The 144,179-nt window shown below is 33.8% G+C and overlaps 1 protein-coding gene and 1 long non-coding RNA gene across 2 annotated transcripts; one reads left to right on the top strand and one right to left on the bottom strand.

The window, feature by feature from the left end:
• Positions 1-16,004: 16,004 nt before the first annotated feature.
• Positions 16,005-25,053, bottom strand: LOC145297502 (uncharacterized). The gene is made up of 2 exons (XR_013870254.1): positions 24,692-25,053; positions 16,005-17,385 (listed from the first exon to the last, which is right to left on the bottom strand). It is a non-coding gene; the product is annotated as an uncharacterized LOC145297502 (long non-coding RNA).
• A 70-nt stretch (positions 25,054-25,123) lies between these two features.
• On the top strand, positions 25,124-112,393 carry LOC145297503 (uncharacterized). The gene is made up of 10 exons (XM_080143399.1): positions 25,124-25,299; positions 28,872-29,369; positions 32,768-33,006; positions 59,388-59,523; positions 62,294-62,389; positions 64,308-64,816; positions 67,606-67,744; positions 72,086-72,226; positions 79,643-79,806; positions 112,191-112,393. The coding sequence occupies exons 2-10, from the start codon at positions 28,923-28,925 to the stop codon at positions 112,324-112,326; spliced, it is 2,007 nt and encodes a 668-aa protein (XP_079999525.1). The 5' UTR covers positions 25,124-25,299; positions 28,872-28,922; the 3' UTR covers positions 112,327-112,393.
• The last annotated feature ends 31,786 nt before the right edge of the window (positions 112,394-144,179 follow it).

A 144,179-nucleotide genomic window follows, 5' to 3' on the forward strand; every position in this document is an offset into this window, starting at 1 on the left:
AACCTTTTAATAATCAAGCGAACTCTCTCGGATGGCGGCATACAGACATTTAGCAAATAGATGCGAATCTCTCAATAAATGGCCAATAAATAAAATAAATTAAACTATGTGAATCAATGTTAAATCTGTAAATGAGATTTATAATCCATTCTGTGGCCCTTCTCAAATGAACAACTTCTAATAATTAAAAAATAATTTGTGCTTGTTTCATTTTTTATTGTCAATAAAAACTTGAAAGAATCGGTTTGAAATTGGAAATAAGGCTATAATTTTTTTCAATTCCAATACGGATTCCGATACCCCAAAAAGTTCCAATTTTTTCAATTCCTGATTCTGATTCCGATTAATCGTCTGTACACTAATATATATATATATATATATATATATATATATATATATATATATATATATATATATATATACCTAAGGAACTCTTCAACATTTTACAAAACTCTTTCAAATACCCACACAGATATAGTTCTATTTTCAATATAAACTCAATAAGGATTTCTTATTCAACAATGCCTAATTTAGCACAAAGAATCTTAACATCTAATAACAAAAAAATTAAATCAGCCCAAAAAATCGCTTCCATAACAGACACTCATATTTTATCTTCAAGTTATCCTTCTTCCCATCCCTCATCTGATATAGTTACTAATCCAATATACCACTCGAGCAGCCCCTCCATCTGCAATCATACAACTAGCAATAATAATAATAATGATAATAATAATAATAATATTAACGAGAATAATAATATTTCTCCTAACAGCCATCCTAACACTAACAACACTCATTATCCCCTCCAAAATAGTCCTAATACAGACATTGTCCCACCATTTGTTGAACACTGAACAAAATTCAAACTATTTCCCTAATACAAATCAGCAAATTAATATTAATTTCAGATCTCGAGCTTTTAATAAAGTACATACATATATCGATGCTACTTCAACATTAATTAAAAAAAGAATATCAAACAATATTTCTTCTTTTAACAACCAAAATTCTAAAAATAACCAAGGAACTTCTCTAACCACTTTAATTAAAAAACTTAATTCTAATAATGCCCCCTTCTCAATCAAATGGACTATAATAAAAAAAAAAAGAGTTAAGTCTTATACTCCAGGCTCTAAGTCATGTCGCCTCTGCACATCCAAAGCTATAACTATAATTACTTCCCCTCAAAGTTACAATATAATAAATTTTAAAAACGAACTGATCTCTTTCTGTAAACATAAGTCCAAATTTAATTATGGTAATTTTGATATTACATAGCTATTACTTTAACCTTTCAGATATATAATTTTCTTTAACATTATCGTTTTTCTACATACTTTCTTAATACTTCATAACTTAATAATCCTTTATTTTAATTCTTTTGTTTGGCCGTTTTTTATCTGCAATTTCCGTTTTAGTGTTTAAATATTCCTATCTTTCAAATATATCAATCTACCTAGACATTCATATCCTGTATGTATATTTTACTTATATTTTACTATATGCATTTACTTACATACTTACTTGCTTTATCCGGAATTTGCAGATACCGGCCATCCTCTCCCCTAAATTGTTTTTTTTTCATTTATTGTCTTTTAATAACTCCTGCTGATATTTTCTTAAGTAATAACCTGTACATTTCAGTTGACCTCTTTTTTTGTCCTATATTTTTGGTGACTTTTAACGTTATCTTGTCTGGGTCATTTTGACATTTGCTTTTCTATTTTATATTTAATTCAATTACCATTCAACCTTCCCCCCCCTCTTCTTCTTCACTCACTTTTCTTAATTACACTTTGTCTCAGCAGCCGAGTTTAACGCATATCTTATTTTTCTTTTAATAATATTATTGGAATTTTTTCCCATTTTTCCTTGTACCTATTTGTGAATTATTCCACAGATTTCGGCCTTTTGGATTATTTTGGACCATCTTCCAATTACGCGATTTCCTTGGATTTTACTTGTGCGAATGGAAATTTAACTAACTTTCTTTAACTTTAACTAACTTTCTTGGATTTACATTTTTAGATTTTACCGTCATTGGATACTTTACCTTTCACCAGACTATCCATTCACGTGAAATCACCTTTTTCTTCACCATATTCCTTCTGTTTTATTTTTTGCTATCAAGTAAGATCTTTGACTTACTTGCAGTTTCATCAAATACTTTTGCATGCAAAATCCGATCCCGCATTTTGCTAATTCCTACCTTCTGATGAGAAGGAAAGTATTTCTTCGAAACTCTGCGGATTAAGGACTATCCACTTATTTAGTGTTTCCTTTTCAGATTAAATATGTTTTTAACTCTTTTTCAAAGTGTTTTTAATATGTTTTATTAACTATTTGCTCTTATATATATATATATATGTGTGTGTGTGATCTAACGATAAAAACAATGCCTCCGTTCGGTTATGAAAGACAAAGGATATGCCCTGTAGGGACAGCTGTGCATGTAATCGTGTAGCAAGCGTTGCATAATCCCCAACACACCTCTCCTAAATCAGCACTGCCTGAGTCCAGTGAAAAGATGAAGTCAAGGAAGACTGGAAACAACGCCGAGATAAGTGGAGAGCACATACAGCACCTAGGATAGTCCCAAATGGTCACCCATCTGGTACTAGCCAGGCTCATGATTGCTTATCTTCAGTAATCTGATGGGAACCGGTGTGTCAAACGTGATTATGCCGTATATAATATATATATATATATATATATATATATATATATATATATATAGATAGATAGATAGATAGATAGATAGCATGATGAATTTATCTCTCTATCTATCTATCTATCTATCTATTTCTTTTATTCTATCCATAGCCTTTGTTTCTCTGATCAACATGGAAATAACCCACGAATGTCTTAAGCAAATGATGTTATTCCCTATTGTTCCCAACATATAGTCACGGTTTCGTGCATCTTAATATAGTCTGCAGCATTAACTCTAAAACTATAGAATTAAATTCAATCGTATGACATGCACTTCATGATATCATAGTCAAATGGATACTAATTCACATCCTCATAATACAAAAGAAAACGTGATGACATTCGACCGGAAGTGAATATGGCTTATTTGATTCGGACAGTGGTTGTTGTTAAAGCTGATTACGAAAAATGTACACGCAGTATTATGAAAATATATTAATTGTTAGCTATATATCATACATATATAGCTGATCTTTTAGATGAAGAAAATATGTTCTCAAATAACTCACTCACCATGGATGCAAAAAACAAATACACACATAAATATATATAAAAATATGTGGCATAACTTTTTATGAATTAGAAAAGAGGGTTAATTTTTAATCATTGACATCAGTAAAACAAGTATAAATCAAATTAACTCGTAAGATTATGCTGTTAAAAAAACCTTGTGCTTAGTTCTATTTGATGAACAGGTTTAGCTCGAAGTATTATTGTAAATATATGTAACATATATTTATAGCTGTGTTATTTAATTTTATTTTATTTAAGATATTATTGGATTTCAAACGTGTATCAAAACCCTGTAATAAACCATAGTGGTTGGCTTATTCGTGAGAATTTAAAACTAATTTAAATATAATAATTCTTTTAAAAAGTGATGTCAACTTAAGCAAGTGGTTTATCATGTTCCGAATATTTTACTATAGGTTCAACTCAGTTTCAAATAAATCTAAATGTTGCACTTTGGGTGAGGTAGTCTGTTGCCATGTTTTTGACTCGTATGGTCCCTTAGAGTAAGGAGATTCTATTTATAAACGCTGCTGCTAGGAATTGACGAATCAAATTTATTCACGTTCTGCTATCAACCAATCAGAAACCAGAATTTCTCCATAAAAATTAAACCTTTTTAGCAACCTTGCACATAGATCAGGTTTATGCAAATTGTTAGAAGGTAGAATTTTATAAGCAAGACGTTATCAGATGGAATCAATTATAGAGAACTAGGTACGGGCAAAAATGTCAATAAAAAGATAGGAGGCATAGTTTTGAAAGCGGATTTATCATAATTCTTTTGTAGGTTTCTGACTACTTTCTCATTGTATTTGAAAGATTAAAGACTAAAGTTAATTTCCAAAAGGAAAATAATACTCTACACATAGAAAAAAAAAGTTATAATGAAAAATGTTTTGAAGTTAAATAAATTCATTGTAAAAATCCTTTCAAAAGATAAATATTAGTTTTCTGTGTCTATTTAAAAGATAATTAGTAAAGTAAAGTCCTAAGATATTGAATTAAATATAAAAAACACCTTGTTTGTACAAAAAATAGCTTTATCAGCCTCCAAAAGCAAGAATCATGAATCACGGCAAACGGAAGTTTTGTAAACATGTAATATATATGGAAGCCTAAATGTCAGACAGTCGAAAGGCTGACTGAAAATGACGTCAGCTAGTTAAAAGGAGGTATGGGTGCTGGTTTTCTTCTTTTTTTTTACTCCCCAGGGTGTAGCTGTACATTCCTGTAGTGAAAGTTTGTATAATTTTTACTATTTTTTCAATTTAATTATTTTTTTTATGTCCCTACTTTTAAATTTAAAATGACAAATATTTATTTTGGAAGGTTATATGAAAATTATGTTCCGTCAAAATTTTCACATTCATTCAAGCAAAGATTAGAATCTTGCATATAAAAATTATACGGAACATGTAATTTAAAAAAAGAAATGTAGAAATATTTTTGTAATTACAATCTTGTTGTGTGAAAATATTAAATAAACAGTGCTTAATTGAATGGTAGTTCGAGAAATTAATTTATTATTATTATTAATTCAATTTGGCAGTTCGAGAAATTAATTTTTCTTCGAGCTATATCGAATTTATTAATACGGATTTTATAGACTTTTTTATGTAATGTTCCTGTAGTTTTATTTTTTAATTGTTACAATTTACGATGCTTTATTTTCATAAAAAAAAGCAAAAATAAATTCATGCATTTTTTATTTTATTACTAATATTTTTTTAAAGATATTTAAGGTATTTTTTGTTTAAACAAAATAATACATTCTCACTAAGATTCAAGCAGAAATAATGGATTCATTATATTCCGTGATCATTATTTGATGAATACTGAAAATTTCATTAAAATTGGTTAATTTCCAGACTTTTGATGAAGGGAGAGGTTAAAATGTTTATGCATTTTAAGCCTTGGCATTCATTTTTCACGTACTCATAGAGAGCAAAGGTTGTTATCGTTACGAATAAAGATTAAAAAAAAACAGAATTTTTCATTTTCAAGATGAAATTTTAAATCAACAAAATCTTTTGCACCTGCCTGACATTTTGTTATTCTTTTAATGAACAACACCATTACATTTCATCTGTCACATAACAATTCGATAGAAAAGAACTGAGAAAACGAATAACAAACTTATCAGAATTCAAGGGACATAATTTTGAAACGATAATTATCTCCCTTTAATAAATTTCTAATTTTTCACCATATGAATTTATTGACGTTCTTGGTCAAGATCAAAGTGTAGTATCTGTTCTTCAGATCTACACTTCATTTCTTGTTCTCTTTCGGTGGAGGAGAAATCCTTCACGACTGAGACAATTTTTATTTTCGTTCCTTTTCTCCACATTAAAAAACGACCCTGGTGTCTAACTCTGTCCCGTGGGGAGGTATTGTAAATAGGAACTACATCAATATAAAGACGGTTTGTGAATAGAATTAATGTGATGCTCTTTGAGACCTCGTCATTTAGGATGCTAAAACTAACGCAACTTTGAGGGAGTGTAAGAAAAGATTCGATGATTTTTTTAAAAACAATGAATGAAACATTACAAAAGAAAAGGAATTTTAATAAAGAAAAGCGAAACGCTATCATTATTTTATTTTTATTTCTCGAATGCTTTTTTATTAAAAAAAAATGTTAAGGGTTTTTAAAAAATGCAATTTTTTAACATAACAAAAACGAAGGAAAATTCGACAGAATTATAATTTGCTAAATTTTTACTTTAACATTTTCCTTTAAAATGACGGCATAACAGGTTTGGGGGTATGTTGAAAACGAATATCGCATTTAAATTTTCCGTAAATAAGTAGTTTTCCAGATATCAAGCAATGGTGACTATTGTTGTACACGCAAGTGCTAGGTGTGTCAGAAACCGACCTTACGAATACATGAAAAAATATTGAATAAATTGATCTACCTTTCCAAGCTTATAACTACTTGAAAACTGTAATTCAAAGCCTAATTTTTTTTCAATTAAAGGAGCAAAGACCAAAATTTCACATTGAACCTGAAAATATCGTAAAAACTTAACCAATAGAAAAATTTGATAGATTTTTAAAGTTTAAAAATTGAAAAGAATTAACTCGAAAAAATGAATTGATTTCATCATATAAAAAAATGGCTGCATGAAGGCGCGCCGGCACTTTGTAAACACTGTTTTTTAAAAAATAAAAAATAATATTTCTATTATTTTTTAAACAACTTTGATAGTTTATTTTGGAAGTATATTCCATAAAGAAAATAACCCGCTTTTAAAAGAGAAATTACGACTTTTTTATATTTTATTCGCAGTTTCGTGTTAGGGGTGTCAAAAATTCCCCCAAAATTCTGATATACCTACCAAAGTGCGCACCAAATATATGCATGTCCTTGTGCATGTAACAATGGACACCACCACCATAAGGAATTTCATTGCTTAATATCCGGAACACTACTTATTTGGAAAATTTAAATACGATATTCGTTTTCAGCATACCTCAAAATGTTAAGGTGGAAACCAAGTAAAAATTTACCTCCAACTTTTATTAAGCAAAACATTTTATGTAAAAAAACAAAGATTGAAACATTTTTTTAAAAAGAAAACAGCAACAACGCTTTATAATGTAACAAAAGTTTATGACATCAGGGTGTCCAAAAAGTCACTAAAGAGTTTTGAACTTAACTAGATTCCTTTTTTTTATGATATCTTTCTGTAATTTTTAAAACAATATAACTTAGACATTAGGAGTTTTTTTTAAGTGCACAATTGAAACAATCTTAATTCATGAAAAATAATGTTTTTTAAATGTTGCTCATTTTCAGCTTCGCATATAATCTTTTCTTTTTTTTAATATTATTATTAAGTTGTAAAAGTAAGAGTACTCAGAAAAAAACAATTATAAAAATAATATTCTCTTGATGGTTGGAGGTTCAATTCTTAGTGTGGGCAATTGAAAAATACAATTTTTTTTTAAGAAGGGAATCACCACTTATCAAGGACAATATCATAGCAATCGTTACTGGTGTAAATTTGGTAAATTGGATTACTTAAGGCGAACGGCTCATCAAGAACTTGTTCACATTGGACTTGAAGATGATCATATTGTAGTCAGTCGTAAAGCAGGAAAACGGAAGAGAATTCCACAGGTGCGCAGTTCTAAGAAAGAAACTTTGTTCATGGAATCTACGTTTAGGTTTAGGCACAGAAAAAGAGTGGGGGAAATTATCGATAGTGTTTACAGCCCAATGAGTGTTTCTCATGAATGTTTGGTCAGGAGGGACCATAGGTTGGAGCTCAGACGAGTACTTACCATGAAAATAATGATAAAACAGAGACAGGCTCGCAGTACCTCTTCTGTGAGAAAGAGGTTGCAGGGAAGAGAAAAGGGTATTCCCCACTAGGCTACAAAGTATATTCTGAACTCTGTCAAGGCAAGATAAGGTTTTCCTAGCAGGTCCTGCCCAGATGTGACAGCAATACTCCATCCTTGGACGTACCTGGCTCTTATATAGGTAGAGAATTGCATCAGCAGGTAGATATCTACTGGATCGATAGAAGGATCCCATTATTTTTCCAACAACCTTGGCAACAGATTTGATTACGTATTCCACTTTAGATCAGGAGTAAAGGTCAAACCCAGAAGCTTGGCAAAACATGGAGCTTCTCCAAGAGGAGAGCCATCCATTTCAATTGATGCCAGTAATTGCAAATTACTTAGACCCTCTTTCTATTTATGGCTAATGAAACAAGAGTATGCTATGCCCATAAAGTAAATAAAGCGTCCCATTCGAAATTCCGTTCAAATTCCCGAGTTCAACAGAAACATTCCTGAGTTTGACAAGATACACCTGAAGAAGGTCGGAGTTTACATCGTCTGAAACATTGTGAAAATGACATTCAAGATTAGCATAGTAATCTAAAGAATCCAGATAATTCAAAATCATTGGAGTTTTTTTTTTTTTTTTTTTTTTTTTAAATATTTTCATCTTTTTTATTTAAATAAAATGCTTTGCTAATAAAAGTTGCAATTCCTCTGCAGTTATCGTCGCATTTCCCTTCTTTTTTGGGTTGTTAAAGATTACATTTTAATTTAATTAAAAAAAAAAAGGCATCTGTAAAAAGTAGTAATAATTTTCTTTTCTAATTTTTTCATTCTTTGTTATTAATGTTATCAAGAATTCGCAGCAACCTTTTCTTTTAAACTATAACATTTCATAGGCAATCTCCCGAAAAATATGAATAATGCTTAATATTCTCAAATCAAATTTTTTTTTTTTTTAATTAATCATGGCGGCAAATTTTAGTAATAACAATAAACATAAAATAAATTACAAGCCGGTAACAACTTTTGCTTTTGGCTTTTGATTATCAAGGGAAATAACTCTACTACAGAAAAATGTAAGGGAGGTAATCTGTTATTACAAGGGCAAAAAAATTAGCAATCACGCAAAGAACCAGTGGTTCTTAGAACCACTGCATGTGTGATACTGAAAAATAATTAGAGATGACCAAGATTAAACAGAGAGAGGAAGTGGCGTTAATATTATTTTTATAATTGTTTTTTTCTGAGTACTCTTACTTTTACAACTTAATAATAATATTAAAAAAAAGAAAAGATTATATGCGAAGCTGAAATCGATGTTCCTACTTACTTACCTCCCCACGAGGGCACAGTAAGACACAAGGTCAGTTTTTAATGTGGAAAAATCAAGCTCCTCAAAAATAGATAGGAATAAAAATAAAAATTGTCTCAGTCATGAAGGACTTCTCCTCCACTGACCGAGAACAGAAAAGATGAAGTGCAGCACTCAGCAGCAGCACTGCAGCATCAGAGCAGATATTACACTATGATCTTGTCAATTTTAACCTATTTTTCTAAGGAAGGTAGCTCTATTTTACTAAGAATCGTAAGAAAACAAAACCTTCTTTTAATGTAACAAAGTTACATAATAACAAAATGTAAAATGTGACGATATAGTATTTTTTTCTTAAAACATTCGAGTAATTATAAGAAAAGGTGATTTTTTTTCAACTACCTTAGTTACCTCCCTTAGAAAAATAGGTTAAAATTCTGCATAACCTCACTCATCGACAATATTTGGTCAAGATCAAAGTGTAGTATCTGTTCTTCAGATGCTGCAAGCTATGACTGGCTATGACTAGCTATGACTAGCAAAGACCAGATGTGGGGGCAACCCCACATGCCTGACCATTAACCAGCTCCCATTTCCCACCTCTCGGGAGCTGGTCCCCTTTTCCCTCCCCCCTCCCTTCACTCCTCACATTAAAAATTGGCCTTGTGCCTAATTTGCTCGGTGGGGGAGCAAATAAATACCATCTGTTCTTCAGATGCTGCACTTCCATTTCTTGTTCTGTTTCGGTGAAGGAGCTGTCCTTTACGACTGAGACAATTTTTTATTTTTGAACTTTTTCTCCACGTTAAAAAACGACCCTGGTGTCTAACTCTGTCCCGTGGGGAGGCATTGTAAATAGGTACAATATAAATCTCACTTGTCTGTTTAAATGTATGTATGTATATATGTATATATGTGTCAGGTCATGTCATATGCTACTGGTACCATGTAACCCAGTACTACCTGCCTCATGGTCGGGTCATCGGCGACTAAACTGGTTCCCCCACCAAACTTGCTTGGTGAGGAGGGTGGCTAGTCTCCCTGGAGGATTAAAAACAAGACCTTCCAAAGGGCAAATGAACTCTTTTTCAGGGTCAACGGCCAACTAGCACCGTGTGTGTTTGTGTGTATATATGTGTGTGTTGGGGTGGAGAGGGCTCCTGTAAGCCGTGGTGAAGGCAACCTTTCTAGGAGAAGCAAATCTCTGATTTAAAAAACCATAAAGCAGGAAACCAGTATCTGCATTAAGCTGGTCTGCAGTTTAACTTGTTGCTGGCTATCTTGCTCTTGCTTATTGCTGGATCTCAACATTTTGAACCGAGAGAGAGACTTAGCTATCGTACAAAGCTAAGACTCTGTAATATCACCTGTGTGATAGTCCCTCGGGCATTTGTCTATTAAAATGGTCCTGTGTTGATGGAAGTCATTTGGGGGCTCATGGACTTTAAAATGGTCCTGTGGCGATGGAAGTCATTTTTGAGCTCATGGACTTTAAGTGTCTGAGGGAGTGGCACTCGTCTGACAAGACGTTGCAATCATCATGTATGTATGTATGTAGTTGCTGAATATCTTGCTCTTGCTTGTTGCTGGATCTCAACATTTGGAGCCGAGAGAGAGACTTAGCTATCGTACAAAGCTAAGACTCTGTAACATCATCTTTGTATAGATACTCCCTCAGGCATTTGTCCATAAAAAATAGTCCTGTGGTGATTGAAAAGTTGTGACGCATGTAGGCATAAAATGCTGGAAGCATGTAATAATTGATCTGCCATCATTATATGTATGTATATGTGTATGTATGTATATATGTGTATGTTTATATATGTACATGTGTATGTATATGTATGTATATCTATGTATATATGTATGCATATATGTATGTGTAAATATATATGTTTATGTGTGTTTGTATGCATATATGTATGTATATGTTTGTGTGTGTGTATGTATATGTATGTGTATAAACGCATATATATGTATGTGTATGCATATGTAGGTAAATGTATGTGCATGTATGTATATGTGCATATATGTGTACATATTTTATATGTATGTATGTGTGTGTTTGTATTTGTATATGTGTGTGTATATATGTGCATATATATGTGTATGTATGCATGTGTGTATGTATGTGTATTATGTTTGTGTATATATGTATGTATATATGTATATGTGTGTATGTTTATAGATATATATGTGTATATGTATGTATGTGTATGAATGTGTATATATGTATGTATGCGTGTATGTCTATATATGTATGTATACCAATGACCGTCTTCAGTGTCATGTCTGCTTGAGTGTGTGAATTCGCCGGCAGGACTGAAAAAAAGTCATTTTCGGGCTCATGGACTTTCAGTGTCTGAGGGAGTGGCACTCGTCTGACAAGACGTTGCAATCATCATGTATGTATGTATGCCTAAAACTTTCGACAGAATGGACGGATTTTCACGAGATCAGCATTGTTTTGAAGCTCAACCTTTCGGACAAAAAATATTGAAAAATTGGCTAAAAACAATTATTCCTTCGCCCTCAATTGGGCACTTTTCTACACGTCGCTTTTTTTCGACGATATTTTCGAAAGTCATCCCCTCTTTTTGATTGACTAGCCTTAATTTAAACCTTCGCCACTTCTGGTTTGATGATGGATGCAACGACAAAGACGTTAGTTTTTTTTTTTTTCACATTCTTTTCCTCCTTCGCATAATGGTTTCTAGCCTGCCTGCCTACGACGATATTTCTTTTTTTTTTCTTTGCTCAACACACACCTTCAAACACCCGAGCCATGCCCGGCACCCAAGCTAGTTAGTAAATAAATAGGAAATAATTACTACTAATTCCGCAGCCTCATATTTCATCTGTAATATATTGCTGCTGGGCATTCTATGGACATTCAGTGTGAAGAGACCTCGTGGTATTATTGTACCTATTTACTATGCCTCCCCACGGGACAGAGTTAGACACCAGGGTCGTTTTTTAACGTGGATTGTAGCCCTTTTGTTAAAACTGTAAAAGTATTTATCTAAGTAATCTGGTTAATGTAGTGTCAGAATATATCTGGTTATTACTGTTTATCTCCAATATCCTTATAGGAGTCTGTGACATATTTCTATTGTATGGACGCCTGATGCAAACATTATTATACCATGCAGAAATTATACTACCCTTAGATTCTTGCCAGAAAACCAAGAAGATATATTTTAGTTTCACTTACAGCCCAAAAGCGACATCATTTTTCTTTATTTTAATTTTTTTAAGACGGTAGAAAGTGATAACGTACTATGAACATTAAATTAGCGTATCTATGTTCTAATTTAATGTTTGTAGTATGTCATCACCTCCTATCCTCCCGAGCGAATAATTTACTATCTGGAAACCATGACATACGTACATCTAAAGGTACTACAGTAATAATATATAGATTAGCGACAGAAATTATTTTTAAGAGAATACCAATTTACTTTCTCATTTATGAATTATCTGCATTTAAAAACGAATATTTAAAAGAAGTTTTGGTGTTTATTTTGATTGGCAGTTATGGCGGCATTTAAAATTAACAAAAATACAGAAATATCTATATGATGTATGTATCAGTCATGGGATGAAGATGAAAAATTTATTCTGTTTCTTTGAGGGTGAAAAAAGTGTCCAACGAATTGGTAACCAAGCAAAAACAGAACAATAAAATTACAAATGTACGGCACCAATCATTTATTTATTATGAACCGTTTAAAAGTACTTATGCAAATTAGTCAGATATATGAGTGTCTATTTTTACGATGTATACCATATGTCGAAATATCATGCTGTATTATTGGTTTAAATAGTCGTAAACCATGTTCAGAGTAATATAGACAACAACACCCATCATTAGTCATCAGAAAAGACCCAATTCTCCTCCATGACAGTGCCCGATCGCATGCTGCTAAACAGACCCTATAGAAGTTGAACTAATTGGGCTACAAAGTGATATTTTTTAAATGTAAGAAAAAGAGAAATATGGACAAGTCAGTTGCACCTGTTGCATTGAATCTTTAAAATTTTTAGTGTTAAAGCTGAATTCTTTGCTGCATTTGATGCGTACTGGATCTATATCAGGTTAACAAGAAAGTTCTTGCAATTTTTAACTTTTAAATTCAGATGAACATATCTCGGCTCAAACAAAAATTTACTGATCAAAATAAGCACCATCAGAATCAACGCAAAACAAATGTATTTATGTGGATGAAGTTGCTGAAAGCGTTTTTGATATAGCTTAGGGTTTTGAAGCATTTCTCATGCAGAAAGTTGTCGAGATGCTTGAAAAAGTGATAATCGGTAAGTGAGAGGTCTGCAAAAGATGGCGCATGAGGCAGAGTTTTGTAGCCCAATTCATTCAACTTCTGTAAAGTCAGTTTAGCAGCATGCGGTCGGACATTGTCGTGGAGGAGAATTGGATCTTTTCTGATGACTAATGCTGGGTACTGTTGTCGAAGTTTCTGATTCATTTCATCCATTTGTTGACAGTACTTCACTGTCATAATAGTTTCGTCTGCATTCAAAAAATTGTAATGGATGAGACCAGTCACAGACCACAAAACGGTCAGTATGACCTTCTTTTGGTGCAACTCTTTTGTCTTTGGGAAGTGCTGTGGAGTTCTGTCAGCATTTAACCACTGAGCTGAGCATTACTAGTTGCTGTAAAGAACCCACTTTTTATTGCAAGTCACAACCAATTCGAGAAACAGGTCGTTCTTGTTGCATAAAAGAAGGGAAGATAACACTTCATAAAAGCATTTCTTTTGGCTGTCATTCAATTTGTGATCAAGTATCAAGTGTTTTGTCTTTCCAATCTCTCTCAAATGTATATGTTACATCTAATTCAGAAGCATGTTCTCGAACAGTTGTGCATGGATTAGCTTCAACCTCTGATATCTGATCACTATGCTTTTCATCTTCAAGACTCTTGTCGCCACCACAAAATTTCTTGATCCATCATTGTGTTGTGTGTTCAGCAGTGCTTCCTGGGCCAAACGCTTTGTTGATATTGTGAGCTATTTCAATAGCTTTTTGGCTAGCTTGAATTGAAATAAGGAAATTGTGTGGATTTTCTTTTTTGTCCATCTTGTATTCAACGTTCTGAAAAGAAAACATAATAGTTTTAAAACGATTGTAATTTAAACAATTAGATAGAGCAAAAAAAAAAACTTTTTAACATGGTATATAAGGTAAAGGTATTATAATGAAAACTTATTTGAAAATACATCATTTGAAATCAAAATGAAAAATTTCACAAAATTCTTGTCAACTTAATATAATTTTTATGGTGTGTATATAACTATGACATAGCCATTGATTGTATGATTTGTGTGTGCACACATGTATATACATTCATGTGTGTGTCACATATATACAGTCTATGAGGAGAGCTTAAGACACATACCTTCTCTCCTTTCATCAGTTGGTGGCCCTCGCGATGGTTACACATCAATCTGGAAATCAAATTATGCATGCTTCTAAAACACGACTTGTTTATAATTCTTTGTAGACATCCTTTATTCAGGATCTTCCTCATTTCTGGTAGTGCCTCTGCATTGCTGAATCGATTCAGATCTCTTTCCTATGTTCTGTTTACTCATCTTGACTTCAAGACTCTCTCCTCTAAATCTCAGATCCTGTCTCCCGCTCTCTTACTCTGACTCTAGTTCTGACTAGTTCTCCTGTTCTCATTGTGTATCCCTTCCGTATATGTTAAGGTTACGGAGTGTGGAGTGGCCCTCAACCTAATTGACATTCCCACTCACATAAGGCTGAACTCTGAACTCGCAGCTGCATTTACCTGTCAGATTGCAACCATGTCATTGAGTTTGTCAGCCATAACCTTTGACACTCATGTACAAACTTGACGCCATCAAGTTGTCTGAGCTAGGTTTGTGTTATCCACATACTGGGCATATAACACAATTTGTTGTCGTAAACTACAAAGTGCCTTTAATAAGTTTCCAGACTTTTTTTTATATAGGCAGTTTTATTGATAATACACACATGAAACTCTAGTCTCCTTTAAAGTAATCTCCTCCGGCTGCAATGTATTTGTACCGTTCCAACAATTTCTGGATGCCCCATGGAAGTCCTCTTGTGTGAGCATGTCAATCACCCTCGTCACATCCTCTTTCATCTCCTCAATTGTCTCATAACAACAGCCTCTAAGATTTTCCTTGAGTTTAGGGAATAACCAAAAGAGCAAGGTTTGAACAAGGTTTGAGCAAGGAGGGTGAGGAACTGTCTTGATGCTCATCTTGGTCAAACAGTCTATGACAAGGATGAAGTTGTGGACTGGTGCATTTGTGCAAATCTTCAATTCCTAACGAATAATTGTGTGCACAGTTCCCACACTGACATCAAACTGTGCACTTATTGTCTCTATAGACACACGACACTACTTATCCATGAAATTCTTTATTTGGCCAATCAACTCTGCTGTTCTGACTTCCTTACTCTTCCCACAACTCTCATCATCTCTCACAGACTCCCTGCCGTCCTTGAATCTCTTATGTCACTACAAAATTGATGCTCGATTCATGCAATGTTGTCCAAAAGCAGTCTAAAGCATTCCATACGTTTTTGTGGCATTTTTTCCAAGTTTAAAACAGAATTTTATTGCATATCGTTCTTCTAAAGTGTCCTCATATCCGGATTGCATTTTTGAAATTCATCAGCTGTGACACTCAGGCTTTAGTAGCGTGTATTCCAACTCCTGCTGTAGCTGTTTATTTGAACCTGAAATCATAAAAATTAGTCAGTCATCTCATAAGCTGTAACACAATAACATACTGAATTTTCAAGAGTCCATGACAATTTTAAATGTTTACACAAAAAAACGTCTGGAAACTTATTTTAGGCACTTTGTACATTTTGTGAACATTTTCATCATGAAAAGAGTGATGTAAAATAAATTCCTTCCCTGCTTTTGTGTTGAAAAAAAATTTAAATCAAACATTTTTTAGATAAGTATTTATATTTATACTCGCAGACCGCCCAGCATTGCCCGGTCATAAAATATGCATAAATAATTATATTTTATTTATTGTAGATTTCTTAGTTATTATAAACATAAATACTTTAGGCATTGAATTCCTTTAAAAAAAATGTGAAGTAAATAAAAACAGAAAAAAGTTGAGACATGTGCATGTGAGTATTATGTTCACTTCTTTTAAGTACAAAAAGAAATACTTGAGCTGAGATCGAAACTAAAACCTAAACACAGTGAGTACGATAACCATTAGACCAGATTGACACGATCTTTAAATACATTTAAAAAACCATACGTATTCTTTACATAACGAAGCTATCATGTTTCTTGGCCTGTATGTACTTTTGTAGTTTTGAAATAGTTGAAAATATTTTTAAAAAATACGATAATGTCACTGCCCATGTACCAATTTTTAAAATTTGACCACTTAGCAGCCCAATTTTCTAGATGAACACCAATTAAAATGTTTTCCACTTGTTTGAATATCCTATATACCAAATTTCAAGTCTGTAGATAAAAAATTCGTTGAGTATATAGGTTGAGAAGTGTCCTCTCACACAAACACACATTTTCACTTTTATAGATATATAGATATTTTATGTTGTCCAGATTTCGTATATATTATCATAAAGCTGTGATTTCAACTGTAATTGGGTAGAATCAACTAGAATAAAAAAAAAAACGAAACTAAAACTGTAGCATTCAAAGCTGATGACATTACCACTGCACGAACGTGACGCATATGAACTGAGTAAAAATAAACTAAGATGAATGTACATAATGTGTAACGACTTTTTCAATTTCGACTCCTTAAAAACTATTTTAATTGGCTAAAAATCCATAAAAGAATGGTCCATGAAAATTACACTGGTTTACAAAAATAAATGTTTGGTCTGAGGCAAGAATGGGGATAGTTGTTTTTTGTTAATTTGGGCTGAATTCAAATTTATAAATAGTTTTGCTCTATCATATCTAGTTTTCTGGATTTTAAATAGTCTGATTTTGTATAACCAGAGAATATATGTGAATATTTCAACAGTTGTAGCTGCTTATAACGGATAAATCAGGATAGATAAAGAACACTGATTGAATCAATATATTTAGATGACACAATTACACAATCCATAGTACCACAGACTGTCAAAAGTGTGTTTTCTTAGAAGATCTGGTGTATTTTGCCTCTAGGATGTCACGCAAGGGCATCCAGCAGAAACCTCTCATCATGCCAGGGTTCCATTTGCCTTGATATTTGCTCTCCAACTTGTTGCTGGAATTTTTCCTGTCTTGGTGGAATCTTTTTCCATGCTCATCACTCACTACACCAAGTAGCAGGGTTTACAGCGGATGTGTAGAGCCCAAGACTTGTCCTGATCACCAATTTTACAGTCAAAATACTGAAAGCAGGCAGTTCTAAGGAACAAAGTGATGATTCTTTGCTGTGCAACTGTTGTGAACTCCCCACACACGTAGCAGAAAGAATTGTTGAGGCATCCTCGATGTTTTGACATGCTTGAAGCCATTGGAGAATCTGAAAATATAAAGAAAACTAAATCATATGAAAGGCAATAAAATGTGCATTTGAGCAACCCAAAAGATGTGTAACATGATAGTTGAGGGACACCAGCCTCCTGTGAGACAACCTCTTGCAGTGACTGCCGGAGCACTACTGAAACTGCCATAACCCGTCTTGATATATTACAATATATATATATATATATATATATATATATATATATATATATATATATATATATATATATATATATATATGCATATATATATATACATATATATATATATATATTCTGTAATGCTACCGCTTACATTTAGTGCATAATAACTAAAAAATAAACCAGAGGTATCACAATATTAGTATTAACTCTGAATTCATATAAGCCTTTATATACTGTATGCACAAAATGCACAAATGCACAATATGCACAAAATGCATACTATGCACAGCATACACAAGATGTACAAAATGCACACTACGCACAAAATGCACAGAATGCACACTGTGCACAAATGCACATGGTGCACAAATGCACACGGTGCACAAATGCACAAAAATACACACTATGCATAAAAAGCACACTGTGCACAAATGCACAAAATGCACACAATACACACTATGCACAGCATGCACAAAATACACATTATGCACACGGTGCACAAATGCACACTATGCAAAAATGCACACTATGCACAAATGCACACTATAAATAAAATGCACACTATACATAAAATGCACACTATGCATAAAATGCACACTATACATAAAATGCACACTATGCATAAAATGCACACTATACATAAAATGCACACTATGCATAAAATGCACACTATACATAAAATGCACACTATACATAAAATGCACACTATACATAAAATGCACACTATACATAAAATGCACACTATGCATAAAATGCACACTATGCATGAAATGCACACTATACATAAAATGCACACTATACATAAAAAGCACACTATACATAAAATGCACACTATACATAAAATGCACACTATACATAAAATGCAAACTATACATAAAATGCACACTATGCATAAAATGCACACTATACATAAAATGCACACTATGCATAAAATGCACACTATACATAAAATGCACACTATGCATAAAATGCACACTATACATAAAATACACACTATGCATAAAATGCACACTATACATAAAATGCACACTATGCATAAAATGCACACTATACATAAAATGCACACTATGCATAAAATGCACACTATACATAAAATGCACACTATACATAAAATGCACACTATACATAAAATGCACACTATGCATAAAATGCACACTATGCATGAAATGCACACTATACATAAAATGCACACTATACATAAAAAGCACACTATACATAAAATGCACACTATACATAAAATGCACACTATGCATAAAATGCACACTATACATAAAATGCACACTATACATAAAATGCACACTATAAATAAAATGCACACTATACATAAAATGCACACTATGCATAAAATGCACACTATGCATAAAATGCACACTATACATAAAATGCACACTATACATAAAATGCACACTATGCATGAAATGCACACTATGCATAAAATGCACACTATACATAAAATGCACACTATACATAAAATGCACACTATACATAAAATGCACACTATACATAAAATGCACACTATAAATAAAATGCACACTATACATAAAATGCACACTATACATAAAAAGCACACTATACATAAAATGCACACTATAAATAAAATGCACACTATAAATAAAATGCACACTATACATAAAATGCACACTATACATAAAAAGCACACTATACATAAAATGCACACTATACATAAAATGCACACTATACATAAAATGCACACTATAAATAAAATGCACACTATACATAAAAAGCACACTATAAATAAAATGCACACTATACATAAAATGCACACTATACATAAAATGCACACTATACATAAAAAGCACACTATAAATAAAATGCACACTATACATAAAATGCACACTATACATAAAAAGCACACTATACATAAAATGCACACTATACATAAAATGCACACTATACATAAAATGCACACTATAAATAAAATGCACACTATACATAAAATGCACACTATACATAAAATGCACACTATACATAAAAAGCACACTATAAATAAAATGCACACTATACATAAAAAGCACACTATACATAAAATGCACACTATACATAAAAAGCACACTATACATAAAATGCACACTATAAATAAAATGCACACTATACATAAAATGCACACTATACATAAAATGCACACTATAAATAAAATGCACACTATACATAAAAAGCCCAATATGCATAAAATGCACACTATAAATAAAATGCACACTATACATAAAATGCACACTATACATAAAATGCACACTATACATAAAATGCACACTATGCATAAAATGCACACTATACATAAAAAGCACACTATACATATCTAAAAAACTAGAGGTGATGAGTAAAAACAGATTTCAAATTGTAATTAGGTAAAAACGGATATTTTTATGCTTGCCTCAATTTCTTTGTAAACCAGTGTTATTTTTTTAATTTTTTTTTTTACAAGGAGGTCACCATTTATCAAGACCCGGAAGCCACTCAGGGATAAGGGTTATTGCATGTACAGTATGTTGTACGTTAGTGTTGAGATTTCATGAAGTGTCTACTTAAGGGGGTGGTTCATCAGGAATTTGTTTACGTTGGATTTGAAGACATCCAAGTTGTAGTCAGGTGGGAAACAGGCAGACGGAACAGAGTTCCACTGGCGTGCTGTTCTAAGAAAGAAGCTGTGTTCATGGAATCTACGTTTTGATTTAGGCACAGATAGAGAGTGGGGAAAATTTTTGACAGTGGCTTCAGCTAGACGGGTGTTTTTCGTAAAAGATTGGCGAGGGGGAACCAAAGATTGGAGCTCAGACGAGCACTTGCCATTGAAATAACGCTAAAACAAAGACAGGCTCGCAACGTCTCTTCTGTGGGAGAGAGGTTGCAGGGAAGAGAAAAGGGCATCCCCCACTAAGCCACGAAGTCTATTTTGTACTCTGTCAAGGCAGGATAGGCTGTTTTTAGCAGCTCCTGCCCAGATATGGTAGCAGTATTCCATCCTTGGACGTACTTGGCTTTTATATAGATAGAGAATTGCATCAGTAGTGAGATATCTTCTGGAGCGGTAGAAGGAACCCATCATCTTTCCAGCGACCTTGTTATTTAAAGTCCCTAGCGCTGCTCTGTGACTTTTAGTTTCAGGTGAAATAGAGTTTGAAAATATGGTGACAGACAGACATATTGAGTTTTATGAATTAGATTACATGCATTTATTTCACGTATATAGCAAGTTATTGAAATAGTTTCAATAACTTTATAAGTAACCTTTTTTATCAGTTTGCTCTGGCCTTTATTTACTATAGGATTTAACTCAAACAGAAAATGCGCTTCCTTCATCATTTCCTAAAATTGTAACATTGCCGTCACAAACAAACAAAGGAAATGAAATAAATAAAAATCCAGGTCTGCATTTTTTTTTTAACAACCTTTTTTTTACAGTTACTCTACCGTCTCTTGCCGTCGTTCATTTCGCCCGGTGTACATTTTTCTTCTTCTTCTGACCACATGCTGGCCCATTCTCATCCTTGACTTTACATGTCCATTTTCTTCAACGCTAACTTTCTTTCTCCTCAAGCATGTGGTGAATTTTTCTCCTTTTTTTTCTTCTTGCACACACTTCCTAATTTGCATATGTCTTTTCTCAGCTACTGCTGCTAATCTATTTGCAACCAGCTATCCTTCACTGCTGCTGATGAGTTCCCACGCGCTCATACGCACTATGCGTAGGGGAAAATATGAATAAGTATTTTTCCTTCTTTTTTTAAATTTGTGCATTGCAGTAATTAATTTCATTACATAGAGAAAGAAACAAATAAGACTGTGGAGCTGTGATTATTTTTTGATTGTGAAGATTTTAAAGCATCAAATTTGTTTTTCAATTTGGTACTGTGCTACTGCCTGAGCAGACATGTCACAAAAAAAGAGGATTCTTGTCAGCGTTCGTACTACTTTCTACAGTCCGATTTACTCAATTTGATTCCAAGAACTCGATTCCCCTACCCTTTCGATTTTAGTCTTTTTTATATCGTCTTTCTGGAGGGGCAAATCAATGCATATGTAGCAACTGTTACAAACGGCCAGAACAAATCTTTGGCAAAGACATTCTCATAACAATCATTGGTTTCAATACGCACGCGTATGAAGAACACACAAAAACACAATGTCATAATTTGCCCATCTGCACATATGTGATAAAGGAACTATGTTGCATTTCATGTGCAGTGATACAACAGACAGACTGGAATGTTCTAGAACTCGCCTATATAAGATTTTGTCCACAAAAGTCAAACCAGTCCAGGATGCAGTTTTATGAGTAAACATAATCACTCCACGTCCACGGCACACAAAGCTAGACTCCGTCCTTATGGGACATTAAATCACCTATCATGACTTTGAGCACACCATGCACCTTAAATTCTCACCGTGGAAAGTTACCATACCGAACAAGAATTATTTCTTCTTTTCCACAAATTACTGTTTTCTTAACACACACACACACACACACACACACACACACACACACACACACACATCACGCTTACATAGCTTAATGATTTTCTCCCCTCAGAAAATAACTATGTGTGTCCCTCTGTTCATGAAAATCAGTAATCATAAATTTATGCCTTTTCCACAAGATACTTATTAGCAAAGACTATCTAATGAACACTCATTGCAAAAACCTTAACGTTGGAATGATTGGAATTACTGTTTCTTAAACATAGGTACGTGCAAAATGAATGCCGATGCTCAAAATGTATAGACATGTATAGACATTTTGACCCCTCCCTTTACTTAAAAATTCACCAAAAATCAGGAAATTAACCAATTTTAATGAAATGTTCAGTCTTTATCAAATAATGATTGTGGAATATAATGAATACATTATTTTTATTTACATCTCAGTGGAAATGTATTATTTTGCTTAAACAAAAAATACTTTTACTGAAATTATGGTTTTCAGTAGTAAAAACAAATGCATGGACTTATTTTTGCTTTTTGTATAAAAATAAAGCATCGTAAATTGTAACAATTAAAAAAAATTATTTAATTTTTACAGGAACATTACGAGAAAAGCCCTTAAAGTCCGTATTAATGAATTCAATATAATTTGAAGAAAAATTAATTTCTCGAACTACCAATATTATCATTGAATTAAACATTGTTTATTTAATATTTTCACACAAAAAAAATTATAATTGCAAAAATATTTCTACTTTTTTTTTTAAATTACAGGTTTTGTATAACATTTATATATGTAAGATTCTTAGATTTTCCTTGCTTGCATGAATGTGAAACTTTCGGCATAGCATAATTTTTACCTAATCTTGAACAATAAAAATATAAAATTTTGATTTAAAAACAGGAACATAGAAATATAATTAAATTAAAAAATGGTAAAAATGTCAAGGGGGTTGGTCGATATTCACCGATGCCTGGTATCACAGCTGTGGCGTGAGCATAAATAAATATCTCCCAACCCCTAACAAAAAAAATAAAAATAAAATGCATCAGTAATTAGCATTATTATGAAGACCAGTTTCAACATTTAATATAGAAATTTATTGAATAAAACATCACTTTTTTAGTGTGCTGTGTCGACACATGAGGGAAAATAAGTCATTAAATGATTTACGAGACGTTCATAGTTCTTGAGAATAAATAAGTGTTAGATTTTTATAATCACGTATAGTCATGAGGACTTAATTTCTTACATAGAGTCAGATAGAACTTGAGTAAAAACTGTACCAAAAAAGGAAAGGGGAAAATCTCCTCCAACTGAGACAATCCTGTTTTTTTAGATAAAATATTTCTTTTTTTTTAACAAAAGGAATTAAAAATTTGTTATATTAGTTAGTTCCAGTAGTGTGATAATTTTGCTCCATAAATGTGACTGAGTCAATTGTCCAAGTAGCTATTCTGCTCGGCTCGAAAAACGAGTAATGTTGAGCGGCAAAAAACATATTATTACTTTAGATGAGTCGTGTTTTTTTTTTCTGCACCATATTGCTGGAATGACAGGCTAAGAGAGAAAGAGGCAAAGAGGAAAATATGCATGAAGTCTTGTTAGTGACTTTACGTTGACGGGACAAAGTCGGACGGCGAGTTGCTTACTCGTGGTACTGTATTCTGAACTGGACTAAACGGAACTCTGAATCGACTGATTTGGATTTCGCGTGCAGTGCTTTTTATACGCTTCTGGGTGGCTCCCAGTTAAACTGTTAGAAAAAGATTTAAGAAATGTGTTTTTCAAGCGTTTATTGGACGGAAAGTGGATACCCTGTCATGTGGTATTGCTCTGTCTTACGTCCGCATGAAAGATAAAGTTTACTTTTTATTTCCACAGAAGTTGCGTGAGTGGATATGACAAATGTACGTGTAACTGGAATGTTATTTATTTATTTATTTTAATGTCTGTCACGTAACACTACAAATGATACAACCGTTCAGAATAGGAATGTACGGATGCATGTCTGAGGAAAAAAAGAAAACCAGCACCCCCTATCTCCTTTTAATTACATGGCGTCATTGTCAGACAGCTTTCGTTCGACTGTCTTAGATTTGGGGCTTCCTTATAATCGATGTTTACAAAATTTCCGTTTGTTGCGATTCTGCGAAGGGCTGAACCGGCTGAACCCCTCGATTTTGGGGTTAATTAAGCTAGTTTTTGTACAAACAAGGTGTTTTTGTTTTTTTTAGGTTTTCTTTTTAAATTTAATTCAATATCTTAGGACTTTACTTTACTAATTATTTTTGAAATAGACCCAAAAAACTAAAATTTATCTTTCAAAGGATTTTTACAATGAATTTATTTAATTTTCAAAATTTCGCTGAATTGGTTAGCTTACAGTAAAATATTTTTCGTAACTTTTTTTTTCACCTGTACAAATATTTTTTTCCATTAGGAAATTAACTTTAATCTCTAATCTTTCAACTACAATCAAAAGTAGTCGGAAACCTACAAAAAAATATGATAAACCGGCTTTTAAATTATGTCCACCTATCTTTATTCGGCCATTTTTGTCCGTACCTGTGTAAAATAAATGTTGTTATTTCATCCTAATACAGTGATCTCGAGTTCTTTGTTATTTTTCCAAAGTTATTTACATCTTTTTATTTTATATGGGTGTGGCTGTGATTCGGTGGAAGCCTTCTGTAATTCGGAGATCTGGTTAAATTTACCTTTAATGGTCCCGGTGATATTCTACTACTTTCGACTTCTAGAGATTCTTTCACCTGCAACCTTGGTCTTAAAAATCGATAGATCCCGATTATGAATTAGTGAACACCGACTCCACACCCCATATCCCATAACTGATGACTCCGTCGTAAATAACCTACACATATTGCGCTAAAAGATATCACATCGATTTCTGTTGTACAATTGGATAGCATAATCGTTATTAACTTGAAGTGGTTGAAAGATGCACTTAACTGAATACGCTCATTTTCAAAACATTGGGAGTCCTAAAAGGAGTAATAATATTATTACACGGATTAAATTTGAACAAAAATCTAGAAAAGAAAGAAACAATAATAAATACGAAAATAAAGCTAAATGCTAATAAACTATATGGAATACAACTTCTTTATTGTGGGGACTTTTACTTTATTACACCGGTCAAGTGGCGGTGTTGAGTGAAAGCATGTGGACTAAAGAAATGTCATTTACCTTATTTTTTTAAATAATTTTCTATTTATATTAGTATGTGTGAATTTTATAGCCATTATTTTGGTATCCGACATTTCCTCCAGCAACTTTCTTCAGCTGAAAAAAGAAGGGAAATCTAGTAAGTATTATGTTCCTGTATTTTTATTTTTTTTAGATGAAATTGTATTATTTGAATTGCTATTCTCATCTTGGTTGTGTTAGTCACAAAGTTTCAGCCGATGTAACTCCCAAACCTTTTTCCAACTTTATGTGGAATTCAGGAACGTTTCAAATTAAGCCCTTTATTTAATTTACAAGGTTAGATTTTTCGCTACTTATGCAGTTTACAGACCATGCTATTTTTATTTATTTATTTAGGTACTTGTGCAGTTTAATCAAGACCTTAAAAAATGAAAATTATCGAAAAAAAAGTTTAAATTGTATGTATCCGTTAGGGAATGTAGTTCTCCGAAAAAAAAAAATCATGGTTTGTATTACTGTACACATAGATTCGAAAAAGTTGTCAAAAAGCAAATATATAACAAATAAATGTTATCAAAGGCAAGATAAGGTACTTTTCTACCAAACTGGATATATTTTTCGTGTTTTTATTCATTGTAACATGTTTATTCAGCTCGAAAAACGTACATTGTTTACCGATGTATTGGAAAATTCAAAATGGCGCCCGACTCTCTCTTTAACACGGTAAGTTCGGGAAAAGGTGTTATAAATAATAAACTAGACTAAATACTATTAAAAAAACTACTGAATATATGTCAACCTATGTCACGGTAATATATATTGAGCGAGTTTCTAACAGTATTTTGTCTAGTTTTATATTTATAGCACCTTTCCCAAACTTACCGTGTTAAAAAGAGAGTCGGGCGCCATTTTATAATTTTCCAATACATCGGTAAACAGTGTTTTTCGAGCTGAATAAACATGTTACATTAAATAAAAACACTGAAAACATATCCAGTTAGGTAGAAAAGTAACTTATCTTGCCTTTGAGAACTGGTCGCGGTAAGAGTTCCCTGCCGAACACCCTAAAAAAACAATGACTTCTCCCCACGCATGCGCAAAGGACATATTTTAGTTGCCATAGTAACAAAACGATCCTGAATTTTTATCGACTTTGTTTTACTGTTTATGAATATTGAAATAAAAGACATTAATCACTTTTATCGACTTTTTAAAACTTTTTTTTTTTTACTTTTTAATAGCATTTTCTTTTTAAATGACAACGTTAATGTTTATGAATATTGAAATAAAATACATTACTACACATTTATTAATTAAGTAGTATTTTTCAATTCAAGTTTCACGATATCTTTTTTCTTAAATTGTTAGGTGGGCACACAGAATAGTGACAAAACACCTTCCTTCCCCTTGTGGTTTCAAATAATAACGTTATTATTTCAGCACGGTAACATAAGTGCATAAGTATCCCCTAAAAGCTTTGGTAGTTGTGCATCTGTTACCGCGCTGAAATAATATTTAGAAAGCCATTCTTAACAATTCTGTACTTTTGCCTAACAATTTAATAAACAAAAATATTGTAAAAATCGAATTTAACTTGAAAGTACTATTTAAAAAGTAGCACGGTAAGATAGATGCATAAGTAGGTGTGTCAGAATTTTGGAAATGTTGCCATTTTTTTTTTTTTTTTTTTTTTTTTACATAATGAATTGAATTTTACGAGTTAACTTTTTTCAATTTTTTCCCCTTAAAAAATCTATCAAAATTTTCCTATTGGTTCAATTTTTACGATATTTTCAGGTTCAATGTGAAGTTTTATGCTCTTTCCAATAATCCGAAGATAATATTCTAGACAAGCGTTTTTTTGTTTTTTTTTTAATCCCCCCCCCCATTTTGAAATGTCTATTAAAATGAAAATAATTAATTTTCTCATCTCAAATTTATATATCACAAATCGAAGATAAAAGATCAATAAATAAAATAAGCTAATTTAAAACGACAAAAGAACAGTTATTTGCAAATTTACCTTAAAACCTTTTCTTTTTTTTTTTTTTAAACCACGTTGAATTTTTAAAAAAAATTTTATTTATTTTTTTTTTGATATTAAAAAAAAAAATTCACTCCATAAAGAAGAAATAAAATATATTAAATCAAAAACTCATGTATTTCTTTGAGAGAAGAAGAAAAAAATAAAAAAATTGAAAATTTGCGTTGAATGTGTTTTTTTTTTTAATTTTTTTTTTTTTTAAGACAAAAACTGATAAGTAAAATGTGATCATTTTTCAAGTACGATGACCCATATTTTTCACGCACAAGGCTTGACGGCTCACGCATATGTATTGCTTTTACATTTTATAGTCCTTTTCACACAGATCAGGCTGTCTGAAGATATTGGTTTCCTGAGATGAAATGCACCTAACATTTATGCTTTTTGTTTTTCTACTTTTTTTTGCAAAATTTAATTTTGTTATGCAAAACCCAAAACAAAAACAACCCAGCTTTTCCCCCTTCCTCTCTCCCTTTCTCTTTCTCCCCTTTCTGACTGCTCCTTTTCCCTTTCACATTGTAAAACTCATTCATGTTCAGCAGGGAACAAAAACAATAAAATCCACTATAAAATAACCAAACCAAACAATTGGAGATACAAAAACCTTGAAGACAAAAAACCTTCTACAAAATAACTTGATGCAACATGAATACTATTTCCAAAATAACTGGATTCAGCATTAAATAATCCGAAAAAGGTTGATATACCCTAAAACAAACCAAGGTCAAATATGACTCTGACAAGTGTTTCTTGGGAACGAACTGGATTTGAATGGTTATGCCTTCATTCCATGCCTTTATATTGCAACTAGGGTTCTACAAGTCTAATTATATTTTTTATTTTTATCTGTAACAAAGTCATGCAAATGTATGCAAATGACCAAACCATGGCGCAAGTGTGATATCATAGCAAGACCGAAGGAAGAGAAAGGAAAGAAAAGCTGAGAGGAGAAAAAGGGTGTCGACATGGCAGAATGTTTTGAGAGCAGGATGAGAACTTTTAGAGAAGATGCAGGATTCATTTATCTTCCAAACTTTTAACAAGATTTTGGGATAACTGTGTTGTCAATGGCTTAGAAAATACATGTCAGGCAACTTGGTGTGGAAATTTTTTTTTTTTTTTTTTATTGAAATAAAAAGTTTAAATTATCTTTGTTTCTAAATTCTTTAGATGAGGATTAGTAATGTGCATTATTTAGACTGTTCTACAACATTTCAACCGATTTTAGCATCTGCCCTTCAAATGTATCTTGTTGACCTTGGGGAATCTTTTTGTCAAACTCTGGAATCTGCATGCAAGGCCTGTGACATAACAAAGTACAATGTAAAATTAAGTTCTAAGTAACATTCTTTTGGGGATTAAATATTCAATCCTCTGTATGGGTAATATGAGAAATATAACTGCGAATTAAGATTTCTACCTATTCATGGTTGATGGAACAAGAACATGCTACTTCTGTGTATAAAATAAAAGGGCTGGATTTGTAGTTCCCTGCAGATTCCAGAGTTCAACAAAATATGCCTGAAAAAGGTTGGATGTTACATCGGTCAAAACATTATGCAAATGACACTCAGGATGAGAACAGTAGTCTAAATAATCGAAACAATACAAGTTCTATTTTTCTGCTTGTATTATTTACTGAGAAATAATTTCAATAATCTTTTCTTTCTTTCATCTTTTATTAGGTAAAGATCTAAACCAAAAGTGACTCCCCCCCCCCACCACCATCACCAAAAATGGAAATTATAGCAAAATTGAAAACAAAGGCGTCAAACATAACCGCCCACCATATTACCGTTGTTCTTCTTCTCTTTCTGATTGTTTACCTCTTCCGTGCGGATGACATCTATCATCTTCATCCGGTCTGGAGAAAGAGGGTTGATTCGCACCTGTATGCTGATGGCAAGAACCCAATGGCCAGTGAGGCACTTCCATCCCCCATCATCACAGATTTGGACAGCGATGGAACCAATGAGATTATTCTGATCACAAACGATCTGAAATTGAGTATTTTAACTTTACCCGAAGTCGACAATCGCGATGAGGAGGACAAAATTCTTCCCCACGTCATTGTGAAACATAAAGCCTTGTTGTCGTCAACTGTTAAGGAGACAGGGTGGCCAGTTGCCATGGCAACAGGGTACACGATTCCATACAAATCTATGGTACAGATAAGAAAACAGGTATTTATATATAAAAAAAGGCATGATTTATTTCACATATATGTCTATATATGTATGTCCGTATCTTGACGCCAGAAAAAATAATTCTTTTTATGATAAAAATAGAAATTAATAATACTAGACAATTTTTTTTTTATTTTACTAATGTTTTGCAGTTGAATTTGAAATTAATACTGGACAATTATTTACAAATTTTTACAAAAAATTAGTAATTGATAATACTAGGCAATTATTTAGTAATTTTTACAAAAATCTTATATTAATAATATATTGCCTAATAATAATATTAATAATATATTGCCTAATAATAATAATATATTAATATTAATAATATATTGGCTAATAATAATATTAATAATATATTGGCTAATAATATTAATAATATATTAATATTAATAATATATTGGCTAATAATAATATTAATATATTTGCTAATAATAATAATATTAATAATATATTAATATGTTAATAATATATTTGCTAATAATAATAATATTAATAATATATTAATATGTTAATAATATATTTGCTAATAATAATAATATTAATAATATATTAATATGTTAATAATATATTTGCTAATAATAATAATATTAATAATATATTAATATGTTAATGATATATTTGCTAATAATAATATTAATAATATATTAATATGTTAATAATATATTGGCTAATTATAATATTCATAATATGTTAATAATAATAATATATTGGCTAATAATAATATTCATAATATGTTAATAATAATAATATATTGGCTAATAATGATATTCATAATATGTTAATAATATTAATATATTGGCTAATAATAATATTCATAATATGTTAATAATATTAATAATATATTGGCTAATAATAATATTAATAATATGTCAATAATATTAATAATATATTGGCTAATAATAATATTCATATGTTAATAATATTAATAATATATTGGCTAATAATAACATTCATAATATGTTAATAATAATAATATATTGGCTAATAATAATATTAATAATATGTCAATAATATTATTAATATATTGGCTCATAATAATAATATTAATAATATGTCAATAATATTATTAACATATTGGCTAGTAATAATATTAATAATATATTGGCTAATAATAATATTAATAATATATTGGCTAGTAAAAATTTGCTAAAACCAAATCAAATTTGTTTCACAGGTCCAAATCCTCTTAACTATCAAGTTTCAAGTCTGTAGATCAAAGATTGGTAGAATTGTTTGGTAGAAACCATTCAGCACACAGACAAACAAACGAGGTCACTTGTTTATATATAAATAGATAAATGAGGTTGGCTAAGATATTTCTGTGAATAAAGAATCAAAGTAATATATATATATATGGCAAAATGACTGCACACGTTTTTTTATGTCCAAGAAAGTTTTTTTTTGGGGGGGGGGTAGGGGGGTAGGGGGGTCGAGAGTTAAAAAAAAATTTTTTTTTTTTTTTTTTACATAGGTATAACCACTTATCAAGGCCCAGAGGCCACTCGAGGATAAGGGTTAAGAGTGTACAGTAGTCAATTGGACAATATAGTAATTGTTAGTAATGGAAATTCAGTAAATTTGTTAACTTAAGTGGAACGGCTCATCAAGAACTTGTTTACGTTGGACTTGAAGACAACCATATTGTACCTATTTACTATGCCTCCCCACGGGACAGAGTTAGACACCAGGGTCGTTTTTTAACATGGAGAAAAGGTACAAAAATAAAAAATTGTCTCAGGTGTGAAGGATTGATCCTCCACCGAAAGAGAACAAGAAATGGAAGTGCAGCATCTGAAGAACAGATACTACACTTTGATCTTGACCAATCAGCTGGAAAGCAGGAAGACAGAAGACAATTCCACAGATGTGCAGTTCTAAGAAAGAAGCTTTGTTCATGGAATCTACGTTTAGGTTTAGGCACAGATAAAGAATGGGGATAATTATTGATAGTGTTTTCAGCTAGACGAGTGTTTCTTGTGAAAGTTTGGCGAGGGGGGGGGCCATAGATTGAAGCTGAGTCGAGCACTTGCCATGACAATAATGATAATGCAGAGACAAACTCGCAACATCTCTTCTGTGAGATAGAGGTTGCAGGGAAGAGAAAAGGACATCTATGAGGTTACGAAGTCTATTTTGAACTCTGTCAAGGCAGGACAAATTCTTTCTAGCAGCTCCTGCCCAGATGTGGCAACAGTACTCCATCCTTGGACGGCTCTTATATAGATTAGGCTGCTAAGGGGTCAAAATTGAAAAATTTGTACATGAGGGTCATCAGATTTTTATCTGTTTGTCAACTGTTTCAGGAATGCGCATAAATGAATCATTTACATGATAAATTCCTTGTTAAGAATAAGTAGGTTTGAAAAGGCTCTTTAAAGATTGTGTTAAGTTGGCCTAATAAATTCAATCTCAGCTCGAGAATTTTTTTTTTTTTTTTTTTTTACTTACAAGAAGTGAACTGTTTAGAAAAAACATAATACTCGCATACACATGCCTTAGTTTCTGTATGAGTTAAAATATAATATCTATGCATATTTTATGACCGGACAATGCCAGGTGGCCTGATAATAAATAATATATATAAGTGATTAAAACATATAAGTAATAACTACTGTATATTTTGGTGTATAAGACGACTCTTAAAGTTAGTCATCTTTAAAAATCATAAGATACTGGGTATTGCAATGTCTAGCCTAGGCTAAACAAATATGGTTTCATGATTTAGCAGTCATCTTATGCAACCGATATATGATAAATTTATTATAATTTGCTCCAGCTTTGTACTTCATCTTATCTGACACTCACCCTATATGCCGAAATATACGGTAATAATAATACAGTAACAAGTATATAATAATAAATATATAATAATAAATATATAATACAAGTATATAATAACAAGTATATTATATAAGTATATAATAATAAATATTGTTTTATCGTTATTTTCATGGCAGGTGCTCGTCTGAACTCCAATCCCTGGTCCCCCCTCGCCAATCTTTCACGAAAAACACCCGTCTAGCTGAATCCACTGTGAAAAATTTCCCCCACTCTATATCTGTGCCTAAATCAAAACGCGGATTCCATGAACAAAGCTTCTTTCTTAGAACTGCACGCCTGTGGAACTCTGTTCCGTCTGCCTGCTTCCCTCCAGACTACAACTTGGATGTCTTCAAGTCTAATGTTAACAAATTCCTAATGAACCGCCCCCTTAAGTAAACACTCCATCAAATCTCCACACTAACGTAATGTACTTGCAATAACCCTTATCCCTGAGTGGCTTCCGGGCCTTGATAAGTGGTGATCACTGTGTAAAAAAAAAATAAATAAATAAATATAATAGTAATAAGTGTTTGTCTTATGATAACCATTTCGAATGTGTTTGTTCGCAGATCATTGCTGTTGTGACTGACAAGTGGTATGTTTTTTGTTATGATGACAACCTGAACTCATTGTGGAGTGTTCATTTGAGAAATACAAGTGAGCTAACTGAGTCACAGTATTTTCTCAAATCAATGGCCATCATGGTGTTGCCAGTGTCCATCAAGAAGGCTGACGTCGGGATGATTGTGGTGGGCGGCAGTTTTGGACATGTTGCACATAAAGAGGATCAGCATCAAGGAAACGAAACGTGAGTACATTTTGATGACAATCCTTCATTCTATACAATGGTTTTTGTTATGTGTTTTTTGATATGTAAAGTTATTTCTTTATTTACCTCATCGTCAGTTTTTTCTTATTTGGGTTTAATAAGTGAATTTCTATAATGTCAAGGCAAGAGGGCAAATACAAAAAGCTAGATGTTGTTCAATGACAAATGCTGGAATATTGCTTTATGCTAAGGCTGACAGCTTATTATAACACTTAAAGAGGTCCAATCTTCGTTAAAAGGAGCTTATTACTATAGGAGATTATTACAGCTTACTCTATTATTTTAAATAAATATTATTTTGACCTATAGGCACTAGTGTTTCATGCTTGGGCAATCATCAATGCAGGAATTGATTATTACTGCCAGTCAATATATCAATATATAGCTGTATATATATTATATTTTTCTGTCTGTCCATCCATTCCACTTTTTCTCGGAAACTACTGAGCTGGTCTGGCTGAAATTTTGTATGGACTTTTGTTAAAAGGAGGTGTAGCAAACTAAGTATTATGTTTTTTTTTTTCTCTCAGATGGTTGCACAATATTAATAAAAGATGTTTTATTATGGTTGCACAATATTAATAAAGTACTAAAATGTACTTGAATGCAATTTATTCCAGAAAAATATTTTATCCAGGTTGGAATTGTATTCAAAATTGCCACCATCTTAACAAAATGGGGCATCATTCTGTATTCGTCTCTGCAGAGTTACTTCTGTTTGTTTGTAACCGAAAAAAATATTTTCAAAAAAAAACAAACTGTCCTTGTCTAGAATTTCCCCATGTATCAAAAAACGATCTCTGTAATGTACATACTTGTGACGGAAAGAAAATATTGTACACAAAAAATCATGTAAATTGATCAAGTATATTTATTTTTACAAAAAAACATTTTTTAAATCAATTTGAGTTTTTCCAATGCCTTTTCCCCTCCTCATGTTAAAAATGGCTTTTTAGAATTTTTTGCAAATTTGAATTATTAGGAGTTATTTCCCTTTCGCCTTCACTATTTTGAAGATGGTATTACAAGATCGTCTCATACTTTCACCATAGAATTTGATTTTCTTATTTAAAAAGTAAAGCTACTTAATCAATTTTCATGATTTTTAGTGTACAATATTTTCTTTCTATCACAGGTATGTGCATCATATTTATTTTTCTTTAGCACACAAAAAACTCTACATAAATGAAAGTAAAACAAAATATCAAGTAAATACACTCCCGGGCAATGCTGGGAGGTACAGCTAGTATATGAAAGAAAAAAATTGAAAGAAAAGTTATTGTATATCTGTTGCAATTTAATTTTCACCAGTTTTAGGATGATTAATCAGAATTGGTAAAAATCGGAACTTTTTAGGGTATTGGAATCAGAATAATTTGTTCCTTATTTCCGATGCTAAAAACGATTCTAATTTTAGTTTTTTGTTTGCTTTCGTTTTGAACTTAATTTTCCATTGCGATTTTGAATGATAAAATGAAAAATGTGCATCGTTTTAGACTACAAGTAAAACTAAAATCTATAGATCAGCCCTACAAGAGTAGTTTTTGCATTTTCAAAAATATATGCATATATTACATGAGTGTGACGAAAAGCCAAACAAAACAAACAACAAAAAAAAAAGTTCCATAGCTAAATATTTAGATTTTAAAAGAATGAAAATGTGTAATTATATCCGAATTGGAAATTGCATCATCATCGTTCATCACTACTTTTTATCTTAACTTTTTTTAAAAACGTGTAATAGTTTTTAAGCAATTTTATTCACTTAATGTAGGGGTTGTTTCTCAGCTCCAAAGCCAATAGTCTAGTTCCATTGTTGAAATGGCATTTTCCCTGCTGATTGAGGTATGTCTCTGGTTATGTGCAATTCTAGGAGATTCACCCTCTATTTCAGAACGGGTTAATTTATTGCTAATCTTTTGAGGTGCCCCTACCAGGGAATGCTGAAGGGGCTGTACGGACATTTTTTTTTTTGCAGGCCACAGTGTATTTCCTCTAGTGCACTGGCTCTTCAAATCTCATTTTCCGATCTGTGTTAAATTTTTCTGTTGTATGAGGGTGGTAAATATCACCAACATTCAATTAAACATCACAAAATGATGTAAAAAAAAATTTAAAAAAACTGAAAAAACAAGAGCTGTTTTTTTAAAAGAAATAAATTTTGTACTGTTTTCAACTTCAACACTTAAATGCAACTTAAATTTCAAAAAACGTTCAATTGATTTTATTGCAAAACTGATTTTATTTCTTAAAAATTCAAAATTTCCAAAAATGTAAATATTTTTTTATAAAAATGTAAAAGATAAAAGGCATGATTGAGTGAGGGGGAAATGGAATTGAAAGTAAAAAGATTCTGGGGCAATATATATATATATATATATATATATATATATATATATATAGATTGTTGAGCTGGATTAAATCCGACGATATGAAATAAAATGGAGGTGGAAGGACCTGGATACTCAACGTTTCGCCCGATTTATGCGGGCTTCTTCAAGAATGACCATCCCTCTTGAAGAAGCCCGCATAAATCGGGCAAAACGTTGAGTATCCAGGTCCTTCCACCTCCATTTTATTTCATATATATATATATACTAGCAAAAGTACCCGTCGTTGACTGGGTTCAAAAACAGCCTACAGAAAATGGACTCTGATTTATGAAAGTACTAGCGGGGGTACCCGGAGTTGCCCGGGTGTTTGGAGGTGTGTGTGCTGTTAAATAAAAAAGAAACGGAGGGGGGGGGTAGGATCGAACCCGAAGCCCTGAGGCGAAGTTTGAAAATAAAATCAGGCAGCCAGAATGAGTTACTGAAAGATGTTCGAATTTATTTAAGAACCAAATTGACAGGTGCGTGCACGGAAGTCGTAGAATGAGATTAATGACCCGCTTTGTTTGTTATAAGCGAAGTAAAAGAAGAAAACAACGTTAAAACTTAAGCTGGGAGGGGGGGTAATCAGAACATCGAAAAAAACACAAAAAAAACGAAAGTAAGGCAAACGAACTATGTTAAATGTAAAAATCGAAAAAACAAAAAAAAATGGCTTAAATAAACCTGTTTCGATATTAAAATAAAAAAAATCGGTGGGTACCCGGGTGTTTTTGGGTGTATGGTCAGGGGTGGATAAGCAAAGTAAAAAAAACAAAAAAAAAACCAGAAAAACGAACATTACCTGAAAAATGGCTTAAATAACACTGGTTCAATATTTAAATTTAAAAAATTGAATAAAACAAAAAAAGATATCTCACACCACGATTCGAACCCAAAACGTTTAGATAAGGAACCAACGTGTTAACCAACTGACCTAACGCGACGTACATGAAATTTGTTCAGTTTTTCAACTATTTAAAGTTAATCAGGTCATGACGTCATCTGACGCATGCGTAGAACCGGTCGTCGTCGCGAGAGGACCGTTTTTGTTGACCACACCCTGTCGAAAATTGTCAATTTCAGGGTGAAAAAATGAACGTTTTTGGACAATTTTTCGATATTTTTCGAGCGAAGGATGGAGCTTCGATATGATATAGAGTTTGTGAATTTGTTGCCTGTCGAAAGTTTTTAGCCGACACACAAACATAAATACACACATTTTCGCTTTTATATTTATAGATGATAAGGTTATGAAAAGGAAGGGTTGTAAAGAGATAGCTTTGAATTTGGGGTATCAAAACCAAAGCAAAATATGATGAAAGTAAAAATAAAATAGATAAACCCCATATATTCTGTGGATATATATTAAAAAAAACCTTGTTAACTTTTGTGACATATTTCCATTCTATGGAGGTCAGTCGTAAATGTACACCCCATAATTTTATTATACCATATTTCTTCAAACTGAAACCTAATTATCAAAGTATACTTACACAGATAGATATGAAAAGTCTTTATTAAAGTTTGTGCCTATTTCCATTCTATGGAGGCCAAGTGCAAACGCAGACCCCACAATTTTATTATACCATCCCTATTTAAGTTAAAACATACTTATCAAAATATTATTATGTACATCTATATCAAAAACACTTGTAAACGTTTTTTTTTTTATTTTTTAAATTTTTTATTTCCATACTTTGTGGACCAGGCGCGAACGCGGACCCCACAATTTTAATGAACCACCGTTATGCCAGATCAAACATACCCATTCCTGTGTCTCAATACATCTTCTATCATTATATGTGATCAGTTTTCTATAATGGTCAACCATATAGGAGCCTATTCGTGACCAGATACACACACACACACACACACACACACACACACAGCTTTATATTATAGATTAGTAAAACTGGTAATTAGTAAAAACCTGAAGAGAAAAAAAATTGAAATTCCTCCGCCCTCCTCACCTTACCCCCTCCTTTTTTACCATCCTCTCTCCTCCTCCCCCTCCCTATATCCATATATCTCCACCCACGCCTACCTGAATCTGCTACCCCCCATACTCACTACAACCTAATGTATTTTAACCTTCAAAACTTAAATATTGTCGATACCTGTCTCCCTCCCCCTTATTATCTCTTACCCCACCCCCACTTTTTTCCTCTAAACACTTCTTCCAAATAATAACAACCATTTCTGTAAGGTCTGATGAGGCTGTTGGATCGTAAACATGGTCCAACATCTGAAACATATGTAACCAAACAGATAAAAAGGTAATAAAAAATGAAACATATATATATATATATATATATATATACACTAATATAATCTGCGCATGTAAGCTTAAGTGGCTGACTTATTACGTTACTTAGAGTGCTCAACAATAAGAACAGAGTTCTTTCCCTGCTGATTGAGGTATGTCTCTGTTGATTAATCATTATATTAATACCTACAGACATCAGTGTTTCATCCTAGTGTTTCATGCTTTCACAATCATCAGTGTAGGAAATGATAATTACTGCTGGTTGGGAGATCAGAACTCAGTTACAAAGTTATCTTTGACTCCATTTGCTAGGACGTTACCTCTGGGTCAGCATCAATTAACACGAGAATTAAGGGAAATTAAACACCTATAAATGTCAGTTCATCATTGTTTTGCAGAGTTTGCTAGTTGCAATACTTTGAAGCAAAATTTTAAATAAACATTTCATTCATATGTTTAGTGCTTGTGCAGAAAAGTGGATTTTGAAGCAAACACATTTCATGTGAAAACATTACTTACGTGTTATGTCGAAATTAATATGAATGCTAAAAATTAGGAAAAGATCTTTTTACGAAAATCATACACAATGGTCAGACGTTTTGTATTTTGAAATGGACGATTTGAATTAATAGCAAGGCAGTTTTTATTTTTTGTTTTTTTACATGGAAGTCACCACTTATCAAGGCCCAGAGGCTACTCGAGGATAAAGGTTATTGAGTGTACAGTAATCAATGGGATAATATCGTAGTAATCATTAGTAATGGAAATTTTGTAAATTGGATTACTTAAGGGGGGGGGGCGGTTCATCAAGAATTTGTTTATGTTGGACTTGAAGACAGCCAAGTCGTAGTCAGCTGGAAAACAGGCAAATGGAAGCGAGTTCCACGGGCATGCAGTTCTTAGAAAGAAACTTTGTTCATGGGATCTATGTTTTGATTTAGGCACAGTTAAAGAGTGGAGAAAGTTACTGACAGTGGGTTTTAGCTAGATGGGTGGTTTTTGTGAAAGATTGGCGAGGGGGGGAGCAGAGATTGGAGCTCAGTGAGCACTTACTATGAAAATAACAATAAAACAAAGACAGGTTTACCATGTTCCTTCTGTGGGAAAGAGGTTGCAAGGAAGAGAAAAGGGTATCCCCCACTAAGCTAACAAGTTTATTTTGTACTCTGTCAAAGCAGGATAAACTGCTTCTAGCAGCTCCTGCCTAATAGTGCAGTTACTTCCCCTTGATTTTGAGAGGTCTTTTGCGTTAAAACCTACATTAAAACTTTATAAATTGATAAATTTTAATTTTACTTGTAATCATTTATTTGTAAATTGGAGATGTGTAGGCTTCTTTTTTTTTCTTTTTTTTTTCTTTACTTACAGTCTTGCTAAAGAAAAGACCAGAAAGGTTTAAACACAAATTTTATACTAAATGAAGCCATGTGAATATAAACTAATGTTCATAAAATTAAAAAACATAATAAATAAGCAAAATAAATTAAACAAATGAAATAATCAAAGAAACAGATAAGCAAAGTTAGGTGTAATATGCACAAAAGTAGACAATTACATAATATCAAAATGAATGAAGATAAATAATAATGACAAATTCATATATAAAGACACAGAAATAAAACTTTTTTTTTTTTTACAAGGTAGTCATCACTTATCAAGGCCTGGAAGCCACTTGGGGATAAGGGTTATTGTGTGTACAGTACGTTAATGTTGGAGATTTGATAAAGTGTCTTAAGGAGGTGGTTCATCAGGAATTTGTTCACATTGGACTTGAAGATATCCAGGTTGTAGTCAGGTGGGAAACAGGCAACCGGAAAAGAGTTCCACAGGCATGCACTTCTAAGAAAGAAGCTTTGTTCCTGGAATCTGCGTTTGGATTTTGGCACAGATAAGGAGTGTAGGGAAAATTTTTGACAGTGGTTTCAACTAGGCGGGTGTTTATCGTGAAAGATTGGCGAGGGGGACCAGAGATTGGAGTTCAGACCAGCACCTGCCATGGTAGTAACGATAAAACAAACACAGGCTCGCAACGTCTCTTCTGTGGGAGAGAGGTTGCAAGGAAGAGAAAAGGGCATCACCCACTAGGCCACAAAACCTATTTTGTACTCTGTCAAGGTAGGATAGGCTGTTTTTAGCAGCGCCTGCCCAGATGTGGCAGCAGTACTCCATCCTTGGACGTACTTGGCTTTTATACAGATAGAGAATTGCATCAGTAGTGAGATATCTTCTGGAGCGGTAGAAGGATTCTACCATTTTTCCAGCGATCTTGGCAACTGACTTGATGTAAGGTATATACTATATACATAATGGCAGTAATGAAATGTGATCCGTTCAACCCAAAATTGTCTAATATATAAAGGGTGGTTGTCTTGGTATTTATACAGGATGGAATGATAATATCGTCACCTTTGAAAAGACTACATGATTCTATTTCCGTTTTATGAAAACCGGTTTTCTTTTTTTTATTGCAGACCATCTCCTAGTTGGCCAGTTGTATACAAATCCCAAGAGCGATAGGAGCCTTTATCATGTCTGAAAGTGACACAGTGTTCAACGAGTGTGATCAGAGATGCGCTGCTGTAAAACTCCTGCTCTTTGCCGATCCAAGTTATGACAGCAGGACCATTGCCAGCACCCTCAAAATGGATTGCCACAAATAACAGGGATGTGCCCAGGGCGATGAAAACGGCCACAGTTATGGTCTTTGGTGTGGTTTCAAGTGAGGGCCACATTATGCCACCTCACATCTTTAAAGTTGATTTCAAAATCAACACCACAATGTACCTGGATGTGCTGAAGATTGTGGTGATCCCCTGGCAGACCCTGGGTATGGTAGTAGGATTCGGCGCTGGCCTACAAGTCCAAGAGACCACAGTTTGGTTTCAGAAGGAATGCTATGACTATGTATCCTTCCCTCACTGGCCCCATCTTCTCTCCCAACTCCAACCTGCTGAACTACTTTGTGCAGTCATATGTCGAGAACATAACCAACATGACCTCCCACAATGCCAAAGCCAGTCTGATCGCCGCCATCCACTGAGTAGTTGTCTAGCTCCTGCTGGTGCTTGTGGAAATGTTCCAGACATGTATCAAGACAGTGATTGAGGCTGAAGGCAGCTACATTGAATAGATATCAGCTCTACTACAATCAAGTTACCTGAATTGACTTTTTTCAATAAAAGTTTTAAAATAAAGCTTTACTGTTCTATTTTTTAAGGCGTTCCACCCTGTATGTTCAGCTGAACATCAAAAACTACAAAACAAAACTACAAAGTTAGTATATTCTTGATTAGTGTTGCCCTGAATGAATAATATCTAATATTTAAAAGAAATTATCCATTCTTTGAAGTTAACTGGGTCAGTTTTACAGCCATTTTATGTACTAATTTGGAAAGAAAATACTGATTCATTCTTTGTGGAATCTATTATAAAGAAAGAGTTTTTTGTTCATGTGTGTCCAGCTAGAGGAGTGGGATGGGTGGACAGAAGATAAAGAGGGGGGTTGGGGAAGGAGAGAAAGCGGTAAAAGAGAGAAATAGAAGTTTTAATAGAAATATGTTGCAGTTTTGCGCTGGACAATTGCAGTAGTTCGGTTAATTATTAATAAATTAAGAGTTATCGCCCTTAGACTGCAAACTAAAAATTATAAATCAAGGGGAAGCAACTATAATAATTATGGAGAATCAAACATGGACATAAAAAATATATACATAATATTTCTGATTGAAAAATAATAAAATAGATTTTTTTTTTATTTGAAAAAATAAATAAGAATGAACTTTCATTTTTTTTCTTCAAGACAGAGAATAATACCAATCAGCATAAAATTCAAGTGTGCGAAGAGAGAATAGAACTAAAACTAACTTGAATTTGATTCTAAATTTCTATGTTAAGCCTTTTGAATCTTATAATGAACGTGAAATTATATTAAAACATGTAAGTTTAAGTACTATATATATATATATATATACATATATATATATATATATATACAATATTTATTATGACTCTATATATACATATTTCAAGGTCGTACCATTGGTTTCGATACACCGAAAACAGTAATAATATACTGTGGAAAATCGGTATAATCTCTTCGGCGACAAAGAAACATCTGGAACTAATGCAAAATGAACGAACATAGAAGAAACGCTAGACGAGCATTTAAGACTCAGAATTTCATATTTAAAAAATATCGTTTTAAAAACGACGCTAATAGATTATGGTTATAGAAGAAAGAAAGTGTGTGCGTGTGTGTGCATGCATAGCGGGGAAGGGGGTGCTATGGAAAACTCTCTAAAAAATATAAAAGTCCTGTTAAAGCCATATCAATAAATAAAAGTAAGACAATTAACGATAATAATTAATGAGAAAGGCATGAATATATTAATATGATTTTTTTAAATTAATTAAATTAAATAAAATAAGGATAAAGATAAATAAGGTAAATTTAATAAATAAATAAAAAATAAGAACTTTAAAAGAATTTTTAATTTTTAAAAAATATTAATATTTTAATTATGAGAGAATAATAGTGAATGGAGAAATTTAAGATAATTAATATAATTAAAGGAAATTAATCAATATTAAAAGACTTAACAACTATCAGATGCGAAGGTTGTGGGAGGGAGGGGAATAGTTTCTCTATAAAGGTTATCCTTATTATTGGGGGGGTTTATATGGTAAAGTTAAGGATATTAGGTGGTGAGAAAGGTTGAGATATGAGTAGAAGAGAGTTGGTTTGGAGTTTAGAATGAGAGGTGAATGTGGAATTTAGGTGTCTATGTGTGAATAGGGTGTCTTTGTGTAAATAGGGTGTGTGATAGTAAGGAGGTAAGGTGGCGAGGAATGTTGAGGTATGATTAGAAGAGAGATGGTTTGAGGTTTAGAGTGAGAGGTGAATGTGGTATTTAGGTGTCTATGTGTGAATTAGGAGTCTTTGTGTAAATGGGGTGAGAATCGGTTAAGTTATGCTGTTGTTAAGCCATTTGGCGAGGAGGAATTTTCTTTTGTGGGGACATTGTTTGAAGATTTCGTTTTTAATATTCATACAGGCTATGGATGGGTTATTGATAGCCTGAAGGATCCTAAATTTTTCAGTAGTGCAAAGTGAGCAGGTCTTGGAGGTTGGGTCGTAAGATTTTTTAATATCCATGATCGACCATTTTATTTTATATGGAGTATTAGATTCTTTAAGCGACCAAATCTTGGTGGCTAAAGATGTGTCAAATTTCTTTTGGGGATATTTGAAAGTGGAGTTATGTGCATACAACCTCTGCTTGAAGGTACCCTGAGTCATTCCAATGTAGATTTCTTCTTTACCTGGGTTATTTTCAGGAATGACTTTGGCCTGGTAAACGATAGATTTGATTGTGCAGCCTCCCTAATACTCTAATACTCCATATAAAATAAAATGGTCTAGAAGTAAAAGTTGATTTAGCGTTTCAACATTCGAACAATGTTCAACTTAATCCGGTGATTGACGGTCGAGCGCGAGCAATAATTGATGGAAAATCCCAAGAATCCAGGTCAAATTCAGCAAGAGTTCAAATATTTATTCATAATGTTTAGTTTGGTTGTTTTGTTTTATGGCATATCAATTCTTTTCGGTGCAAACTATTTTGGTAAAAGATTTTATACTACAAATAATAAAATCACATTGTCAGAGACAATTTTTAATTTACTTCAGTCTAGCACCTCTTGGTAGACAATGTTTTTATTTAATGTTCCCTTTTTATGAAACATTTTGCTGATTTCTTTCTTTGGTGAAGAACTTCTGCATTTCAAAATTACGAGTGTCTTTTTCACACTATTTTAACAATGATCATTATTATTATAATGATATATGAAAATTAGACTACATCAAAGGGAGGTCACTCGGATATTCTTGTCCAGGATTGTAAAATTGACTGTTTTAAAGCAAAATTTTGCAAGTCTGGCTTTTTTTTTTAAAGCAATTTGGCCTCCAAAAATGTATTTGGCCTTTTTCAAAGCATAACGTACAGACTAACTAAGGAAAGAACAAACAGAATATTATAGATGATATATGACAATGAAACTATATCAAAGGGATTGCAAGATAGACTGTTTTAAAGAGCCTTTTTTTTTTTAAGCAGTTTGGCTTTCAAAAATTGTATTTGGCCTTTTTCAAAGCGTTATGTACTGAGTAGCTAAGGAAGGAACAGATTAAAGAAAGACAAAAAATCTTCCAATAGAAAAAACAATTTTTTGGTTAATTCCTCATCCAAAACTTAGTCACGTTTACAAGTTTTTATCTTTATTTCGTAGCTTTTTACAAAAAGTTTGGTAAAGTGTACATTTGACTCATTAATTAATCAGAAGGGTGCAATACTTTTTGCATTTATTGCAATTTTAAAAAATTTTCCATTAGGTTGTTTTGGTGGCAGAATGTAATTAGTTTTTCAGGATACTGAATAACTGTCACTGCAGTTTAATTCAATTTGGTTTTGTAGTTGTATGTTTTAGTGTCGCCTGCATTGTCACTTTTTTTTCTTTGTGATCACTCATAAACTGCTTCAGCCATTTCTGGTTTGTTTCATAAATCACAATCAGAAACATTTAGAACTTGAATGCCTACTAAACACTATCCTCAAGCGCCTAAGGTCTCTCTGTACATATATATTTTTTTAAAAAATATAGGTTATTTTTTTACCAATTGTCATGAAATTTTAAGCACAGAATAGTATTATGATCATCAAAGAACCTGCAAATTTTCATGTAGTTTTGTCCCATAGAACCAAAGATATGAGCATTTCAATATTCAATTTGGCTACTAGTGTAGATATACCCGTAGATACACCACTTTTTTTTTTTTTTTTTTTTTGTTCCAAATCTCAGCAGCTATTGATCAGAATTTAAAAAATAAAGGCTTGTTGGAAAGGTAATGACCTGAATTGTGTAATGAACTATGTGACTTTTGCCCTTGAGGTCATACATTAAGGGGATCATCCATCATCTAGAGCTTATTTTTGGCACTTTTTTACAGCCATGAAATGTTTCAATCAGTTATTTGTTTGCCTAGTTTTGCATATGAATTATAAAATATCTGATATTTCCCCAAAACCTGTGGCCTTGATAGAAGGGGGACTAAAACTTGCTGCTTTGGTTTCAAATGATCAGAAATAATAGCAAATGGGGACTTGATTTCAAATATTTCTCATGTGTTATATGTCCCCTCTTTGGTTTTCATACATAAAGTAAATTTCGCAGTGTATAAGAATTATTTGATACTGGAGATATTCATAATAATACCCTATTTCCAAAAGAGAGATATAACTTGAGAAATGTTCGGAATCAAGTCTCCTCTTGCTGTTATTTCAGATCATTTGAAACCATAGCAGAAAGTTTTAGTCTTTCCTCCATTAAAGCCAGAGGTTTTAGGGAAATATATATATATATATATATAGTGTTATAATGGAATAATTCCAGGAGGAAATCCGGGTATGAGAGCTCAATGTGGTAATTACAATTATGTAATTTCCATGTTATATATATATATATATATATATATATATATATAATAGTAGAAACAGAGCTGTAAAGTAGAAATTTACAAATATTTTTTATTATTCGGCAGAATACTTAAAAACTGGTGGACTAGGAAATTCTTTATTTGCGGAGTTTCAAAGAATGCTAATTTTTCTCATCAGAGGAAAAACTGTTAGCAAAATGATCCGATAGTCACGCTAAAAATTAGTATTTCTATGTATTTGCTGGTTACTGCATAGCATGAAACTAAAAGTTTTATGGGTTTTGGTCACAGTTATCTATATGATGTGTGTATGTACGTGTGTTTGTCTATGACTGTCTAGTGTTGTGATTGTCTAATCCAGAGTTTGTTGTGTGTGCATGTACATTTTAAATGCAGTTAATGATGGGACAAGAATATACATACATGCCTTTACAATACAAAGGACAAAAAACACTTATTTGGGGTTTCGACATCTGGCCAATCGGGAACATATCTGGTCCATCTTTTGTCTTGATGAGACGGATCCTTGGAAAAGTTGGCAATGAAGATTCATACAACTCTAAATCTTGGTGGTATTTACAGCAGCTTTATTGCAGATGCTCCCTCCATTGGAAAGCTACAACGCCGCTCCTAGCTTTTTACTATCAACATTTTCCGTATTGCTGTCTACAACCGTCTTTCTCCTCTTTGACTCCTGACTCGGTCTGCTTTCTCTAACTCCCAACTCTCGACTAACTGATACTGATAGGTGTATTTCCAAGCTCTCTCCGAAGATCCACATCATCTTAAGTGACCTCTAGGTCAGACTACGTTAGACTCTAGAGGTCAGACTTATTTTTAACTTATTTTTTGTGCTAGTTATGAAAACTAACATTCCTTTCTTGATCACGTTGTACAATGAGGAAAGGAGTGGCTGGTTACTTTTAATGCATCTAAAACCAAGCTTCTATCTTTACATCATCAACGTTCTGATCCACATCTGGCATCAATTAAAATCAATGGCTATCGTCTTGGGGAGGCCTCAAGTTTTGACAGGCTTCTGGGCTTGACGTTTACTCCTGATCTTAAATGGAACACATACACTAAATCCGTTGCCAAGGCCACTGGAAAAATGGTGGGATCCTTCTATCGATCCAGTAGATATCTCACTGCTGATGGAATTCTCTATCTATATAAGAGCCAGGTACGTCCAAGTATGGAATACTGTTGTCACATCTGGGCAGGAGCTGCTAGAAAGGACTTGTCCTGCCTTGATAAAGTTCAAAATAGACTTCGTGACCTGGTGGGAGATGTCCTTTTCTCTTCGCTGCAACCTCTATCTCACAGAAGAGATGTTGTGAGTTTGTCTCTGCTTTATCGTTATTTTCATGGAAAGTGTTCGACTGAGCTTCAATCTATGGTCCCCCCCCTTGCCAAACTTTCACAAGAAACACTCGTCTAGCTGAAAACACTATCAATAATTCCACCCACTCTTTATCTGTGCCTAAACCTAAACATAGATTCCATGATCAAAGCTTCTTTCTTAGAACTGCACGCCTGTGGAATTGTCTTCTGTTTTCCTGCTTTCCAGCTGTCTATAATATGGTTGTCTTCAAGTCCAATTTGAACAAGTTTCTGATGAGCCGTTCCACTTACGTTAACAAATTTACCGAACTTCCATTACTATCGATTACTATATTGTCCTTTTGACTGCTGCACTCTTTAACCCTTATCCTTGAGTGACCTATCGGCCTTGATAAGTGGTGACGCCTATGTATAAAAAAAAAATTTTTAACATAAAATAATTTTATCTGTAAATATTTGTTTTGTTATGATAACATACTATTTTTGCAATTATTATAATGATCATGACAATCGTCGACTAGCATATCTTTCAGCATTGCCTGGCCAATATCTAATAAATGAAGTTTCTTGTTTTTTTTATTTATTTTTTATTTATTTATTTTTTTATATTAGTGTTACATGATAAGGGCTGCCCCCTTCTCATGTAAGTAAAAAAAAAATAGGGAATTAGTTAAATGTTAATATGAAATAGGATAGTCAAGGATTCGAACTTGCGAAGCTAGATTTGGAATTGAAAATTCCAATCATAATTTAAAATAAATACAGAATGTTATTGAAATAAGGAATTGCAATTTAGCTTACATATCTGTATATGGAAAAGGAATGTAATAATGAAATTTGTTTCTGTGAAAATTAAAATAAGGAATTTAATTGTCAATTGAAATTGTAAACATATTTTGTTAAGAAGTTATTTGAAAAATAGGTTACTGAACTCGGGGTCATGTGAAGTTTGGCAACGTGACGCATGTCATCCAACGTGCTTTATGAGCACATGTTTAATCATGCGATGACGTGACAAGTTCTCAATATAGGTAGAGTTTTTAGATGCAGTCTTAGAAGAGAAGAGAAGAAGAGTCAGGGAGAAAGAGCCGAGAGAGAGAGAAGTCAGAAATGGCTGCTGACGTCAAACCTTGGAAGCGAAAGTTTAGAGAAGAAATAGCCATGTAAAGAAACTTTGAATTCCTCAAGCGAAATCATGGACCGGTCATGAAATAAAGGACGTCATCATCTTTGTGTATCTGCGTCTTCGTGTTGTTATTCAACAAAAAAAGTTTATGTCCATTTATATTATAAGAACTTTGTGAAAATCATCATCTCAAAAATAGGTAAGAAATATATGTGTCATTGATTATAGAAACACTCCCGTCATACAGAACTGTCAAAAGTATAAATGTCAAACTCTCGGTCTATCTATCTATATATCAAATCTCCTCTCATTGTGTAGTAACATGTACACTGTCTATTATATATTGTCAAAAAATGTCTCTCTCTTTATATATACCCTGTTTATGTCTCCAATATGCTATCTCTTGCAACATGAATATCTTAAGACATATGAACACTCAACACATGAACAAACCTAAGACTCTACTCTCACTAAGACTGTCTCTAATCTCTATCACTCTAAGACTCTCACAATTGAACAACGAAACATATACACATATTTGGTACTCTAATAATAACACCCACCACGTAACATTAGAAGGAATTTCACAATTATCACTATTTTAGCTTGCAAATGTACACATGAAACCACAAAATTTAAATACAAAAAGTAGATTTTTCAAACACTTTCGGGCAGGTTTTCACTGATTGCAATAAAATAATCCCATGCAACAACAGGCCGGGTGAACTGGTTGTAAATAAAATGTTACTTTAAAATTACTTAAAAATAAAATAGTTTTGTTTAAATGATTTATTAACAAAATGACTGGATAAATGATTAAAGCAAGAGTGAATGTTTGACTGTGGTGTGCATTCGTTGCATCAGAAGATGTCATGTATATTCCGATAAACATGGGTGAGTAGGAAATGGGTTAATTTGACTATGCGACATAGACAAATTTTAGATCTATTGCACTTCTGAACTTGTAGAAAAAAATAATGTAATACTAAACATTTAGCCCATTAAAAACAAGCAACGATTACAGTCTGTTGACTTAGAATGAGTGCTTTATGCCAAATTAATGGTTGAATATGATTAAATTTGTACTCATTTTTTTATTTAATATCATAATACTTAGTTCATTAAACCTTATTATAACAAAGCAAAGCAAAGGTATGGCATAAGGGCCTACTTCACAAGATTTCCAGCTACGGTATTACTGGAAATGTTTTCTCAATCATTAAATCATTTCTCTCCGATAGGTTCATAAGAGTAGTGGTTGATGGGCAGAAATCAGAGGTCCACAGTATTAATGCTGGAATCCCCCAGGGTCCATCCTGGGTCCAACTCTCTTCCTGATCTACATCAATGATCTCCCAAAACACATACTTAAATCATTCGTTGACATCTATGCTAATGACATGTTTATCTATGGCAACACATCAAAGGCCATAAATGACAAAGTTCTCTCTAATTCTCTCTCCTCTGATCTTGAGCATGTGGTACAATGGGGGAAGAGGTGGCTGGTCACTTTTAATGCATCCAAAACCAAGCTTCTATCTTTACATCATCAACGCTCTGATCCCTATTTGGCATCAATTGAAATGGATGGCTCTTGTCTTGGAGAGGCTCCATGTTTTGACAAGCTTCTGTGTTTGACCTTTACTCCTGATCTAAAATGGAACACGTACATCAAATCTGTTGCCAGGGACGCTGGGAAAATGGTGGGATCCTTCTACCGCTCCAGAAGATATCTCACTACTGATGCAATTCTCTATCTGTATAAAAGCCAAGTACGTCCAAGTATGTAGTACTGCTGCCACATCTGGGCAGGAGCTGCTAAAAACAGCCTATCCTGCCTTGACAGAGTACAAAATAGACTTTGTGGTTTAGTGGGGGATGCCCTTTTCTCTTCCCTGCAACCTCTTTCCCACAGAAGAGACGTTACAAGCCTGTCTTTGTTTTATCGCTATTTCCATGGCAGGTGCTCGTCTGAGCTCCAATCCCTCGTCCCCCCTCGCCAATGTTTCACAAGAAACATCCGTCTGGCTGAAACTACTGTCAATAATTTTCCCTACTCTTTATCTGTGCCTAAATCCAAACGTAGATTCCATGAGCAAAGCTTCTTTCTTAGAACTGCACGCCAGTGGAACTCTCTGCCGCTTGCCTGTTTCCCACCTGACTACAACTTGGATGTCTTCAAGTCCAACATAAACAAACTCCTGACAAACCGCCCCCTTAAGACACTCTATCAAAAACCCCAATACTAATGATTACTACAATACTATCTTATTGATTACTGTACACGCAATAACCCTTATCCATGAGTGGCCTTCGAGCCTTGATAAGTGGTGACCCCCATGTAAAAAAAAAAAAACCCCGGAAAAACAGAAACAACAAAGGTTTATACGAAATTTCAGTTAGATCTGCCCAGTAGTTTCCAAGAAAAAATGGCACTTAAATGCCACTTCTTATTAAATAGATACCATAATCCTTACTCCACTGAACCTTACAATAACGGCCCATACAAAATTTAGCCAGGTTAGCCCGGTAGTTTGAGAAAAAATGGAACGGACAGACAGACAAACAACTAAAGACAACTAAAAGAAATATAATACAGATAAGATTCTGCTAGATAAGGGCGCTTAGGCCCCCTTGTTCTTCATCCTGAAGCAACTCACAGTTAAGGCAATTGATTCATAAAAATATTAAAAATATTGTCTTGGATTCCATTTACCTGCCTGGCTGGAAGTAAAGGCTTCAAACCCTGTCATCATGGTCATCAATAATGAGAATGAGTGACGAACAGCATGGTGACCCATACCCCTAACTCCACCCACACAAGGGTTACACAGCAGTAATAATTGTACAAATTTATTATATAAGCAATTTTTGCCAAAACGTCTTTGAGCGGAACTGTTTTTTGCGGAACTGTCAGCTCATGATTTCCCAGGGTGACTAATTTTGTTCAAAACTTCCACTGCACGTCAGACTTTAGAGGAAGTTACCAAAAAAAGACGCGGATTATATTGCACTGTGGCTGTGTGAAGGATACAACTGAATTACGATTAAATGAGAGGAAAATATCAGACTGACTGAGAAAGGAAAAAAGAAAAAGCCAAAATGTAGGCTTCATATGATTGACAAATATAGATGAAGTGAGGGGGGTGGGTGGAGGAGAATGGTACAAATGTGAGTGAGTAAAAGCATGAAGGGGAGGAGGAGAGGAGCAAATAAAGGAGGAAGGGAGGGGAAGAAAGAAAAGTAAGAGAATGAGAAAGAAAGTGAAAGAAAGAAAAATAGATGGGGAAAAGTAAAAAATATAATAAAATCCTAAAAAAAAAAAATTGAAGAAAAAAGAATAAAAAAACAAAGCAAGAAAACAAAAAGTGCAGGCGAAAAAAAAAAAAAATGGAAGTGTAAGAGAAGAAAGACAGTGAAAGAGAAAATTAAAAAAATAAAATGAAGGAGTATGAAAGTGAAAAAAGTTTTGATAATGGGACAGATAGTAAAGGACGTGGAAATGCGATAAACATATTTGAGTTAAGTGTAGAAAAAAAACTTCTTCAAATAAAATAATCATTCCTTTCATTTAATAAATTTTCTACTTTTTTCTAATATATTTTAATATATTATAATTTTTATAATACTAACAGGCCGCCCAGCGTTGCCCTATCTTAAAGTACGCATAAATATTATATTTTAATTATTGCAGATTATTTATTCATTATAAATAGAAATACTGTCGATTTTAAATGTAACGTTAAATTAGATTAGTATCCTGTACCTCTACAAAGCTACCATTCGCCCATGTATGGAGTACTGCTGTCACATTTGGGCTGGTGCATCTGCTACTAGTCTCTCGTTCCTGGACAGGGTCCAAAAGAGAGTAGCCAACTTAATAGGTCCCGAACTGTCATCTAAACTTCAGTCCATCCCACCAACGTAATGTTGCATCCCTCTGCTTGTTTTACAAGTATTTTAATGGTGGATGCTCTGACGAACTACAAACTCTTGTGCCCCCCCCTCGACGAAAATACCCCCCGACAAGCAGCAAAGTCCCACCCCTACACAGTTGAGATCCCTAGATGTAAGAAGGCCTTTTACTCTAATAGCTTCTTCCCCAGAACTGCAGTACTTTGGAATTCTCTTCCGGTTTCCTGCTTTCTCAACTGTACTGACATGCAGAAGTTCAAGTGTAATGTAAACAGACATCTTGCTGCTAAACTCCCTACATAGTACCCCTGCAACTTAGGTCCCTGATGGTAGCCCCTTACATCAAAGTGGCGACGCGGCTTGTTTGGGGTGAAAGTGTAAAAAAAAAAAATTCCTTTAAAATAAATTAAGTAAAAAAAAAAAAAAATGGAAAAAAATGTAAACATATGCATGCGAGTATTATGTTTTTTAAACAGTTCACTTCTAATAAGTAAAAAAAAATTACTTGAGCTGAGATTGAATCCAAACCCTAAACACTGTACAATAACCATTAGACCAGCTTGCCACATTCTTTAAAAAGTGTTTTCAGATATATTTATTCTTAACATTCACGATCGCGCATGTTAGCAAACAGATAAAATTCTGATGAACCCTAAGGTCCCTTTTTTTAAGTTTGATCCTTTAGCAGCTCTTTTTTCTGGATGAAAACGGATTAAAAAGTTTTCCACATGTCTAAATACTCTATATACCAAATTTTAATTCTGTAAATAAAAAATTCGTTGAGTATATAGGTTAAGAAGTGTCCTCACACACCCACACATTCTCACTTTTCTAGATATATAGATAACTAGCTGTACATACACAGCATTTACATTTAGGCACAGATAGAGAGTGGGGGAAATCTTATACCGTAGAACCCAGGTTTTCAGGTTACGGTGGTGAATATGTTTTTCCTGCCTCTGGTTACAGTATTTGCCCCGCCTTACAGTGTTATTTGAGTTATTTGATTATATACATGTGTATTATTCGTGCATTTTGTTACTAATTTTTAATGCCATATCCCAAGGTTCCTGTGTATAAAAATAATCCATGTATAAAAGTATGAGTTTGTTTTCAGTATTAAAATCTCATTGTGAAGCAATGTACCTTTGTATATATTAACGAAATTGTGAACAGGCAGGAATACAATTTTATTATAATAGATATGTTTTTATAATTATTACTAGCAGGATCTGTGGAAATTCCACAGAATGAGAAATATATTTCTTCAACAAATGTTTTGATAAAGCGGATATTTTTTGGATAGCACGGAAAATTTGTTTTTTGGATAGAGAAACCAATAACACACATATGAGTTTATTAACATTTGTTTTGAAAATGGTGTCAATTGTATTTAAAATAAAGAACTGACCAAAATGACCAAAAATTAATACCAATAAATACTCAGAGAGTAATATTGTATAGATAATATACAAATGCTTTTTTTTTTTTTTTTTTAAATTAAAACTGTTCTCTTAAATTTTGTAAATTTTACAAAATGAAAAGTTGACAATTTTTTTTTTCTGTAAGCAAAATATATTAACAAATAAAGAAAAAATATTTCCAAAAATACATCATTTTTTTCCCAATTTCATTGGAGGAAGTTTCCTGGGAGTATAGCATTCACAAGTGGTCCCCAATTGCATGTATATCCGCGTTAAGGAGATAACGAGGTTAGGATTTTGAAGCTCTTGCTCGGAGGTGTCGATGTCTTCCTAAGTGCATGGTATTCTCAAATTGGTCACCCATCTGGTACTGATCAGGCTCAATGTTGGTTAACCTCAATGATCTAGTGAGAACCCTTGTGTATTGTGCTGTATGCAATTCCTCTATGCTACATTGACTGATGATGTTGAAACAATAGAAGATTGATCCTGAATACAACATTAATCTGGCACAGGGTTCTACTCACTTTATGCCAATTTATTTTTCTCAGCTCTTTCTGTCTTTATTGCTCACTAAAACAACAGGTTTTCCCTTAAATTTTCATAGTAAAAAAAATACAGGGACACTTTAAATCATTAAAAATCAGTCTTTAAACATGTGTAAAAATGGATAGCTCTCATCTTGGAGAGACTCCATGTTTTGACAAGCTTCTGGGATTGACCTTTACTCCTGATCTGAAATGGAACACGTACATCAAGTCTGTTGCCAAGGTCGCTGGAAAAATGATAGGATCCTTCTACCGCTCCAGAAGATATCCCACTGCTAATGCGATTCTATGTCTATATAAAAGCCAAGTACATCCACGGATGGAGTACTGCTGCCACATCTGGGCAGAAGCTGCTAAAAACAGCCTATTCTGCCTTGACAGAGTACAAAATAGACTTTGTGGCTTAGTGGGGGATGCCCTTTTCTCTTCCCTGCAACCTCTCTCCCACAGAAGAGACGTTGCGAACCTATCTTTGTTTTATCGTTATTTATATGGCAAGTGCTCATCTGAGCTCCAATCTTTGGTCCCCCTTGCCAATCTTTCACGAAAAACTAACTTTCACGTCTAGCTGAAACCACTGTCAGTGATTTTCCTCACTCTCTATCTGTACCTAAATCCAAACATAGATTCCATGAACAAAGCTTTTTTCTTAGAAGTGCATGCCAGTGGAACTCTCTTCCGTTTGCCTGTTTCCCATCTGACTACAACTTGGATGTCTTCAAGTCCAACATAAACAAATTCCTGATGAACCGTCCCGTTAAGTAAGACACTTTATCAAATCTCCAATATTAACGATTACTACGATACTATCCCATTGATTACTGTACACGCAATAACCCTTATCCCCAAGTGGCTTTCGGACCTTGATAAGTGATGACTACCATGTAAAAAAAAAAAAAGTGTCATTGTTTTGTTTGTAGATCAGCAACCATTGACAAATGATGTGTGAACAAACATCTTTGTTATTTTTTTTATTAAATTTAATTTTTTTATTTTCTTTTTAAAATTTTTTTTATTTGCAAAGGGGTCACCACATATCAAAGCACTGAGGCCACTCAAGAATAAAGATTAATGTATGTACGGTAGTCATTAAGACAGTAGTGTAGTAATCGTTTGTGGTGGAAATTTGATATAAGCAGATTATTTACGCGGACGGTTCAATAAGAACTTGTTTACATTGGACTTGGAGATAATATTGTAGTCAGCTGGAAAGTAGACCAGCGGAACAGAATTTCATAGATAGGCAGTTCTAAGAAAGAAGCTTTGTTGATGGAGTTCACATTTAGGCATTGATAGAGAATGGGGGAATTTATTGATAGTGTCTTGCAACGTCTCTTCTGTGGGAAAAAGGTTGCAAAGAGAAAAGGGCATAACTACTAGGTTACAAAGTCGGTTTTGAACTTTATCAATGCAGGATAGAATGCTCTGAGCCACTCATGCGGTAGCAGTACTTTGCTTTGTTTTTGTTCCAAATTGTCTGATTATAAAAACAGTATTTCAAAATATTGTTAAATAAACATGTTATTTTTCATTTTATGTGGAAATCGCTCCAGACAAGGCATAAAGCCACTTGATGTAAGGAGCTAAAAATTAATACTTCAAGGTCAAAAACTTGCCAATGATAAGTTTGAGATGGAATAGATTCTGACCCAGAAAACAGCAATTCTTCACTCTTTGTCGGTAACATCGCTCATGGAATGTGAGGACTAAAGGACCAAATAAAGGAAATGAGTTCCAAGGCTGTCGAAAGTAAACCCAAGACCCACTTTCTATTCTTTTAATATTAATATAGTTGGATGGTAAAAACTTTTGCTTTTATTCATTTAAATGTAATTTTTATACCTCCGCCTATCAGTTAAATTGATCTCTTTTTGGTCCCCCGACAATATTGTCACGTATGTTGGAATCAGCTACAAGGAATTCAAATGAAAGGTTTGGAGAAAGGTATGAACCTGCAACTTTCACTTTTGGCTATACGTAAAATGTAAAAATAAAAATTAAACTGTTCAATTAAACATGCATGATAAATATTGTGCTTCAGTTTTAAAGAATGTCAAAAAGTTGAATTTGCTATAAAACAAACAAAACATAGAAATTTAAATTTGATAGCAATTACCAAGAGTTATCTCCCTTGCATCACTTTTTTATATGTGCCATTATTTTTATCAGCTTCTAAAGAAATGGGAAGAAGTGGAAAAAAAATAACAAAGTTATAGTCTCAAAAGAGTTAATGCACTAAAAGAGCGAGAAATGTATTCAAACTAAAAAATGAATTTGGATGATGGCAACAAATGGGGAGATGGCACAGGTGATAATGGTTGAGGGAGGAGTGATAGTCAATCGACTAAAGAATGAATATTCAGGTTGAGGGAAGGAGGAAGAGATTAATGAAAACAAGAATAATAATAATAAAAAAAATTGTTTTTAAAAAAAAATGTGTAGAAGGTAGACCTCCAGGGGAGGGGTTTTGGCACAGTGAAAGTGAGTGGGTGGCACAACTGAGAACGGTTTGAGAATGCTAACCCACAATTTGGACATTTCGTCTACCTACATACCCAGCGCATATTACCCCCACCACCGTCATCATTGTCTGTTTCAACTTAAAACATGATACTCCTGGTTTGGGAAGCCGACTTTGTTTCCTGCAGGACTGAAAATGAAAATTGAGAGAGATGCAGTGGAGGAATGAAGAGTTATGGAGAAATAAAGATGAGATAGAGAGTGACTGCAAAAGAGAAGGAGGGAGAGGAAGAAATGGTTTTAATACTAGTGTGTGTGTGTGTGTGTGTGTGATGTTTGAGAGTGAAATTTAATACTTTAATTTAAAGGGGGGGGGTGAAGGGTTTAAAGATGAAAAAAACATCAAAAAAAAAAAAAAAAAAAAAAAAAGCAGGAAATCTATCAAATTTTTTTGTTCCCCACTTCTATTCAGGTCACCGTGTATATTTGATAAAATGCCAGCAGACAAGCAGAAATGAAGAGATTATTCATATTTGGATTCTTCGAACCACTGTCCTTATCTTGAATGTTATTCTCACAACGTTTCAACTGATATAACTTCTGACCTTATTCAGGTGTATCTTGTTGAACTCCGAGATTTTTCTATCAAACTCTGAAATCTGTACAGAATTTTGAATGGAAAGCTTTATTTAATCCATGTGCCATCAGCAAGGACCTGTGGCATAATGGATAAGATGCTTGGTAAAATCTGCTCTTTGTATCTGTCCATCATGAGGTTGGAAGCATTTATAAAACTTTCTGAAAAGTTGTAACTAACTGATTTCTATATAATTTTGTTTGTCTATACTTCGCGATAACTCTTGGGTGTGCTCCAGGGGCTCTTTTAGGGCTAATAAAAACACTCCATTTTGGGGACTAGTTTACCATATTTGTCCAAAATTTTCTGTGTATGTCTATTTAGCATTTAAATAGGTTAAGGCCCTTGGGACTAAATGGGAGGAGGGGTAATGATAGACTTTTTTCTTTTTTTTGCATGGTGCAGAACTCAAATTTACAGATGTTAAGGCCTAAAACTGCACCATTCGTTCATTTTCACCAGGATTTGACATCTCCTGGATACTTTTGGGGCTCTAATGGAGGAGGTGGGGGGGGGCAATGCTGGACTTAGTCATTTTTTTATGCCTCGTTTACTGTGCACTCATGGGGGACCATGCATGCTTCACTTGTTTTTATAAAAAATGTTTTAATTTATGAAATTTAACTACTGTTCATTTAAGCACCACATTTTTAGATAAAATATCTCGTTCTGATCCCCCTCTCCCCCAAAAAAACGATTCCTTCAAATTTTAGCAGGAGGTTTAATGTTCTAAGTTTAATATTACATAATACTCTGTCATTTGATATTTTCCAATAATTTGTCCGTAAAATTTTTATTTATTACTTAAAAAAAAAAACTTCAAATTATTATATTGACCTATTACAGAATTCATTGATTACAGTGGAACCCCGGGATACAGTGACCCTAAGATACCGTTTTTTAAGGTTACAATGTATTTTATCTCTACCATGAGGTAAAATATCAGGTTGAGAAATTGGCATGATCTATCCTTCTCTCGAGGGTAGATGGTGCGGTCTATACTTCTCTCAAAGGTAGATGGGACTCTCTTAAGCCGTGGTAGGCACCCCGTCTAGTGATGGCGTCACAATAAAAAATATCCTGGATAGCCCTGGTGAAGCATCAAGTATTCAGCTACCAACAAGATTTGAATTACACTACAAACTCGTGTAGTGAGTTCAATCTCTGTTATGACTGCGCTGAATGGATGGATGGACAATGTGGAATACGTTTTTCCGGACTCTGGTTACAGTGTTTGCCCCATCTGACGGTATTATTTATAATGTTATTTGATTATATACATGTGTATTATATACTGTACTGTATTTTGTTACTAATTTTTAATGCCGTATCCTGAGGTTCTACTGTATATTAAAAAAACAAAGCCTGAAAAGTTTATTTGTTCAATTTTTAGAAGTGTATTTAATTTTGTTAAGCTAAATATACAAGGATCCTCTACCATTCGAAATTGCAAAAAGATTTATAAATAGTATTAAGGCACATACAAAATAAGGAAGGGAGGGACGTATGCTAAATTTACACAGAAATCATCACATTCTCTGCTAAAAATAAAACAAGTTATTTTGTCAGAAGTTTTTGTTTTTAACATAGTGTGTATGAGTGTGTGGAAAAATATCAGTAGGAACTGTAGGATAGTAGTTTGCGAAGATATTAGCAGCAGTAGCCGAAAAAAAGCACATATGCAAATTCGGAAGTGTGGACAGCACGTGGCTGGAGAAGATGAACATGTACAATTGTAGGCAAGAAATGGTTGGCTAATGCCAGTGTAAGGTCAGGGGAGGTACAAAAAAAAATGCACACCCGGTAAGATGGACGTGTGGCCCCTTTAGTGGTGGGGAGAGAGTTTTAAGCTGGTGTTGAGACTGGGATTTTGTTAGTTTCATTGCAGATGAACTGCACAGTTAGAAAAAACAAGAATCAGGCTTTGTTTGGAAAGTAACGGTAATAAATGCCTTTTGTTAAAACAGAAAAAAAAAAGCTGACCCGGATTTTTTTTTTTTTTGTTTGGTTGTTCCTGTGACGATACCCACATTACATTTATAAAATCTAAATCTTGTCTTTTGCTGCCTGCACACTGGGTTTACACAGAAGGAGGAAGTTTCTAGGGAATATACAACAATCTGAATTTATGGTTTGGATGAAGAAAAAAAATTAATTCCACTTTCTGTTTTCAAAATTCATAATTTTTAAACAACTGGATGTGTAACCGAATTTAACTTTTAATGTAAATGAGCAGTAACTTTATTTTTAGTTTGTTCTTGCAAAAAGCAGTTCTATGTACCTTTCTTTTTTTTTTGACAACATTCTAAATAAGGAGACTAAAAAATAAAATTAAGGAGGCCTCCAGAGAACTTTTGAAACCTTTGTTTTTGGATCTGCTCCTTGGATCTGTCCATCTTGAGGTTGGAAGCATTTGGAAATTTCCAGATCTATGATGCTTGGAAGCATGGAATTTTGTTTTATTTGATCCAAATGGAATCCATTAATAGTGTTGAAAGACTGGTTGAGCATTCTTGTGTTTGTAGGTGTAGAACAGTTGAGGTAGCAGGTTCAGTTCACACAGAAAAGTTGTGATAAAACATGGGAGAAAGTTATAAAAATGGACTTGCGAGAAAGAGGGTAAACAACAACCTGGCTGAAGATGAGTTACTTTGAAAGTCAATTCCTTAAAGCTGTCTAATATATGTGAACATGTAAAACAGATGATCCGATTTGGATGATAAATGTCCTTTTTTTTTTAATCTCGCTCTTACATTCTATTTTTCTATCTTTACAGCCACAATGAAAATGTGCATCCTGACGATCAGGACAAACTGACACACTTCTCAACGTTTGCACTGAATGCTGCAGATGGTAGCATCCGATGGCATTATCTACCTGGAGATTTCAAAGGCCAGAGGTCAGAAGCTAAGGTATGTATGCAAATATTTTAGTAAAATATGTATACTTTCATCTGATGCATAAAAACTTTTTAAAAATATTGATTATTCGGAGGAATTATATTATAATATGAATAAGGTAAAAAAAAAAGTATGTAAGAGAAAAAAAGGAAGGAAGAACAAATGTTGGGAGAGAGAAGGGAGAAACAAAAAAAAATGTTAAGCAAAGAGAGAGAGAGAGGAAAAGAAAATTAGTGGCAATTATTTTAAAATATATATTATATTTTTATTTACCGAATTGAGGAAAAAATATATATTGATAGGGTTGCATAGGTATGCAAGGACTCGCAGGTCTAATAGCTTAGACACCATTAATATTAGTATAGCCATATCATCTGAAATGTAATAATAATAGCCAAATCATCTGAAATGTAATCACAAATGAAGAGATGATAATCTAAAGACTATATTACGTGAAGACTACTTGATAAAAATCAATGAAATTTTGCTTCTTCTTCATTATACTAGTGAAATTTGAAATCTTGAACATTTAGTAAAACCATCATAGAATCTACTTGAAAATAGTTAACAAAAATTAAGTTTTGCTAAATTGGCCAAAGATTTTCAATTTTCAGAAAATATTTACCTCCCTTTTGTTTGGCAGGTCCTGGATATGACCTAAAACTATATCCGATGGTGAGGCTCCAGCTTGCGGGACTTGGGGAGTGTGAAGCCACCCTTTAATTGCCATTGCTCCCAGGTCCACTCGGACCCGGAGTGGTAGTACCTGTTAGGGTCCCAACTATGGGTTAAATAGAATCTGACTTAAAAAAAATATATACTCCATTAAAAATCGTTCCTCAAAATAACTAGATTCAGCATTAAATAACCTTAAAAAGGTTGATATGCCATAAAACAAAAACAACCAACCAATCCTTTTGTTTGGATTCAAACTGTCCGGTTTATATATATATATTTTTTTTTTTTTTTGCAAAACTCAATTTTTGCTAATTCTCTTGAAATCTATTTTCATTAAATAATTAATTTTCTACCTTATCGTTTTTCGTAATTTTTGGATATGTTCATTACTGAGACATGACATGTCATTAGATACCTTTTAGTTTTACTTGAAATTCAATATTTTTATTATCGAAATTTATGTATAGCCATTCTTTTGGAATTTTGTAGGTTTATTAATTTTGAAAAAACTAGATCTCCTGAATATTAATTCTCTCTCAATAGACATTCAAGTTCTCTCCAGTAGACATTAATGGCGTGCAGTGTGATTAGTGAATGTACTCATCCTGGAGGTAATTTTTTAAATATTATTTTTTGTTTTATGGAAATCGCTCCAGACAAGGCATAAAGCCACTTGATGTAAGGAACTAACAAGAACAAAAAAATGATTAGGAAGAAAGTTTCATAAGCCTGCGGTTCGTTGGAAGAAACTGCTGGAATAGGAAGCTGTATTGCAATGAGGTATTGAAACAGCAAAGAAGACTACTTGATCAATGTCAAACGAACTGGTAGTAAGGAAGCAGGGGATAGATTAAACATTGAAAGAACACCTGCTATAATAGTATTCATAGAAAACAACTGAGACTCCCAACATAACGTCTGTGTAGAGAAGAAGATCCGATTAAATTAGTCATTCCATTCAAAAGTGAAGGCATGAACACTAAAATAGCGAAAACACGTTTATAGGCAATTTTTAGAATTACATGCACAACTGAGGGCATCGTAAGTTTCCAATTGGATAAAAAATAAAAGACGATTTTTTTAACTCTTATTCACTCCAAACAAGGCATAGTGCCACTTGTAACATAATGGACTACTATTTGGGGCCATATCTGACACAATGTATGGACTTGAGCAGCAACACGTCTGTTCATATTACAGCTAGTTAATAATATTAAATGAAGATTCATATCAAGTTGAAATTTAAGTTTTATTTAAAAATGGTTTTGTGCTGATTTTATTTTTTATGGAAATCACTCCAGACACGGCATGGAGCTGCTTGATGTAAGAAACTAAAATAAAAAAATAGTACTTTCAGTCAAAAACTTGACAACAATAAGTTTGATGAAATAGATTCTGACCTAAAAAAAACAGCAATTTTTCCCCTCTTTGTCAGAAACATCACTCATGGAATATGAGAACTAAAGGACAAAATAAGGGAAGCGAGAAAGTAAATCCAAGAAATATTTTTTACTTTTTTTAAATATTAGTAAATGAGGAATCATTTAGAATTAAAATCTATTTAGTATTATGCATGTTAACTTAAAAAAATGCATGAAATGTGTCAATCTTATTTGAATAAGCAAGATCAAAATTGTATAGCAAGCAAATTTGCTCTGATTTTGCTTATTTTATTTATTTTTTTTTTTGTACAATTCTTTTAAAGATTTACCCCAAAATTTCTGAATTTCTATTAAAACATAATTTTAGATGAATCTTATTAAAAACGATCATTTTACTTTGATTCCAGTGTATATATATATATATATATATATATATATATATATATATATATATATACACACACAGAGTGACCAAAAAAAAGCAGGCCCCAACTATAATTAAGCCCTGTTTCTTAGTGTTTTGTCCGAAGGAAATGAAACTTTGGTCACAACTAGTTTATTATATTCAAAACATCACATCAAAGCATTAGGGTCTTTGGCCTTTTTTTCTCCATTCTACAGCATATGTTCTAGATATACTTTCTATGTTTTTTGTTTTTTTTGGGTCACCCTGTATAACACCAGTGAATTTCTTTTTTTCTTTTTCTTTTTTTAACTTCTAGACAGAACACCACTGGAAATTGGCCTTAAGAAAAGATGGAATGCATGTTGGAGAGTTACCTTGGCTGCACTATCATTCCAACATCATCAAACATTTAGTTAGTATTTTTATACCATTTTTTTCTGATTTGAACAATTGATGAATGAAAAAGTGATTATTCATGGAGTTTTTTCTTTATTATTACATTTCTTTTCTTGTACTCTCCAGCTTTTTATTTTTGGTGTTACCAGATCAGGCTGTTGAAGATATCAGCTTCCTGACTTAAATGCACCAAACCTTGATGTTATTGTCTTTTCCTTTCCCTTTGTAAAACTCAATCATGTTCTGCAAAGCCAAAACTAAAATCAACAAGTTTTCTCTACAACAACAACCAAACTAAACATAATAAATAAATATTTAAAGATATAAAGAACTTGAAGCATAAAAACTTTAGCCAAAATGATTGAACTTGAAAAGGGTTGATATGCCATAAACAAAACAACCAAACTAAACATTATAAATAAATATTTGAAAATATAAAAAGCTTTTTTTGAAAATTACTGGATTCGGCATTTAATAAACTGAAAAGGGTTGATATGCCATAAGATGAAACCACCAAACACCATCTCCTGTTGTACTTTCCAGCTTTTTTTTAAATAGTTGTTGTTTGGGCAATTTCAAACTGGACATTTTTTTTTCCTCCACTCATTTAGACTGCTCTCGTTTCATGTTCCATGTCTTTTATTTATCAGTTTTTTTTTTTTTATTTCCTTCAATAGGTATTGAACTCTGAACCTCTACATTCCTAGACATAATTCATTCCTAAAATATCTCTTGACCAATAGATTTATCTGTGTGGCCATATTGTCAAACATGACAATCTATATAATACTAAAACTCTGTCGTTCTTGGTTGTTTGCTTGTTTTCTTGCACACTATCCTCCTCCTCCTCCTACTATGCCTCTTTTTCTTGCTACTACTATTACTTCTCCTCTTTACAACTACTACTACGCCTCCTTTTCCTCCTCTTACTACTACTAGTACTACTACGCCTCCTCTTCATTATCCTACTATTACTACTACTGGTTGATATGTATTTTCCCTACTACTACTCTACTACTAATACTACTACTACTAATGAAGAAGGATTTTTTCAAAAATAAACAATTATAAACAGAATGACTCATAGAAATCTATCTATATTCTTTTTTTTCATTTTAATATACTTTCATAGAAATGTTTGTTATGTCACAAAAAAAACTATGTTCTTTACGTCACAAGTGTCCTGCTCATACATTAATTCCATAGCTAATATAACATACTGACCCCTTGGGGGATGTCTTGCAACTATTCTGTATTACAACTATACTGTCGCAATTTTCTCACAAATAAATCAACTTTGACCTGTTGACAACATATTTTTTTTTTACTGTGTACGTTTTCAGCGGCCTAATTTTTATTTTTGCTTTTTAAATTATCCAAATAAACAATTGTTAATACTTTCTGCATTTTTTTTTACATCGTTCATTTCCGTATTACGTTTAAGTTATTTTAACACAATTTTCTTACAAATAAATCTACTATTTTACAATGTATTGTTTTACTGTGTACGTTTTCAGTGACCCAATATTTTTAATTTTATTTTTTTTCACGTTTAAATTAAAAGGTATTTCAAAATTTGAATTTAACTTTAAGTATTATGGTATCTGTTCAGTGCACATTTACCTATAAGTATGGCAAACCACTTATAATTATATATTCTTTTTTCATTTTAATATACTTTCATAGAAATGTTTCTGTTACGTCACAAAAAACTATTTTCTTTGCGTCAAAAGTGTCACGCTCATACATTAATTCCATATTTAATATATACTGACCCAATAGGTCATGGGTAGTCTAGTCTAGAATAATTTTTAAATTATTTAAAAAAAACTACTATCTCGTGTGATAGTCCAAACTTAAAGATAAGCATTAATGAGATGAATGTTTAGTTAAATATTTTTAATAGATTTTCTCTGTTTATTTTTGTATATCAGCCTCATCGATGGAGTGGTTTACGCGATACAAAGTTCCGTGCTGCACGTATAGAGAAACAATTAGATGACAAAACTAGAAAGTCAGGAGACCCGAGGCCACATCCAATGCGAAGTGCACTTGAATCTGAACACCTCACTGGTTATGCCCATGGAGGACAGCGGCCTCATAACCCACATGACCACATCCCAGATCCGAATGCAATTGTTACCCACAGTCAGTTTGGCATTGAGATCCTTAACTTGATATCTGGCCGACCTATCACTAAGTTCATCTTGCCAATAGAAAGTGCCACCTATGTGGACTTTGAAAGGGATGTCAGTATTGAGGTGGTTGGATCAGGAGGTGCTGGAGGCCGCAATCCTTGCTATGTCGATGTCCACAGGATCTACCCGGAGAAAGAGAGCCTTAATCAAATTGCTGTGTGCGTCACCAAAAGACTGTTTTGGTCACGATCATGGAGCTACGAGGAAGATGCAAACCGATTTCTGGCACCACTTGTTGTCAAGAGGTTTGTTTTTTTGTTTTTTGTTTTTTTTGCTTTTTTACTTTTTCAGATGCTTGAATGATTTTCTTCATTTCTTAAAATGACTTTTTTTCGTTTGATAAATTGTGTTCATAAAAATGTTGGCTGCTTCTTTACAACCCTACAAAACTTTTATTACTTTTTAAGTAGAATACGTTTGTACTTGAGTGCACAGTATAAAATCTTTTTTTATTTTTTTTAATTGGAAGTCACCACTTATCAAGGCCCAAAGACCACTTGAGGATAGGGGTTACTGAATGTAAGGTGATAGTGTAGTAATCGTTAATGGTGAAAATTGGGTAGAATTTGATTATTTATGGGGACGGCTCAACAAGAATTTGTTTACATTGGATTTGAAGGCTACTATTTTAAAATCTAACTATTCAGTTTCTCTACTTTCTTTTTGTCAATTAATGAGTTGATATACAGATTTTGACATATCCCCTCTTTTTAAGTGTTTGACACGTTTTTGATGTGTGTGTATGTTTTTTTGTTTGTTTTTTTTACCGTTTCCATATATTTTTTCCTAATCCTGTTTATGTTGTGTGTGTTTTTTTTCCATTTTGTTTACCCTAAATTCATTCCACTTCTTTGTGGATCACCAAAATGAATATATCATATTGCGGATCCGTATGACAGGAAGTGGAGGGGTGTAAATTGTGTGTATATAAAATATTCTGCAGTGTCTTTACATGTACGCTTAACAATACATTTGTTGTGTATAGCTTCCTGTTTGTTTTTGTTTTTTTACATATACAATAAACAGCATAGTTTTTTGTTATCGCATCATCTTTTCTTTCTTAACAACGCCGGACAGTTGGTGATTTCATAATCTTTTATTCTTCATTCCTTCAATTATTCTGTCGAGGTTGCAATTATTAAAGAGTCCTTTGAACTTCTAATTTTAATAAAATTCAGATATTGTTGAACACTAGAGTATAAATACCATACAAATGCTCAAAATGCAAAAGATTTGTGATCAGTAAACCCCCCCCACCACCACCACCACCTCATAATTGAACCAAAAGATAAAATTTATCAAATTCTTCAATACAAATAAGATAAATTTTAATTTATATTAAAGACATAAAAAAATCTTTTTAATTTATTTCTCATAAAAAGCATAGTCAGTCATTTTTAGTACTCCTTTTTAATTTTCATCAATTTTTTTAATTTATAATTTTTGAAATACATTTTTAACATAATATATAACCCATAACATAATATATAATATAATCCATAACATAATATATAATATAATCCATAACATAATATATAATATAATCCATAACATAATATATAATATAATATAATCCATAATATAATCCATAACATAATATAATATAATCCATAACATAATATATAATATAATCCATAACATAATATATAATATAATCCATAACATAATATATAATATAATCCATAACATAATATATAATATAATCCATAACATAATATATAATATAATATAATCCAAAAATGCACACTAATGCATTTATAACATAAAAAAAAACACAGAATTACTCTTTGTTATATAAATATGCATAGATAGCATATTGTTTTCGTTCAGTGTAAAAAGAAAGAAAAACGGAGAATGTGTACATAAATTAACAAAGATAAATATCACTTTTTTGAGGAGGAGGAGAAGTGGTGCATACAGGTCTATATAACACGACTGTATATAATGCCTCATTTGTGTCCCGCTGTGTGTTTTACATACAACAGCATACCTTTTTGTTATCATATGTTATTTCTTCTTGACAACGCCGGACAAAGCTGGTAATTTCATAATCTTTTATTCTTCCTTCCTTCAACTATTCTGTCGGGGTTACAATTTTTCCGTTGTCTAACTCTTTACGCCCCACAACTTGTATTGAGTAGATTACTTCATTCCAACTCAACTCTTCTCTTCCAACTAAACTCCCCATCTATATCTAAAACCCTTTCCAATTGATCACGTCATCATCTGATGATTTTCACACAATCCATTTTGTTATTATTCCCACATTTCAAACGGGATTCTTGATTCCAAATTCCTCTTCCAATTAAAAACATAATTGTCAAAATAAAATATCTATCAAGTTAACATTCCTAAGTTGTTGTTCATAAATATTTAATTCTAAAATCCATATTTTAGGTAACATTCTATTTAGACTTACGAAACACATTTATAATAATAATGGTGTTCAGCAAGTTTTATTGATACATACTTCTTGGAGTTTATTGTTGAGTACTTGTTCCAGCTTGGTCAAAATGACATGCAAATGTTCTTGGAGAATCAATTTAGGGCACTCGTATTTTAGGTGACATTCCCTTTTAGACTTACAAAACACATTCATAATAATAATCAACTACTTTATTTTCTGGCGTTGCCCAGAACCAACAACATAACATAGAGACCTTAGCGTTCAGAGAGTCAATGATATCACATAAACACCCAGAGTACAACTGATATTTGCAGAATGTTTCGGAGTTTGTGTGTTTTATTTTATTTTTATACTTGTGAACCACTGTGCGCCGCTCCCTCAGCAGCCACCAATGTGTGATGCGGCCAGAATAAAAGAAAAAAAGAGAATAAAATCATGAAAACCGTGTTGGGGTCGTATTTGTTGAGTTGGGGAGCATAAGAAGACAATTTTAATTTAGCTTCTTGGACTTAAAGCTTAAATATTTATTTTTTCCCTAATTAACCAGAGTATTTACCTTTACTCATATTGCATTTTATTTTTATCACTTGTAAACATTTGTTTCCTTTCTTTTAAAAAAAACTCCAGTGTTGCTAAAAAAACAGGAGTTCTTCAACACTTGATGGGGCATCGTCTTCCTACGGGCAAGATTACGTATGACATCATTTCTGTCTCAAGTTCTGGAAGGGTCACCTCTCATTCATCAGAAGGAGTTTATCAATGGCAGGTAAGAGCAGGTGCAATGCTGATAAGTGAAGTGATGATGTTATGGAAAATTGTTTTTAAATCACCTGCATATTTATTATTACTAGGAAAATTTGTAGCAATTTCATGGTGAATTTAAGATAAAAACATTTGATCAATTATAATTCATTAACTTGTGTTCAAGATTAATATGTCTTGCTGTAGTGAATAAAAAATGCCATTGTACATAGGGTGATAGAAATAAGCATTGTTTATGAAATGCTAGTTGCACAGGTGTTTGGAGGTGGATGTTGAGCAAAATAAAAAAGTGGTAGTAGGAAGGCAGGCTCAAACCCATACCGCGAAGGAGGAAAAGAACGGGGGAAAAAAACATGACATCTTTGCTGTTACGACCATCGCCAAACTGGAAGTGATGTAAGTTTAAATTAAGGCTAGACAATCGAAAAGAGGGGATGGCTTTCCAAATATCGCCAAAAAAAGCGACCCATCCCTGTAGAAAGTGCCCAGTTGAAGGGGAAGAAATTAATGTTTTTAGCCAATTTTTTGATATTTGTCGTCTAAAAGTTTGAGCTTCAAAATGATACTGATCTTGTGAAAATTCGTCGCCTCTGTTAAAAGTTTTAGGCAGATATGCAAGTATACATACATACATTTATATATTGGTAGCCTAAATTTTCTACCCAAACCGATTAAAACGCTTGCCCTTTCTCTGAATACCCTTTATGTAAAATTTCAAATGTTTAGACCAGAAATTTTCTGAGTAATTTGCTAGAGACCACAGCAGTCAATTTTTTTTTTTAAACTTTGACCCCTATTATGACCCCTTAACATTTAATGTTTTGGGCTCAAATCAAGTTATTAAGTTAGATCGATGTGCAAGGAACCTATATCTAAAATTTCAAGTGTTTAAACCCAAAATTGGTAGAGGAGTTTGGTAGAGTTTTCAAAGGTCAATCGTTGAACTTTGACCCCTTAACAGCCAAATTTCTGGCTGAAAACGGATTTCAAAGATTTTCCCAAATCTCAGTACCCTGTATATCAAATTTCGAGTCTGTAGACGGAAAAGAGATATTGTACATAGACAGACAGACACACAGATAGACACTTTCACTTTTATAGATATACTAGCATGAGTGCCTGGCGTTGCCCGGGTGTTTAAAGGTGTATGTTGAGCAAAAAAAAAAAGTGGTAGTAGGAAGGCAGGCTCGGACCTGTACTGCAAAGGAGGAAAAGAACGGGAAAAAAACCTGACGTCTTTGTTTTTACGACCACTGCCAAACCGGAAGTGACGTAGGTTTTAATTAAGGCTAGACAATCGAAAAGACTTTTGAAAATATCGGTGAAAAAAGCGACCGCTCCCTACCCCTGTAGAAAAGTGCCCCTGTAGAAAGTAAAGATATTAATGTTTTTAGCCAATTTTTTTATATTTGTTGTCTGAAATGTCGAGCTTCAAAACAATGCTGATCTTGTGAAAATCCGTCGCCTCTGTCGAAAGTTTTAGGCAGACATGCAAACATACATACATACATACATACATACATATATTGATAACTCAAATTTTCGACCCAAACCGATTAAAAAGCTTGCCCTATCTTTGAATACCCTTTGTCTGAGTAATTTGGTAGAGACCGAAGCGGTCAAATTTTTTTTTAACTTTGACTCCTATTATGACCCTTTAACATTTATTGTTTTGGGCTCAAATCAAGTTATTAAGTTAGGTCCATGTCCAAGGAACCTATATCTAAAAGTTCAAATGTTTAGACCCAAAATTGGCGGAGGAGTTTGGTAGAGTTCTTGAAGGTCAAATCGTTGAACTTTGACCCCTTAACAGCCAAATTTCTGACCGAAAACAGATTACAAAGATTTTTCCAAATCTCAATACCCTGTATATCAAATTTCGAGTCTGTAGACTGAAAATTCATATTGCATTGGAAAATGTTACACACACACACACACACGTTCACTTTTATATATATAATAGATAAATTTACTATTATTGCGTTGGTATAAAATTTCCTTCTTTTTGGCTTAGCTATGAGAACTAGTTAATGCATGATCCCTCCATTTGCAGGGTCTTAACCTGCAACATAGGTTTGTGATGGTCGTTTATCTTGGTATATAATTTGCTTTAATTTGTTATAAACGGTTTGTAATTTATTCTGTGATTGTGTTTAGATTTGCGTTAAGTCATTGTTTGATTGGTGGATATTGTATAACATCATGGCCCTCATAAGCCTGTATAGAACATAGTGCACTATGTCACCTATGTGATACTATGAACGTAGACTCCGACAAAGGGAGGAAATGATTCGTTAGAGCAAAACTATAGAACGAGATACAAATAAAAAGACGATGGGTAGCAGCTGAGATCTCTTTGAACTCTCAAGACGAGATGCTTCATGGTCTGTTGTCAGTTTCCAAATAATTGGCTGACAGGGTGGAATTTGTTTGTAAAAACAAAGGACTGAAGTGGATGTTTGATTATAAATTAATAAATTTAGGAGTTTTGCGGACGATTTTCGATTTGTGACAGTTGATAAGTAGTAAGATGGGACATCTAGAAACAAAATAGGCTTAAGGCTCTTAAAATACATACTGGAATTGTCCGCAAATACCCAAAATGTAGTGGATAAAGTACTTGGTAAAATTCAGTTGTAAGTTACACTCTTCTGGAGGTTGAAGGTTCAATCCTCAATCTGAACGACACTCAAAATCCAATTGCAAATTACTTATCCAATTATGGCTGATGAAACTAGAAGATGCTACCCTTGTGGATTAAATATAGGGTTGTGTTTGAAATTCCATGCAGATTCCAGAGTTCAACAAAAGGTTCCTAAATTCGACACAATACACCCAAAGAAGGTTGGAGGTTATATTGACTGAAAAGTTGTGAAAATAATACTCAAGATAAGCTAAGTAGTCTGAAGAATCCAAATAATATGAAGGGACTCATTAGTAGGGCTATGACAACAGCATATTCTTTTTATTGTTTTGACTCTCGAGTATATATCTTACACAGACACAATTAATCAACCGAGAGCCACATCACTCTATATAAAAGCATATAAGATATAAACGGATACACACTCGAGAGTCAAAATAATGAAAAGAATATGCTGTTGTCCTAGACCTACTCATTAGTATAAAAAAATGCATTTGACAGAATTTGCTTTTAGTATGTAATGAAGAAGACTGGCTATAACAGTGTTTAGTGTAAAATGAAAGCAGCTAATGATGAGGTGTCATCATCATAATAAGTTTAACATTTGTTTTACATGCTGACTTTTAGAAATTGACTTCCAAACTTTTCTTTAAAAACATATGACCTTAAACTATATCCGATGGTGAGGCCCCAGCTTGCGAGCTTTGGAGAGTGTGGAGCCATCCCTTAACTGCTATTGCTCCCAGGTTCACCATTCGCCCATGTATGGAGTATTGCTGCCACATCTGGGCTGGTGCATCTGCTACTAGTCTATCGCTCCTTGACAAGGTTCAAAAGAGAGTCTCAAACCTGATAGGCCCTGAACTGGCATCTAAGCTTCAGCCTCTGTCCCATCGACGAAATGTTGCATCCCTCTGCCTTTTCTACAAGTATTTTAGTGGCGAATGCTCTGACGAACTGCAATCACTTGTGCCCCCACGACGTGAGCACCCTCGACAAACCCGACAGGCTGCTAAATCCCACCCCCACACTGTAGAGATCCCTAGATGTAAAAGATCTTTTTACTCCAATAGTTTCTTCCCCAGAACCGCTAGACTCTGGAATTCCATTCCAGGTCCCTGCTTCCCCAACAGTACTGACGTGCAGAAGTTCAAGTGTAACGTGAACCGACACCTTGCTGCCCAAATCCCTACATAGTACCCCAGTAGTTTTGCCCCTGATAGTAGCCTCCTACACCAAAGTGGCAATTTGCCTTCTTTGGGGTGAAAATGTAATAATAAAAAAAAAAATTTCTTGTCATCTTAGTTTTTATTATCTCCACTTTCCAAGGTCCTGGATATGACCTTAAACTATATCCGATGGTGAGGCCCCAGCTTGCGAGCTTTGGGGAGTGTGAAGCCATCCCTTAACTGCTATTGCTCTCAGGTTTACTCTTACTCGGAGTGGTAGTACCTGTTAGGGTATATAGAAACAGACTTGAAAAAAAAAAACAAATATATTCTATTAAAAAAATTTTCTTCAAAATCACTGGATTCGGCATTAAATAACCTGAAAATGGTTGATATGCCGTAAAACAAAAACAGCCAACCAACAAGTTATTATTTTTATTTTTATTTTATTTTTTTTTACACATCTCAAAAGTAAAATTATACAAGTAATCGTCAAGTTTTGTTCCATTTATTTATTTTTCTTCAATTACAGACTCAGACTACAGCATCATGGGCTGAGGAAGGTATGAGAGCCTTGAAAGATAAATTAAGTGATCCAGACAGATGGCAAATTTATATGAAATCATTTCTACCAAATTATCAAGCTTTGTCACTTCAGGTTTTTGGACCAAAGGTATGATATTTGTAATTGATGAAACTTTCATACCAATTTTTATTTAAATATTTGATCGAATGTTTCATTGACTGTTTATTTGACTGATTTATTGAATGTTTATTTGACCTTTTGAATGTTGCATTGAATGTTTGATTGTTTATTTATTTGGATGTGTCAGTGTTTTATTGACTGCTTATTTGATCGTTTGACTGTTTATTTGAATGCTTGATTGAATGTTTATTTGAATGTTTAAATGTTTATTTTAGCAATTTATTCTTATACATATTTTCAAATGATAATCAATTTAAAGGTTAAGATGGATAATATTAGTGAATTGTACTATTCTTTTAAATTCTAACCATTTATCAATAACAAGGTGATCTGATTGTTTTCTATTTACTGAAACATAAGCCAATAAGTTTTGATGGGTTCACACTATAGTTAAGGAACGGTCGATCATTTTTTTTTTAATGGCTTCCAACTTTGATAAAGATAAACAAAATTTTGGAATTTTCCAATGTTTAATAATGGTAGTTAAATAAAAAAATTTTTGATTTTGAATACATATTAGTTTTTTTTAAATATAAATGAATTTAATTAAATTACAGGCATCCAAAAGTTAAGGAAACGCGGAAAATTTATACAAACTTTAGCAATTTTAATGACAACTTAACAAAATGTCAACTCTGAATATTCGAAAAAGGCTATCTATACAAGAAAAGCAGCTTATTTGTGACCATTATGATGAAAACAAAAGTCCATAGGGGTGATTGCTAAAATATTGAAAGGTCTAAAAGTGTTGTTTTTTGGGTTATAGACAATAGAAAAAATGGTTTACCATTGACTGAAAAGAAAAAATCGGGCCGACTCTGAATAACAACTAAGAGGGAAGATAGAAAAATCACTCGATCATCTCGTTCTGATCACTGGATTCTGGACAACTGCGGCTTAGATATCCCGGGATTTTACATCTGAAACTGGACAAAAATTTCTCAACAAACGATCTCACAAAGATTAAACGAAGTTGGATTATTTTCAAGAAGTCCATGCTCAAAGCCTTTATTCTATTAAAAATAAAAAGGCCAGATTGTTATTTACTGAAAAACATTTGTTTTGGGAAGAAAAAAAAATGGAAAAAGGTTAATTTTAGTGATGAATTTAAATTCAATCTTTTCAGATTAGACAAAAGACCACATGTCAGAAGAAAAAAATGGAGAAAGACTGTCCCCTAAGTGAGTCAAAAGTGCAGTAAAATTTGGAGGGGGCAATATAAGGATATGGAGCATGATATCTTCAAAAGGAACTAGCCCCCTTGTGAGGATTCATGGAAAAGTTAATGCCTGAATGTACAGAAAAATGAATTAGAGAACATGTGATTCCTAATTTTTCTGATTCTGATATCTTTATGCAAGACAACGCACCATGCCATAAAGCAAAAATAGTTTTAGAAGAGCTAAATAGTTCCAATATTTGCATTATGGATTGGCCAGCTCAGAGCCCCAACCTGAATCCAATTGAAAATGTTTGGAAAATTATTGGTGATAAGATCACAGAAAAAAACAAAAAAATCTTGATGATTTATGGGAATGTATAAAAAAATCCTGGAATAATATCTCACCTATAACATGTGAACGATTAGTTCTGTCTTGCAACAAAAGATGCTATAGTGTGATTGAAAACAAAGGGCTTTTTACTAAATACTGAAAGGATTCTTTGTTTTTTCATTAATAATTTCCCCCGTTCCTTAACTTTTGGACGCCTGTAATTTAATTAAATTTATTTATATGTAAAAAAAACTAATATGTATTCAAAATCAAAAATAAAAAAAAAATTATTTTTTATTTAACTACCATTATTTAACATTGGAAAATTCAATTTTTTTTCCCTTTTTCATAAATAAAGTTAGAAATCATTAAAAAAAAAAAAAATGATTGACCGTTCCTAAACTTTTGGACGCTACTGTATGTTAATACTTCTGACTTTCAATACTTATAAATTTCACTGGATAACATGTTAGAAAAGTATCAGTAGCTTTTTTAAGAGTCGACTAATGTGCAGAATTACTTCAATCATGTTCATATGTGACTTATACAGCTGAATACATTTCTTTTTAAAGTACATTCCCTAGGATGCCTTCGTTTTTAGGTTTTTTTTTTTTTTTTTTTTTTTTTTTTTTTTTACAAAGGCATCACCACATTATCAAGGCCCAGAGGCCACTCAAGGATAAGGGTTAAAGAGTGTACAGTAGAAATTGGACAATATAGTAATCATTAGTAATGAAAATTTGGCAAATTTAATAACCTATATGGAACGGCCCATCAAGAACTTATTTACTTTAGACTTGAAGACAACCATATTGTAGTCAGCCGGAAAGCAGGAAAACGGAAGACAATTTCACAGGCGTGCAGTTCTAAGAAAGAAGCTTTGTTCATGGAATCTACGTTTAGGTTTAGGCACAGATAAAGAGTGGGGGAAATTATTGATAGTGTTTACAGCTAGACGAGTGTTTCTTGTGAAAGTTTGGCGAGGGGGGACCATAGATTGAAGCTCAGTTGAACACTTTCCATGAAAATAACGATACATCAGAGACAAACTCGCAACATCTCTTCTGTGAGATAGAGGTTGCAAGGAGGAGAAAAGGACATCTCCTACGAGGCTACGAAGTCTATTTTGAACTCTATCAAGGCAGGACAAGTCCTTTCTAGCAGCTCCTGCCCAGATGTGGCAACAGTATTCCATCCTTGGACGTACCTGGCTCTTATATAGATAGAGAATAGCATCAGCAGTGAGATATCTACTGGATCGATAGAAAGATCCCATCATTTTTCCAGCAGCCTTGGCAACAGATTTGATATACGTGTTCCATTTAAGATCAGGAGTAATGGTCAAGCCCAGAAACTTGTCAAAACTTGAGGCCTCCTGAAGACGAGAGCCATTCATTTCAATTGATGACAAATGTGGATTAGAATGTTGATGATGTAAAGAGAGAAGCTTGGTTTTAGATGCATTAAAAGTAACCAGCCACTCCTTTCCCCATTGTACTACGTGCTCAAGATCAGAGGAGAGAGAATTGGAGAGAACTTGGTCGTTTACTGTCTTAGATGTGGTACCATAAATGGTAGTGTCGTCAGCATAAATGTCTACAAATGATGTAAGGATATGATTTGGAAGATCATTAATGTAGATCAGGAAAAGAGTTGGGCCCAGGATGGATCCCTGAGGGACACCGGCATTAATACTGTGAGCTTCTGATTTTTGCCCCTCAACTACTACTCTTATGAACCTATCAGAAAGAAATGATTTAATAATTGAGAAGACTTAGGTAGAGAGAGATGTTCACCTTTATTAGATAAGTGTTGTTCTAAAAGTAATGCCTCCTATTTTTATTCCGCCTGAATGAATCGGAAGCAATTACAAATTGTATTGTTATGATGACTGAAGTTATGCATTCATCACCTGAAAATTTCATCTCTCTATTGCAAATATTAACTATGTGAGATTCTAAAGAAAGCAACTCTTGTCATGGAGGTGCATCAGAAGCAAATATGTGTCATTGAATTCCTTGCAAAAATGCATTGAGAATGGTGGTGACTATGTAGAAATATAAATTCTGGAGCACAAAAAGTTGCTTGTTTTAATGGTATTACTCCTGTCTTTGTAACTCTTTAACTTTTTGAGTTAAAAAAAGTAGATTTTATTTTTGGAAGCCCAGCGATCGTTCATCACTGGCAAAAGTGCATTCGTAGTGACTATCTTTCTCTTTCTGTTTTGCTTCCTGTTCTTCTCTGTGTCTGAGGGTTGGAACTTCTGTCATGTTTGGCAATGACATAGGAGATTGAAGCAAATTTTTATCAATGTATACTCTTCCTAAGACCAATCCCTCCGAGGGGACAGGTATTTTGTCGAGACCTCATCTCGTCACAGTTCTCCACTAACTCTAGCTGGTCTGTTGTCAAGAAGCTGATCATCTGCACAACTACGCTGTTATGTATGAAAAGTAAATTCTGGAATAAAAAAGATTACTTGTTTTAATGGTACCACTCTCATCTTTGTTTGGGTTTTAAAACAAAAAGGTTTTACTTTTGGAATGACCTTCATATACATACAACACACATAGCTATATAGATAAAAAAACAAAACAAAATTTTTTACTAGAGCTGATGGCTAATTCAGTAAATCTGTTGCCAGAGAAGTGGTATTGGTACCCCGATTTATCAGAGAGGGACCTATGTTTTCAATTGCGTTCATGTGTCCGTTATCCTGGAGCATTGTCAGATAACCGTCCATTAGTTTTTCCTTAAATTTTGCCACAAATTGTATTTCATTAAATAGATGTGCACAGTAAAAAAATATTTTTTGCGAAAATTCCTGTTGCATCTCCAGTGGTTCAAAAGAGATCAAAATTGCCCCAAAATGGCCAAAAATGATGCACTTTGCCCCATAACTTTTGATCCATGCATTAAATTTTTGTGAAACTTAGCCAAAATGTGGAGCCCATTGTTTTTAATATAAATCCAGTATGGGTGACCCTAGTAAAATTCTGGTTCGTGTCTCCGGGGACTTTTAGTGCTAAAAACACCCCTTTTTTGTGACTTTTTTTTTTTTTTTTTTCATATTTCTCCACAAAAACTTGATATGTTTGACTATATAGTAGTTTTTCACGGTGGTCAACTCAAATATACATGTATTAAGGCCTGAAACAGCACCGTTATCCATTTACACTGGGATTCAGCATCTCCAGGGGCTCGAAAGAGGTAAAAAATGCCCCAAAATGGCCAAAAATTACACTTTTTGCCCCATAGCGTTTGATCCATCCATTAGATTTTCCTGAAACTTGGCCAAAATGTGGAGGCCATTGTTCTTAATATAAATTCAGTCTGGGTGACCCTGGCAAAATTCTGGTTTGCATCCCTCTGAGACTTTTAGGGCTAAAAAAACATGCCTTTCTGCAGCTCTTTTTTCATATTACATATATTTTCATAACTTTTGCCCCATCTATTAGATTTTTCTGAGACTTGGCGAAAATGTGAAGGCAACGTTGGCCCTTCACACTTCTCACATTCATCATTTCTTCATTATTTTTTTGTGGCATCATCTCGCATGCAGCACCACAGGGGGACCACGCATGTGTTGCTTGTTATAATGAAAGGGAAAAAGTGCATTGAAAAATGAGTATGCCTAGCTTTTAATTTAACTCCTCACAAAATGAAATCTCAAATATGAAATTTAAATTAACTTTGGCTAGAGAAAAATTTTAAAAGTAATTTGCCTTTTGTACCAGAAGGTTCTTTCATAGATTATTTCAATGATTAATAACAAGCTGATTCGATTGTTTTCTGTTCAATGAAATGTAAGGAAATAAATTTGGATAGGTTTAAAGTTGTATTTTAATAATAATTCAGTCGTTTTTTTTTGGGTTTTTTTTAAGTTAATAACAGAAACTTAAACTGTAAGAAATGCATAAAACTCTCACACTAATGTTTATTTCAAATGTTTGATTGGATGATTGTTTTGATTTATTATTTTACATTTTGATTTAATTGTAAGCAAACAAAACATAATATTAGCGAATTCCACTATTTTGTACGAACTTTTGAATTCCAACCATTTATTAATAACAAGGTGATTCAACTGTTTTCAATAAAATGTAAGCAAATAAATTTTAACAGGTTTAAACTATAAATGTATGTTAATGACAATTGAGTCATTTTTTATTTGATGAACACACAAGCATCACATGCACACAGGCATTGGATTTTATACAGAAAGATATTAAGAAATGCAAACGAAAGTTAAAGAAATTACTAAACTAAATAAATCAATAGCAAGATTCAAAATATATTTTCATGAAAACATTAAAAAATGAAATAGTTTTCAAAATAATATTCACAGATTTTGTGATAATTTTATGAAGAATTTATTTCATGGAGATTAATTGGTAACTTTTGCATTTTACAATCTCCACTTCTGCACTTATGTTTTACTGAAACTAGACATCAATAAAGTTTGAGTTTGGACATCTTTGTCTAAATCACAGTGATTTTTAATCACAAAGAAACTCTAAATATAAACAGGAAGGTTGCAGTACAAATGTCAGAATGAAGAAGCATTCATATGAAGATCTGACATCAAAAAATAATTGTCAGGATAAAAAGGTTGAAGTGCGTGCACACTAATACCAGCCAGAAACACACAACTGTTTTGCTCTCGAAATTAATACTGTCTGATCATAAGAAAGCAACGCTCTTTATAGTAAACTGAATTTTTTGATTATTCAGAATGAACTGGGTCGAGTGAAAAATTTGCATATTCTATTGTCTATAAAAACATTCATCATAATTGGGGTTTTCTGAACAGTAAACAAACTTTCATGGTATCATCGTGATTTTCAGAATGCTACCTCTGTGAATTAAAAAATGATATTCTTCAAAATTCTGTGTAGATTCCAGAGTTCGATAAGATAAACCTGAAAAAAGTCGGAGGTTATATCAGCTGAAACGTAAAAATAACATTCAAGATGAGAACAGTAGTTAAAGTAATTGAAACAATCAAAATTATCAATACTCATCTCAAAAATTCTGAAACGGACTAAAATCTATTCTCTTTCCTCCTTCCTTTCTCTCTCTCTTCTTTCTATGTCTCCCACCCCCACTCATTATCACTTGTGTCTTTCTCATTTATTTTGTACAATTTTTAAGATACCATCACTTGTTAATGAGAAATCTTTTGATAATAAAGACGAAATAATAAAATCTTATCATACAAGTTATTTTCATTGTATTGTTTTTGGTGAATCTACTTTTTCTATTCATCAAGCATCCCATCGACAAACTCAACAAGCAGCCTAATTCTATCCCTATCCTGTAGAGATCCCTAGATGCAGTAAAGCCTTTGACTCGAATAACATTTTTCCTTGGACTGCTGCACTTTGGAATTCCCTCCCAGGCCCATGCTACCCTAACTATTGATATTCATGTGTAATGTGAACAGACATCTCACTACCCAACTCCATAAATAATATTCCTGCAAATCTGGTCCCAAGTAGTAGCCCCTCATGATTAAGTGACCCTGTGCCATGTTTGGGGTGAAACTACAAAAAAAAAAAAGCATTTTAGTATAAATTGTTACTATTACAGTATTTTAGAACGTTTGTAATTTATTGAAATTACAAGATGCTGTTTCTGAACTTTCATGGTATCATCTCGATTTCCAGGACTTGATATTAAGTTGTATGTCGTTCAATGCTATTGATTTGATGTATTCTTATTTGATTTAATTTGATTGGTGTACTCTTATTAACAGCTCATTCTGTAGCCCTTATTCTATATTTTCTTCGATTACACACTTTAATCCATAAGGCATCATCATTTTCGTTTAGATTTGGTATGAATATTTTAATGAATTGTTTTTTTTTTTTTTTGTATTTTCTTTTAGGATGCTTTAATATTGGCTGGTTGGAGAAAATTGGTGCTTCTAGATCTCAAAGAAGGAACACTTCTTGCTTCTCATACATTACCCTGTCATCCGACTGCTCCGCTTGTTGTCGGAGATTTCAATAATGATGGTTGGAACGACTTTATTCTTACTTGCAAATTGGGGTAAGTAAATTTGATATCATTTTGAATGTTTGCAGTAATTTAAAAAAAAAAAACGTTTTGTTTTAAGTTTATTAAATTTTTTGTGCAGATAAATTCTTTTATTAAAATTGGTTGAAATGGACTCCTCCACCCTTACCTCCAAAATGTTTTAAAAATCAAATCTTTTATAAAAGTTGAGTGATGCTGAACCTGGTCATATTTATACGGTTGAAGATTTGGGAATTCTACGTTGTGTAAGCAAATAATCTACCTGGATGTATAAATATATACGAGTTTGACTATGAAGAATAACAGGCAACAGACTAGTGTGTTGTTGTCATGAAGATTTTTTAGGTCATTTAATGTTATATGATCAGAGTAAGCATTAACTATTTCAGATGAGAATTGAATTACCACCACCACTACTACTACTACTACTGATGATATTTTCAGAATAATTATTGAAGTAGAAATGAAATAAATGACATTCCACCATCTTGTTTTGTTGTTGAAACTAAAGTTTCGTTCTAATTCGAAATTTCCAAATAAATGCCACATTCTGGTTAATCAACACTTTAATTTTTGGATGCTTTTCCTATTGCATGCATAAAGAGAAAGAATCACTCAAACACAATAAAGAAAAAAAAGACATGGCATTCATCCGTGGCAGGTTGAGCTGGCTTCCTCCGAAAGAGGAAATGTCATGGGAATATTAAATTCACAGCCGGTTTCCAGTTGCTGGTATATTCTGATAAGGAAAGTTGATGTTAGCATTTGCAGTTCTTGCTTGCCAATGTAGTGCTCGATTAATGCCTTTCATTGCAGTATTTAACTAGGCCAGTTTGTGATCAGCATTGTTAGTAGGCTGCAACTAATAGACATCTTACAACATGGCTCCATCTTTTTTTTTATAGGCCTCCCATCATTAGTGAACTGGTGTTGACTCATGCGTGAATTTTCATTGCCACACCATTCTCCTTGTCTGTTTCTGCAAAAACAGGACTACTCTTGTTGTGGTAGGTGATGCGTGTCAGAATGGAGTTCATTTTTTTTTTTTTTTTTTTTTTTTTTTTTGTGTGTGATAAAATCAGCACCGAGAATGGAATTACCACCACCTACTACTACTGATGATGATCTCAGAATAATAATTATTGAAGTAGAAATTAAATAAATTGCATTCCACCATCTTGTTTTATTGTTGAAACTGAAGTTTCATTCTAAATTGAAATTTCCAAATAAACACCACATTCTGGTTAATTAACACTTTAATTCTTCGACACTCTTCCTATTGAATCCCAGCTGTATGTATAAAGAGAAAGAATCCATCAAACACAACAAAAAAGACATGGCATTCATCCGAGGCGGGTTAAACCACCTTCCTCCAAAAGAGGAAGTGTCATAGGAATATTAAATTCACAGGCGGTCTCCAGTCACTTGTATATCGGGGAAGTTGATGTTAGGGTCTTGCCGTTCTTGCTTGCAGGTGATAAGGCCTTCTCTCATACAGCATCTGGCATTCTCAAATGTTCACCATCTGATACTGACTATGCTTAACTTTGGTGATATAATTAGAACCAGTGTGTGAATGTGATTGCGCTATGTATACTATAATTTTTTTTTTTTTCTTTATTACATTTTCACCTCAAACAAGGCGCATTGCAACTTTGGTGTAGGGGGCTACTATCAGGGACATGAGCTACTGGGATACTATGTAGGGAGTTGGGCAGCAAGATGTCGGTTCACGTTACACTTGAGCTTCTGCATGTCAGTACAGTTGGGGAAGCAGGGACCCGGAAGGGAATTCCAAAGTCTAGTGGTTTTGGGGAAGAAACTACTGGAGTAGAAAGCTCTCTTATATCTAGGGATCTTACCTGTGAAGGGGTGGGATTTTGCTTCTTGTCAGGTTTGTCGAGGGTATTTACGTCGTGGAGAGGCACAAGTGCTTGCAGTTCGTCAAAGCATTCACCATTAAAATACTTGTAGAACAGGCAGAGGGATGCAACATTACGTCGATGGGACATAGGGAGCATAGATACTCATCTCAGAGGCAATTTAGTCAGGGAGATCATTTATGAATATTAGGAATAATAAAGGTCCAAGGATAGACCCCTGAGGTACTCCCGCATTTATGTCATATTGTTTGGATGTACGACTGTCGAGGACAATAATATATATGAAATGTGGAGAAATTAAAATATCATATTTAAACATATTTTACTATTGTGCAAAGTTCCCCCCACCCGCTAGTGTATATATATATATATATATATTTTTTTTTTTTAGAAAGTTTAGATAAGTTATTGGTACCATCGGTTTTAAACCTGATAATAGGAGACCATTTTTGATACCCATATTAAGCTCTCTTCAGCCGATACTCTCTCTCTCTCTCTCTCTATATATATATATATATATATATATATATATATATGTGTGTGTGTATATATTGATTTGCCACTGAGATGGGGCATCCTAAGTGAGGAATTCAGCAGTAAAATAGATTTTTACATTACATTTACCTTTCTACATGTCTGTAGAATTGGGGAAATAGGGAGCTGGGAGTAAATTCTAAAGGCTAGCAGTTTGAAGAAGCTGTTAGATTAGAAAGTTTTCTCGTATCTAAGGAATGAATTGGATTTATTTGATTGTCAGGTGTATTTACATTGAGGAGCCACCAGAGCAGCAAGTATGTTGTAGCACATTCTATTGAAATACTTGTAAAAGCACAGGGATGCAACAATTCTACCAGAATACTGGCAAGTATGATAGATATTCTAGTACAGTAGAAGTAGCCTATTTGTTAGCAGCAGCTGTGGCAGTATCTTCCATGTATTTGTTCTAATTCATATTACCTGTGAATGGTAGGCCGAGGAGTTTAAATATTGAACTCTCTTGTTAGCCTGTATTTGGGTTAAGGTGAACTGGGAAAACATTCATTCTGATGTCTGATCCGTCAACTATCAAATATAAAAGAGGACGATATTTTTTTGTAGCCTTTTATAATAATTTATATAATTTCATAGTTTTTGTCCCCCGACAAACGAAGGATTGGACCTAGTAATTCACTCCTGTTCGTTTGTTTGCACTTTTCTCAATAACCATGCCTTGGATTTTAAAAAAATTTTGCACAAATATTAGTCATGGTGAAAGTAAATTTTTGCCAGAACAGATTTTCTGAGATAACTCGGGTTGCCCTGCCTAGAGCCTGTTATAGATGTAAAATTGCCCCAAAATCGTTTATCTGTTCATACTTTTCTCAATAAGCACTCCTTGAAGTTTTGGGGAAATGTTGCACAAACATTAGTCATGATAAAAGTAAATTTTTCACTCATGGAGGGGGACCCTGCATGCTCAGCTTGTTTATTCTATGTTTGCATCTATCCCAGTTTGACACAAGTTTCTGAACACTCTCTTGTGCATGTATTACATAATATTTCTATAATCGAGTAAAAAGATATGTGTGTACTATATCGTATGAATGTGTGTATTACATCATTTGAAATTGGATACCCCTGGAAAATACGCCACTATAAAAAATGAGTTAAAATACTTATGACCAACCATTGTTTCACTTTAGCCCAGTGATTTCTAACTACTGTGCCATAGCACATTAGTGTACCACAGAATGCTTAATGATATGCCTTGAAAAGGTTATAAGTAAAAGTTACGAGTTCTTATGGGTAGAAAACAGCTTTCGTATTGTTATAACCGGAAGTTTCACTATTTATTATTTATTATTAACTGCAAACGTTAGTATTAACTATTTATTTCAGTTTTTAATTTATATTTTATTTTATTTAATGATGGATTTTCTCCTCCAAGGATGTACTGATATCTAGCAAGTTGATTTTAAACATTGCATAAAGATTCGATAATTCTATTTATTTTCAGTTAGTGAGCAGTATATATCTCCATACTTTCCCTTAAACACGTCAATTGGACTTATATTAAGTATGATACGTAATATTATCATTTTTTTTTTTAATGGAGGGTAGATAATGCATTGTGGATGCATTATCGACAGCTCCCATTATTTATTTTTGAAAATGACGTTTAACACTCCTTTTTGCAGTTAGTGGTTCATAATTATTGCCTTTTGAAAATGCTATGCATTAGATATTGAACATCAAATTACTTTTAAATATGTAAACTTAGGTAAATGAGAGTGTGAAGCTTCACAAAAATTAAGGCAAATAGACAAAACTAAATTTTATTTAAAACAAGTGACATCACTCTAACAGAAAACGTGATGTTTGGAAAAGTATTAAGCACTTTTTATGAACACCTATTTAAATATCAATTTTTTTTTTTAGTAAAGCTGATAAATTGTTCGCACAAATTTTGGATGAATTCAATTTTTATTTACATTTACATTTCTTGTCCTTTTTCTACCGAGTGACACATTATTTTGTTTTTAAACTTTCCAGTTTGAGACGTTTTTTTTTATTTCTTAACTGCACTGTGTGAGATGTCATTTTATATGAATATTAGCATAATAATGAAAATAGATGAAAAAAAACTAGGCATGTTATTTTTATACATATGCTAGCAGGCCACCTGGCATTGCCCTGTCGTAAAATATGGATAAATATCATATTTTGATTAATGCAGAATTCTTGTTATAAACAGAAATACTGTAGGCATTAAACGTAATATCAAATTCCTTTAAAAAAACACAGTAAGAAACTGAGACATGTGCATGTGAGTATTATGTTTTTATCTAAACAGTTCACTTCTTTTAAATAAAAACAAAGTACTCAAGCTGAGATTGAAACCAAAACCTGAAGACAGTGAGTCAAGTACGATAACCATTAGGCCAGTTTGATATGATTTTTATGTTGCATAGCAGGGGGAACATATTGGGGACATGACAGGTTTATATTGTGGACGCATTAATGGAGACTCAGAACAGATGACGATGATAATGGAGACATTTATATCTGCATGGGATGATTCTTGTTAAGACATATAGAGGGGAGGAGATACTTCACTTAGGATGTGGACACATAATACTTGGAAGGGGGTGTACAAAGTTCGTTACAAGATGATAAAAACACATTTAGCTTTTTGTTGTAAGTAATGTTGGAACGATTTCTAAATTTTTCAGATTTCGAATTTGATTCGAGGAAAATGTTGATTAACGATTCCGATTCCAATTCTCGTGAAATTGTTGTTTTGAAATACACCATTATATAATCGAAAGTTTTTTGTGTAGCAAAAACATTTGGCACGGCAAAAAAAGTGGAAATACAATTAAGGGAATTTCGAAAACGATTTGATTTTTTTTTGTAAAATTTCTTTCATTGAAGATAAAGATCAAAACATATTTTAACCATGAATTAAACATGCACCATGAAATTAATAGCAATCATTTTTTTATTTTCTTTTTTCTTTTTTTTTTTTTTATTACATTTTAACCCAAAACAAGGCACATTGCCACTTTGGTGTAGGGGGCTACTATCAGGAGCAGCAACTACTAATGTTGGCATTTGGGCAGCAAGATGTCGGTTCACATTACACTTGAACTTCTGCATGTCAGTACAGTTAGGGAAGCACGAACCTGGAATGGAATTCCAGAGTCTAGCGGTTCTGGGGAAGAAACTACTGGAGTAGAAAGATCTTTTTACATCTAGGGATCTCTACTGTGTGGGGGTGGGATTTAGCTGCCTGTCGGGTTTGTCGAGGGTGTCTACATCGTGGGGGCACAAGTGTCTGCAGTTCGTCAGAGCATTCACCATTAAAATACTTGTAGAACAGGCAGAAGGATGCAATGTTTCATCGATGGGACAGAGGCTGAAGCTTAGATGTCAGTTCAGGGCCTATCAGATTAGCAACTCCCTTTTGAACCTTGTTTAGGAGCGAGAGACTAGCAGCAGATGCACCAGCCCAAATGTGACAACAATAGGTGTCAGTAGTTTTCTAGCACGGTAGAGAGAGCCTACCTTTTTCGCAGCGGCCCTGGCAATGTTTTCAATATAATTGTTCCAACTCATGTTTCCTGTGAACGTTAGGCCAAGCAGTTTGAAAGATGTACTCTCAAACAGGGAGTCACTGGCCATTGCTATTGGTGGGAGAGAAGGTTTCTTGTAGTTATTGAAGGAAACCAGTTTGGTTTTGGCAGCATTGAATGTGACCATCCATTTATGTCCCCATTCCACTACAGATTGGAGGTCATCCTCTAGTGTTTTTGCCATTTCTTTAGTTATGTGTTCATTTGTTTTCCTGTCATGCCTGTTATAGAGCATGGTGTCATCAGTATATATGTACCATCCCGTCTCCGCGTGGAAGTTGTTGTTGTTCTCCTCTGGTCGAGTGGTCAGCGTTGACCGCCTTTGGCGTTGACTCGTTGACAATCGTCCACCGGTCTGCCTTCGCCGTCCGAAACGCAGGCACCAGACAGCTCGAGTTCCTCCAGTGAAGTGACCATACACTGCTCCACCCCACGTTGTGTTTCTTTAAGTGATAAGGCAGCGACGTTTCACCCCTGCAAGGAAGAGGTTAAACACATGAACGACCGGAGACGCTGGCACACTTGTAAAATAAAACAGAACACTGTTTTCTATATGTAGATAATAAAAATCTTTATGCTGTTTCCAATGTTCACATAACTGCACAGTCAAACGAAGGGAGTGAGTGTGTAACTGGTAATATGGCGACTTGGCTGGGTTCCGATCTCAGGGCAGCTTATCTTTGGAAATGATCGGCAACGATTAGGATGGTAAATTCGTTTTCTCAATCTAACCGACCGGGAGGCTGGCTGACCAGTTTGAAAGTGCGCGCAGATCCGAAAAACGGTTTGTTTAAATAAGAAAACCCTGCCTGGCAATTCCTTTCAGATGTCATTTTCTTGCCAAATTACATTACTCAGGGCTCTTATTGTATAGATCTGCTTAGTTAACCGAAACTCTCGGTATGAAGGGGAATTCCCTCTTAATAGTTATTTACGTCATAATCCTAGGGGTGGTCCCCTCACCTCCAACTACCGTGGAGTCGATCCTCTTACTATCACCGGTGACGTATGCTACGGGCTGGTCCTGGTTCTCCAACCACCCTGGAATTAATCCTCTCACTATTCTCAGTGACGTCACCCTGGCGACTCTCTACTTCCACCCTAGATCCTCGGATCGTGTGGGCAAACAGGCGGGGTCTATAATAATACTAATTAATATTTCCTTATCTGATTTCTACAGTGAAATACAGTTTCCCAAAACAACATTATTCAGTGGCCGACATATGGCCATTACCTGTCAACATGCGTCTGCTTATTGCAGCTTCTGGCCGACGAATCTTTTTCCAAAATATCTTTCCAAAACAACATTATCGCAATGGCTCCTCTCCGGCCATTAATTATTATCAACACGGGAACATATGTCTCAGGAAGAACGGAAAAGCCTTTTTCAAAACAGTCATTAACTATAACTTTGCTAACTCAGCATCTGTCTCGTCAAATTCCATTTCCTCGGCCATTCATCTCAATTTCTTATCTTATTTACCCAGGATCGGCAATGACTACCACCATCCAATTCTGTTCTGTACCCAGTCACCCAGCCAAGTAATTACTGTCTGTTAACTCTTCCAGACCAGGGTCCTACCCTAATATTGTCACATATATACCCATCTCAGAGGCAGTTTTGTCAGGGAGGTCATTAATTAGGAACAATAGAGGTCCAAGGCCGCATTTATATCACACTGTTTAGATGTACGACCGTCGAGGACAACCTGGATTTTTCTCTTATCTAAGAAGGATTTAATTATGTTAAGTATTCTACTAGTGATACCTTATGATATAATTTTCCTGAGGAGACCCTCATGCCATACCCTGTCAAAAGCCTTAGATATATCTAGAGCACAGCTCTGCCCTCTCCCGCTTTGTCCAGTGAATGGTATATACATTCAGAGATTACAGTGAGGATGTCTGCTGTGCAATGGGCTTGTCTAAATCCATATTGTTTGTCAGTCAGAAGTTTAGCATCTGTAAGGTGCCGGACTAGAGCATGGTTAATTATGGTCTCAAATATTTTGGCGAAAAGTGGGAGGAGGCTAATGGGGCGATAATTTGATGGGTCAGTTCTTTCGCCAGAATTCTTGAATACTGGTACCACAGAAGCAGTTTTCCAACAGCCTGGAAAGCATAATTCATTAAGGCATTTGTTGTAGAGTTTGGAGAGAACTGCAGCTACTTTGGCAGAGCACTTTTTTAATAGCACAGCTGGGATGAGATCAGGTCCACATGCTTTTGAAGTGTCAAGGTTTTTTATGATAGCGTGTACCTGAGCAGGGGTGATTTTTAGATCGTCTGTGGCGTCTGTCCGCAAAGGAAAGTCAGGCAGGGGTGGTTGGAAGGGTCCAGTGTGGAGTTCAAGGCAAACCGGCTGGCAAGCATATTAGCCTTTTCGGTTGCTGAGCAAACAACCTCGTGATTGTTGGTTAGTGGGGATATTGTTGATTGCCCATTATTTACTACACTGTTGTAGATTTTCCAGAAGTCACGATTTCCTAATTTTTGTGCTCCAATGCGTTTTTAGTGGTTTCAGTAAATTCTCTCTTAGCTGTCGCTATTTCTTTCTTAACATTACTTCTAGCTTCTATATACTTCTGTTTGTTTGAACTGGACTTATGTCGGTTAAATCTGCGGTATGCATGCTGTCTTTGAGCAATGGCAGTTGCGCAAGTCGAAGTAAACCATTGGGGAGAGTGGGGCTTGCTATAGAATTTCCGCATGGGAACATGTGCTTCAATTGCCGTTTTGAACCATTCAGCGATCTCATTTGCGCCCTGTTCAGCAGGAAGAGAAAAAATATTTCCCCATGGGGCATCTCTGATAAGATCTCTGATGGCTTCCCAGTCAGTCTTTTTATAATATCTCGTTGTTTTGAGCACTGACTCTTCAGTTTTGGGTCTAGAATTTAGGGCGATTTCTACCATTATCACTGCATGGTCAGCATTCCCGAGTGGGTTGTCAGCATTTGTTGTGCAATCCTTCGGAACTGTAGAAGTGATGCACAGGAGTTATTTTATACATTACAAAATATAAAGAAAATGTCAGTTATGATTAATTCAACAAAAATACAATAACATCAAATTTCAAGTGAAATAACATGTTTTGCTTATTTTTTGATATTCATTTTTTTGTTTTATTTTCTCTTTATCTTCGATAACTCTTCAAGATTTAACTTTTTTTTGCAGCTTCAATCGCTAACTGATTTTTATTCCACTTTTTAGAATATTCTTATTTCTAAATGAAATTTAAAACTAGTTATTTATTTGACTTTTTAAAACATATTTTTAACAATAATAATGTTATTTTTTAAATCTAAATAACTTGGTTTATTTCTATATTTATTTATTATTATATAAATTATATACTTATCGTCCTTTAATGTTTATTCTTATTTAATGTCTTAATTTACTTATTTATTGCTATATAAAAAAAGTAAATTTTTGGTAATCGTTTATTTCTATTAAATAAGTCATTTATTGAACTTTCAAAATTGCATCCGCCCTAATGTTGGTTCTTTTTATTTTTTGTTAGGAGTTGGAAAACATTTACCTATGCTCACATCACGACTGTGATACCAGGCATTGGTGAATGTCGACCAAGCCCCTACAGTCCTGAGTGACTAGTTAGTTTGCAAAGTTAAGGCTCAAAGGATTAAAAAAAAGTTAAACTTTTTTTCTTTTTTAATAAATTTTTCACATTTTTTTTTTTTTTTTTTGTGCAAAGAAGTTCCAAAAGAAATATTTAATTGCTTCATTTGCAGAATATTTTAATGAAATGTAAATTTCTAAAAGAAAAAATGAATTAAATTCACTTACAACATTTATTTAACAGATAGCAAAATGATTGGTTTTTTTTTTTTTGTAGTTTTCAAAACAACGTAAGCGGAACCGTCAGTCAGCATAATATGTAGTTCTAATGTTTTTTGTTTTGGGATACTTCAAAAAAGCCGACCAAGTGTCAGTTTTGCAAACTGATACCATGTGATCAGTTTCACTTTAGTTTTAGAAATATTTCCTGAAATAGCTTTTGTTCTATTAAACCAGATGTGCTTACAGTTATATCTCATAGGATTAGCAAATCTCTCGACGGAGGCAACCTTTCTAGGGCAATTGCTCTTGACATATCTAAGGCCTTTGATAGGGTATGGCATAAAGGTTTACTTCATAAGATCCCTAGCTATGGTATAGCTGGAAATGTCTTCTCAATTATTAAATCATTTCTTTCTGATAGGTTCATAAGAGTAGTAGTTGAGGGGCAAAAATCAGAAGCCCACAGTATTAATGCCGGTCCCTCAGGGGTCCATCCTCTTTTCCTGATCTACATTAATGATCTTCCAAATCACATCCTTACATCATTTGTAGACATTTATGCTGACGACACTACCATTTATGGTAGCACATCTAAGACAGTAAACGACCAAGTTCTCTCCAATTCTCTCTCCTCTGATCTTGAGCATGTAGTACAATGGGGAAAGGAGTGGCTGGTTACTTTTAATGCATCTAAAACCAAGCTTCTCTCTTTACATCATCAACATTCTGATCCCCATCTGGCATCAATTGAAATGAATGGCTCTCGTCTTCAGGAGGCCTCAAGTTTTGACAAGCTTCTGGGCTTGACCATTACTCCTGATCTTAAATGGAACACGTACATCAAATCTGTTGCCAAGGCTGCTGGAAAAATGGTGGGATCTTTCTATCGATCCAGTAGATATCTCACTGCTGATGCAATTCTCTATTTATATAAGAGCCAGGTACGTCCAAGGATGGAATACTGTTGCCACATCTGGGCAGGAGCTGCTAGAAAGGACTTGTCCTGCCTTGATAGAGTTCAAAATAGACTTCGTAGCCTCGTAGGAGATGTCCTTTTCTCTTCCTTGCAACCTCTATCTCACAGAAGAGATGTTGCGAGTTTGTCTCTGATGTATCGTTATTTTCATGGAAAGTGTTCGACTGAGCTTCAATCTATGGTCCCCCCCTCGCAAAACTTTCACAAGAAACACTCGTCTAGCTGTAAACACTATCAATAATTCCCCCCACTCTTTATCTGTGCCTAAACCTAAACGTAGATTCCATGAACAAAGCTTTTTTATTAGAACTGCATGCCTGTGGAATTGTCTTCCGTTTTCCTGCTTTCCGGCTGACTACAATATGGTTGTGTTCAAGTCTAAAGTAAATAAGTTCTTGATGGGCCGTTCCATATAGGTTATTAAATTTGCCAAATTTTCATTACTAATGATTACTATATTGACCAATTTCTACTATACACTCTTTAACCCTTATCCTTGAGTGGCCTCTTGGCCTTGATAATGTGTTGATACCTATGAAAAAAAAAAAAGAAAAAGTCCAATGTGAACAAGTTCTAATTGAATCGTCCCCCTAAGTAATCCAAGTTACAAAATTCCCACTGTTTACTATGCTAAAATCACAATGACTAATGTATACCTATTAACCCTTATCCTTGAGTGGCCTCTGGGCCTTGGTAAGTGGTGACACCCATGTAAAAAAAAAAAAAAAAAAAAAAACCTTTTATTGTTTAAATAATTTGACTTTGCTTGTTTTATTTTTAAAAATATAAAGGTTGACATTTTTCATTTACTAATAAGATTTTTCATCCATTTACCAATGGAAGAGTGTAAAAAAAAATATTTTTAAAAACTTATTAAAAGATAAGCACCCCCCCCTTTTTTTTTTAGTCATCAGTTGGATGATCAGGATTTACTCGCAATGAGAGCACTGTAAAATCTTTTTTCTCTAAGGGTTAGGTATTCATCAACTTTTTCATGGACTTGATGTAGTTAGGCTGTTTTATACATAAATAAACTTCGCTCACAAATGAAAACAATGTTACCTCGTGGCCCCTAAAGTTTTGCAACAGTGCAAACAGATAACTAATCATGGGCCTCGAAGTTTCAAAACAGACAGACAGCGCCTATGTATGTGACAGAATAAGAAAACTCATTAAGATAAATAAAGATTACCTTTAAAGTGATTAATAAAATTCTTGTATATCATTAAATATGTTATGAAAAGTTCTATGACGTTTTTATCATAAATTTTTGATAGCATTAATCTCACTTCAAACAAACAGTTCAACTTAAAAATATAAGAGAATCATAATGAAAGAATCGTTAATCTAAGGTATTTTTTTAATGATGCAATTCCGATTCCGATTTCCCCCAAAATACATGATTCTTACGATTAACGATTCTGATTCTGATTAATTGTCCCACCACTAGTTGTAAGGAATGACGACATGAGACAACAGTTGTTGGTTTCTTTATTCTTCAATTGACCGATCGGTGTTTTCAGAAATTCAAACTTTGATTTACATGGTCTATTTTCCTCCCTTTGCCTCTAAGGGGCTCTCCTCTCCAACTATCACTGTGTGTGATCTGCTCTGAATATCTGATCCTCATCAACTCTCTAATTTCGAACCCTCAGATTCCTATATTGAGAAATCTCCTTTTGTTTATGACATCAGAAGTGTGTTTACCAACGTAATTAATTCACGTGGATTTACAAATGATTGTACAAACACACTTTTGGCAAATCTAATTCTAACCTATTTTTAAGCAATATATTTTAACTCGTATTGTGCATTCATTTAACTGACATATTTAATATCCAGATTTCTAAAAGAATGGACAATCGACTCTTTTTTTGACATAAACAATATTTAACTATTTCTAATAGAATTAACAATGAAATTTCTAACATTCAATTTTTCATCTTTAACATTTGCTTACAGGGTTCGATTCTAGTTTTATCCTAATATCATTTTCACTTATCTAGTATGTCTTCTTACTTACATGAGAAGGAGACAGCCTTTCATATAACATTTAAAGTGTTTTCAAACCTACTTATTCTTAACATAAGTAATCTGTCATGTGAACGATTCCCGCATGAAACAGTTGACAAAAGATAAATGTCCAATGACCGCTCATGTGCCATTTTTCAAATTTTACCCCTTAGTAGCCTTTTTTTTTTTTTTTTTCAGATGAAAAAAATGATTAAAAAGTTTTCTACATTCTACTAAATTTTCGAATTTTGTAATCATGCCCATATGCCTTTGTTTTAAATTCTGATGAGTTAAGGGCAGAATAAATTCAAGAATTGACATAATAATTACTGTGCTACGAAACAGGTGCCATTAAGAATTGTGCCTGTCAACATACTTTAAGAAATAAACAGTAAGATGATCATCTTGAAATTTAGAATGTAAACTTTTGTTATTTATTTGTACATGTTCTATAGATACATCAAGCTTCATAAATAAAAGGTGAAATATAATTGAATAAACATATTTCCACATGAATATATATATATATATATATATATATATATATATATAGTATTGATTGTATTGCTTTTTTCTATTTCAATCATAGTTGCTTACACTGCATGAGCTCTACTCAACCCCTTTATCCAGTAACAATGAAATAACAATGTCCCTAATTCACTTTGAGGAGTGTAACTATTTAGCAGATATATAACCTCTACAAACTAACCCAGTGGGGTCGCAGAAATACCTGGATTAGAACCCAGGCGCGGCGCAAACCCTCTCAGTGGTGACAGACCCAGTAGATCTTTCCAGATCATCCATCTAGGAGAAGGAAAACTCTGAAACTAAACCAAAGGGGAGGGAGGCCTCTTCAGTCTTGGATGACAACCTTCCTAGAGCTGGTGACTCAAACAAATTACCGGTTTGCAAACCTAAATTGCTTAAGGAATAGATAGGTCCTGCCTATCGCCCGGCTTCCATACTCCTTCTTTGCCTATTAGTCAGGCGCAGAGATACTATCACAGTGATTCGACAGAAACACCCATTGGTAGATCTTGTTTCTTGTCTAGGGCAATGAACGCCGTCTCCCCACTCCCAACACACCTCACCCCTAAAGCTGGGCACTTGAGAGTGCTTGAGTACCATATATGTCTGAGCAATTAGATTGGGTTGACCTTTCTCTGATGGGTTGAGGGTACCGGATTGACAGTTACTGGCTGCTGTTTCCGACTGGTAGTACAGGAGCCCTAACTCTTTGGTAGCGCTTAGAGCGGCTGCTCCATCAACAGTTGTATAATATCGGGATGTTTGCAGTGCCATGTCGCGCATGGAAAGGGACCCTGCACTCATCCCTGGTGGGCTTTTCTGAGGCCACAGTCCTAGTTGATGGAGGGTCAGCTGATGGTCTACTTGTGATGCATGTGTGATACTCTGCACAACCTCCTGTTCGGCTCCCCCTAACCTAACTGAAACTCATTAAAAAATATGATGACAGTACAATCTAAAGATAAGCTTAAACCAGGCTTAGGGTCAAACAAATCCAACTTGCCTCCTCCCTTGAGGTTGGCATTCACAAATATCCGTGGACTTAGAACTAATTTAGCTGATGTTGAAGCATTTCTCCTAACAAATACCCCGGATATCTTAGCACTAAGTGAGACTAACCTACACTCCTCCATCCCCTCTAACTACTTTAACATGCCTGGATATCTCCCACTCTGCCGTAAGGACTCTGACAGACATATGCACGGACTTGGAGTTTACATTCGTAATACCCTTCCCTTGACTAGAGAAACAAACCTAGAAACGGATGATCAAGCCTTTATGTGCTTTAGACTAATTATGCAACACAACATTAGCTACTTTTACTTTCTCTACCGCTCTCCCTCGACCCAAGACTGCACCATAATAAACAAAGTATCTGACAGCATAGACACAGCACTCTCCTTCGACACTAGCGCCCAAGTACATGTATTTGGTGACTTTAATGTCCATCACAAAAACTGGCTTGGATTCTCTACTTACACAGATGCAGCAGGCAGCACAACTCATAGCTTCTCTGTATCTCACTCCCTATCACAAATTGTTACTTTTCCAACCCGTTTCCCTGATCAGGAAGAACAACACGCATCACTTTTAGTTCTGTTTTTGACCACAGTTCCTGATGATTGTATAACAAAAGCCGACAGCCCACTTGGGAACGCTGATCATGCAGTGATAATGGTTGAAATCGCCCTAAACTCTAGACCCAAAACTGAAGAGCCAGTGCTTAAAACAACGAGATATTATAAAAAAGCTGACTGGGAAGCCATCAAAAATCTTATCAGAGACGCCCCATGGGGAAATATTTTTTCTCTTCCTTCTGAACAGTGTGCAAACGAGACCACTGAATGGTTCAAAACTGCAATCGAAGCGCATGTTCCCATGCGGAAATTCTATAGCAAGCCCCACTCTCCCCAATGGTTTACTTCGACTTGTGCAACTGCCATTGCCCAAAGACAGCATGCATTCCACAGGTTTAACCGACATAAGTCCAGTTCAAACAGACAGAAGTACATAGAAGCTAGAAGTAACGTTAAGAAAGAAATAGCGACAGCTAAGTGGGAATTTACGGAAATCACTAAAAAACGCATCGAAGCACAAAAATTAGGAAATCGTGACTTCTGGAAAATCTACAACAGTGTAGTAAATAATGGGCAATCAACAATTCCCCCACTAACCAACAATCACGAGGTTGTTTGCGCAGCAACCGAAAAGGCTAACATGCTTGCCAGTCGGTTTGCCTCAAACTCCACACTGGACCCTTCCAACCACCCCCTACCTCAATTTCCTATGCGGACAGATGCCACGCTAGACGATCTAAAAATCACCCCTGCTCAGGTGCATGCTATCATAAAAAACCTTGACACTTCAAAAGCATGTGGACCTGATCTCATCCCAGCTGTGCTATTAAAAAAGTGCTCAGCCTAAGTAGCTCCAGTTCTCTCCAAACTCTACAACAAATGCCTTAATGAATTATGCTTTCCGGGCTGTTGGAAAACTGCTTCTGTTGTACCAGTATTCAAGAATTCTGGCGAAAGAACTGACCCATCAAATTATCGCCCTATTAGCCTCCTCCCACTTTTTGCCAAAATATTTGAGACCTTAATTAACCATGCTCTAGTCCAGCACCTTACAGATGCTAAACTTCTGACCGACCAACAATATGGATTTAGACAAGCCCGTTCCACAGCAGACATCCTCACTGTAATCTCTGAACGCATATACCATTCACTGGACAAAGCGGGAGAGGGCAGAGCTGTAGCTCTAGATATATCTAAGGCTTTTGACAGGGTATGGCATGAGTGTCTCCTCAGGAAGATTAGATCATACGGTATCACTAGTAGAATACTTAACATAATTAAATCCTTCTTAGATAAGAGAAAAATCCAGGTTGTCCTCGACGGTCGTACATCAAAACAATATGATATAAATGCGGGAGTGACCCAGGGATCTATCCTGGGACCTCTATTGTTCCTGATATTCATAAATGACCTCCCCGACAAAATTGCCTCTGAGATGGGTATATATACTGATGACACCACACTCTATAGCAGGCACGACAGGAAAACAAATGAACATATATCTAAAGTAATGGCAGAAACACTAGAGGATGACCTCCATTCAGTAGTGGAATGGGGACAAAAATGGATGGTCACGTTCAATGCCGCCAAGACTAAACTGGTTTCATTCAATAATTACAAGAAACCTTCTCTACCACCTATAGCAATGGCCAACGACTTTTTATCTGAGAGTACGTCTTTCAAGCTCCTTGGCCTAACGTTCACAGGAAACATGAGCTGGAACAATTACATCGAGGGCATTGCCAGGGCTGCTGCAAGGAAGGTGGGCTCTCTCTACCGTGCTAGAAAACTTCTAACACCCGAAAGTATCCTGTACCTCTATAAGGCAACCATTCGCCCATGTATGGAGTATTGCTGTCATATTTGGGCTGGTGCATCAGCTACTAGTCTCTCGCTCCTTGACAGGGTTCAAAAGAGAGTCGCAAATCTGATAGGCCCTAAACTGGCATCTAAGCTTCAGCCTCTGTCCCATCGACGAAACGTTGCATCCCTCTGCCTGTTCTACAAGTATTTTAATGGTAAATGCTCTGATGAACTGCAAGCACTCGTGCCCCCACGACGTGAACACCCTCGACAGACCCGACAAGCTGCAAAATCCCACCCCCACACTGTAGAGATTCCTAGATGTAAAAGATCTTTCTACTCCAGTAGTTTCTTCCCCAGAACCGCTAGACTTTGGAATTCCATTCCAGGTCACTGCTTCCCCAACTGTACTGACATGCAGAAGTTCAAGTGCAACATGAACCAACATCTTGCTGCCCAAATCCCTACATGGTACCCCAGTAGTTGTTTCCCCTGATAGTAGCCTCCTACACCAAAGTGGCAATGTGCCTTGTTTGGGGTGAAAATGTAATAAAAAAAGAAAAAAAAAAGGTGTTAATTCTAATGAAACTTCAGTGTTCTAAAACGATCTTCATTAACAAGTAGAACATGATATAATAATATGAATTTCTTTATTTGTAAAATAATAAAAATGTTTTATAAATGAAGTAATGTGTGTGTATATATATATATACGATTACTTAATTTAATCACATAAATTAATATACGAAAGTATAAATTTATGTGCAAACTTATTTACTTCAACAGTGCTCAATACGGAGGTAGAGCTGGGTAGTAAGTTATCAATACATATGACACTTAAGCTACACAGAATATTCTGCATTTCACCCGTGCTAGGATTCATAATCCTGATGAATAAGCATAAGCCTGATGAATCCTAGCGTGGATGAAGCGCGAAATATTCTGTGTAGCTTAAGTGCCATGTATATTTTGTAACTTACTAATATATATGTGTGTGTGTGTGTAGTTGATAGGGAAATAAATCCGCAGACATTATATTTAGTTTTAATTTAATAAAAGCCGCTTTAAAATTTCAAATTACAAAAATTCAAAAGAAAATTCCTCCGACTTTGTTGGTTAGTATTTTGTCTTAGAATTCGTCGGATAAGTAAAGAAAACAACTTAAGAGTTGCTGCTTATAAAATTTCAAGATAGATTTTCTACTTAGTTTGCAAAACAAATGAATGTGTAAAAATAAGTTTTAAAAAAGTAATTCTTTCCTGCTGACTACAACATGGTTGTCTTCAAGTCCAATGTAAACAAGTTTGTGATGCTTTGCCCCTTTAAATAAGCATATTCTGTCCAACTTCCACCACCAAAGATCACTAAGCTGTTGTCTCAGTGACCACCTGGCAGTCATTAACCTTTATCCTTTAGTGGCCAGAGATTGAAGCTCAGGCGAGCACTTGCCATAGAAGTAATGATAAAACAAAGATAGGCTCGCAATGTCTCTCCTGTGGGAGAGAGGTCGCAGGGAAGAGAAAAGAGGGTATCTCCCACGAAGCCTATTTTGTACTCTGTCAAGGCAGGGTAGGCCTTTTTTAGCAGCTCCTACCCAGATGTGGCAGCAGTACTCCATCCTTGGATATACTTGGCTTTTTTTTTAAAGAATTGCATCAGCAGTGAGATATCTTCTGGAGCGGTTTCCAGCGACCTTGGTAACTGACTTGATGTACGCATTCCATTTCAGGTCGGGAGTAAAGGTCAAGCCCAGAAGCTTATCAAAACATGGAGCTTCCCCTAGACGAGAACCATCCATTTCAATTGATGCCAGATGGGATCAGAGCGTTGATGATGTAAGGATAGGAGCTTGGTTTTAGATGCATTAAAAGTAACCAGCCACCTCTTCTCCCACTGTACTACATGCTCTAGATCAGAGAGAACTTTGTCTCATCAACATAGATGTCAACGAATGATTTAAGTATGTGTTTTGGGAGATCATTGATGTAGATCAGGAAGAGAGTTGGGTCCAGGATGGACCCCTGAGGGACTCCAGCATTAATACTGTGGGCCTCTGATTTTTGCCCATCAACCATTACTCTTATGAGTTTATCAGTGAGAAATGATTTAATGATTGAGAAAACATTTCCAGTAATACCATAGCTGGAAATCTTGTGAAGTAGGCCCTTATGCTATACCTTCTCGAAGGTCTTTGATATGTCAAGAACAATTGCCCTAGAAAGGAAGCCTTTGTCGAGAGATTCACTAATCTTATAAGATATAACCGTTAGCACATCTACTGTAGATCTGGCAGAGCAGAAACCATATTGCATGTCACTAAGAAGGTTATTTCTGCTGAGGTGGTTGACTATGTCTCTATTTAATATGGATTCCAGCAACTTACTCATGGCACATAGGAGACTTATTTGGTCTGTATTGAGAGGGAGATAACTTATCACCTGAATTCTTAAATACAGGGCATACTGATGAGGTTTTCCAGGGTGTTGGGAAGTACTTCTTAAAGCAACACTTAAACAGTTCTGATTGAAGCTTTTTTAGCACTATAATTGGAATGCCGTCAGGGCCAGTTGCTTTACTGGAATCAAGGTTCTTGATTAGCTTGGTGACCTCACACACAGATATTTGTATGTTGCATAGTGTGTTGTCTGTTATAGGAGGAAATACGGGGAGTTGATGGCCTTCGTCGCATAGCGTAGAATTAGCTGCAAAGTTCTTGGCTAAGAGTTTAACCTTCTCTGATGCTGATGAGATGACCTCATGTTCATTGATGATGGTTGGGATAGAACGCATGCTTCTGTTCAGGATCCTGTTTGCTATTTGCGAAAACTGGTGGGAACCAAGCCGCTGCTCAGCTACGTTTGATTTGACGGACTGAGCATCTAGCTCTCTTGCATTTTTTTTATTACTTAATGTTTTTATTAGCATATAAAATTATATAGAAATAAAGATGTCATACAAATCTAAAATATACAGTCTAAATATGGAAATAGTGAGAATAAGTGTTCAGTGTATTTTTTTAATAATAATACTGGTTCACTTCTATCTTTTAAACCGTTTTTGCAAAATATAAGACTTTACCAATACATTCAAAAAAGAGTTAGCAAAAGAAGATAACTCAACATCAAACATGATCATAAAATCTCAGTATTCTCAATTTGAACTTAGAAACTTTTGCATAGTTCAAACTGAAAAACAAAATCAAACTGTATGTCTTTACTCTGACCCATTTCGAAATCTGATTAAAAAAACAAAATTATCCAGTGTAAACAAAATATTAAAATGAAAAAAAAACAAAAAAACACAAAAAGAAAATCAATAAATATTCACCGCCACACCTCCATCCAGTAAAATAGTAAAAAAATAAATTTCCACCGGAAATATACCAATTCTAAGTGTATGTTTGTGTAATAACACACGAACATAAGATTAATCACTGCACTATTCGCAACAGCAGGGCGAGGTCGTCTGCTGGACATTGCCTTGGAAAAACAAGTCAAGCAGAAAATCCAAAGTCTATAGACGTCATCCTGTTGATGTTGATTCTTTGCGAAAAGATTTTACCAAAGAAAGATAAAAGGATAGATAAGTTTTTGGTAATCTGCCTGACATCAACAGATGACTATCTATGTCTAATGACATCAACTTGTGTGGAAAAAAAGATGTGTGTGTGTATATAGATGTATGTATATATGCATTCATACACAGCTGTTTGTTCATATGGATGTATTTTGTCCAATCAAATGTGTTTAAATATATATATATATATATATATATATATATCCACTATCTGTAGACTAATGAGAAGAAAAGGCTTTAGATAAAAGTGGCGGAAACTGATTCACGATAGCATAGAATCCTTTGTGAATAGTTGTATACTATACAGCGCTTACAAACGATTGATTCGCAAAGGCAAACAGGGTCCAGCACTGGGTCCACAAAGTCACCACACCAACTGTGACACATGTGGAAAATTATGCATATGTCTTGCTGGCCTCAAAAGCCATTTGCGCAAATGTGCAAAACCTATTTTGTACCCCAAAAAGGACACTGCAAGCAAAACAAGTCAGGTGTGTTAATTCTGTGGCAAAATCTGGCACAGTTTGGCTGGGGTGAAGAGCCACTTGTAAACACATTAAATTCGAGGAAGGGGAAAAAGGGAGGGGGTACATATAATGTATGTATGTTTATAAGTGTGTGAATCTCTTTGTGATAGCACGTGCTACCCCATTCAACAACATTGTCGACCCCACGTTGTTGCTATGTTTTTTTTTTTTCTCCTTCGTCTTCTCTTCTGACTGTGTCATCGTCTCTCATATTGGCATCATATATATATTTACCTATATTCCTATGAATTTGTTTGTTTTTTGTGTATGGATATTCATATAAAAAACTGTACTTTCTATTTATTTAAAAAGAAAATACAACTTTGTTATATATGGATTGTGGAATTGCATTCATCTGCAAAAGATCCAGTTAATTTGCATATTCTTTTAAACATTCATTTGAATTAATTACCCTTTGAGTTTTTTTTTTCCGGTTTTCTTATGGGATGATCATCTTTGGTTAACTATTACATGTAATTATGTTAATGCAGATATACTACATGAGTTATGCTTGCATAATATTTGCGTAAAAAGTTTATAGTAAACACAAACCTCTTTCTATATATATATTTATGCATATATATTTGTTTAAAAAATTTTGCCTACCAAACTCCTGTCAGTTTTTGGTCTACAGATATTAAACTTAATATATAGGGTATTTGAACTGATGCAAAACTTTATATTGCGGTTTTAGCTGGGGAAAATCTGTGCAAAAGTGTGAAAATTAAAGAAATGGAATTTGATAAGTGAAGGCCGAACAACGGCATTACAAATTTGCATGCGTAACGTAATATCTATTACTTCATGTTTTACTTTTTAGCTTTGCAGCAAGCATGTCTTCATGGCTCAGGCATTAATGTCAAAGTCAAAAGTAAATCGGAAGTTAAACGTTTTGGTTTCGATTCTTGGTGGTGGCGCACTAGTCATTTCTTTTTTAACTTTTTAAATCATTACGATATATTGGGTCTAATATAACGTAGTAATAATAAATACGAAATCTGTATTGATCAAAATATCATATTTAAGCCTATTTTATGACCAGGCAATACCGGGCGACCTGCTTGTATGTTTCTTCCTATGTAATTTGATCCTGATGCCTTGCGTTTATTTGAATTTTCCTCAACTGATGGATTTAGTCTCATCCATTCACATCCTTTTGGACTATTTATTGTGACCACACAGGACTAAATTTCCTTCAAATTTCACCATCTTTTATAACTGTTTTAACACTCTGTAAACAGTTCTACGTTTCCGTAGCTCTATATTTACAAAGACTACTTCACATTTTGGATTACCCAATCTGGTTTGATTTTTTTCTTTTTATCCTTTTCTTTCTTTTTTCTCAATTCCCATAGACAAACATTATCTTTTACAAACATTATCTTTTACAAACATTATCTTTTACCAACATTATCTTTTACAAACATTATCTTTTACAGACATTATCTTTTACAAACATTATCTTTTACAAACATTATCTTTTACAAACATTATCTTTTACAGACATTATCTTTTACAGACATTATCTTTTACAAACATTATCTTTTACAAACATTATCTTTTACAAACATTATCTTTTACAAACATTATCTTTTACCAACATTATCTTTTACAAACATTATCTTTTACAAACATTATCTTTTACAAACATTATCTTTTACAAACATTATCTTTTACAAACATTATCTTTTACAAACATTATCTTTTACAAACATTATCTTTTACAAACATTATCTTTTACAAACATTATCTTTTACAAACATTATCTTTTACCAACATTATCTTTTACAAACATTATCTTTTACAAACATTATCTTTTACAAACATTATCTTTTACAAACATTTATCTTTTACAAACATTATCTTTTACAAACATTTTCTTTACAGACATTATCTTTTACAGACATTATCTTTTACAGACATTATCTTTTACAAACATTATCTTTTACAAACATTATCTTTTACAAACAATATCTTTTACAAACATTATCTTTTAAAAACATTATCTTTTACAAACATTATCTTTTACAAACATTATCTTTTACAAACATTATCTTTTACAAACATTATCTTTTACAAACATTATCTTTTACAAACATTATCTTTTACAAACATTATCTTTTACAAACATTATCTTTTACCAACATTATCTTTTTACCAACATTATCTTTTACCAACATTATCTTTTACAAACATTATCTTTTACAAACATTATCTTTTACAAACATTATCTTTTACAAACATTATCTTTTACAAACATTATCTTTTACAAACATTATCTTTTACAAACATTATCTTTTACAAACATTATCTTTTACAAACATTATCTTTTACAAACATTATCTTTTACAAACATTATCTTTTACAAACATTATCTTTTACAAACATTATCTTTTACAAAACATTATCTTTTACAAACATTATCTTTTACAAACATTATCTTTTACAAACATTATCTTTTACAAACATTATCTTTTACAAACATTATCTTTTACAAACATTATCTTTTACAAACATTATCTTTTACAAACATTATCTTTTACAAACATTATCTTTTACCAACATTATCTTTTACCAACATTATCTTTTACCATTATCTTTTACAAACTTATCTTTTACAAACATTATCTTTTACAAACATTATCTTTTACAGACATTATCTTTTACAAGACATTATCTTTTACAGACATTATCTTTTACAGACATTATCTTTTACAGACATTATCTTTTACAGACATTATCTTTTACAGACATTATCTTTTACAGACATTATCTTTTACAGACATTATCTTTTACAGACATTATCTTTTACAGACATTATCTTTTACAGACATTATCTTTTACAGACATTATCTTTTACAGACATTATCTTTTACAGACATTATCTTTTACAAACATTATCTTTTACAAACATTATCTTTTACAAACATTATCTTTTACAAACATTATCTTTTACAAACATTATCTTTTACAAACATTATCTTTTACAAACATTATCTTTTACAAACATTATCTTTTACAAACATTATCTTTTACAAACATTATCTTTTACAAACATTATCTTTTACAAACATTATCTTTTACAAACATTATCTTTTACAAACATTATCTTTTACAAACATTATCTTTTACAAACATTATCTTTTACAAACATTACCTTTTACAAACATTACCTTTTACAAACATTACCTTTTACAAACATTACCTTTTACAAACATTACCTTTTACAAACATTACCTTTTACAAACATTACCTTTTACAAACATTATCTTTTACAAACATTATCTTTTACAAACATTATCTTTTACAAACATTATCTTTTGCAAACATTATCTTTTGCAAACATTATTCATAAATTTTTTTACAGATAAATTTCTGATTTCCAGTTCTTATTTATGGTATTAAGCTCTACTTTATACTGTCGTATCAAGCTTTTTTTTTTTTGGTTGGAATAATATAAACATTAATACTTGTATCAGACTAAAACTTACGTTTACATTTGTCTCGTAAGCTTCTTCTATTAATTACTTGATTGTTAAGTGAGAATGTGCATGTGTGAGGACAATTCTCAACCTATATACTGAACAAAATTTTGATCTGTGGACAGGAAATTTAGTATATAGGGTATTCAGATATGTGGAAAACTTTTTAATGTTTTCATCCCAAAAAAAAGCTGTTAAGAGGTTAAAATTGAAAAACTGGTACTTGAGGTTCATCAGATTTTCATCTGTTTGCTTATTTTTTTACGACTGCACATGTGCGAATCATTCACATTGTTAAGAATAAGTAGGTTTTAAAACTTTTTTAAAGATCGTGTCAAGCTGGCTAATGGTTATCATACTATTTTTATTTATAAGAAGTGGGCTGTTTTAAAAAAAAAACATAATACTCACATGCACAGGAATGAGTTTCTTTCCATGTGTGTTTGTATATAATAGTCTCTATCAAACTACTCTGTCAATTTTGATTTACAGACTCAAGACTTTATATATGGAGTATTTGGATCTCTGGAACAAATTTGATTTGGTTTTTAGGGGTCAAAATTGAAAAATTGGAACTTAAAATATCATATTTAAGCATAATTTACCATTGGACAACACTGGAAATAAATAAATGGTAAAATGGGCAACATCTTGAAATTTATGAAATAGACTTTTGTCATTTATTTGTTTATGCCCTGTAGTTATATTGAGCTTCATAAATTAAAGGATTAGTATAAATAAAAGGTGAAATATAATTGAATAAACATATTTCCCTATATATTATACTAAAACTCTGAATTTGCTTGTTATGTGATTTCTAGCAAACTTTGCGCATTGAAATGAAGTAAAAAAAATAATTTGTGAATTTATTTTTATGTTTTTAACTACAAAGAAACGCGGGGAAAGACAATTTAGTAGTAGTACTCTTGCGGCATCCTTAATTATATTTAGTGTTTTTAGCAGTGCTCTGCCGGCCTCCTGTTTTTGTTTTTTTGTTCTTTTTTTTTCACTAATCAATTTCTCTTCTGGAGAGAAGGGATTAGAAAATTGATTTTAGTAGTGCTTTGGAAGTCTCTTTACTTACAGAAGTGCTCACTATCCTAGTAGAGCTATGACACAAAGTACTTAATATCCTGGATAGAGTAAGTAGTATCCGAAAAGTGAGTTTTTTCCTTCCTCATTAAACAAGGGATTTCTTTTCTTGAAGAGAGGAACCTTTACATTTGTGCATACGTTATCCGCTTTCACACACGTTTATGTTTTGACGTACATTATCGCCTTTCACATATTTCTGATAGTATGTTTTTTTTGTTTTTTTTTTTTACATTTTCACCTCAAACAAGGCATGTTCCCACTTAAGACATGGCTGGTTACCTTTAATGCATCTAAAACCAAACTCCTATCTTTACATCATCAACGCTCTGATCCCCATTTGGCATCAATTGAAATGGATGGCTCTCGTCTAGGAGAAGCCCCATGTTTTGACAAGTTTCTGGGTTTGTCCTTTACTCCTGATCTGAAATGGAACACGTACATCAAGTCTTTCGCCAAGGTCGCTGGAAAGATGGTGGGATCCTTCTACCACTCCAGAAGCTATCTCACTAGTGATGCAATTCTCTATCTATATAAAAGCCAAGTACGTCCAAGGATGGAATACTGCTACCATATCTGGGTAGGAGCTGCTAAAATAGCCTATCCTGCCTTGACAGAGTACAAAATAGACTTCGTGGCTTAGTGGGGGTGCCCTTTTCTCTACCCTGCAACCTCTCTCCCACAGAAGAGACGTTGCGAGCCTGTCCTTGTTTTATCATTATTTCCATGGCAGGTGCTCATCTGAACTCCAATCTCTGGTCCCCCCTCGCCAAACCTTCACGAAAAACACCCGTCTAGCTGAATCCACTATGAAAAATTTCCCCCACTCTTTATCTGTGCCTAAATCAAAACGTAGATTCCATAGCAATTCCATTGCTATTTGTCAAAACTGGTCGGAACCAAGCTGCTGCTCAGCTACTTTGGATTTAACAGACTGAGCATATAGCTCTCTTGCATTTTTTATTACTCTTTTACAGTGGTTGCTGGCAGTCCTGAAAGCAGCTTTTGTCTCAGTACATCTATTACGTTGGTAGCTATTTGAAAAAATGATGTCTGTGTGCGATGGCAGCAACACATTCTGAGGAGAACCATGGCTGGCTGTTAGGTCTTTGTTGGAATGTTTTGGGTGGTATGAATCGGTCTATGCCTACAATTAACCATTCGCTTAGGTCTGATACTAGAGGACACATCCTTTTTAAACATGAAATGCAGAGATAGATCAGATATAAGTGTACAGAAGTTATCCCAGTCAGCCATAGAGTTATTTGTTGATAAAATTATTTATTTAAAAAAAAATAGATCACTGGAGTTCCATCAGCTATTTCTCATTTTACCTACCAATTGTCTACTATTTTCAACTGTTTATGAAAACTTTCAAGTAGCCTGTTGTACACTAACAACAAACTGATACAATTTGGCTTTGTTTAAAATCAAAATAAACCTTTTGTTGTCTTTTAATTTGCAAGGAAATCATTTGAGAAAAAATATACCCGGAAATTACCCGGGGATTTATGTAATAATTTGAACGTTTAGGAAAAAAAACAAACAAAACAAGTCTCTAATAAAATATTTATAAATATTAAACGAATCGGAATTGGGAATCTAATTGGAAATTTAGAACAGAATTGGTAATTGGATTGGAATCTGGAAAAATTTTGGAATCGTCCCACCACTAATATACATATATAATATATATATATACACATAACACTTTTTATTTGTTTTACATAAGCATTTATATGTTGCTACACACTCATGAGCATGTTTCGATCAGCCAATTACTTCTAACTAGAGATCTCTTCAGGTGATATTGCTAATAAAAAGTAGAGTTAACCCGACAAATGTTACCGTGACATTTACTGGGTTGGTTTCTACCACCATTTTGTTTTATTTCTTATTCTGAAGTCATTGTCAAAACTTCAAGAATGTAAAGTAGACATCGCGGCCATTGTTTCTTGTTTTCATGTAGTGCTCAACACTACTTGTTTTTCGAGCCGAATAAACATTTAAAAATAAGTAAAAAAAACATTTTAAACTTATCCAGCTAGGTAGAAAAGTAACTTCTCTGGCCTTTGGTAACATTTATTTGTTTCGTATGTCTGTCGTGTAAAACAAATCCCATTATTCCTTTAACACTGTCAACGTATAAATGCTTATGTAAAACAAATAAAAAGTGTTTATATATATACCAAAATGTTTTTAATTTGCTGACTGAAACATGCTCATGAATGTATAGTGACATATAAATGCTTATGTAAAACAAATAAAAAATATATCTTGCTCTACTTCAGTATTGAGCACTGTTGTATTAATCTTGTTAAAACTTCATTGGTTGGTTCACTTCCGAAAAATATTAACCTAGAATAATAATATAACTATGTATAGATATATAAATATTAGTGATGGGATGATTCCAATATTTTTCCTGATTCCAATACAATTACCGATTCCATACTAAATTACTGATTCTAATTCTTTATAAATCTCTAAATATTTAACTATAAAGTTATTTTTTCCTGATTACCATAAAACACATATGCAGATATTTTCTCCAGCGTAAAATTACACTTGCGAGGGATGATCTACAGATTTTAATGGTACTATTAATTTAAAATCAATAAATATTTATTATTCTTTCATTGTTACCATTTGTGGAAGATTTTGTTTTAAACAAAATCAAATAAAAAAAAAAAAAAAACAATTTTTTGGCATCGGAAAATAGGCACAAATTTTTCCGATTCTAATATCTCAAAAAGTTCCAATTTTTCTGACTTCTGATTAATCGTCCCAACACTAATCTATATATCTATAAAAGTGAACATGTCTCTGTGTCTGTCTGTGTACATTTCCCTACGCAATAACTCTGTGTCAATTTTCAGCTTACAGACTCGAAATTTGATATACGGGGTACTGAGATTTGGAAAAATCTATGTGATCGGTTTTCAACCATAAGTTTGGCAATTAAGGAGTCAAAGTTCAACGAGTTGACCTTTGAGAACTCTACCAAACTCCTCTGACAATTTTGGGTCTAAACACTTGAAATTTTAGATATAGGTTCCTTGGACGTGGATCTAACTTAATAACTTGATTTGAGCCCAAAACAATCAATTTTAAGGAGGCATAATATGGGTCAAAGTTTTTTAAAAAAATGACCGCTTTTTTTTTTTTTTTTTTTTTTGCTTAACATACACCTCCAAATACCTGGGCAACGCCGGGCACCCATGCTAGTATATATATATATATATATATATATATATATATATATATATATATATATATATATATTTGTAGGTGAAAAAAATATTGCTGGTTTAGCTGTACTGAAGAGCTGTGATGCAGTAAAACTGTCTGTGAATGATATATATATATATATATATTATTTACTATAATAATTATTAAATACCTACAAACACTAGCATTTCATCCTTTCGGGAATCATCAGTGCAGGGTACCACGATTAATGCCAGTCGAGAGATTTGAACCCTGGTAACAGAAGTCATGTCTGGCTTTATTAGCAAAGACCCGGACCATTAAATGCTTTTAACGTCAGAGTGATCTAATCATATGACAATCTGCGCGTATGAGCTAAGTTGACCGACTTTATTACAACTGAAAGTGCTCAACGATAAGAAACAAGTTTCTTAAAGGGGCTGACATAATTATTTACTATAGTAATCATATATATATATATATATATATAATCAAGTGATGTCTAAGACTAAGGCTGTATACACAGAAAATGCTATTTAAGTATAAGACTTGCTCCATAAATCAAGCAATCTTTTTTAATTTCAATTTTTAACAATGCTAATTGTACACTTGTAAAAGTCAGTAATAGTTCTATTCACAAAGGTCTCCTTAAACCACTGCTAATGGTATTGTAGTTGATCAAATAAAAAAAAGGGAAAAAACAAAGAAGTGCTTCCATTCGTGGATGCCATTACAGAATTGCTGTCAACAAATGAATTAGATGCCAACTTTCAAAGTCTGAACACTTTGTTTTCCCTTTAATGTCTATAATTAAGGATGGTGACAACATCGGATATTTATTAGGAAAACCATCCATCCATAAATCTACAAAGTATCCGGGACACGTAATGCCACACCTAACATCGGATTCGATGAAATTTGTAATATGAAAAGAAAATGTAGCTTTTAATCAAATTAGTTGAACAACTGACTGAAAAGGACTCATCCACCATTTTATTTCTGGAAAAAGAAAAAAAAAACAAAAAAAAATACAGACAGTGACAACAATCTGGATGTCAGCAAAATTTCATTTCAAAGTCTTTTTGGTGAATGAATGAAATGTTGGTTATCTACTTTAAGGACACAAATAAAACGCAGAGGCATATATGGTTTTAGAATTTTAATAGGGAGCAGGAAATGATATATATTTTTTTTTTATGCTTAAGCAGGTAATGTAATAAAACAAAAAGAAACAAAGTGTGATAATGAGAGAGAAAAGCAGAAGAAGCCAGAGAGATAGAAAGGGAGAGGGAGAGAAAGAACAAGAGAAAGTGGGGGGGGGGGGGCGCCATTTCTAACCAGACTAGGGGTACCACTGTCAAACAAAAGAAGAATCCATCAGGCATGTGTATGTAGTGTGATTATTTATGGAAGTGAAACCTTGCTAGTAACAGTTGAGGACATGCGTTGCATGGAGAGAAATGATATATGAATGATAGAATAGATGTGTAATGTGGGTTTTAAAGACAGTTCTGATAAGCTTTGTGGAAGATTAAATTTGGACAGTATAGAGAGATGTGAGCAGAAGAGTAGACTATTATGGTATGGTCACACTAAAAGAAGTAATGAGAGTTCTTGCATGAATAGATGTAGAACAGTTTTAGGTTGAGTTCCCAGGGAAATATGGGAGGAAGTGATGATAAAGATCTGGCTAGAGATTGGTTAGTTTGAAAGTCAATTTCTTAAAGCCATCTGTAGAGTTGAATGTAATAATCAAAGAGGAAAGCGCCCCCGTGTGTGTGTGTCATGCAGTCATACAACTTACCTTCTGATGGGATCTAAGAGAAAGAGAAATTAAAGATGGCAGCCATGGATTTATAAGGTGTAGTCTTGTGGAATCTCACGAGATCTCATCTTCCACTACACACGTATGCAAATGGAATGGGGTGAGTTTTCTGATAAAATGTCTGTTAGGAGAGATGTGCTGGAAGTTCAGAAAGAAAGTTGTCAGTGACGAATTCTAGCTGGACTTTAGCGTATTACATTTGGTTTATTTTGATTTGCTGTTTACCAGCCCATTTAACGTCAACCTATTTCGGCTTCTCGAGTACTACCAGCACTTCGATGTTAGCTGAATTTCTAGTTTTAGTGCAAATGTTCAGTGCCCACCCCGCAACATGTCCGCGTCGCTCCATTGAGGGTGGTTAATCTAATAGTCTTCTTCTTCCAAGTGTGGCAGAGGCCCACACTCACTACAGTGCGAAAGCACCCAGAGTCAAAGAGTGCTGAGCACAATGTCTCCTTGACATACCTGAATGGTCGGAAGCGCCTCGTCTAATTTCTGATTGGGAAAGAGGTCAACACTGGCACCTTCTCCCCGACCCCGTTTCCCAAACAATCCCGGGCCATATGACCAGTCTTATTACATCGGTAGCAGCAAATAGCTGTCAGTCGCCACTGGCAATTCCTCACAATGTGGCCCTGGTCATTGCACCTATAACACATGACTTGACCGTGCAGGACGGGCCCCTGGGATGGTCTATCCTCATTTAATGCACGCTGTGCAGCAGCGACTACTGGTTCTCCAATCTCATAAGTATTCTTCATCACAGTCCTGGCCCGGTCTACCAGGTCGTTAAGGGACAATGAAGCTATGCTTGAGCTAGCCCACAGGAGTTGCTTTGCTCCGATTGGGAGCCCTGCCAAAAATTTGCATGCCAAGGCCCGCTCAGGCAGCCCACCAAACAGCATCGTCAATTTCGTCAGCTCGGCCAAATAAATGTCGACAATTTCACCGGGATGCAAAGTTCTGGCCTCAAATTGCTCCCAAGCAGTGCCTGCAACAAGCGATAACTTCCACCATGCCAAATGTGTGGTCTGGAGACCAGGGGGGACGGGGGGTGTAGAGTTGAATGTAATAATCAAAGAGGAAAGCGTCCCTGTGTGTGTGTGTGTGTGTGTGTGTCGTGCGGTCATACAACTTACCTTCGGATGGGATCTGAGAGAAAGAGAAATTAAAGATGGCAGCCATGGATTTATAAGGTGTAGTCTCATGGAATCACACAAGATCTCATCTTCTACTGCACACGTATGCAAATGGAATGGGGTCAGTTTTCTGATAAAATGTCTGTTGGGAGAGACGTGCTGGAAGTTGAGAAAGTTATCAGTGACGAATTCTAGCTGGACTTTTGTGTATTGTATTTTGTTTATTTTGTTTTGCTGTTTGCCAGCCCATTTAACGTCACCATCCAATACATACTCATGTAAAATGGATGTTAAACCGAATATGATGATGTATTTTATCAATGATTTTTGTTGTTAAATATATTTTTGTGATTATAAACTTTTTTTTTTTTTTTTTTGAAGTCCAATGTGATTTTCTCCTATGTAATATGTTTTGTTATATATCTAAGACTAAGGGAGTAAACCCCAACAAAAAATGGTGAAGCACTGCAGCACTTTTTCAGCAACTCCTGCAGCTGTGCTGGCTCTGACCATATTGGCTTGCCTTTCCATCAGACGTTTTCTGCAACACCGAAAGGGGGACCCTGGTTACCGGGCAAAGCTAGGTTTCCTTATCACCCTCCCAGGCCTGCATCTAAAGAGCCAATGCAGCTTTTAACTGTATGACCACAACAGATGCTGCAGTGCACTAGACTAGATGCAGAATGCCATTGTCTAAGGAGACAGAAGGTTATCAATACATGTCTGCATGTTCTGTAAAATAAAAAAACGTTTTCATTTGTGTTTGTCATTTCATAATGTTGTTCCTCTTTTCATTTCAGATTTCATTTGTGTTTGTCATTTAATAATGTTGTTTCTCTTTTCGTTTCAGATACATTGGTTTTTCAGTTGATAAGATGTCAAGCTACTTGTACACTTTGATGTATGCGGCCACTGTTTTCCTATCTATCATGGTACTTACATGGTTGCTACATGCTGAAGATCAAATGCCAGATGACTTGGATTAATTAATATATATATATATTTGGAAAATTATACTATATATATATATATATATAGTATAATTTTCTTCATATATACAAACATTATAAGCTACAAATGTGCATAAATGTTTTAGCTGTGATTTTTTTTTTTAAAGCCACTATATATCTCAACCGTTTTTAAATGAGAATGTGCAAGTTCTATTATATTTTTTAAAAAGAATTTTTATTATATTTGTTTTTTTTGTTTTTTTTTAAATTCTTTGGAGATGAAACTTCATAATTTCTGCATTCATTGTTTTGTGGACTGTTATCTTTATCTTCATCTTTGTAGTTGCTGTTTCACTATATTTCGGCCAACTCATCCTTTGGCCGCCTTCAGGTAATTAACTTGGCAAAACAACAACTATGAAGATGAGGATAACAGTCTGCAAAAGAATGGATATACAAGTTTTCTTTTTAGTTTTTTTTTTTTTTTTTTTTTTTTAGAGGGTCCTATGATAGTCTGACAATGGAACGAATACTTTGAAGAACTACTGTAAAATTCCTTCTTTTTTTTTTTAACTTCCTTTACTTTTCCTGTGAAAAAAAATTTGGAAATAGAATGTGGCCTAATGATGTTGGACTTTGAAATAAATCACAGCTGAAGCATGTATGCACATATGTAGCCAATAATGTTTGTGTAACTAAAGAAAAGCATACAATAATACAGCTCTTTGTTGTTGAGCACTATTTTATAAACACCAGAGTCTCATTGGATTAACATGTAAAAATCCACAGCAATACAATCCTATATCAAATAAAATGAAAAAAAGGATAAACCATCGAAATGCAAAAAGGCTGATATTGTGCTTATATTTAACCAAAATATCAGTTGTCCATTTTATTATTTTGTTTTTCTTTTTCATTTTATCTACGCATTCTATCAGCTTCTTCTCATGCATATTTATTTTTGTTAACTTTTCCTTGAATGCATTGATTGTTAGTGCTCAATATTTAAAAAATAGAGGAACTTTAATCACAACAGAAACAATTATTTTTAGATTATTTTATCAATTACAAAACTTGTTAGTATTCTTTCAATGTTTTGATTATTTTTAATGACCCAGAAAAAAATGTTGTGAAGTCACAAATGAATTAGTATTACAAAAAATATGTATGCATCCATGTGTATACGTTGTGCTTGTATGTGTGTGGACATGTGTACACACACATACAAATGCAATATATACACATGTATCTAGAAACATATGCATGAATGCATCCGTTTATATATATGTACAAGTACACATATATATACATGGATGCGTACATAGTTTTTGTAATACTCCTATTCATACACATACAAGCACAGTATATACACATGTTAATAAAAACAGATGCACTGATGCATATATGTACAAGTACACATTTATATATACACATAGTTTTTGTAATACTTCTATTCATTTGTGACACCATTACATTTTTTCTCACTCATTAAAAATTAAACAATCAAAATAACATTGAAAAAAATAATAAGCAATTTATGGAGGAATTATGTTTATTTTTTCAAGAAAGGATATTTTTTTAATGTTTCAAATATATTTTTTAAGATGGAAACTACTATGAACAAAATAATTTTTTTTTATAGAAAGTGTCTAAGAATTTTTTTTTTTCATTGAAAGTATTTAAGAATTTTTTTTTCATTGAAAGTATTTAAGAATTTTTTTTTTCATTGAAAGTATTTAAGAATTTTTTTTTTCATTGAAAGTATTTAAGAATTTTATTTTCATTGAAAGTATTTAAGAATTTTTTTTTCATTGAAAGTATTTAAGAATTTTTTTTTCATTGAAAGTATTTAAGAATTTTTTTTTCATTGAAAGTATTTAAGAATTTTTTTATTTTCATTTAAAGTATTTAAGAATTTTTTTTTTCATTGAAAGTATTTAAGAATTTTTTTTTTCATTGAAAGTATTTAAGAATTTTATTTTCATTGAAAGTATTTAAGAATTTTTTTTTTCATTGAAAGTATTTAAGAATTTTTTTTTCATTGAAAGTATTTAAGAATTTTTTTTTTCATTGAAAGTATTTAAGAATTATTTTTTTCATTGAAAGTATTTAAGAATTTTTTTTTTTTCATTTAAAGTATTTAAGAATTTTTTTATTTTCATTGAAAGTATTTAAGAATTTTTTTTTTCATTGAAAGTATTTAAGAATTTTTTTTTTCATTGAAAGTATTTAAGAATTATTTTTTTCATTGAAAGTATTTAAGAATTTTTTTTTTCATTGAAAGTATTTAAGAATTTTTTTTTTTTCATTGAAAGTATTTAAGAATTTTTTTTTTTCATTTAAAGTATTTAAGAATTTTTTTTTTTCATTGAAAGTATTTAAGAATTTTTTTTTTTTCATTGAAAGTATTTAAGAATTTTTTTTTTTTCATTGAAAGTATTTAAGAATTTTTTTTTTTTCATTGAAAGTATTTAAGAATTTTTTTTTTTTCATTGAAAGTATTTAAGAATTTTTTTTTTTTCATTGAAAGTATTTAAGAATTTTTTTTTTCATTGAAAGTATTTAAGAATTATTTTTTTCCATTGAAAGTATTTAAGAATTTTTTTTTTTCATTTAAAGTATTTAAGAATTTTTTTATTTTCATTGAAAGTATTTAAGAATTTTTTTTTTTCATTTAAAGTATTTAAGAATTATTTTTTTTCATTGAAAGTATTTAAGAATTTTTTTATTTTCATTGAAAGTATTTAAGAATTTTTTTTTTTTCATTGAAAGTATTTAAGAATTTTTTTTTTTCATTGAAAGTATTTAAGAATTTTTTTTTTCATTGAAAGTATTTAAGAATTTTTTTTTTTTCATTGAAAGTATTTAAGAATTTTTTTATTTTCATTGAAAGTATTTAAGAATTTTTTTTTTTTCATTGAAAGTATTTAAGAATTTTTTTTTTTCATTGAAAGTATTTAAGAATTTTTTTTTTTCATTGAAAGTATTTAAGAATGTTTTTTTCATTGAAAGTATTTAAGAATGTTTTTTTCATTGAAAGTATTTAAGAATGTTTTTTTCATTGAAAGTATTTAAGAATTTTTTTTTTTCATTGAAAGTATTTAAGAATTTTTTTTTCATTGAAAGTATTTAAGAATGTTTTTTTCATTGAAAGTATTTAAGAATGTTTTTTTCATTGAAAGTATTTAAGAATTTTTTTTTTCATTGAAAGTATTTAAGAATTTTTTTTCATTGAAAGTATCTAAGGATTTTTTTTTCGTTGAAAATATCTAAGAATTTACATATAAGATGTATGTGGGAAGAAAATGCAACAGAATGCATAGCTAAAATAAAATAGAATTAAAAAGAATGTATGGTTTGTGGATCAATGAAAGTAATGAAAGCTATAAGTATGCCAATAGAAATCTTAAGATCAGAAAAGCAAAATTTCCGACATTTCTTATGATTTTTCAGATGCAGATTAAAAATAAAATCATTTCATTGATATTTCTGCTGAAACGAAGTATCTGGTGAAAATTTTCGAATTGTTTTTATTTTAGTGCTCCACCAATATTCTTTACATCGGCTGAAATGTGAACATTCAAGATGAGAATAATAGTCTGAATAATTTGAAGTATCAAAAAGAAAAAGTAAATACGTTAAGCAAAAGATAAATCAAAACGTGTGCAAGAATTTCTCATTTTTGTAGCATGCATATATGAATACAGATACATAACACACGCACACATCATAATCCACATGCACATACATAGAAATCTATGCACATACACATATAGTAATTCACACACACACAGAAATCCAAACATATACAGATATAGTAATCGATACTCACACACACACACACACAATAATCCATATACAGAACCACATATAGTCATCCACAGACAGCTGTTTTGTTTACAACTTTTCAATATGGCTAGACAGAGCAAGTTTTATCTCAGCCAAACGGTCACTTACATTCAAATGCAATCAGTAGTCAAACCTCATGTTATTTTTTTTATTTTTTTTTTAAATTCACTCCAAACAAGGCATATCACCACTGAGATATAAGATGGCTACTGTGACTTATTGGGGCTTATCCATAAAAACATCCTAAGTGGGAAGTTGTGCCGCAAGATATTTGTTCACCTTACATTCAAATTTCTGCATGTTGGTACAGACAGAGAGTCGGGAAACAATTCCAAAAGCAAGCAGTTTGAAGAAAGAAACTATTAGACGTAGAAAGTATTTTGGCATCTGCAGATCTTTACAGTGAATGGATTTAACAGATTGTCAGGTTGGTTGGGTGTATTTATGCTGACGGGGCAAGTTCATTGTAAAAGAAGTATAAGAGTGCAATATTGCAGTGATGAGACAGGGGCTAGGGCTTGGTGGATGGTGTGAGACTTATTAGATTAGTGACTCTTTATTTGGAGTCAAAGAGGGAGAGATTAATCGCTGGTACATCAGATGACTGAATCCTTAGACGTACCAACGATACTCCATGCATAGGCGAATGGTGACCTTGTAGAGATATAGGATACTGCCAGATGTGAGGAGTTTCCTAGCAAAGTCAATGAAGACCACTTTCCTTGCTACAACAGACTGACAGGTTTATATCATGTCAATCAGTAATTGCAATAGTTTCTTATAATTTTTAAAATAGAACTTTGTCTTCGTAGCATTAAATGTTAAGGTTCCTTTATGTTGCAGTTCAACTCCATTTTCTAAGGATTTAGTCATTATGTTGGATACATGCATGTTCATTTTACCAGACCACTTCAGGGCCCTTGGTGCAGTGGTTACAGACGTTGAGCCTCTACAATTCCAGGTGAGGAGCAGTTTCAATCCTACCCAAAGCAGGCCAGAGGATGAGTTGGCCAAAACGTGGTGAGACAACAACTATGGAAGGCAGTAATTACTGGGAATACAATTAAGAAACTCAGCATTCCATTCTGTCGTAGTTAATCACCTGAAGAAGGCCAGAGGATGAGTTGGCCGAAATGAGATGAAACAACAATAACTATGAAGATGAGAATAACAGTCTGCAAAAAGAATGAATGTACAAATTATGAAACCTCATCTGAAAAGATTTAAAAAAAATAAATAAATAAATATAACCACATCCATCCTTATAAATATCATATCTTGTTTGGATATACATCCATTAAAGACAGCTGAATCATTTTGTCTATGAAGGATCTGATAATATTAAATCTTCGTCCGAAAATACCATATGAACTTTCATCAGAAGATCTTCATGCCGGACTTTGTCAGAGGTTTTAGATATATCAAGCTCTATCATCCTAGTTTCACATGCATTGTCCATTGTATGGCACATTCAGGGATGACCGTTAGAATATCCAAAGTAGAATGACCTTGACTAAACTCAAATGGCCAGAAAGAAGTTTAGCATTAACAAGTTGGTAGAGTATCGCTAGATTGATTAACGATTCAAAGATTTTAGTGAAGAACGGGAGGAGACTGATGGGGTGATAATTTTGAGGGTCAGTTCTTTAATCAGAATTAGAGGTAATTTTCTAGCTGTCAAGTGAAGCGAAGTGCAACAGTTTGGAGAGGAACTGAAAAATCGTTTCAATTATACATACTTTTACGATCTATCTATATCTCTCTCTCTCCATATATATATATATATATATTTAAAGTGATGGTTGTGTAGTTCCAACGAGAGAAAAAATGTATATTTAAAAGAGTGTAGCCATCAACAATTGTGGTTTTTTTTAAAAGGTTTTCATCATATTTTTATTTTAAAATATTTTTATAACGCGTTTCGAGCTTAGGGTGTGCTCTCTTCAGATATTTTCGTAAAAAGTTTTTCTTTAAAATGGGAGTTTGTAGATATGCCTCCGCTGATATTAAATATGTTTTTCATAGTGATCGCATCACTATGAAAAACATATTTAATATCAGCGGAGGCATATCTACAAACTCCCATTTTAAAGAAAAACTTTTTACGAAAATATCTGAAGAGAGCACACCCTAAGCTCGAAACGCGTTATAGAAATATTTTAAAATAAAAATATGATGAAAACCTTTAAAAAAAACCCACAATTGTTGATGGCTACACTCTTTTAAATATATATATATATATATATATATATATATAATTCATAAGGTAACCTCAATAGTTGTAATTTGTGATATAATTTTTGTATATCAAATAGAACCTAGAATACCATAATTTTTTCAAATTTATTTATATATATATATATATATATATATATATATATATATCCTAAACTAAAATTTTAATTTAATTTTTAAAATCTTTTAATGTGGCACAGCAAAAAATAAACACGGGATCAAATTTATTTACGTTGCACAATTCACAACCAAATCATAAATTTGTTGAAAATCAGAAAATTTGCTGTTTTTTGTTTAGAATCCAAATTTTATACTTTTACATTAAGTACTTTACTCACTCTCTCTCACCTTACATACACACACGCACACATATATATATATATATATATATATATATATATATATATACACGTATATGTGTGCGTGTGCTCCACACACCATATTAATATTCCTGACACATGCACATAAATTAACTGAACTCTGGTTTTGAAAGTGGATGACGCCGGGAACTTATCAGTACAGATTGTTTTCATTGCATGGACTTATTATTTGTGCTTGTATGATATGTTTGTGGAGAATGGAAGTCAATTATATGTTTATGTGTATACCGGGTGTCTCAAAAGATGTACTCACACTTCGAATGATGATAAAAACCTTTATGAACATAAAGTGAAACGTAATAGCTTAAAATAAGAAGATAAATGTAATTGAAGAATCGTGATCGCAAATGTTTTGAGATACAAGAGACTTCTTCTCTTATATCCCTACAGCTCTCTTATATCCGGGTTACACTGTGCACTAACATAGGCTCTGATTTGGGACCAAAGAAAATCTCTATTATATCCATTCTTCTTATATTATGGTCACACTGTGTGTGTGTGTATATATTATTTTTATTTTAAGCTTGAATTATTTTCAAGTAAAGAATTCACGCAATGCTATCCAAGTTTACAGCCCTTTCCAAGCAATGTTTATTTTAGTTATACAAATAACAGAAAATTATTAACATCCGTCATGAGAACATAACACGATTTTGGAAAAAGTCCATTCATACCCAGGAAAAACCAACAATAATATGAAAAGTGATAATAACAAAGAAATATGAAGAAAGGATGTTTACTAAAGTGCCTATTTTCTCAAAATGTATGAGAAATATTCTTAAAATCTGTAAAATGAAAAGTCATCAGTGCCATTATTATGAATTCTGGGTATTTCAAAATCAAATTTGTTCTGCCAGTTATCTCTCCCTTGATAATGTGTGCTTTCATATATATATATATATATATATATATATATATATATATAAAGTGATAAAGATAAAATAATCTTTATACAATAAACCTATCAAGATACAGAAAGCTCTACATGGATGAGTGGAGCATATAAAAAATGACATTTCAAAATTAAATAAACTTTATTTGATCATCCAATCAATAAGGAAAAATCTCTTTACATCGTAGTATTTCCAAATTTAATGCTTCTCATCAGAAGAGCAAGGTTTTATATATATATATAGCAAAATGCGCGCAAGAGTTTTTGTATGTCCAAGAAAGTTTTTTTTTCACTGGGCTTCCCGGCAGGGAGGGTACTATCGCTTTGAAGTGTTTATATACTCCCTAGATAATAATATCTACAATTTGCGAATGCACGTCACATCTAGATTTATTGACAGCGACTTTTACAAAATTATTGCTATTTTGGCTTCTCACATGTTGATTCGGCTTTTTTGAAAAAAAGCGAAACTGATGTGAAATTAATGAGTGGTTCTCGGCTAGCCTGGGAACAACGTCCAGAAAGCGATGGACGTTTGGTCAATGTCGATTTTCACTGTCATAAAATATACAAAAAAAATTTTCAAGTTAATGCATTAGCATTAACCTGGAAATTTTTTTTGTATATTTTGCAAACTAAAATCTGAAATTAATTATACTTGCATTAAAAAAGTTATTAGACAGTAAAAATCCAATGACTAAGAAGGTAAAATCTAGAACAGGATAAATCCAAAATTGAATCGGAAAAGCAGAATAATAGATGTCCAGGGTAAATTAAAGTTATCAGATCATGGAGAAGTTAAGTTCCAGTTATTTTATAAAACCTTTTTTTTTTTTTTTTTTTTTTTTAAGTAATGGATAAGGCAAATGGAAGTGTTGAAATGAAGATTCAAAAGATAGCAATAAAAGGTTGAAAGGAAAAATGAAAAAGAGAAGAGGAAGAAAGAATAGTAAGAAATTGAAAAAAAGGAGAAAAAGGAAGATAGACATAGTTGACAGAAAAGGAGAGTAAGAAGGTAGAAGGGGGCAGATAAAAAATCATTGTTATAAATCTATTTTTAGAACAGATAAATATAGGTCAGTCGATTTGATCCAGACAGGAAGATAATTGTGTGAAGACAATCATTCAGACTAATATATATATATATATACACAGACTTAGAATATTAGCCTAGAAATAAAAAATATATATACTCTAGGTAAATAGTCTGAAATAGAAAGTAAAAAAAAAGAGACAAGTAGAAATGCAAAAAAATGTAAAAATAAAGTGTGTATATCTCTCTCTCTCTCTCTCTCTCTCTCTATATATATATATATATATATATATATATATATATATACACACACACAGGGTGACCCCCCCCCAAAAAAACGGGCCCCAATTCTGATTAGGCCCCGTTTCTTAGTGTTTTGTCCGAACGAAATTTAACACAGTGTATTGTTTGTCCCAGCTCCCACTGGGGTCTTGGTGTACTCACGGTCGTTGATGCTGCCATGTCCTGTAAAATAAGAGCAATCGGTGAATAAATAATGGAAATATCACTTTTGGGGGAGGGGTCACCCTGTGTATATATATATATATATATATATATATAAAATAAACTTTTGAAATACTATGGTGTAAAGAGTTTTTCTTTTTCCTTATTGATTGAATGCTCTAATAAAATTTATTTAACTTTGAATTGTTATTTCTTATGTAAATCCTGCAAATAAGTGGATAAATGTGTGTACGCTTCCAACCACTTGCAATGTTTTAATCCTGATCCCACACTCTGTCTTAATCCCCCCAAAACGCAAACATTCCACAATTATTTATATTTCGAAAGGTTAATTGCGTTGTTTTGGTTTCAACATGAAGAAATAATGTTTGTAATGAACATTTTTGAAATAAACATTTTTTTGTGTTCATAAAATTTTGTCTTGTGTTAAACTTTCACTTATTTCATTGCATAAATGCTTTAAAAAAATTGTCAACGAAAAAATGGAAATCTCTTGCACTTTTTTGTGGTTTTAAATGTTTGTTTCTTTAACTGAACTAGACTTAAAAGCTATACTTCGGAATCTGATATGTTTATTGGGCTTTATTAAGTAGTGATACTGTAACCAAGCCGGGTGAATTAGTCATGCACAATCAAGGCACAACATGCACTAACCTTAAGTTCCAGTAACTACACCATTATCTTTGTCTAGTGAAAGACCCTTTTAGAATGCAACCAGGCACTCACTGGTCAATGGAATTTAGAACTCTGATATTCAGTGTACAAAACGCTCATGACCCTAAGTCTGAGTAGCAATACTTTTAACACTGTTAACTTGCCATTTTTTTATCAGGTGCTGTGGTTGAGTTATTCTTTGTGGGTACTTTAATGCTGCTTTTCTCAGCTGTGGTTTGGCATCGGATTCAGGATATATCTGAAATCAACTATATATCTGAGTAGCAATACTTTTAACACTGAAATCAACTTGGTTATTTGGTAATCCAAGCAATCAATAAAAACTTTGCAGATCATTTTCTTATAAACAAAAATAATTATTGCATTAAATAATTTCAGTCATGCAAGAAAAAGTTAGATTATTCAGGTTCTTTTGGGCTTAATCAACATAAACTGTTTATAAACAGTTTAAAATTGCAAGATTTTCAACTTAAATTTTTCCAGACAGCTTCTCGTTCAGAGGATGAAATGGCGATCTTCCACATGGCTTCTTTTGGGGATCTCCACAATTGAGTGAGAGTCCAAATATGACGTGCAAAGTCTGCTGACCAATGAGCAAGTCTGTTTAATCTGCTAAACAAAAGGTTTTATGGAAACCCTAAGTCTGCCTTCCATCTCTTTGACATCATTCTGTTCTCTTATCTTTTTCTTCTGAATCTCTTTCCTTTTTCTTTCTTTCTCTTATGTTCTTTCTCTCTCTCTCTCTCTCTCTCTCTCTCTCTCAAACGCCTTTTTCTCTTTCCCTGAAATCTATTTACCTTTGTTTTAAACAAACCTATTGATGAAGCCTTGTAGAAGGTCTGCTCACTGACATGAGACATGTGACTGAGTCTTCGGATTTTTCTATGGTCGCCAGCTTAACTTTTAGTATCCACCTGTGAACCCCACTTTAATAATTTTTGATATACAGAATTCTGAGACATCTGGTATTCTTAAACTACATGTCAAACACCCTGACCACGGACTGCCTGAGTTTTTGAATAGCAAGGTTAGTGAATGTTGCCCGGGACAAACAGTGTTACAGCACTAGTTATGTACACATAAATAAAATTGTATGAATGTATACATAACGAACACACACGCAGGCATAGGAGCAACAAGCCTCATGAAAAAGAACTTAAAAACCTACTTGGCAGCATCTAGTAAACCAAGGGCAAGAGAGATTTCTTTTTTTTTTTTTTTTAATATTTTTTTTATTACATTTTCACTCCAAACAAGGCACAGTGCTACTTTGATGTAGGGAGCTACTATCAGAGGCATAAATTGCAGGGATACTATGTAGGGAGTTGAGCAGCAAGATGTCTGGTCACATTACACTTGAACTTCAGTATGTCAGTGCAGTTGAGGAAGCAGGAACCCAAAAAGGAATTCCAAAGTCTAGCAGTTCTAAGGAAGAAACTATCAGAGTAGAAGGCTTTCTTACGTCTCGGAATCTCTACTTTGTAGGGGTGGGACTTTGCTGATTGTCGGGTTTGTCAGGGGTATTTATGTCGAGGAGATACAAGGGTTTGTAGTTCGTCAGAGCATCTACCATTAAAATACTTGTAAAACAGGCAGAGGGATGCAACATTTCGTCGATGGGACAGAGGTTGAAGCTTAGATGACAATTCAGGACCTATCAGGTTAGCAACTCTCTTTTGAACCCTGCCCAGGAGTGGGAGACTAGTAGCAGATGCACCAGCCCAAATGCGACAACAATACTCCATACATAGGCGAATGGTGGCCTTGTAGAGGTACATGATACTTTCAGGTGTAAGTAACTTCTAGCATGGTAAAGAGAGGCCATCTTCCTCGCAGCAACTTTAGCAATGCCCTCAATGAATCTGTTCGAACTCATGTTCCCTGTGAACGTTAAGTCGAGGAGTTTGAAAGAAGTAATTTCAGGTAATGTATCTTTAGCCATAGCTATTGTTGGTTGAGAATATATAAACAATTTCACTTCATAAGGTCGTATGACGTTTCATCCCCAGCTAAAATAAAATAAAATTTAAAAAAAATGAAGAGGATTGGATTAAACCAATATTAATATGTAAAAAAAACAATTAACCCATAAAAGTACGCTCAGATGTATGATTCAAGTTCAAATCTAAAAGGAAAAAATATCTGATAAAAAAAGTCATTCGCAAATATTCGTAAGAGACATTTTTATAGAATCTCGTGTTCAGTGTCAACCAATCAATAAGTTTGATTACAGCCTTTTAAAAGAATTGCATTCTTGATTCTTTATGACTTTAAAATTTACACATCAAATAACTTAAATGTCAGTATCCTTTTCCTGGATAAACGATTTGTGATCCATAAATATTTATGAAAATCTCAAAAGGACTATCTCGACCAGCAATGAGAATTGAAAAAGAAACAAGAAACTGTGAGATGAGCATAGATTTGATGAATCAGATCTTAATAGTGTTTTCGTAAAATATGGATACACAATTTTGATAGGAGACGGATCAGGTCGTGAAAGTTTTTAAAAGATTAATTGAGCAACCAATAAAGTCAGATAAACATGTATGAAATGCACTTCGGTTTTATTCTTTGGCAAAAGTGTGATACTATCGAGTCCCATTCCCCAATTGTTAGGAAGTAGAGGAAAAAAAAAAAAAGAAAGAAATATAACAAAAAACAAGAGGAAATAAGTTTATTGGAAAACAAATGTATAGGAAATAGATTTATCAGCCAAAACAATAAAGAGGAAGTTGCTCACCAAGGAAGACAAAACGCAGTTGAAATAGTAGTGTTAAGCAAGGTGGGGCAGTTATTTTATGAGAAAGGACTAAACAGAGAATAAGTCAATATATTTCAGAGTTAGTTATGGTTTTTAGGTGTGGTTATGAATTTTACGACAGTTGGGAGCGGTTTGCGAAGTTTATGCCAGTTAAGAACATTTGCCAATTGGACACAGTGGAGGAAAGCTTTGGGAGATTGATGTAAACAAACATCAACTGACAAACCCGATCTTCACAGAAAAACTAAGCTTTGAACGTTATCGTTTAGAAGATAGTTTCACACAATTCTGTCGCACACACACACGCAGCTAATCTATAGAAGTATAATACTCTATGGACCGTCCGGCCGTCCTTACTTGCTTGCTTGAATCTTATCTTCAACGATCGGGTGATTCCATCTTTTAAAAAAGGGATGACAGGTGAATTTTATAATATATATATATATATATATATATATATATATATATATATATTATGTACACATGCATAAATATTTAATATGTTTGAACCAAAGTAATGACAGGTGAATTGGTGTATGCGAGTGGCTTATATATATATATATATATATATATATATATATATATATATATATATATATATATATATATATATATAATATTCAGTAAGATGATTGATAATTTATAATTAAAATTAAAAATCGGTTTCATAAGAAGGAATACAACAAAGTCAATAAATTGTACGATCGTTTCGGAAACGACGTTTTTATTGAGACAGACATTAAGTCATGGACAATAATTTTAATAATTGGGTGTTAGATGTAACTTATGATTCATAAGCTACATCTAACACCAAAATGAATGTTTTGACGATAATAATTACGAATCTTAAAAGGCGATACATATGCCTTACTTAAGAAAATGCTAGGTTTATATTTGGTGTCTTTAAAAAAAAAACACCCAATATTTTTGCTGATGAGGAGACTTTATTTCAAAAACTATATCATAAAATTATTGTCCATGACTTAATGTTTATCTCAATAAAAACATCGTTTCCGAAACAATCGTACAATTTATTGGCTTTGTTGTGTTCCTTCTTATGAAACCGATTTTTAATTTTTAATCTTAATTATAAATTATCAATCATCTTATTGAATATTAAAATAGCTCTAGGATATATGCCTATTGAGCTTATTATATATCTGCATTACAACGAGCACTGTTCTTTCTTTTATTTTAATTACATTAGTGATTTTACTATCACATTAAAATACAGTCATAAGACCACTTAAGAAAGTAAGCATTTATGCATATTATCGAATTTTTAATCAAAGAAATGGTTTAAACCATTGCCAAAAGGGAAAATATGATGGGGGAAAAATGAAATCTGCTTCATTCGAAACCTTAACCGTGATCTAATAATTATTTTTAAAAAAACAATAGTCACTAATGTTTGAGTGATGACGACACTGCCAGACAAGAGAGAAAATGAAAGCAAAGAAATCCACAACACACAACATTGCGGTTGGCGATGAGTGTTGAATAGAGAAACATATGGTATCACAAATCCTGAGACAAATGCAAGAGAAGTATCTTTGTAAGAAAAAGAACCTGTATTTCTATTTTGTGAACTTGGAGAAAGCTTTTGAAAAAAGTGGCAAGGGATATTATCTGGTGGGCTTTACATAAAGTGGAGGCAAATGAATGGTTAGTGAACGATTAAGTAATGTACAAAAATGTTCAAAGTGGTGTTGGAATTAATAGTCGTTTAGTGACAGCTTGATTTAATTTTTGCATCTTCTGGTAGTTTTCGGTAAGCAGTTGGAAAAAGCCAACAGGATAAGCTAACCAGGTAACAGCAGACGACAAGTTTCAATTAAATCGATTCAGTGCAACAAGAAATTTTTTTCCAACAACTTTTCCAGCTGCTTCCTATAAACTGCCGGAAAATGTCAACTCAAGCTCGGGCCAGGTCCGGGATCAGTACCAATGTCTTAAACTTATTAAAATCGATTTCACCACAGGAAACTTCACAAAATTCTCCTGTATATAAAGTAGTCCTCGATTATTATCGTACAGATTGTCCAAAAAAAGAAATCACTGAAGTGTTTTGAACCTAAATAGATTCTTCATTTTTGATAGTATCATTCTGTAATTTTAACACAATCTAACTAAGAAATTGGGAATTTTAAAGAAAAATGGAAAATTCAAATAATCTTTGCAATTCTGAATTTTTAGATGAGATGTGAATGTTTGTATGGTTTGGATTAATCGGACGAAACGTTGTGCTAATTAACACCCAATATGTCCGATTAATCAAAACAATTTTTATTTATAAAAAAAATCATGTCTTTTAAATGTTGCCCATTTTCGGTTTTGCATATGTGTGCGCTTTCCAAAACGTTATTCTTAACAGATTGCAGAATCTCTGGATTGTGATTTAACTCCCTTATTTCGTTTTTTATGTTTTCCTTCAATTCTTGCAGCGTTTGGGCTTTGACGTTTCAGGGTCTGCCAGCTCGTAGAACAAAATAATGGAGTTAAATCGCAATCCAGAGATTTTGCAATCTGTCATGGATAATGTTTTGGAAAGAGCACAAATATGTTAAGCCTTAATTTTCAGCTTAGCTATTTCCAAAACATGGCAACATTTAAAAGACATTATTTTTCAAAAATAAAGATTGTTTGAAATTTGCATGGTTTAAATAAACTTCCCAATCTCTTAGTCAGACTGTATTAAAATTACAGAAAGATATCATAAAAAATAAGGAATCTATTTAAGTTCAAAACCCTTCAGCAACTTTTTAGACACCCTGTATATATGAAATGCAGAAATGCATATGATGCATATATATATATATATATATATATATATATATATATATATATATATATATATATATAGTCATCCACATACAGTACTGTTTCGCTGTTTCACAGCTCATCAGTGCAGCTAGACAGGCAACTACCTCAAGCCAAGATCGAAACCCGACAGCCAAAGCTTCTAACCATTACGTTATATGGTTATATGTGCAGGTAGTGAATTAACGATGTTTTGACATCGTCTAAATGCCTAAGCTCAATTTGTTTACACAAAGAGCATCGCGTAATATGCTAATGGCAGTTTGTATATCACTTCCCAATATGCTTAACCCAAGATAGGAAGCATTATAGTTTCACAGCTCATCAGTGAGGCTAGACAGGCAACTACCTCAAGCCAGGATCGAAACCCGACCGCTCAAACGACAGTCAAAGCTTCTAACCATTACATTATACGTAATGCTGCTGATCTGCAGGTAGTGAATTAACGATGTTTTGACATCGTCTAAATGCCTAAGTTCGATTTGTTTACACAAAGAGCATCGCTTAATACACTAATGGCAGTTTGCATATCACTTCCCAATATGCTTAACCCAATATATATATATATATATATATATATATATATATATATATATATATATATATATATGAGTGCTATGATCGTTAAGTGTTCTCCTATTTTATATGTCGATATATTCAACAACAGACATATAACATTTACAGAAAGGGACGATAATAGTTCACTGGAGATTTAACATCTGACCAATCAAAGAAATATACCTGGTCCATCTCAGGACTTGTTTAACGGAAAGCTACAAAAAAAAAATCATCACAATGAATCAACAAATTTCGGGTTGTCTTTTTAGCAGATTTATTACAGATGTTTCCCCATTGGAAAGCTTGCATGCTGGCCCTACGTTCCTTGGATTTGATAGGCGTTGGGCCCCTCTCTCCCTCCGGGTGCTGCAAACCATTACAACTGGTCGGCTCGACTTTCGGTCTGTCTTCTTTCAAGATCTAACCATTAACTGACTAAAACTCTATGTATACAAAAACATATCCCTTCCAATGACGTCATCAACACGTGTCACTCCTAACCGTTACGTATACTTGTTTATCTAGCTAATATTCCTGTTCATTTATGTTTATGAAAACTAACATTCTTTTCATTTTTGTCCTAAAAAATACCTTTTGCACTGATCCATTCGTTTTGTTATTCAAAATATTTATAATCTAAACACTGGCAATCGGCGATTGCAGCCTAACCGGTATTTTCCGGGAGCCAATAACATAACAATACCAAAAGGGATCCATCTATATCCAGTCGTGAAACTTAATTGTATATCACTCCCCCCCCCCAAAAAAAAAAATTAAGTAGGAGACTTAACTCTAAAATGTGATATAGTAAATCAGGATCATCATAGCCATTCACAGGCAGCTGTTTCGTTACTTACGACTCGCCAGTGCGGCTAGATGTAGTAAGTTTATCCACGTCGAGATTTAAAACTCAAATGGTCAGTCATATTGAAATGTGATCAGCAGCCAAGCATCTAACCATTGCACTAACATCAAACATTTTTTATGATGTAAGTGGGAAAATCAGGGCCAACACAACTGAATACATCTATAATATGAATCTCACCTGTCTGTTAAATGTATGTATGTATGCCTCGCATAAACTTTCGACAGAGGCGACGGATTTTCTCGAGATCAGTGTCGTTTTGAAGCTCGACCCTTCAGACAACAAATATCGAAATATTGACTAAAAACATTAATTTCTTCACCTTCAACTGGGCACTTTTCTACAGGCAGGGGTTGATCTTTTTTTCGCCAATATTTTCGAAAGTCATCCCCTCTTTTCGATTGTTTAGCCTTAATTTAACCTACGTCACTTCCGGTTTGGGGATGGGCGCAACAGCTAACGCGTCACGTTTTATTTTCTTTTTTCATTTTCTTTTCCTCCTTCGTGGTATGAGTTCGAGCCTGCCTGCCTACTACCACTTTTTTTTGTGCTGCAATTTTCCATTTTTTTTTTTTTTTGCTCAACCAACATCCTTACATACACCTACACTTTCTTTTCCGCCTTCCCTTCGCCTGCCTGCCTACTACAACTTTTATTTTGCTTAATGCACACCTCCAAACACCCGGGCAACGCCAAGCACCTAGGTTAGTCTATAATATACACTGCGACTAGCAATCATAGCTTTTTACAAAAAATAGTTATTTCTCAGATTTGTGAGGGAATATGAGGCAGAGAGGATAGGCTAAAGAACAAAATGGAAGGAAAAAAGAAAGAAAGATAAAAGAGATCTAAAGAAAGTAAAAAACAAAGAGAAATAATGGAAGAAGAGAAAACAGAAAATATATTTCCTTTCTTTTCTTTCCATCATTTCTTTTCATCTTTCTTTCTTTTTTGTTCTTTCTTTTTCTCTTTGTTTGCATCTTTTGTTTTTTTATTTGTTTTGTTTGTTTTTTCTTTCTGTTTTCCTTCGTTTCTTTTTTGTTTCTTTTCTTTTGTTTTTGTTTTTCGTTTCTTTTTTGTTTCTTTTGTTTCGTTCTTTCTTTTTTCCTTCGTTTTTTTTGTTTGTTTCTTTCCTTTGATTTTCTTTTTCCTCCGTTTCTTTTTTGTTTCTTTCTTTTGTATTTCATTCTTTTTTCCTTCATTTTTTAATTTCTTTTTTATTGTGTTTCCTTTTTTCTTTTGTGTTTCTTTCTATCGTTTTTACATTTGTTCACTCTCTTTTCGTTTCTTTTTTCCTTTCTTTTTCTTTCTCTCGCCATTTCTACTCCATTTCTTTTATTCATGTACAACAAACCGTAAACTTTTGTTTATCAAAACACAAACACACACAAAAAATGCCTCTTTATTTTCTAAACTGCCAATATAAGAATGCAAGATTTGTTTTTGCTTAGGTTTTCTTTTCGCTCTGACAAACAAAAACCCTTCCCTCATTTTCCTAATTAGCTCTCTCACACTCCCTCTTTCTCTCTCTCTCTCTCTTTCGTTTTTCATTGGATAATACTCCTCCCTCCCCCTACACATTTCCTTCATCGATTCTTGTTTTCGATCTGCCAATCTATGTGCTCATCCAATTTCTCTCCTCGCTTCGATGACAAATCTCCAACCAAATCTCCGAAATGTACAAAGACACTACAATCTGCTTTTGACATCGCAAAAACAGGTTTTCCTATCGCAAATGATGGAGAGCTGACTCAGCTTCATCATTAAATGCCTTTATTTGCTTTATTTCATTTTTACGGTGTTTCATTACGCATTAAAAAAAAAGCCATCGTGATCCACTCTTAAAACACATTTCTTAATTTCTTGATACTTTTAGTTTCACGCTTGTTTTTCTGTCATTTTCTTCTCTTTCTTTCTCCATCAGAATCTCCTTTCTGACCATTCAAAACCTTTCCCTAAAACAGGGGTTTCAAAAGTTTTCAAACACGGGGGACACACATATTGCGTACTATTTTAGACCTACGCGGGCCAAAATAAAATAAAATAAAATAGACGTGTTTTATGCTGGTTTGCTCATTAGTTTTGCTTTTTAGTGGAACTGGACCTCTAAAACTTCACATTTTTAATCAGTTTATAAAAAATACAAAAAAAAAAACAGCACACTATTTTTAAACATTTCCATTAAAACATTTTCTTTTTCTAGATATTTTTACATTTTCCATAAGAGCTCTGCAGGCCAGATTAAAGACCTTGGCGGCTAAGATCTGGCTTGCTAGCAATAGTTTGAAGAAAAAAGAAAACAGAAAAATACCACCACACGATTTTCACACATTTCCATAAAAAAAAAATGTTTTCCTGAATATTTTACGTTTTTCATAAGAGCTCTTAAGAGAGTCCCATCTACCCTTGCCAGTTTCTACGGCAGTTTCTCTACCTGGTATTTTACCTCGCGGTGCATACAGCGCCTCACCTTCCCAAATGGTCACCCATCTGGTACTGGCCAGGCTCAACGTTGCTTAACTTCCGACAGGAAAACATATATATATTAATATCTTATAAATCAGTGGTTATCAAATTTATTTAATGTCCCATCTCCTTCGCCATCTTTCTTTGATTATCTTTTAGCACTTTCTATGCACAAATATAATGACGGACCTGTTATTGGAAAAAATACAAATATAAGCACAGAATGTTTTGTCACGGTTGATGACTGCGCATCACGTGACTCATCATTGACTCAGTCCATTCGTGAAAGACAATAGATGACTTCTTCAAGGTTTTCTTAACATGTAATTGTGAAGCAAGTGTTGTGCAATCTCCAAACGCATCTCTCCTGAATCGGCACTGTTTGCATCCAATGCCAAGGAGAAATCCACGATAACAACAATGCTGACATAAGCAGAGAATCTGGTATTCCCAAATGGTCACCCATTTACTATTGATCAAGTTCAATATTGCTTAGCTTTGGCGATCTAACACGAGCCAGTGTCAACATGACGATTTATATTTATTATAAATACATACAATCAGACATGGGGATATAAAATCTGCAGAAATAAGGGCAAAGGTTACATGGCCATTTCTTAACTAACTTGGCTAGTCTCACCTCTGGGGTGTATAGACTGCAATCAAATTACAGTAGAACCCCAGGATATGGCATCAATCCATTCCAGGTTGGTGAAATCGCTGTATGTCAGAGCCTAAGCAAAATTTTGTACAGTACATATTAAAAATGAGTAACAAAATACGTTACAGTATATAATACGCATGTATATAACAAATAACATTATAAATAACACCGTAAGGAGTGGAATATCGTAACCAGGAGCCAGAAAAAACATAGTAACTTTAAAACCGTATCCCAGGGCCGCCGTATCCCAGGGACACCATATCCCGGGGGCATCGTATCCCGGTTGCACCGTATCCAGGTTGTGCCGTATCCCGGGGCTCTACTGTATTTTTGTTTATGCTGGTCCTACGTTCCTTGCATTTGATATGGCATTAATCCATTCCGGGTTGGTGAAATCGCTGTATGGAAGAGCCTAAGCATAATTTTATACAGTACATATTAAAAAGATTTTCCAGAGAAGCTTTTAGGAGAAAAATGACCGCCACTCATAATGAAGTTCTTTATTAACAAAATTCAAAGGAAAATGAGACACTTTCTTGTGCGATGACAAGAAAAACAATAACAAGTACATAATTTATAATTACATGAAATGATATACTTCATTAAAATCATAAGATATGAAGTAATTACAATAGCTTTTGGTTGTATTTTACTTCAGTTGAGGATCCCAGAAATCAAGGGTTCCTATTTCTAGGGTTGACACTTGATCTCTTTATGAGATACCGTTAATTTTTTACTGTGCCGTTACACTTCAAACCTCCTGGACCCACATGTTGTCTAGTACCGCCGCAAAGGAAAAAAAAAAACACAGGAAAGAAATAAAAATGCATTTATTTGCAGTTCTTTCAAAACAACGCATTTCATTATATTTCCAAAGTCTTTTCGCACACAAGTGCTTTTTAAAAGTCCCTGTCCCCGCCGCCTGACACCAGCTGTAGCCAACATTTTCTCACCCTCGACCTTACACGTCCATCTTCCCCAGCACACTTTGCTTCTTCCTTCAACCATGTGGTGTATTTTTCTCTCCTTTTCTTGTGAAGCAAGCTCGCACACACTTGCTAATTATCATATGTGCTTTAACAGCTGCTGCTAATATTTTCGCTGCCCAGCTATCCTTCAGATGCTGCTCATTTTCTTACAGGCGCCCATATGCGCTCCGTTACATGTAGATATTCGAATATTCCATTAAAGTTCTCTTCACCTGTCAAACGCTGAGTTAGTAAAGTGATTAAGAACATTCGTTTTCCTCTCCCCAAGTGACTTATAAATTATGTTACAGCATATATTTCTTGTTGTGTTGGATTCCAAGATAAGAATTCATCTAGTCTGGTGGAGTGACCAGCTACATGCCATTACTTGTGGTAACGTCACTGGAAGAAAGTGCACCATTTCTTATATGAGCCAATGTATAGCTGTGTCAAGGAATCTTATTTGTATTTCCAATGCTATATTATTTTGAATATTTGGTCAGCGTTTACTTGTAGAGTGAAATATCCACATTTCAGGTTTTCTTGACAAGTCCTTGGATAGGTTGACTGAAGACGCTTGAGAATAATATCTACAGGGTAGAACGATAAAAGTGTCGCCTTAAAGAAAACAACACTACAGCTTTATTTTTAAACTTTTATTAAAAAAATCAATTCAGGTAACTTGATTATGTAGTAGAGCTGACATCTATTCAATGTAGCCACCTTCAGCCTCACTCACCATCTCGATATGGATCCAGAACAGGGAGTATGCCTTTTCCACAAACGCCGGCAGGAGCACGGCACATACTCGATGGATGGCGGCAATGGTGTTGTGGGAGGTCATGTTGGTGATGTTCTTGACATATGACCAAACGAAGTAGTCCAGCGGGTTCAGGTTAGGGAGGAGAAGGCAGTGAGAGAAGGATACAAAGTCGTAGTACTCCTTCTGAAGCCAAGCATGGCCCTTTGGGACGTGTGAGCCGGCGTGAAGGTACACTTTTTCAAGCTGGTTTCTTAGATGTGAGGTGGCATTATGTGGCCCTCACTTAAAACCACACCAAGGACCATAACCATGGCCGAAAACTTTGTTGAGCTGTGCCCTTAAGCATTGAATCGTCCGGATTTGTATTTTGAGCGTGCTGGCAATGGTAATGTTGTCATAACTTTGATCGGTAGAGAGCATGAGTTGTATAGCAGTGCATCTCTGATCTCACGCATTGAACATTGTGTCACTTTTAGACATGATAGACGGCTTCTGTCGTTTTTAGGATGTGTACACAACTGGCCAACTCGTAGATGGTCTGCAAAAAAAAGAAAAAAAGAAAAAAAAAGAAAACCGGTTTTGATCAAACAGAAATGGAATCTTGTCATCTTTTCTAGGGTGACAATTTTATTATGCCGCCCTGTAGTAGGTAATTCAAAATTTCTTGGTGCTGAAATGATTTCAGAAAAAAGATTACTTGGATACAACATTTTTTTATCTATGTGAGAAAACATACGAATGAGTCGTTATGCAAATAGCTTTACTCAGAATCATGTAGACTTTTGACATGTATGATTATATAGGCATCTTATAGGCCAAAAAATCAACTTTGTTTTATTTTTTTGCCTACTTGGCTATTTTTATGCCTAAAGGTTAAAAATCGAAATCGAACCTGCGTTCACAATTACCAATTCAAAATATATCGATTTAAATATTGTTGATAATGTTATACTTTTTATTAGTTATTAGTTTTTGGATTTCTTTCTTATTTTCATTTCCTCTTGCAAATATCCACCTCTTATCAGATTTTGTCAACAAGTCACCTTGATTATCTCCCTTGTCTATAACTCTTCAGGAGATAGCATTGCTGTCGAAAACAAACGAGTTAATTAATGTTTTGTTTTTTATTAATCCCACTTCCTTCACAATTTTCTTCTCGTATTTCCGTTTAATTTTCGTTAATTATCACTTAATATATATATATATATATATATATATATATATATATATATATATATATATATATATATATATATATATATTGCATTCAACTCCTTTATTTTCTAAATCTTTCATTTATCTCCACACACCAAGAAACATTGGCACCCAAAATAAACAAACATATATCGGACCTTTCTTATGTGCACATGCAATAAGAATAAAATCATGTTTCAAATTTTTTAAGATGAGGGTTGATAATTTGCAGTATTTAGATTATTTGGACTACTGTTTTCACTTTAGTGTTATTCGCACAACTTTTCTGCTGATGTAACCTCCGGACTTCTTTCAGGTTTATGTTGTCGTGCGCTTGAATCTTTCTATCAAACTCGGAATCTGTATGGAATTTTGAATAAAGCCTTTTATTTTTTTCACAGGGGTAGAATTCTTAAGCTTTTCGCAATTATATTATTTGTATTGATCTTTCAATCTCCAGAAAAGTTTCATTTAGAACTGAATTATACTTAGTACTTTATCTGTTATGCGTTTGTTCTTGTGGAGAATACATATCTACGTACTTGATATATAAAATATATCTACATATTAATACTGTAGTACCTTTAACGTACATACATGCATTGTAGAGATGTTGTCGAAAATATTTCTATGCCAAGAGGTGGTTAGTAGAGCAGATGTGGGTCAGGTGTCAAAAGTTGCGAAATATTGTTAAATTGTGACCCCAATTCTACCAGGAGTCAAGTGTTGCATAGGGATGGGGTCTTTTAAGATGACGTGTACATATATACGATGGTGATGAGGGAGAGAAGACATTTATGCAGTTCTGGAGTGTTTCTTCTTAATACATATATTAGCGAGGAGGGAGGGTGATCAGTTCTTTTAACATAGAAGAGGGGACAGTCATTACTTATGATGGAGAGGGGGACACAAAGTTCATTAAAGATGATTACACATTACCTTTGTTGTAGAAAGACGACACGAGACAGTTTTACAAAAACATGATGATAACTCCTTTATTATCATATCGCCCAGTCGAATGATGATGACGCCAAGTAATTCAAAGTTGATCTACATGATTAAACCGTTCTCCTTTCGCTTCTAAATGGGCCCTCCTCATGTCAGCTCTGTCCGGCTGACTGCGCTGACTTCAATCCGGACTCAACTGCCTCCGATCTTCGTCTCCGTCTAACTCTAATCCTGGCTCCTATATTGAGAAGTCATTTTTGCTATGACGTCAGATGTGTGCTCTAAAACGTGACCCACTCACGTGGGGAACTCACGTGGCTGACATGTTCCCCAAACACACTTCTGCAACAAAGAATTCTCACTAACCTATTTTTCAACATATTTAAATTGCATTGTTCATTATTTTCTAGCTGACCTTATTTTAATTCAGTTTTCATAAAAAGAATTGAACAATTAATGTATTTTTACAACAACATATCTAAACTATTTTATATGAAATCGAACAATACGAAATTCTATTTCTTAACCTTGCTTACAAAGTTCGAATCTCGGTCTATCCTAATCTCATTTTCACTTATCTAATGTTCTTCTTACAAGAAAAGTGGAACCTATTCTTGTAACAAAGTAATCAAAAATTGTGGCCTTCTTTGTAAAAAAAGAAACTCTCTTAATGTAACAGTCGGTGGAACTCTTTAATTCACTATCCCAAAGGGGACAGAATAGCTCTTAAATAATCATTAATCGGCATGCAAATCATTTCCTTCCTATGTAGAAGACATAAAAATAAACTAGGATCGTTACAAGGTTTAAATATTTTATCAGGAAAGCTGTTAATGGATATCAGAGATAATAAAGCTGCAATAATAATATTATAATATTAAATACTAGCAGTTCAGTCCGGCTTTGCTCGGGCCCTATGTATTGTTCATAACTTTATCTGCATATGTTAAAAAGTTTGATTCATATCCAGGTAACCTACATCTAAAATTTCAAGTGTTATGACGAAAAAAATTGGTGGAAGAGTTTGATAGTCTGCAAAGGTCAACTCTTTCGACTTTCACATCCTGACAGCAAAATTTTCGCCCAAAAACTGATTAAAAAGCTTGCTTCATGTCTGAATACCCTTTATGTAAATTTCACATGTTAAGACCCAAAATTGGCTGAATAGTTTGCTAGAGACCACAAAGGTAATATTTTTTGATTTTGACCCCTTAACAGCCAAATTTTCATTAGTCTTGCTTTTTAGTGAAATTGTCTCTCGAAAACTTTTTTAATCAGTTTATGAAAAAAACAACAAAAAAAAAACAAAAAAAAAAAACAAAACAGCACACTATTTTTACACATTTCCATAAAAAAAATTCTTTTTCTAGATATTTGTACATTTTCCATAAGAGCTCTGCAAGCTAGATTGGTGGGCCAGATCTAGCTTTCTAGTAATAGTTTGAAAAAAAATGCCACCACACAAAAACTGATTAAAAAGCTTGCCCTAGACCAAATATTGGCTGAGTAATTTGGTAGCGACCGCTGAGGTCAAATTTCTTTAAACTTTGACTCCAATTTTGCCCCCTTTACATTTATTGTTTTAGGCTCAAATCAAGTTAAAAAGTTTGATTCATGTCCAAGTAACCTACATCTAAAATTTCAAGTGTTTAGACCCAAAACTAGCCGAGGAGTTTGATAGAGTTTTCAATGGTAAAATCGTGTAATTTTGACCCAAACTTCTGGCCGAAAACCGATTAAAAAGATTTTCCCAAATCTCAATACCCCTTATGTCAAATCTCGAGTCTGTAAACTGAAATTGATAGAGTAGTTTGGTAGGGGAATGTACACACACAGACAGACACACTAACACACACACGCAGACAATTTCACATTTATATATATACTACCAATTCAGCTCGGCTTTGCTTGAGCCGTATGCACTGTTCATTACTTTATGTGCATATATATATATATATATATATATATATATATATATATATATATATATATATATATATATATATATATATATTAAAAAGTTTGATTTATCTCCAGTTAACCTAAATCAAATTTCAAGTTTGGGAGAGTCTGCAAAGGAAAGCTCTTTCAACTTTGCAAAATTTTCGCCCCCAAACTAATTAAACAGCTTGCTGCATGCCTGAATACCCTTTATATAAAATTTCGAATGTTTGGAATCAGAATTGGCTGAATTGTTTGCTAGGGACCGTAAAGGTCAAATCTTTTGAACTTTGGCCTCTTAACAGCCAAATTTTCGACCAAAAACCGATTAAAAAGCTTGCTCTATGTCTGAATACAATTTATGTTAAATTTCAAATGTTTAGACCAAAAGTTTATTTCATTTATTTTGATGTATATGTATTTTTATTTATCGCAGAGGTCAAATTTCTTTTAACTTTGACCCCAATTTTGACCCCTTAACATTTATTGTTTTGGGTTCAAATCAAATTGAAATGTTTGATCCATGTCCAAGTAACCTACATCTACATTTTCAAGTGTTTAGACCCAAAATTAATGAAGGAGTTTGATAGAGTTTTCAAAGGTCAGATTCTTGACAGTTTGGTAGGGAAATGTACACACACACACACACACACACACATACACACACACACACACACACACACACAATTTCACTTTTATGGATATAGATATACTAGCAGTTCAGTCCGGCTTTGCTCGGCCATATGTACTATTCATAACTTGCCCTACGTGTGAATACACTTTATGTAAGTTTTTAAATGTTTAGATCAAAAATTGTCTGAGTAATTTCGTCGAGACTGCAGAGGTAATTATTTTAATTTTGGCCCCAATTTTAACCCCTTAATATTTATTATTTTGGTCTCCAATTACAATAAACAGTTTTAGCCATATCCAAGTTACCTACCTCTAAAAGTTCAAGTGTTTAGACCCAAAATTAGCAGAGAAATTTGGTAGAATCTTCAAATGTCAACTCTTTCAACTTTGAACTTTTGGCAGCCAAATTTTTGCCCCAAAACTGAGTAAAATGCTTGCTGCATGTCTGAATACACGTTATGTATAATTTTCAAATGTTTAGACCCAAAATTGGCTGAGTAGTTTGCTAGACACCGGAAAGGTCAGATTTTTTAACTTTAACTCTGTGGCAGCTCAAATTTTCGACCAAAACCAATTAAAAATCTTGCCCTATGTCTGAATACACTTTATGTAGAATTTCAAATGTTTAGACCAGAAATTGGCTGAGTAATTTGGTAGAGACCGCAGAAGTCATTTTTTAAAAACTTTGACCCCAATTTTGACCGCTTAAAATTTATTGTTTTGGGCTCAAATCAAATTAAAAAGCTTGATCCATGTCCAAGTAACCTACATGTAAAATTTCAAATGTTTAGACCAAAAATTGGCGGAGGAGTTTGATAGAGTTTTCAAAAGTCAAATTGTTAAACTTTGACCCTTTGACAGCCAAATTTCTGGCTGAAAACCGATTTAAAAGATGTTCCGAAATTTCAATGCCCCTTATGTCAAAACTCGAGTCTCTAGAATGAAAATTGGCAGAATAGTTTGGTAGGGAAATGTATACACACACATACACACACGTGCACACACACACACACATTTTCACTTATATATATATATATATATATATATATATATATATATATATATATATATATATATATATATACTAGCAAAGATACCCGTGCTTCGCACGGAGCTTTGTTGCGCACTCGGGTACCAAAATCTGTGGGCACCTTTCCAGTAAGTTGATGTTGTAAGAGCAACGATTGCATAAGGTGATTAACATTTTAACTACCTCTTGTAGTGACTGAAATTCAATCAGGAACTTCACAAAACATTTTCATCAAAAAGGAAGGTTACTTGATGTTACATAGTAAATTTTTCATTGAAGTAATTTTCAACTCTTGCTTAAATTTTATCTTGCACATTCAATACTAAAAACTTACCACAATCAGATCATGTCAGTTTTTCCTCATATCCATTTCTCGAACTTTTCACTGAAGAGCCTCAGGGTAAACTACATTTCTGCTGCTTTGATTTGGAGCCAGAATGTAGAGTTTTTCTGAACTTCCTGTCCGGCTGATGGAGACGTAGAACATACCGTGACTGAAGCAGTCTGATGTCAAGTCTACGCCAATGGTGTTAAATGTCTGACCTTGACTTTTGTTTATGCTCATTGCAAAACACACCTTCACAGGAAATTGGAGTCTCCGGAATTTAAATGGAAGTTCTGAGTCCGATGGAACTAAGGGGATCCTTGGCAGTAGAACAGTTTCGCCTTTGTAGGGACCACAGGAAATGGTGGCCTCAAGTACATTGGTGTGCAATCTGGTGATAACACATCTGGTTCCGTTTGTTGTTTTTGGCGGTTCCAAGGATCGAAGAATCATGATTGGCGATCCAATTTTGAGATTTAAAATGTGTGGAGGCATTCCAGATATCTCCAAAGAGTTTAAAAACTCCACAGGGTAGTGAACAGCTTCATATTCATTAGTAGCCGAATCAACTGACTTGTATTGCTTTGTGTCTCCTGGAAATTCATTCATTATTGAATTGTTCAAATGATTCACATTGCTGTTTAATGGCGAAATAATAGCCCTCTCAGCAAGCCAATTCGGTGATTTTCCATTGTTTTGCAGGTCTGGGTACACTTTGTCTTTCAGTTGCTTCTGATTACCGACACATTTACCAAGCGCAGTTGGAATCTTAATTGTGTCAGGTGAAGAAGTGATAGGAAACTGACCATTACCGATTTGGAGAAGCAATTTTGAGAAGTCTGCTGTAGCTGTGTTATCAGAGATATAGGCTCTCATATTAGTAGTCAGTCTCTTCACTATAACGTGCCTCCAGAGATAGGATTGTTTCAAACTTGCATTGACAATGTTAGCCCTTGTGCGATTTTTAACCACTGGGAGGATTTGACGGAAATCACCGCAAAATAAGGTTGGAATGCCACCCATGGGATTCTTGTTTCCTGTGATGTCTTGCAGTGTTCGGTCAATTGCTTCATAAGCACTCTTGTGCGTCATTGGAGCTTCGTCTACAATGATTGCAGAGGTGTCTCTAATTACATTTGCCAAGGCTGAGTTACCAGTAATTTTGCAAACTGGCTGATCCATTCGATGAGTATCCAAGGGTACTTTAAAAGTGCTGTGAAGAGTGCGGCCACCTTGTAGTAGAGTAGCAGCAATGCCACTGGATGCTGTTGCAAGCACAATCTTTCTCATGGATCTAATCTTTGCAAGGATCAAATTGATTACAAAAGTCTTGCCCGTACCACCTGGAGCATCAAGAAACATCATGTTTTTGTTCATTTCACCTTGTGCTTCCAACATTGCCATGAATGAATTGTAAACTTCTCTTTGAGAATCGGTCAGTTTTTCTTGCATATTTTTTGCTTGTAGGGAAAGTTCTTCAAGATTATAAGTAACTTCACGTTGATACTCTCTCGCGAGTCTTTCATCTCTCCCTTGCGTTGGTGCAGGTAATCCATAGCTTGCCAATGGTTGACCGCACATAAGGAGAACTTTTTCTTCAATTAGACAAAGAGTTTTATTGTAGATGTCCTCATTAAAATCTGCTTCTGGATTGTTAACTTCTTGCCTGTATCTGTGAAGAATGTCTTCAGATATTACATCACGAAAAGCCATCCAGATCTCAAGAGGATTTCTTGGCTCACAGGCTGTTAAAATTATCACAAATAGGCTTTGCAAATTTGAAGGTGATTGAGTGGCACTTGCCTCTCCTACTGCTTGATGCAAGTGATGGTCATTTTCTAGAAGGCCTCGAGCAAGGCACGCTGCTCTGTATGTTTCAAACACCTGACCATTGTATGCTCGCAAATTTTGAAATGAAGTTGGACCAGCAACCTCATTGAGCAACAGGCGTAAGAAATAACACTCCCCTGCTTTTGGACTAATCGTGTAGATTCTCCCAATGCATGGTGCCTTCCATACATCATCATTTTCAGCACCTTCAACTTGTACCCCACGCATTCTTCTCATCCATTTCTTTGTCGATTTGTTCCAAGTGTAAAACTCAGGGACTTCTACGTATTTGAGACCCCTTGCAAAGTCATCCTCATGGCAGAGTTGAAAAAATGGTGTCAAAGTTGTGGCAGGCGGTGGACCTTGGGCTCGTTCCAGAGCAGTATCAGCTGAGAACATGACATTCTGCCCATTTTCAAGATGAACAGAAAGTTGTACAATTGGGGGGAAATGTTCATGGATGGGATGTTCCAATATCCTCCAGGCCGCCTCTGAACTGCCGACATACCTTGCATTCTGGAACTGCTGGATCTCATCCACAATGTGACTTTGTACTTGGCCTTGTTGGTTAGCTGCTCCATCAGTTCTTTGTAGTTCAAACACTGCTTGATCACATCCTTTATTCACGTATTTGAGGACATATTTGATGCTTTGGATCGAGCTGCAAATTTCTACGTTAATGTGAGCGTTGAACTGCTGAAGGAGGACCTTGTTGTACGGAACAATCCACTGGTTTGTTATTTCTTGATTAACATACCGACCATTTCTCTTCATCCTTATTGTACCAGTCTGGCTTCCATCTTCTGGTTTTCTTCGCCTGTACTTGGGGTAAGAGTCTTGGCCTTGCTCGGTACACTGAAGAAATTCTTTTGGGTATTTTTTGGAACATTTGTTGTCAATCGTACATGGACAATTTGGATTAAATGGTCCACAAGGTCCATGCACCATATGTGCCATCACTTTAGCATGAAGATCAGGATCTTCCTCTTTGTCAGGGATCTCTGCAGATATGCAGAGATCCATTTTTTCTGGTAGAAGTTTGTCCTCTGGGGCCTGCCAGGTGAAGATGTGTGCATGCGGCAGTCCTCTTTTTTGATATTCAATACTGTACAGGAAAGCCCTCAACCTGCCAAATCCTCCCTTTTTAATAAATTCAAGTAACTTTTTTAGCTTCTGCCTGAAAACCCTGGCAACAATATCTGGACGATCCTGAGGGTCTTGCCCTTGAAGACAATTTTCTGTAATTTCTGTCCACTTTGGATTTGTTGTGAACGTGATGAAGAGGTCGGCTCGGCCCATTCGCCGAACATATGCCATGGCATCACTTTGACGCTCAAACATGTATCGAGGGCCTCCTGTATAAGTTGCCGGAAGAACAACTCGTTGACCAAACTGTTCTGGATTCCCATCCTCCCTAAGAATTGAATCTCTCAAGTTGCTATAATTGTCAGCTCTCAGGGTCTGTTGCTCACGCCTCAGGAACTGTAAACGTTCTGTTTCAATCTTGCAGTACACATCCACCAGCCATTGTTGAAATAGCCTTCGGTACCAGAGAAAATAGTTTCCAGGCCGAGTCATTAAATGGTACGAATAAAATTGCTGTTGGGTAACTTTTCGCCCATTGGATGCCTTCATGTAGATGTTGTAAGATGGAGAACCATAGGGGTACATTAACGGGTACATTAAAGTATCGTAGAGGGGATGTAGTTCGGAGATCCATTTTAATGTATCATTTCTAAAACGCAAGACAATATCCCGGTTAGCTGTTGGTTCATTCTCCATTAATATTCCAATCTCATACGTTGTTGTTGGAGCATTGAATCGCCGTGGATGTTCTTCTTGCGGCCTTCGGTCTTCCCTTATGACAACTTTATGTTCTACCAAGTGTTCTTCTTCAATCCTCTCCTTTGTTGTTTTCAGCTGACAAATGAAGCTGTTGTTCTCATGTAAAAATTCAGTCAGACTTTGGAGAATGTCTCTATTGAGTCTACTGTCACGTCCCTGATTATGTAGTTCCTCTTCCAGACTATCCAAGAAGTAGACTTGAATAAACTTTGCTGTTTCATCTTCAGGTGGTAAAAGACTCCCAATCTGGTGGCAAACCTGGCCTCGAATTCTAAAAGAAGGATTCCACCCATGTACTGCCACAATTTTGTGACCAAATGATGTCATTGCAAAACAATTGTTATAACTGCGTAGATTTTGCAGAAAATCTTTAGAGATGGGACCATTGCCGGAGAGCAAATCTTGAAGCAACTGAAGCAGTGGTGGAAAGCTATCAAGCACAACTTTGCCAGAAGAACAACAACAACCAGGGGTTTCTCCTTTAAATTTTACAGCTGAGCAATGTTGACATACTTTGTCCATTTTTCCTATATCAGCTGTAGTGAGAGAGTCATTTTTGTTGTAGAGCAATCCTTTTCTATTGCAGTGTTCTATTTCATGGTGTCTCAAAGCAGTCATTCGTTGTCTAGCTGCCTCGTTTTCTGTCAATTGCTGGGGCAAAGTCATACTCTCTCTCCATGCAGCCTCTCGTTGTTGCCCTTGGTATAGGCGAAAGCTTCGTTGGGTTTCCGATTCATTCTGATGTC

The sequence above is a fragment of the Euprymna scolopes genome, chromosome 18, assembly GCF_053919585.1.
Source record: "Euprymna scolopes isolate OS-2025 chromosome 18, ASM5391958v1, whole genome shotgun sequence".
NCBI classification, from domain to species: Eukaryota; Metazoa; Mollusca; class Cephalopoda; order Sepiida; family Sepiolidae; genus Euprymna; species Euprymna scolopes.

Bases quoted from the DNA above. Each gene is read 5' to 3' on its own strand.
- LOC145297503 (XM_080143399.1), top strand. From the start codon at position 28,923: ATGGAAATTATAGCAAAATTGAAAACAAAGGCGTCAAACATAACCGCC. The intron at 72,227-79,642 runs GTATGATATTTG...ATTTTCTTTTAG, and splicing joins TTCAGGTTTTTGGACCAAAG to GATGCTTTAATATTGGCTGG. The intron at 79,807-112,190 runs GTAAGTAAATTT...TTTTCGTTTCAG, and splicing joins ATTCTTACTTGCAAATTGGG to ATACATTGGTTTTTCAGTTG.